Source organism: Paramisgurnus dabryanus, chromosome 4, assembly GCF_030506205.2.
Source record: "Paramisgurnus dabryanus chromosome 4, PD_genome_1.1, whole genome shotgun sequence".
Classification (NCBI taxonomy): domain Eukaryota; kingdom Metazoa; phylum Chordata; class Actinopteri; order Cypriniformes; family Cobitidae; genus Paramisgurnus; species Paramisgurnus dabryanus.
The window spans coordinates 13,681,616-13,825,794 of NC_133340.1; the positions used below are offsets into that span (position 1 = coordinate 13,681,616).

General features: G+C 38.4%; 1 protein-coding gene across 1 annotated transcript; it reads right to left on the reverse strand.

Annotated features, from left to right (window-relative positions):
* Positions 1-5,581: 5,581 nt before the first annotated feature.
* On the reverse strand, positions 5,582-73,945 carry vegfc (vascular endothelial growth factor c). The gene is made up of 7 exons (XM_065265305.2): positions 73,442-73,945; positions 38,336-38,546; positions 37,892-38,082; positions 34,757-34,896; positions 20,613-20,716; positions 10,276-10,597; positions 5,582-6,702 (listed from the first exon to the last, which is right to left on the reverse strand). Exons 1-7 carry the CDS (start codon positions 73,550-73,552, stop codon positions 6,588-6,590), a joined length of 1,194 nt encoding a protein of 397 aa, XP_065121377.1. The 5' UTR covers positions 73,553-73,945; the 3' UTR covers positions 5,582-6,587.
* Between the last annotated feature and the right edge of the window lie 70,234 nt (positions 73,946-144,179).

A 144,179-nucleotide genomic window follows, 5' to 3' on the forward strand; every position in this document is an offset into this window, starting at 1 on the left:
AGCTAAAATAACAGACCCATCAGGGCACATGGATGCTTGTTCTGGCCTCTCCTGTCAGTGGGGCCTCGGCAAAAGAGATGAAGTTGGCTGCTTTTTAGCACAGACAGTTCATTTCTCCTCACCCCAAAGTTGCTGTTGAGTTCTCGAGAACACGATGTAGACCCCAGCCATCACTTCGAAACCCACGTGGGACGTAGTGCCGGAGTCGACACATGATTGATTCTCTGAAATGGGGGATGTGGGAAATGGGGTAGCGTCCTTTCTTTTTCTTTAGAGAGCTGCTCCAGCAGTGGATGTAATTTAGAGAAAGCCTTAATCTCCTCTACCAGAGAAGTGGTTAGGGGGGTGCTTACCTTACGCTCTGTGTGTTCACTGTGGTGTTGTGTGGTCTCAGACCAGGAGGAAAACGTAGGAGGGGGTGCTCCAGTTTGATCAGCAGGGCAGGAAGAGGGTGAGGTCGGTACTCTCTAGAGGGCGAGTGAGACTGGTGATAGGGAGGGATTTGCATCCTGTAGGTCAGGATGACCAGCCTTATTGCTCTCTACATTTACATTGGTTCTTTTACACAAAGGGGCTTACCGGTTGGGGGGACTGAGTTCTATGTTCCAATATAGGACATTTCCATGTTTAATCCACATAATAGCCTCTAAATGGTATGCAAAGTGTCATTATCTACATCTATGATTTAACAATAAAAACATAAATATGTGCCCAACTAAAGTCCCCTCAACTAATCTGCCATTTTTTATATTTGGCTGAACATCTAACGCATGTGACACACTTAAATGGAAACACTTCAGCAGAATTGAGGTCATCCTCTGACACGAATGTCACGAATGTCTTTAACAATCTGCCTGGAAACGACCCAAAGCCATCTGATGATGAAAGCTGCCATGTCTACATCAGTGACAATGAGAATTCATCAAGATGTACTAAATGCTGGAATCCTAAACATATGCGAGGTTCACAGCACCCAAGCAGTGTTGCTGTAAACTTTTGAGACATTTGTGAATACACACTGGACTGTTACTGTAAGGACACTTTTTCATGCCCCCAAATATGACGTGGCACAACATTTAACATGATTGGTTGCCTTACCTACCTGGAACACCAACTTGCCTCATACAGTAGACCGTGTCTGGCAGTTTATGCATCTGTTCCAGATGACCATAAAACAATTGAAGTCACAAATACTCTTAAACAAAATTTTGAGTGACAGTAGGACAGCTGCGCCCTTAGCAGTGCTGGATCCATAAAAGAAGAGGCCAAAAAACAGTGACCCTCCAGGAACTCATTCAAAATTTTTGATGATTTATGAGAAGAGAAAGAAACTCTTTCCTGGATCTGTTTCCTGGGCAAGTCAATCATTTGTTACATCTCTTATATATTTGCCCTTGTGTCTGATAGTGACAATGAGGAGTCATTCAATTTGTCACACACACACACACACACACACACACACACACACACACACACACACACACACACACACACACACACACACACACACACACACACACACACAAGTTGGTGTATGTGGTTTACGGGGACATCTCCATAGATGCAATGCATTTTATACTGTCCAAACTGTTATATTCTATTCCCCTTACCTACCCCAATCCCTTACCCCAATGGCACAAAAACCTGTTGCCAGTCTTTAATCTATGAAAAACTACCATTTAGTATGTTTTTTTTAGCGTTTCAGTTTATGGGGACACTCTCTGTGTCCCCGTAAACCACGTTTATAGCATAATAAACATGTCATTATACACTATTCATGTCCTCGTAAACCACATAGACCAACCCACACACACATCCACCCACACACACACACACACACACCCACACACCCACCCACACACCCACACACCCACACACCCACACACACACCCACACCCACACACCCACACACCCACACACACACCCACACACCCACACACACACCCACACACACACACACACACCCACACACACACACACACACACACACACACACACACACACACACACACACACACACACACACACACACACACACACACACACACACACACACACACACACACACACACACACACACACACACACACACAGCGGGGAAAATAAGTATTTGACACATCAGCATTTTTATCAGTAAGGGGATTTCTAAGTGGCCTATTTACCCAAAATTTTCACCAGATGTAGCCATCAAGCCAAATATTGAATTCATACAAGGAAATCAGAACCTTTAAATATACAAGTTGAGCCATAATAAATAAAGTGAAATAGCACAGCGAATAAGTATTGAACACATGAAGATAATAAGGTGCAAAATGTCATAGAAAGCCAGAAGATCCCCTGAAATCTGTCAGTATTGAGAGAGAAACCCTGCCCCCATCAGTACTCATTGATATTAGCCTCTTTATTCCTAATTGATGGCATATAAAGGCTTCTCATTTCCCAGGAGGCACACAGAAAAGACTTCATGATGGGTAAAAGCAAAGAATTCTCTCAAGATCTTCGTAATCTTAGCATTGAATGGGGGAATGGTTATAGGCCCATTTCCAGAATGCTGAATGTTCCTGTGCATCAAGCATCATGGTTTGGGGCTGTTTTTTAGCAAGGGGGACTGGCAGACTTCATAATATTGAAGGCAGGATAAAAGGAGAAATTTACTAGGACATTTTGGATAAAAATCTGCTGCCATCTACCAGAAAGCTGAAAATGAAAAAGGGTGGACAAACACAAGGCCAAGGAAACAATGAAGTGGAATGAAGATCAAAGAAAAAAAATCAAACAATGAAGTCAAAGAAAGAAAATTGCTTTAATGGCCCACTCAATAAATCCCATAGAAAATCTATGAGGAGAACTGAAGATCAAAGTTCTTAAAAGAGGCCCAAGGAACCTTCAAGATTTAAAGACCATTTGTGTAAGAATGGCCCAGAATCACTCCTGAGCATTCCCCGCTGTATGTATACACCGACACCACACAGCTGCACCTATACGCACACACATACACACATATACGCACACACACATGTAAGTCTCAGCAGTAACAACATAAACATGCGGCTTCTGTGGAACATGCGTAAGGGGTTGTGTACACCAAAACTTTTAAACGCGGCTGAAAACGCCTTGAGGACGCCGAATGCCAGCTGTTTTTCAGCTGTGTGCCAGCTTTCTTCAGCTGAGCGCTTTGGTAGCTGTGATCCTTCAGCTGCGAGCCAGTTGGTTGCTGTGATAATGTCCCGCCCCTCCTCCACTGTGATTGGGCGGCCGTGTGAGAACTGACATTGACGAGCGGAGCTTTTCTCCCAAAGTTGAATCTCTTTCAACTCTCGACGCTCAGCGCCGAGCGTGGAAAAACCGCCGAGCGCCGGTTTTCAGCGCGGAAAAAACCCGCTAGCTGCTGGCTTATTTGAAAAACGCTGAGCTTCCATTGGAAACAATTGAAAACATGCGCCGGCCGCGGGCGTAAAAGTTTTGGTGTACACAACCCCTAACTTCCGGTAAAGTAGTTTATTTATATAACAAGCAAAATAAACAACACATAGATTACACAGGAAACCAAAACATTTTGTTATTTTCGACAAGGTATTTGTTCAAGAGTTCAGTTTAGCAACTAGTCACCGACACCACAAACCTGCACATATACACACACTCAGTTTTTCTCTTTTTTTGAAGAAAGTCAAGAAACATCATTCGGTTTGATTTATAAGCTTGTACCCTCATGGGTACCTCAAAATGACATTTGGTCGCCACAATGTGATGATTACCAGATACACCCCCCCCCACACACAAGCTCTATTTCAGTTTCACTTTCTGTTATGAGCTCTATCTCAGTTTCACTTTCAGACACAATTTCAAGCCCCAAAATAAATCTCTTAGATACTTTATTTTCTCTGATGGGCTTTGACATAAAACAAAAATACTGATCACAGTGTTTTTTCTTTGCAGAGATTACAAGAGAATTTTAAAATATGTTACAACCATAGTCAATATTAGATTATAATCTATAATTGCACAGCAAGCTCATTTTGAGCCAAAACCTATAAAAAGATTTGTGGGATCAATTTGTGGGAACTGACGTCTTATATCTACTTAAATAATATTGGATCAACTGGTTAAGTTATTATAAAATGCCTACAAACTTTTCTCTCTGGCGTTATTTTTATGGAGACCCTTGTTTTTATATTTTGATGTTTTGGTATGACATAAAGCAATGACATCTGGCCACTGTTCATAAATCCTGACAGCTGGATAATGTGTGAGTGCCTGAAACCATGCATTGGCAGGCATAAAAGCACAGGCAGGAAGTTCAAACGTGGACTTGAGGACAAAACCCCTTGAGTTGATTTCAAGTCCCTCCGTAACACCACAAACAGATTCCACAATTAACCATAAACACACTCAGCATCCCCCCTCAAGGTATATGCTAATAAAAAAGGGTTGTTGCAAGGATAGCGTGCATAAAGTTTTTTTTTAAAGGAGACAAGATTGTGTAATATTCGTAAACAAATCCGTAATAAAATCCAGCAGAACTGAAATTATATGCCATCCAGGTTGTGAACCAAACTGTCTGCCAACTGATCTTCCTTGCAGTCTAAATCCTGGCATTGCAGCAGACACCTAACTGATGCCAGGTGTATGATACTGGACTCTATTTAGGCAGAAATTATACTTTTAAAGACTTCATTTATTTGATCCCATCTGTTTTTTTCAAGACCACACACAGCATAGAGTAGCATATTATATCAACACAAGTTTTTTTTATGTATGATTTGCATTAGGTAAATTCTTCACTGTGCTGCAGTTCAACGGATGCTTATTTTGCTTGTTTCATATAAATATTCTTTTGGGGATGTCCGAACTCTAATTCTTCAAGTTAACACAACAAACCACAAATTTCTTTAGTTGAGTTGTTTTGGTCTCTAGTTCATTGTAATATATATACCAAAACAAATACGACAAATCCAAGCTGTACTACATTGAAATGTAAACCTCATTCTCGGCTGTGAAAAAGCCAAACCTGATCTGGCTGGACAAGGCAACCCCCTATTCTTAAATACTCACAGTCACATCCACTCACCAGGTGGCTGTTTCTAGTTATTTCATGGTGAGTCCCTGCATGTTTTATCAGGTATCTCCAGGGATTGTACAGATCCGGATGCAGATGTCTATGGTCTGCTGGAAACCTGGCGGCAGAGAAACCTTACTTTTACCTGGAAACCGCAGTTTTAGTTTATAACATATATGAATATGCAACCATGGAGGGGGGTAATACAATCCAGATGCAAATCCCTGGTAAAAGTGATGCGACCTTAGATCTGAACTTCCCTGGAGAACTGAAAAGCAAAGATATGCATGCACATGTGTGTGTGTGTTGGCTGCGTTAAAACGTAAAGAAACGAGGCAACCTGCTGTACGAATAAATTCGAAGACAAAAGACGTGCCGGATTACACTCGAGCACATTTCTGATATTTTCCATCCAGCGATTGAAGCTTATGGGTCCAGTTTGAAGCTAGAGGGGGTTGCTATGGAATGGGAAACATTGAAAAATCACACGCACATATCTGGCAGACACACACGCAAAGACTGGGATGGAGGCAGAGGTGATTTATTATATTTACAGTGTCAAGCTGAAACAGTGAATGGATAGCAGGTGTAGTTGGGAAAACGGTTCTATGTACAGATCCATTTTGGGGTCCTGATCACTCATCGACACGCTTGCCGACTGAATTACGCGAGGTGTGTGTGTGTGTTTCACATGAACAGGCCATAAAGTCCAAAAAGGCCTCTGATCTCCAAAAGCAGAGGTCATCATTACACACTCCACATTTGCACTTAATACCCAATTTATATAGCGATTGGATTTGATTGTAGGCTTGAAATCCATCCAATTCATGTAACTCTTATGGAAATGCATAAATGCACTGGTTACTGGTCCATATCCAGGTTTTATAATCTTTTGTCCTCTTTATATCCACATGGTTCACCATGTCTTCACTGCGATGGATTCTCAAACAGCAATGTTTCCAGCACAAAAAACAAGTTTTTACCATCTAACTGTACTGTTTAATAGAATTTAATCAGGAACGATATGTGCATACTGTATATTTGGTAGTCAAAACGGGATACATTGGAATCTTGTGCAGTATTATTTTTTAATAAGATAGTCTAGCTTATAAATAACTTAACAATATATAATACAACTTTATAGTTTATTTTACGGGACGTAACATGATACAAAAATATTGATCACAGTGTTTTTTTCCTTGCAGACATTGGAATTTGCTATGAACAAGGGAGTTTTAAAACATTTCATGGCAATAAATTATATAGTCAATATCTGACAAATAACGAATAGACGATTCATTTAAAACGATGAAAAACATGGCTCCAGCCTTTAGAAATCTCTCTCGGTCCTTGATAGCTCACTCCATGTTTGATATGTTGAATGTGGACATCTCCCACTAACCAATTGTTCTCCACACTAGTTCACATGACTAGCACTTGTGAGTCAGACAAGCAGCAGCTGAACATTAGCACTGCTCCAAATGCCGGCGTCTCTGTCAGCACTCAGTGCCACCTGCCCTGTTGGTCGTCTTTAGTCCAGTCTTCCCCAGTATGTGGGTATACAGTGACATAGTTCCTCGCTGAAATACTCGTTCTCCTTACATTTTCTTTTCCTGGGCTCCACATAACATGGCGGTCTCCAGCAACTATTAAGAAGAGAAAAAGACATAATGGTAGTGTGCCGTTTGGTCTAAACATAAGCACGATTAAATTTGAACCAGGTATATCTATAAACATAAAGGTGCTATAAAAGGTTCTTCACAGTGATGCCATAGAAAAACTGTTTTGGAGCTATTCAGAAAAAGATTCTTAAAATAACCATTTCTTTCTTAACCATTCATAGTCTAAATAACCTTTTTCAACTCTAAAGAGCATTTTGTGAAACAGAAAGAATATTTAGATGTTTCCATAATGGAGCCATACAGCCAAAAATAATTCGTCTATCGTACCTTTACCTTTAAAGGGGACATTGCACAAGACTTTTTTAAGATGACAAATAAATCTTTGACATCTCCAGAGTATTTGTGAGAAGGTTTTTTTTATTTATAGCATGTTAACATTGCCACTTTGTAGGTGTGAGGACAAATGTGCCGTATTGGGTGTGTCCTTTAAAATGCAAATAAGGTAATCTATGCAGTAAATGGCAGTGCTGTGGTTGGATAGTGCAGATTATTGGGTGGTATTATCCCCATCTGACATCACAAGGGGAGCCAAATATCAATGAGCTATTTTTTTCACATGCTTGTAGAGAATGATTTACCAAAACTAAGTTACTGGGTTGATCTTTTTCACATTTTCTAGGTTGATAGAAGCACTGCGGACACAATTATAGCACTTAAACATGAAAAAAGTCAGATTTTCATGATATGTCCCATTTAAAGGGATAGTTCACCTAAGCATGACAATTCTTTTACCATTTACTCACATTCTTTTAAAACTGTATTTTTACTACTATGGAAGTTAGTGGGTACCGTCAACTGTATGCTTACCGTCATTTACCAAAATATCTTCTTTTGTGTTCAACAGAATAAAGAAACTCATACAGGTTTAGAACAACGTAAGGGTCAGTCAAAGTGAATTTTCATTTTTGGGTGAACTATCTCTTTAATAGTTTATGGATAATTCCATTTTAAAAAGCTATTTAAAGTACATTTACATTAATGAGTTAGATTTTATTTGGATATGATACCATGATAGTCTTCTTTAAAGTATTTTGGGGTATCAAGCAAATACCATAGTATTTAAATATGTTACTTTAGTATCATGAAACATTAGTTGTTTTGTACCATGCAGTTATTGTATTAGATCAACAATAAACAACACCTAAATACTATAACTGGTAAATAAGAATTTACAGAAGTACAGTAATAAACTAAATATTTCCAACATAGCCAAAAAATATAGCACCAACAGCAGGCATTTGACTTCTCAGAAATAATGCAATAGTATTGGCCTTTAGTCAGTCAGTGTTTCTCAACTGGGCTCCACAAGATGATTTAAAGGATGACTCCACTTTCTTTAAATAAAAATCCTGATAATTTACTCCCCCATGTCATCCAAAAAGTTGATATCTTTCTTTTTCAGTCAAGAAGAAATACTTTTTTTATGAAAACATTCCAGTTTTTTTATTTTAATAGACTTCATTGGACCCCATCAGTTTACAGTTTCAATGCAGTTTAAAATTGCAGTTTCAACGCAGCTTCAAATGGCTCTAAATCAAGGGTGTCAAACTCATTTTAGGCTGAGAGCCGGATGGTAAATAACGCCACGATGTGAAGACCAGATAATTTTTTTAAACCTTAGTGTGCTGATAATTGTATTAAAATTAACTAAACAAACGTATTAATTAATTAATTAGCAAGAAACCTAGAGAAACGCATAGCTCTGTAAAAAACTACATTTCATAAGTTACACTCATACTGTACATACTATACACACAAATTTACATCTGTATAAAACCCACTGGCCTTAAGGGTTTGCAAAATATGTATTCAATATTTAATAAAACTGTATAAATCATCATGTGGGCCAGATTGGACACCTTTGCATCGGGCCGTATGTTTGACACCCAAGGTCTAAATGATCCCAAACAAGGCATAAAGGTCTTATCTAGCAATACAATTGTCATTTTTGGCAATATGCACTTTTGAACCACAATTTCTTGTCTTGCACTAGTCGTGTGAAGCGCCAGCGTAATGCATAATGACGTCACAGGTCAAAAATGTGAAACGCACACTTGCCGACCATTTTAAACAATAAACTGACACAAAAACATTAAGTAATTCCACACAACAACGTCGGAGCGGTCCTCTTTTTCCACACTTGTAAACACTGGGGCGGTAGTTTTGCATGGGGTGGTAGTCAGGTTGCTCTGGCGCATCACACAGCTAGTGCAAGATTTTGGTTTAAAAGTGCATATTTTACATTTTTCTTACAAAAAAAAACTAGATAAGACCCTTATGCCTGTTTGGGATCATTTAGAGCCCTTTGAAGCTTTGTTGAAACTGCAATTTCAAACTGCATTGAAACTGTAAACTGTTGAGATCCAATAAAGTTTATTCAACTGACAAAAATCCTGGAATTTTTATCTTAAAGAAATACATGAACATTTTGGATGACATGGGAGTGAGTAAATTGTCAGGATATTTATTTTAAGAAAGTGCAGTGATCCTTTAAAATTATTTAAAATAACAACAACACACAAATAAACACCTATGAAACTTATTTGGAAGAAATTAAGTGAGTGGAGGACTTTTAACATTGTTGAAGTGGAAAAGGCTGGGAACCACAGCTTTAGAGCTAAAAACCCTAAAACAAATGCTGTATAAATGTTAACCGTTCCTAGGTCAGAAAGTGAAAAAGTATCTTAATCATCTTATAGCCAGATGTAATTTAATAAGTAACCATGCATTGCTATGGCCTGCATTTGAGATCTTGTCAAATAATGACAGGAAATTATTTGATCAAATTAAATTAAAAAATGTAATTTGACATTGTTCTGTCGTCACGTTCTGTATAGCAGCATTTATTGTAATAAAATAATAAGACACTAATTGCCCCTAATTCTGCTAATGACTCAAATTAAATGCTTAAGCATGACATCTACGCCTCATTTGTTGGTTAACAGTGTGTAGCATTATAGCACGTACACGTTTTGACAGTTTTTGCTTGAAGGGATCACATAACGTTATTTATCCCTGCACATGGTTGACATGTAATTAAACTTCAGTTAATCATTAGGATGCCACATTTAGTTTAGGGGGGGGGGGGGGTTCTGAATGCATCATATGCAGTGCTCTGTATGTGTGTGTGTGAAATACAAATAAAGTCTCAATACCCTGTAGCCTTAAACAACTGTGGTTGTTTAGCTATTATAACTCTCACTTATTATTGTGTACGTGATTCAGATGAAGATATTTTTGAGGTCAGTGATGGGGTTAATAATGCAGTTACATCTAAAGTATTTGACTGTTTATTATACAAAGGAGTCATTACACTGAAAACTCTTGACTTTAGATTGGTACATGATTAGTCAATGCCATTGACATATTTTTTCAAGTCTTCCAAGTATTGTAAATTGTATGTCAAAGAGAAGATAAGTTGTATGTCAGCGGTTCTAGCCGGGGCCCAAACCAAGGACCTTCCCACTGTGCCACCCAAATACAACATCTTAAACGACAATTATTTCACATTCAAATGACAAGAAAATTCATTCTCACCTGCATGTGTCTGGTTGAAACCTCCTGCCTTTTAGGAAGCACTTATTATAGGACTCTGTGCATTCGCACACACATTTGTTGGGGTTCAGGGGTTGGTTTTTGGGACAGGATTTTGCACAGGTGCATTGGCAGGTGTCTTTGTTGAAGCTCTGATGGGGCCCGCAGGAAGAGGGCTGGGCTTTGCACACGCACTGACAGGTGTTCTTATCCAGGTAGCGGTTTGGTCCACAGCCTGCTGCTCTCAGTTGCTTTTGACAGACACACTGACAGGTTTCCTCATCCAGCTCTTTGTCTGGCCCACAGAAGTCCTGCTCGATTGAGTCTTCGTATGGAGACAGAAAAAAAAAAGTTTTTTTTATTACTTATTTCTGCATTTGAGGAAATGCGATGGAATGCTTGGCTGATTTCCAAAGCGTTATGCAAGTAAAGCACGTTGTCCGGCATGGACAATTGTGAGACGTGACAAACTGTTTAGCAATAGAATATTTCTGCCCAGCATTCCTTACATTACATTACCCCCCAAAGATCTAAACAGATGGTTTTCTTTACAGATTGCTAAAAACAATGAACTTGGTGGCTCAAAACTCAAATATCTTGTATCCCCTCCTTCATGGAGCGTATAAAGTGGCCTAAGACCTTAGCTGACAGGGGGATTAAATTCCTGTCACAACTGTTTGTGTTTTCTAATGATTCAATTCATATTATAAAGAATAGAACTTTATTCTTTTCCATGTGGAAAGAGTTTATTAAAGGCTACATAAACATTTTGATAGCATGTTCTCACTCTACAGCTGTGGTAGCTGTGTAACCTTGCAAAATGCACAGAATGTAACTAAGTTGCCTTTACAACCGTGCCATATCAATAGATGCAAGTTATTTTTGTAGTGTGGTTTTAAATTGCAATTTCTTAATATTTTTCTTGGGAAACTACTCAGTTACAGGAAAAAAAATAAAAATAAATATTGAGTTTTCACTGGAAAGGTACCATGCTGGTCTGGTTTTGTTGGTGTGACCACATTTGAAAAGTTCTTTCACGGTGTAGAGGATTGTTTATTTAAATCTTATTCATATGTCATTGTGAATTTAACCCACATATGATTTCTCAGCATGTATTGCCTTTGAGAGAGGGGTTTTCCCTCAGTAAACCACACATTTTAAGAACATTACAGTGATTAAAAAAAAAAACATTTTTGTAGCTAATATTGGTGAAAGTTATAATGAATTGTAGACATACAGTATGTCTGAATAAATTATCATCGGTCTTACAGACAAGGCTTAAGGGTAGTCACAGACTAAGATGTATGTTGGAGCGGTCTCAACTGAAAATAACTTGCACTGACAGATCTTAAAATATGCCAGTGCCATTGATTTGTCTCAAGATACACACCAGTAACCACTTTTTCTAAGGCATGGTCATAAAAGATGCTTCAACATCTTAGGACGGTTTCACATTTGGTGCGATTGTCTGGTCCGAACCGGAGTTCGATTGCTCCCCCTCCCCATGCCCCCCATGGACTGTGTTCACATATTATTTTTGCATCCGAACCGCGGTACACTTGCATCATCAAGCTGCAGCCGGCGCGTTCTCATGTTGCTTGGTAACCGCTGTAAACGAGAAGACGACAAGAGATGGGCTGCGTCCCAAACCGCATACTTCCATACTATATAGTAGGCGAAAAGCACTACTTCTCGTACTCTTTGCCTACTATATAGTATGGAAGTAGGCGATTTGGGACGCAGCGATGATTTCTGAATGCCTCCGCAAAAATTGACGTCGGCGGACAGCCCGTTGTCATCGAAACGACTTTAGTATGTTTGGGGCAGACAGACGCAAGTGCGTTTCTGTATTATTTCTTTGAAAACAAAACCAAAGGTTTAAAAAAATAAGAACAAAAGTCAAGCAAGCATTCTATGCATTTTGTTGTTGAGGTAAGTGCACGCACACAAACACACGTCTGTTTTGGTGGGAAATTCCATATAATACGTAATTAGTGGTTCACTTCCGCGATTTGGTACGATTGCGCTCACATTAGCAGCGAACCGATCTGGAGTTCACATGAACCGGACCCCAGACCACCCTTTTTAAGCGGACTCGAGTACGTTTCGCGGGTGCGCACCCGAGTTCGGAAGACAGCGTTCACATCATCCAAATGTACCGAACTCTGATGTCAATCGAACCCGGGTGCGCACCAAAAGTGCTAATGTGAAAACGCCCTGAATTTAACTAAGACCTAGTAAAGGGCTCGTTCTAGTTGTGCATACGTCCTATGGTGTAGCTGCGACGGCGAAGGATACGCGTCGTTTTTCATATATACTTCTCTATCGCCATCCGCGTCAACGTGCAAACACACATGCAGACTGCTGGTAGGCAGTATCCACGCGTGTAACCACAGTAGCAGCGTGACCGTCAATGAAGAAGTAGCTTGGTCAGTTAAACCCACAAACGAAGAATAAACAGCAGCTTGTTGTGTATGGTTTGAGAAGACCAGCAGTGAAGGAAGTAAATAGACAGTGACTTTTGTTGCAGTTTGAGTTAAATCACTCCTCAACTTGGCCCATCTTTGTTCTTACCGCCGCAAACGGAAATACCTATGACACAGCTTTTTTTACCTGATGTGAGGGGTTCTAGCGGACCAATAACAGTGCTTGCGGTCTGCATAGAACTGACGCAAGGTAAAAAAATTGGCGAGGTGCACGTCAGGCTAAGCAGAGGCTACGTTAATCTACGGCATAGCTACGCCATAGACCTTACGCATGACTATAAATTGGACTTAAGATAAAACCGCATTGACCACCAAACTGTGTTGACACTTTATGACTAAGTATAAGAAAATTCCATAAATTGCTGCAAATCCACTGCAAAATATTCGAATGCACTCATGTAATCCCATGATTCACCACAATAACGAAAGTTACAACCAGTAAAATTGGAACCAAATGAAACCAGAGTCTGCATCACTTCTGGCACCTTCTTTCCAAGTTCACTTTCTTTCATTCACATCAAGTGACTCGACTGTCAGGTATTTCCATACTTGCAATCTGACCTTTGCATTTAACCCATTCATTGAGTAGTGAACACATGCGCTGCAAGCGAGGGGCAACCTTCCGATCTCTCTGATGAAGCCAATACGGAAGTGATTTAAACTGTATTTCATCTACTGGCCGCTAGAGACAGGCTCCAAAAGGGAGTCAATACCAATAACCCCATGTTAAAATGCCCATCAATTTATCTTTACAGCCTGGTACAATTTTTTTTGTCTGTATAGCTTATTTTGCCCTTCATGACAACTGTCGGGGGGTGAATTTTTTTGCAACTCATCAGTTTAAATTATATTAAGCCTTAAATTTCTGCATAATTAAGGGCGTGGCCACTTAAGTGACGGTTGAACAGCCACTGCTGTCACTGTGGTCGAGCTAGGCGGGTGTGGTTTCAGCAAACAGCCACCTCAGCTTCACCCATGTCCCGCCTCTTTACCCATTTATCACCCGTTATCAGCGAGTGATGCACGGTGAGACGCGGCCAAGATGGCGACGGCAGGTACCGGCAACTATTGGCTTAAAAAACGATCTTCAGAAACCTATGGGTGACGTCACGGACATTACGTCCATGTTGTTTTACGGTCTATGGTTTCAAGTCATGAACATGTGAACACTCTGCTGTGCCCAGGGAGCAACTGGGGGAAACTTGCGGCACAAACTGCCGTGACTTGACTGTCAGGTATTTCCATACTCGCAATCCGTGAGACCTCCTACCAGCGATCTTCAGGTTACGAGTCTGACTATCTAACCATTAGGCAACGACTGCCCAAGTGGAATTTATTTTTAAGTGGACTATATTAGTGAAGTAATGTAGGGAATAGTAAACGGGTGTATGGGGGCAAAGTCTTAATTTCTTGAGCAAACTAAGGAAGCTGTATCAAGGAGAAACCTGCATAAGATGTTAGGTGGTGGAGGGAAAGAAACCAGGGACCAGTTGCAAAAATATAGCCGTTAAGTAAGACTGGATCTCAAGTAATATTCTAACCAAATGTTTCCCAATCAGGGGGCCAAGATTTGATGACTTAAAATTATAAAAAAATTGACAAAATAAGCTAAAACAAGCAAAAATCAAGATGTTTCTTATACATCTGTCTAGTCATTCCAAGCTGTAGTTAATTTTTATTTGGAAAAAAAATTGATTGAGTGGGGGGCTTTTAAATATTGTTGTGGGCAATAGGGGGCCGTGAAGTGAAAAAGTTATGATGACTAAATTTTTTTGACATTTTTTAGATAATTTTTAAGACTAGTCTAAGCAGTTCATGCACCCATCTCCATTCTCCTCAGGTCGCACATTATTTACATAAATAAAATAGAACTTAGTTACACAGGTACAGAATAAAATAAAAGTTTAAAAAGTTTGATTAAATAGCGTGCATCTTGCAGTCTACTGTAATAAAATACCATGTTTTTAAGCATCTTGGCCTGGAAGAAGCTCTTTCCCCTAATGTTTAAAAGAAACATACTGTACACCACTGGTAAAGAATGTAAATTTAATGCCAGCATGGCATTTATTTCTCTCATGTAACTTATCGCTGCAGGAGAGAAAGCTCTTCCCCTTGATATCTTTGAAATAATTTATGTTCGAGAAAAAAGCACCATAAAATTGCACAAGTGCAAAGTGATAAATCCACAGTGCTTAGCTGTTAGTGGTCAAGGTAAGCTGACCCCCAAGATAATGCGCTATTACAGGATGTATTATAAAGCTTTTCTGTCAAAGAACTAAGCCAAATTCCTCTGAGCGTGTCTGCTTAAGCGAAAATTAATTACATATGCACTGCACTCCCCAATCTCTACTGGGGAGCTCAGCGAAAATCTTTTATTTCACTTTAGTAAAAAAATGACCAGTGTGTTGCTGGAACATAACCGTCCGCTCCCAATCAAACTGTCTCTTAGAATAAAACACAGTGGCCTGATATGTGTAAGCGGTCTGTATCTACACCGTGGATCTTACACACGCAGTATATCTTTCTGTCTATTATGAGATCAGCTATCTGCTACTCATAAAACTTGAGTTTAGTGTTACACGTTTTTCGAATGCATAGCTTATGCACTCTAATCTTAAGTACATTCACCACAGGCACTCATATCCACATCAGGTTCGCCCTGTCACATCTACTCAGTACGAAGAAAACAAGTGCGTCACTCCCGCGAACGTGCATTACGTCACCCTACACTTGAGCTGGAACTCTGATTCGAGATTGGTTGGGAAGGCGAGAATAAAAAAATATTTAATTTTAACTGAGCGCACTTTCTTGCCGATGTTTTTGTTTAGCTTGAAAGATTCTTGACCGATTGCCACAGGAGCAGCTACAGTATTATGGCAGTTTTCCACTTCTGCATGAACTCTGTTTGGGGGTTTACATTTGGACTGAAGTGCTTGTTATTTAGGCCTTGTTTTGTTACTGCATAGTCAGATGCGGAGTTTTCCTTTTGCGGCAACAATTAAGAGGCTATCTACTCTCTGCCTCCTCTACAAAGTATTTCCTTTACAGTAAAGTGGCAAAGACCATTGCACTGCCACCACCAATTGACCTATCGCTAAGCCCCGCCCCCCCTTAGTTACTGTTCCCAGCTCAGGCAAACACACGGTTGCTGGCTGTCTTACAATGGAAGCTGTCAAGTTTGAAAAACGTGTCCCAGGATGTTTTTAATATATTTTGGACACTGAAGGACCACCAAGTGGGATTTAAATATACCACAGAGGGATAGTAAAAAGATTTTTAAATAAATATGATGGGAAACAAGTTTAATTTGGAAGCGAGTAGGGATGTGACAAGATTTTAATCCCAATATTAAGTCGGGAGATTTCCGTGAAGGTGAAATGCTGGCCTTTTCTCAAACAAAAGGTTGCATCGTTTAAAGGTCACATTTGTAGACGGCATACATCCTATTACAGAATATTAACAATTATAAAGTTTACTTTAATATTCAGTTAATCATAAATTGTTGTAATATGCTTATGGCTTGCGAATGTAATGCTCAGTTAACAGAAATAAAGCAGCGTTTGAGAAACGGCCACTGTTTAATATCAGCATAAAGTTACGTTTTGGGGCGAAATCTTTTCCAGTGCAATGTAGATCCATTATATTCCGTCTTCTACTGCATGTGCTTTTTTGTTTGGGTTTCCAATTATGTTCGTCTGAGTGTGTTGCGTTCGTCTCAGTGTCAGATGTGAAGTGTCTCAGCAGATAAATCCCTCACTCTGAGTTTACGTGATTTTATCTCTGCATGTTCTTGCTCAAGAATGACAGTGGCTGTGTCATTTCTATTGTAAATAGGGATGTGCATCGATGCATCGCGTTCCCATTAAAAGACCTGTCTAAAATCGATTCTGAATCGTAAGGCTTCGATTTAGTGTTTCATGCACAGCTTGTGCATGTACTAAGGCTTCGTGATCAGTAGGAAGTCCTTATCAATCTAAAATCACTACAAGTTTGACTCGTTTATAACGTGCATTTAAAAAAGCAACACTCGTCAAACACAATCATTTAAAATATTCTTTATTATCATGAAAATACCTGAAACAATCTAAAGAACAGCGATATTAACTTCTTACACCCTGAAGCTATTTTGGGGATTTTCGCCTGGATTTGGCCTACCCAATTTCAAAAGCATCCCATACCCACATGCAGAGGTTTACATACAAAAGTTTGGTATCATTTTACAGGTAACCCTTTGAAATTACATAAAACACTGTTAAAAGTGCTCAACATGGTTGTATGTGATGTCAGGCCTCTAATAAACACAAAAATAAATAGGCGCTTTTTATGTTTTTTTTCTAAAGTTTTTATTTGAAAGTATATAACTCTGGTCCTGGGTATCTCAGGTCCCTGCAGACAGTTTTGTTTGATTCCAGCAATTGTCAGCTTACAGAGGAAAAAGGAATTTTTTCTCTATCATAATCTATGCAAAAGTTATTTTACTCCAACTGAAGGGAGGAATAATACCCTTTTTGTATACAATTTCTGCCTAAGAACATTTGAAGTGTCCCCATAACCACATACAGTGGAATAAATGCAATTTCTTTATATCATTTTAAAGAAAACCCTTTGAAGTTACATAAAAAGCTGCTGTTTGTGACAAATTTTGTTATTTATGTTGTTTTTCATATGATGAAACACCAAATTTTATTTTTTATGTTGTAAACACTGTCTTTGATAGTGTATAACTCTGGTTCTGTGTGCTCTAGCAGACTGCAGACAGTTCTGGTTGTTAGCAGCGGCAGACAGTAAACACCCAAAAAAAGAATGAACTCTTTAGCATGTCGCATTCAAAAGTTATTCTCATTTTACTAAAGGGTGTGAAAATACATTTTTCATATAAATATTAATTTTTTGTTTTGCACATATAATAAATAGCAAGGGATTAATTATGCACACATCCAAAGAAAATGCTGTGAATGGACTCATTGTTTAGAGTAGGACCTAAAATAAAAGATGGTGTATCATTTGTGGCTATCTGTGCTATCTGAGGCAGTCCACACTCAAGTTTCACATATGTTTACAAAAGACCATTTTTTACCTTATTATTCATTCAGCGATTGTTGGATATGTGTTGATATTAGAACAAAAATAACGCTGTAGTCTTATTCCTGAGAGTGAGAGCTTTCATTTGATATAAGACTTGACCATGTTTGTCATTTTTGAAAAATATGAAATATGTAAATATTAAATGATATAATAAAATATTGGGGGGGTGATAGTGTAAATTAAGTGTAAATAACTTTCTTACAGTAAAAGATGTGTCAAAGTGATGCATATCTGCAGAAAGTAGAGACTCTAAGCTTTCAAACAGTATCTCATATGTGTTACTGGGGTCCATGACGGAGCATCAAAGATTAAAAGAATCTTTTATATTAAGTCAAAATACGAAATTCTGGACCCGGGACAGGGTCCTCAGGGTTGAAGAGGTTAATATGCCTCTAGATATTTCCTGGAATAGTGTTAGTAATGCTACTTCTTCTGTGGCACAAATGGTGTTTCTAAGCGAGAGCGCCCCCTGGCTTTTGGATGTGGCTGCATTTCAACGTAATTCATTCAAATTCATTCATTGAGAAAACGCGCGTTTGCCCGATTAATTGTCACAACCCTAATTGTAAAGAATTAAATAAATATCAATTTAAACGTTGTTTGGCTAAAAGCAAGTGTCTTAATTGAAAGTAATAGAAGCGAGTCCATTAGCGCCCCTTGCAGGCATTTTTTATAATACATAATGCTGTTTTTTATTACAAAAGCTACATATTACTGTAATGTGTTTACTTGTTTTTATACTTTATTTTAAACAATTAATATTGCATGGCAATTGTTATGTAATTTTAAAGGTAATTGCCCCCTTTGGTGTATTTTTATTACAAAAAAATTAATCTAATAACTTCATTATTAATTAGCGTAATAATTGTTAAGGGCAGTCCTAGATTAGTTAAAATATTTAAAAATAATGTGATTTCTGTTTCCCATTCATTCATTTTATAATTGAGGATTTCTTACAAAGTGTAAAAATTTTGTCTCGTTTTCCTGAACTCAATCTTGTGTCTCGTCTCGTGGATTAAGTGTCTAGACACACCCCTTGAAGCAAGAGGTTTACAGATCACAATGCAAACGGGAGAAGCTTACGCTAATGTTACGGTCGTCACGATCGCAGATGACATTCGGATTAATACTGTTCATGTTCCGCAGGGTAAGATTAAATTCATTTGCATTTAACCAGTTTAATACTGTATGTAGAGGCACTGAACTTTAGCTAACTTAACGTTAGCACAAGCTATCTATCTAACTTACCAGAGGCTGTTTTAGTATGTAACGATTGCGAATAAATATGTTTTGGTGGCGTTAGCACAGATAAAAACATTGTTTCTTCGACTTACCTTAGAACAAATATACTAGTCAACATTTGAAGTAGATCAAAACCTTTCATAAAAGTGGGCCTAATACCAATACCCAATATTTGTTCTTGACAATTTTGATTAGCATTTTTGATCCACTTCAAATGTTGACTAGTGTATATACATCCTTGTTGATCTGGACATTACGTGACATTTTTGTTTGGGTTTGGAAAATGGAATAAAATCTATTTGATTGCCCATCCTCCCAAGATACCTGGCATTAGTGTTCCAAGTTCCCCAGGAACATTGTTTTACCATTTTGGCAGCATTAACACAACAAAATCGATGTATGCTTTGGATTTAACAATGACGCTAAAACCTGAAGTTGTTCGAGTTTCGGCTCTTAGTGCAACTGATACTCAACTGCCATTGGCTCATCTGCGTTCGAGGGGCGGGGCTTAGTGACAGGTCAATTCCCAGTAAAAATTACTATGCCATGAGAGGCTTAGGTGCTTTACAGTGATTTTACCACTAGCAAGGACATGGGTTTGATTCCCAGGTAATGCAATACTGAAAAACTTTTTATATAAGTGTAAACAATCAGTGTATTTTATTTATTTATTCTTAACAGCATTCCATTATATATAATGCTATATAAATGGTGAAAACTGGTTTATCCACACACAAGTTAATCCACACAAGTTGATATAGCCCATTTCATCAAACGCACATGCGGTAAGGTGATTACGCGTCTGGTCCGAACTTTACTTCCGGTTTCTGTTTGTCTTATGGTCTGACTAGTTACTGAAACTGAACTCTTAAACAAATACCTTTGTTTTTGGTTTCCTAGGTAATCTACATGTTGTTTATTTTGCTTGTTATATAAATAAACTACTTTAAAAGGACTTTGTTCTTATTTATTCTTAGCGGAGTTTACCAGAAGTTACGTGTTCTCCACGAAAGCCGCTTGTTTATGTTGTTACTGCTGAAACCGTCTATATACACAAATTGGGCAAGGGGTTGGACATGTTCAATTTACCTAACCTGCATGTTTTTGGAATGGAGGAAACCGGTGTAAACCCACACTGACGGAGAACATGCAAACTCCACATAGAAAGGCCTCCTGACCTAGCCGGGACTCGAACCGGGGACTTTATTACTGTGAGCCACTGTGCCACCCCGTGTAAATGTTTTAAAGTATATAAAGTCCTACCTAATTAGCCAAATAACGGAATTAACTATTCTGTCTTTGCATTTTTATCTTGTTTAGCAATATATAATGCATCTGGTACAGTGGGTGTTTTTGCTTAAATAGTTGAAGGGTTTGCTCAGATATAAAATCATTTTTGCTCAACAAAATAAAATAAGCAATATTTTTCATAACATACTAATGTTTAAGAACATTTCATTCAGGCACACCCAGACACTCATGATAAAACACAATTTAATGGTGTTAACATTATTAATTAGTACTTACCAGAATGTGTTTTTGACAGAAGAGGATCAGGCAGTAGCACACATCTGCATAAGCGATTGCTCCAGCTGTGTGTCTTCGGGCATGTTTTATTTGCCACATGACATCTGTGAAGGAAATAAATGATTAGCAATGAGACAGACAGAAGCATTAAATTAAATTAAGTATTCACATTAAGTCTCAACAAGCAATTGACTTATCTTAAAGTGAAAATGTCTAGATGTTGACTTTACTGTTATAACTCAAAAACTAATATGTATATATATATTCCATAAAAACACTTCTTTTGATCACAGTCTGTATGTCTAAGCTCGCTGCAATTGAGTCTGTTTGCTTTTAAGATTTAGTAATAAAATGGGCAAAATAACATTGATTTTCAAAGAGGACTTGAAAGATGACCTCACTGGCAACAAATATGTTTTATGCGGATCACTCACTTTATCTATTAACTAAACACACCTCAAAGGAACTGGAAAGACAGAGTTTTAAACCATTTGGCTTGACTCTGCAGTGACTGTGAACAGGAGAAATTTAATAAACAAAGAATAAGGAGTGATGATATCGGGGTAACTTATCAGCATGCATGAGGCACCAGAACACAACAGAGCTTTATATCAGCTTTACTCCTGTTCCTGGGGGGCCACTGGTTGTCAATTTTATATGTCTCTTTAATTTATCACACCTCTATTCAAATTCAAATAAAAAAACAGCTGCACTTTGTGGTTACTAAACAAAAAAGCAGTTGGGCGTGTTACAGAGTATTTCTGTGACGAATGCACTTCGCCAGGGTTCGTACAAGTTTTGGAAAGTTTTTTTCGATTACAGGTTCGGCTGACGTTTCAGGGGTATGGCTATATTAATGAGAACTAGTTTATCCACATACAAGTTAATCCACACAAGTTGATATACACACACATGTTGGCCGAACTGAATTAGGGCTACACGATAAATCGTATGTAATTGTCACGCGCATCTCGTCAGTAATGCCGGTTCCTTGATTAGAGTTAATTCGCCATCAGCTGCTTTCAAATGGAGCGGCATTAACTGCACAGAGCCGTAGTTCACTGACAATCGAATTAATTTTGCATTAATTATCGCGGATGTATCGCCTGCGATATGTATGCGATATGGCCCAGCTTGTCAGTGAACTACGGCTCTGTGCAGTTAATGCCGCTCCATCTGAAAACAGCTGATGGCGATTTAATAATAATCAAGGAACCGGCATTACTGACGAGATGCGTGTGATATCGCATGTGATTTATCGTGCAGCCCTAAACTGAATTGTGGATCCGTCAACGTTGAGTCGCGGCAGAAGTTAAACATTTCTCAACTTTTCAAGCGCCAACACGTGCATCAGCCAATCAGATCAAGCGTTAATGCTTTTGCCCGTGTGAATGTAACGCAAGTGTGTCAAGTAAGAGAAATATACAAAATGTTCAGAGCAGTGGGCCCCGACTCGAGAAACAGGATTGAGAACCACTGCTTTACAGTATTGCAAATAATTCAGTCCTTATTCAGATTTAGATAATAGCATTGTCAATTATGAACTAAACTTGAGCAAAAACAGGTTTAATTGGACAACTGCACTCACGTCACCCATGTTTTGCATATCAAGTTGTAGATGTGTCAAGAGTCCATGTAGGGGAAAGACTTGCCAGCAATCATACGGTTCAATTCTTTTATGATTTCAACACTGGGGTCACTATAAATATTGAAATTATTGGACTGCTGTGCAATGCACAAAGTATTGCAATCCACTTACAGTAAGTAATTTATTACTTTTTAAATGTAATAGCAACATGTACTTTACTTTTCATGACTGCTTACAAAACAAATATTTTACACAAAGACTGGTATTCTTATAAAAGCTGTAAATGAGCCCACATTTTAAAATGTTTAAAATTTTTGTTATTTTTGGACTAAAATGTATTTTCAATGCTTCAACAGATTCTAACTGACCCACTGATGTCACATGGACTACTTTGATGATGTTTTTATTACCTTTCTGGACATGCACAGCGTACCGTGCATAGATTTTCAATGAAGGGTCAACAAGCTCTCAGACTAAATAAAAAACATCTTAAACTGTGTTCCGAAGATGAACGAAGGTCTTACTAGTTTGGAACGACATTTGGGTGAGTCATTAATGACATTATTTTCATTTTTGGGTGAACTATCCCTTTAAGGTACAGTAATTTACCTAAAAAAGTACAATATTGTATTATGTTTAGTGTACTTTTAAAGGTACAAACAAGGAACCTAGTACCAGTGATAGAAAAGGTACAATTTTAAACTTTATTTTCTGACAGTAAATGCATTAGATGTCTCCATTACCTCGACTATCTAACACTGACTAGGGTTGAAACAGATCTTTGAACTAGATTGGCTCAAGACCATCTCATTGTCTGCTCCAGCGTGCATCTATCTTCTCGTGGCCTCACACTTTAAATCCGGGCTGTAGCTACTGGGCAGGGAAAACACAAGCCGTCACCAAAATAAACTTTACGCTGGCTTCTCATTTTCAAAGTGAGATAAATCTCCAAAATTGGATGGAAAGTGAGCACTACGCACAGAATGGATTGACACTGGTGTGAAGTATTGTTTTGCTTTTCCGTTAAGTGTGGACGTCAAACCGTCTGGGATTTGGCATTCCCTGCAGGCAAGTAAATTGATATGAAGTAAGTCATCGAGAAAAGCCTTGCTCTATTAAACTGGCGAAAAGGTCATTTCTGTAGACTCTTTGAATTTTGTCCTTTGTTTCACTGAGTGTAATCAGTGTGCATACATGAGGGTTTAAACATCTGCTATGCATTTACATACATACATTCACAGCTGTAAAGCATCTATAAGCCTAGATTTGGGGTCTACTCGGATACATTTTTAATAACGACTGCATATGAATTTCAATGTTGAGCCGTACGAAAAGTACAAATTATACAAATTAATTTTCTCCATCCTTTGTTGTTTCTCAGTAATACGCTATTTTTAACAAGAAAATATATATTGGAGGAATTTGGTTTAAAACGTGGGCACATACTGTACCAGAATACACCAAAACCTTAATCCGAGTTTGTGAAAATTGCTGTTTGGCTACTTCAGTATTACCACTCAAGCAAAAGTGATAAATTAGCACAAATTGATACAAAACTGCATATAACAGTCTCACATGCATGTCTTTCTTATGCCACAGTTTCAGGTTTTGCCATTGTTTCAAGAGTATAAAAAATTGTGACAAGGAGAAAACATGACTGAATGTGCAACCAATATGCATGTAGCTTGTGCACTAAGAACAGCCATAACTTTGATTATCACTGTCACAAAGTGTCCCAACACGCTAACTGTTCTTGTCTTGTATCATATACCTCTTGGCCTTTCAGATGTGAGGATCAGAACTAAATAATACATAACTTCAAACAGAGCACACCATACGGCATCAACAAACAGAAAAAAGACTTGATCTGCAGTCTGCAATAAAACTGTCATACTCCACACATTACAATAAAGCTGACAAGCCAAGAGCAATGCTTCTCTTGACCCCTAACAAGATTCCAAACGCTTAAGTAGGATTTAGTAGATCTTTTTGGAAAGAAATTAGTCAGAATTCTGGGAAACTTATACAGAGAAAGAACAGCATTTTGCAAAGTGTACTGTACACAAGGTTAGTATACAACCAAAAAAATGCTTTCTTAGAAAAGTTATTTTAAACATACATTTCCGTTTTTAGGAGAAATGCAAGCATCCAGAGCTTAAAACTGAAAATGTTGTGTATCACAATGTGTATTGTCTGAAAAATGGTCCCTATACCTGTCACTTAGCAGTACCACTTATAAAGGTTTTAATACTGGCACCATTAGTAAATGTAAGCAAAGAAGGCTGTAAAGAGAGTTGTTTTTATTGTTGAACATTTTGATCTTTGGCTTTAAAAGCTAAACTCTGCTCTCATTGAAAACAAACAATTGCAAACAAAAGATTTCTAGATTAAAAAAAAAAATCTTTGTTAAATATACTGTATGTGTGCCACAATTATTGACACCCTTTTAGTCAACTTTGTGATGCCTCCATTAACTAAGATAACAGCTCTGAGTCTTCTTCTTTAATGGCTGATAAGGGTGGAAAATGCATGACAAGAGATCTTAAAACTATTCCAGATCCTTCAGATTTATAATAAAGCGTAATAATAAAGGGCTTTGCTGCCTTAAAATGGCTGCAAGAGGTGCAATGATAATACGCAGTGCCTGAAAAAAGTAGCCCGGGTGCCAGCCGATCTTAGCCCCGCCCACCACATTTTGAGGACGGGAAGATCGGTCTGGGTTTTCTCCGTTGAGGATCTACTATGCGAGTCCCAAAGCTGGTCGACCAATCAAATTGTCAGGGCGGGCTTTATACGATGATGGACAGATGATCAACAGTAACGTAATCAACCACGTCACCAAAGAGGGCGTGTGTTGAATCCATTTACAACGAAATGGCTGACGCTGTAGAATTCAGATGTGTGGATTCTGACATTGAGTCTGTTCTTAAAGATATCGACAGAGCATTGATTTTAAAAGAGGAACAGAGAAACGCAATCAAAAGATGATCGGAAAGATGTTTTTGCCATCCTTCCAACGGGATTCGGCAAAAGTTGGCTGCACTTATGGAGGACCAAGTTAAAGAAGCAACTGAAATGGGTATCACGGCGATGCAACTCGGCATGCACGACGCGATGGATATAATTAGTGGTCGTTGCCAGCTTCTTTTCGGAACCCCGGGATTGTGGCTGCTGAATAAGTGGAGGGACTTGCTAGGCTACAAAATTTTTCAAGCAAACGTAATGGGTATCGTCGTGGATGAAGTTCACCTAATGTACAAATGGTATGAGATAGTATGACTTAGTAAATACTTAATGTTGTGATATAAATGAAATGTTGTAAACATAGTAGGTGTTGATGTACGTTCGCTAACTCAGACTTAGTATAATCACAATGTTAGTGTCATTGTAGCGAAATAACTAGCAGTTCGGTCAGGCTGCAAAAGACTTCATTTAACATACGTCACACACTCTGTTGCTCTGATTGGTCACAGGTTTATCCATTTGAGTGCAGAGGCATTTTTCGGTTAAAACACACCTCATAATAATAGCCAAGTGGAGCAGTATCAGACTTAAATTCTGACTAGAATTCAGTATGACAATGTCAGGCTACGAAAATAGTCCCCTGCTACTAAAAGTGAAGAATGGAGACTACTTTTGGGCAGTGCGTAATATCATTGCGCCTGCTGCAGCCATGGTACAGCAGCAAAGTCCTTGATTATTACGCCGGAATGAGAGTATAGTTCCTAGCCATAACTTTTTTAGCGGATGTGGCAAACTGTAGGTTTTGAATGTTTATATCTTCTGAATGATAATTTTTCCAGTGTTTTGGACCATACCAGTTTATATTTATTCTCAAGCCTATTGTATTTATACTAAAAGGAAAAAGTTTCATTGGGGCTTAGGCTTTCTGGCAGAGGCAATCAGGTGTTCATTTAATATTTGTTGATATTTGATAATAGTCCATGATACAGTGTATCTTAAAAACATGCCCAGATCTTCTGGCAGAGAAACAGCCCCAAAACATTAAAGACCCACAACCATATTTAACCGCCTCTCTACTTCTCGGAGTGTGCCAAACCCGTCTCTGTTTATTGCCAAAAAGCTCTATTTTGGTTTCATCTAACCATAGAATCCGATCTCATGTGAAGTATTGTTTGGCAAACTGAAGAGGCTTGAGTTTGTTTCTGGATGAGAGTAGAGGCTTTTTTTCTTGAAACCCTTCCAAACCATTTGTGGCTTTGCAGGTGATGTCAGATTGTAGTTTTGGAGACCCAACTAACTTCTGCAGTTTTCCAGCTGTGTTTCTTGAAGATTTTTTGGCCACTCCATCCTCCTGGCAGTGCGTTGGGACAAGATAGACGCACATCCTCTTTCAGGCTGATTCATAACACTTCCAGTTGCCTGAAATTTCTTAATGATTGCACTGATGGCGGGAATTTGTAGTGTTTTTGCTATTTTATTATAACCACTTCCCATTTTTTGTTGAAGCTCAACAACCTTTTGGTGCACATCACAACTATATTGTTTGGTCTTACCCATTGTGATGAATGACTAAGGGAGTTTGGCCTGTGTGACCTCTTATGTATGCCCCTGTAAAACAGGAAGTCATGTTTGAACAATTTCCTGTTTCTAGTAACCCAGGGATTCAAAATAATAAATAATAATAATAAATCAAATGAAATAGACTTCAACATATTTTGCACATGTGAAATCATAGGGGTGCAAATAAATGTGACACACATATATTTAACAAATATAGCTATAGCTTACATTGTTGCACAAGGTTGAGCGTTTTGTTTTTCTGGTATTTTTTTCACGCTGCCAAAAGACGATCTCCCGCAAATTATTGGAAATGTATAATGTTTTTCCAGAGAGTTATTGATGAACAAGTGTTTTTGGTGGCATATGTGTTTTTTTTGGTTTCTAAGTTGGGTGTGTAAGATACCAACTCCAATGCTATTTCATATTAATCGGCGTCTTGTTGACTAAAACACTGCATCGTTTTGAAATATGTCTGCAGTTCTTAGCAACTTTTTTGGTGGGCTTGAAAATATTTTGACCCAGCGGGATTAATCCTAACACTGTGTTACAAATAACCACTCAGCACTTACGATATGAAAACGTTAGCATAATTCTTGATTTTAATTTTTAAATGGGCTACATACTAATGATTGCTGGCTGCCAACAAAATAAATGTGCCTGTCTTATCAAAAATTGTGTGTCAAATTTATTTTTGTTCATATCTTTGATGTTGATTGAATAAGGTCACGTCAAAGATTGAAATCATAATGAAATGAATGGCTAAAATCAGACTTTGATGCTTATCATCTCAGAATTTTTTTTTTTTACTGTAGCATGGTTATTACAGACTGGGTCACATATAAAAAACATTTTTGTCATAATTGTGCTGCTTTTTCTCACATATTTAGACATTTGTATCCATTTATAATTTAACTATTGTTGGAAAAGGGCTGGATGAATGAATACAGTGTGGATACCTGTCTTATAATCAGATATATACACAATATCCACTTCTAGTATATAGACAAAATAGAAATATTGAAATATTTGCCTGCAAACTTAATTTTTAGCAAGTGTTACAAGTAACCCCCTGCATGTTACAATTAACCCCACCTATGGGGTAAGTTGTAACGTTTGCACTTCTGTCACATTTGGTGTAATTGTCCAAGAATGGTAAGTAATAGAAACAAACTTGAAATGTTCATTTGTAGCAGAGATGTGTGTGTTGCTTGTGTAAAAATATAACTAATCAAACTCAATTTGTTTTTGAATGATTGAGCCAAAACCAAAAAACGTTTGCCCCGCCCTCCCTAACATGATGTCTACAAAATAATTGTTACTGGTGGTTTGGGCAAATTACTCCTTTTGGGGGTCCCCTAAAAAACGTATCTGTTATGATTGCATTTGCTTATCTAGAGTAGTTTTACTCAGCAAATATAATGCACTTTAATTTCCACCATCAACCACAAAAAACAATGCATCAAATACTCTGACTGAAAACACACGTCGACTGGCATGATAAAACAAGATTTGTGGGGGGCCCAAAGGTTGTGGTATACCACTGGTTTGAATCATTTTTTTCTATATTTGCAATTCCACTCTATTTATGGCTTTGTCGCCTCCCCAATCCTTTAACCACTATTCCCTCTCTTTCTTTTTTTCTGTTATTGTGAGTTTAAGTGGCTCAGGCATAGTGTCAGCTCCCCAGGCAGATTTGGCCTAAGAGTTATCCAGCGAAAAAACAGGCTCAGATGTGGGTTTCCCCTCCAGATCAGAGGGACACGAGGCTTCACAGTCAACCTTTGCACTGGAACATGTGTGTCTTTGTGTGTGTGTGTTGTGTGTGCTTGTATGTTCAGCCTATACATCCCGCTGAGAACCGACTCGGATGCAACAGCTCAAGTTACAGGTCCACTGTCATTAACCTCCACTGGCTGAAAAGTGAGAGGTCAGGGCCAGTTAGCATGACCCCGGGCTAGAACAGGACCATTCTCATACATAGATCAACCTTCTCTCCCCTGCTGTCTGGCTGTCCATGAAATCACCACTTTTCCATCTAGACAGCGCAGATGATATATTACCCGTGTAGAACTGTTTGTCATTATGAAACTTAAGTAATGATTTTAAACAAGTTGCCTTGACCAATCTTGACCGATGCCTAATGGTTTATGGCAAGAATAATGTGAGTGCCCAATATGTTATTGTGTTCTTCAATTAATGCATGTGGTGCTTGAGCAATTTGTCGAATCTTATACATTATCATCTTATATATGCAAGATAGTTCAAAATTAAGATTGATGACCCAAAGATGGCACCAATAGGCAATTTTACTCTCACTTTACATCTCACATGTCTTTGTCAAAATGGCAACAGCAACCATCACAGATGTGGAGAGGGATACTGGAGTGTATAATGAATTTTTCCAAAACAAATGGACAATCTTTGATATGGGAATGGGAAAAAATGTGCACAAAGACAACCCTAAAATATGTGTATATCAACTACCGCCAAACTTTGGAAAGATATGAGATATCAAATTTTTGAATATCCCCCAGCCTCTTGCCAAACTGTACTGTACAATGGGTATCACAAACACGACTAAATGTCAGTACGCTTTGTATTCCAAACTGCAAACATACCGTGCACGCTATTCATACAAATGTTGGCTTAATTACTGTTGTGGGTTGTTTACCTAGAAAAGGACAAGAAGGTTGTTGAATAGCAATACCGTGAAATAAAGCAAATTGCCGACGTCGCCCCGAAATGGTTCAGTGATAAGCTACACATGGCAAGGTACTAAATATGTTTTCAATTACCATGCTCAGTGGCATAAGACAAGACATTCCTGAAAAATGGGGAGAGGACTTATGATTGGTCCATGAGTAGTGGAAGACACCCTATCGGACGACTAACATGTGCACTTGCACCTCATGTAACGAAAAACAGATGAAACGATTTCGTCTAGCAAGGTGTCGTGAAGATAACATAACAAAGCTAGGATAATTTAGAGAGCATGTTCCTAATATAATAATATTGCTGTACAAATCCATAGGCTGCATTGAGACAAATTCGGATCCTCACACCTACAGTTATTCAACTGCTTGGACAATACGGCCCATATGTTGTTTGTCATGGAGAGACGTTTCTCGCTAGGGCTGTCTAAGGAGGTCTGAAGCTCTACTGATTTACATTTAAAAGTCTGAAGAGGTTATAAACATCCCTTTATTTGCTAAGATAAATAACACTAGCAGGGTTTTCCAGGGTGCACCTTGAAACACATTAAGAAGTCAAAATGTAAGTAGGCGGTCTTTGGTCTGGTAACAGAAACATATGTTTCTTCTGTATTTCTCAACAGTGGAGACACAATTTTACTTATCTAATATAATGGACTTCTAAACTTAACAATATGAAATGAAACAAAAAGCTAATGAGCTATTGTGAGCAAAATATATTTGAGCATGGCACAAAACAGGAAATTTTTTGTTCCTTTTAAAGTCCTATTTAATGAAATGAGGTGCTTGAAATTGTTGTCAACCTCTTTGATCTACCCTCTTCATCATGCATGAATAAAACATTCAAAGGCGCCAATTTTCTTTTCCACTGGTGGGTGAAAAGTCCGCACAAAGTCACCCAAAGCTTATTACCAAAATATGGTACAGTATATATATTATATATGTATATATTAGATGTAGACCCAAAAAAATATACATATAAACACACAGTATATATACACACTGTATATATACATATACACACATATACACAAACACACACACACAGTATATATATATATATATATATATATATATATATATATATATATATATATATATATATATATATATATATATATATATATATATATATATATATATATATATATATATATATATATATATATATATATATATATATATATATATATATAAAATTGTTAGAACCCCCTTAGCTGTTATAAAATGCACTGTAACCCCACTGCTTCGCAGGGGTTATTGCTTTTATAAAACGGTTACTTAATATGCTTAACATTAGCGGGATTTTATAAAAAAAAACACAAATAAGTTGTAATTATATTAGTACAAATATTACTCTTCCGCCAAACAAAGTAGTTCCTCAGAATCAAGTGTGATTGAAACAGAGCGCAGTTCCCAACCAAAACAGATGCAGCAAAGACACAAAAAAATATGATTTAAGACTGTGGTGTTTATTTTATAAACCAACATTCATCTAATTCATACATTAACATTTATATCGTGCAACTGTCAAAGTGATGATCAAATATGCTTGGAATAACTCCCCGTTTCCCCGTTTTTTTTTTTTAAGTTGCCACCCAGTTTAATGCCTTGCATAATTATCTTCTTTAAATAAACATAAAATATCAAATGAAAGAACAGACCATCCGATTTCAAACAACCAAAAAACCCCAGTTTCATCCTACCTTCATTTGTTCTCTTATCACCTCAGATTTTTTAGCGAAAAACTGAGATAATTCCATTTATGTGAATAACTTTTGTAAGAGATCGGATTAAGAGCCTGATCAAAACACGCTGTTTTTAGTGTTGAGTGAATGCGTCAGTGTTTAAGTTGGATAAGATCGCCACCCAGTGGATAGCGGAAATATGAATTTGAGGTAGAAACTCCTCAAGGAGAGTTTTCTCTTTATTGATTAGATGACTTAACAATATTTATTGACATGTATCTGGATATCGTCATAATTGTGCAATTGTATACAAATTAAAAATATGATTAAAGACTGTGGTGTTTATATTCATAAATCAGTACGCAGCAACAGTGGTGCAGTGATACTTCTGTAATGCAGTCTGAACCGTGGGTTTACCAGGGAATTTTATCACGGCTTAGAACGCGTTTCAACCAATCAGAATGATGAACCAGAACTGCCCGTTTTATAAATATAATTTTAGTGCATAGTAAGTCATTTAGGAGACAACTAGAAATAATAAATTATATACAAAATTACTGGCATTAATTCTATGGTGTATGTGACTACAAAAGTGGTTGTATAAGAACTTAAGATGTAAAGAACTAATAACAGAATCCCAATGATCTGGTGAATAATGAAGTGCACACCCACCAGCACACAGAGTATGTAGACTAGCAACACCACCTCGAGGTCAAATGTCACTATTTAAGAGTCTGTGCGGTTTCATAGCCTCCCTAATGTCTGAATGTTTATCCTCCTGGCGAGTCTCTACTTTCCTACATGGTGAGTCATCACCTCCCAAACAATACAGAGTGAGAAAAGTAAAAACGTAACTAAACTCTAGCCAACTGTTGATAATCACTACCAGGCATCTGCCATTGTATTGCACAAGCTCTGATATCATTGCCTGCTTTTATGTGCTTCAATATCCTCTCTGGGCCACACGTCTGAAGCATGCCTAATTTCTCCTTTATGGCAAACGGTGTCTGTTTGTGTCGTCCTTCGATTGATCGGCAGGCTGCGTTAGCACCTCGAAGTTCAAATCTGGATGCATGGATGGGACCACCCTGTGTCAAAGCCCCCGGCGGGCCGACTGCCCGAGCATTTATCAGATGGCGCAGGTTACGGCAAGGATTTTTCCGAACAGAAGATTACAATCGAGCAGAAAGTATTTGAAGCCGACCTGGAGTGATCCTGAATTAATCTAGCCTTGGAGCCAGATTATATGAATAATATTGAAGAAAGAATCCGGACAACACGCTGCAAAAAAATCGACCGGATCGCATGGATTTTGACCTTTACAGCTGCTTAACAGACAGCTGTAAATAATTACAACAGCGTGCAACATTGTAATAGACGTCAGCTGCAGGTAATCGCAGTGGAAGCCGTGCCACCGCGCGTCCACACTGAACTATCAGCCTCTTATAGGCGGCATCTCATGTACGTAGACATTACGCCGTCCCCGCTTGCGTGAAAGCACGACAGGAATGAGATGAAGCCTCAATGTGTCCAGGAAACCAAAACAACATATAACACACTTCCTCAGTGCAGGTCGCCCTAGGAACACATCTGCTTTTTCTTAAGCAAGGCCTGGCTGTGCGGGACCTTGTGGGGGATAAAACCTCTTTCCTTTTCACTGCAAATCACTTTGACAGGGGATGACTTGAAAAAACAGTGTTGAAACACATAACAATAAACGGTTCTCTTCTTCACTGATGGACTTACAGTTGGTTGGGGCAATGCGAGAAAAATAATTATCGGCTTGCTATATAGAAGCTGTTGAAAAAGTCTGAAATGCGCTGTTATGATGGCACCTCCAAACTGTACGTGTAATGGCTTAAGCATGCCACTGATCACTTTTCTGGCATGAACTGTGCATCAAAAGTTAAAATGGGAAATTTCTAAGTGTCTCCCTCATAGCAAACAGATCTCTGAGCAATGCTGTAATACACTGGCCTCCACTGCCATACGTTTGATAAAAGAGAAGATGGAGTTTTCAGGCGTGCATAAACAAACACATCGTTTTTGTTCATGTATGCGCAAGTGAGTCATCGCTCAGCATGGTGACAACTCTCCCGAAAAGCCAAACGTGCTAATCCTTCATTCTTCGAGAGGATAAAAACGATAAACATTTACGCAGTGAGGGAACAACTTAAATGGGTGTGCCTCGAGTAAAAAATAACTGATGATAGGAAACAGACTGCGTAGTTGTGTTGTTTCATGCCTCTGAATCCGTTTAAACAGAAAAATGACATTTTATACAATGTCCTGGTTTACTTAACTACAGCGAAGATGGTTTACATATTTCAGTTTATCTTATGTTCTATCCAAAACCGGGAAGAGTTTCATTTAAACATCTGGTATGTTTCTACCACACTGCTCCTTTTTCGCTCACTGTCTCTTTCTTTCTCTGACGACTAAAATTCAATCATTCGTGTTGCTCTGTGTTTCAAATTAAGTGGTTTGATACACGAAGTGATACAGGGTGTGTTGTGGGTTTGGCTTGTCATAAAGGAAGCAATAAACAGTCTCTCACCACAGCAGAACTATTAAAAGCCTCTTGATGTACATGTGGATCAGAAAGACAAAAAGCTTATTTTTTTATATTATAGTGTGATTACAATGTATTAGGCATTAGAGGTATTGTGACTGATACTTTGATCTTAAGCAGCTCCCATTACATCAAAACAGTGAAGATTTTCAGTTTTTCAGTCATGTTATTTTCATAGGTCTTCAATACTTTGGTTCAAACCCTTGAATTTTGCATTTTTCAGTCCCCTCCTACCTCAATAAGCTGATGATGAACAATGAAACAACATTAATGAGCTGCAATTTCTTAAGGAGACGTTGCCAGCAAGCCACAGGAACACATGTGCTTTCTAACTTGTTAGTTATGAAGCCAATCAAGCCAACACACTGCATGGTAAGTTCATTAAGATTCCCTACTGGGATTTTCTTCCCTCACGAAATTCCTACAACAACAGATGAAGAGGAAGATCATCGTGAACTCTAACAATGGGCAGCCACACTGCACCACCAATATGAAAAGCAATCTAATGAGCTACCACACGTCAGTGGATGCAACATCATCCAAAATACACATATCAGTATAGCCGCATATCCGCTCATGACATGATGCATTGAGCCAAGGCGCATTTAAAATCTATAAAGTCAATATACTGAATGTAATATATGTTACCCCACCATCAGTTGCATGTACATTCACACCGCAGCTCTTAATGTATTAGTTATGAGACACAATTTCTGTAATGCATGAGTAATGGTTTTTAATAGTGGTCGACCAATATGTTTTTTTATGGCCGATATTAAAATATGCTGTATGGCCAATTGCCCAATATGAGGCTGATATAACACAAATGTTATTACTAAAAATACATTTGTTGTGCATAAAATTTATAAATATACACTTTTGAAGTACTTGAATACTTAATTGAAGTATTACTTAGTATATTTCATTAGGACTTAATAACATAAGTGTAAAATTCCTAAAATAGTTGGAGGGGAAAACACAATGTCAATCGATATTAATGTTTAAACACTTTGGTTTTACAACTGATTTGAATTGCTCAGACTGACAGTGTAAACACTTACTCTGGTAGAGCTCTTCGAATGATCGAGTGCCGTTGTCGGAACACATCCAGTTTTGAGAGACAGCTGCAGGACGTGTGGTTGGCAAAGCTTATGGTGACTGGCTTGGTCCCTTGCTTGACAGGAACTGTGATTTCAAAAAGCTGTAGAATAAGAAAGTAAGAAAATCGCATTAATTGCTTTTTTGGAACTTCAAGCATTTCTGTGCTGCATGCCATGGTCATTTGTATCTAAAAGATCAGTTTATATTTGAAAGTGTTGGGCAACCATGATTTCTAAGAAATCATTGAATGTACACACACAACCAGAACTCAAAATGCTGAGGCAGAATAAGGGAACTTGTGCAAGAACATTTGCGAGATAGACAAATATTGCTACAGTAGATCAAGAAATCAAAACTTTCTCAACCTTAAGAGGGAAAGTTTGTTCAATTTGCAAATCAAGAGTCCTAACCAAATGTGATCTGATATATACTACATTGCCAAAAGTTTTGGGACACCAAATCATGCACATGAACCTGAATGACATCCCATTCTTAATCCACATGGTTTAATATGGAGTAGGCCCACCCTTTGCACCTATAACCGCTTCAATTCTTCTTGGAAGACTTTCTACAAGGTTTAGGAGTGTGTTTATGGTAATTTTTTCTTCTAAAATCACATTTGTAAGGTCAGACACTAATGTTGGACGAGAAGGCCTTGCTTGTAGTCTCCGGTCTAATTCATCCCAAAGAAGTTCTGTTGAGTTGAGGTCAAGACTCTGTGCAGGCCAGTCAAGTTCCTCAACACCAAACTCGTTCATCCATGTCTTTATGAACCTTGCTTTGTGCACTGGTGCACAGTCATGTTGGAACAGAATGGGGCCATCCCCAAACTGTTCTCACAAAATTGAGAGCATTAAATTGTCCAAAATGTCTTGGTATGATGATGCATTATGAGTTCCTTTTACTGGAAATGATTGGAACACCTTAATTCAATGATTTGGAGGGGTGTCCCAAAACTGTTGGCAATATAGTGTATCAACAAATAATAAAAATCTCTCATCTAAGTATGCATTTGGCACATGTTTTCACCCAAAGTGAGAAAGTATACATTTTTCAGTCTGTTCCCTGGGTTCGAACTCATGAACTTTCACTCTGCTAACGCAATGCTCTACCTTTGAGCTATACAGGAGCCCATAGCACAACTATATCAAGTCATGGACATTTTGTTTGTAATGTGAAAGCGATAAGAAGAGCAGCCTCACACCATAAAATCTCACTGGATAAAAATCCACTCCACATATGTTATCTTTATGTTAAACATGAAATAAATCTGATTTGTTAAATCAGATCAATCTGATGTACTGCATCACAAAACATCTTCATTCAGAATGGACAAATTAATTCCTTCCATGATGTCATGTCTGGTTTGGACACAGTAAATAAATACTGAAGATCATGTGTTTCCAAATAGTGTGTAATATTCTGTGTGTATACATTTCATATTGTATAACTTTCTGGAGCTGGTTAAACCCTTACGATAGCCTCTGTTGTCTTGTCTTCTCATCAACATCTCCTCCTTCTCTTCCTCTTTCAGTTAAATGTCTTTCAGATGAATATATGCATGTTTAGCAAGACAACAAACAACCTTTCAAAAACTCTGGAATGTTAAACCTCCCTCCTGTAATATAAACAACTGCCCCACACACGTAAATTAATTGTGCTTGATCAGGACGAGAATTATGTGATGTTAGCATCTGAGCCGACCCCTGGCACTGGCCCACCATACTTTTCAGGATTCCTCCCCTGCGTCATCGTTCAATGCCCCATACATACACGTCATGTGGCCACTTGTTAAATCGCACTGATATATCTGCAGACAAGTGCTTTAGGATTCAAAATCCATGTGAAAGTAAGACCACATTATCCAAACACAGTTTACCACATACAGTGCATCCATGTTATAATTTTTAGGAATTTAATCCACTATACCTTGGCAATGCAAGCACTATTCTCAAAAAGTCAAGTTATAGGATAAGCAGCGTTGCAGATACAAGGTTTCTGTCCGAGAGCAAACAAATTATTGATTACATTTTTTGAGATTAACTCACTGTAATCCACACCCATGGCTTATTGCACGTTTGTCTTTCTAGCTTGGCTTTTGCATAAGTCCACAAATCAGTGGTTAACCACTTTTACCAAGCTTCACTTGATCCAAAAAGCTTCACTTGCTCACTCTGTAAACCTGTCAGCCCTCGAGTGTTGACAATAAAAGCACTTTAATGGAGTATTTACAGTCCAGAAGGCCTGAGAAAGTGAGACAAGGGTTGCAGACGAAACCAGAGCATCTAATTGTTTTGTTTTTTTGAGCATGTTCTTCTCTCAATTCAAGAATGAAGACTAGCACACCTATTATAGCAGATCTTGCATAACAAGGAGCCTTAGAAATGAAAATAGAATCATAACCATGTTCATATTAATTTGACCCAGTCATTTCTTGAATGAAAACTAGGGATTGCCATTTCATAATCCAGATCTTACTAAAATATTTTGCAATATCTTCACATTGCATCTGTTGCACAGGCTTTGTGCCCAGAGTGGGAGTGTTGCATCTGTAGCGCAGTAGCAGGGACATGAAGACCCTGACCTGTACGGCAGTGGGAGGGCGCCATGGTTTAAATCACTGGAGGAGAACCCATTGCTTGCTGAGGTCAGCCCACCCAAAATAAGTGGGCAATTAAAGAAGGCCTGTTCGCAAATAATTTACATCCATGACCTCCATACCAAACCGCTGCCTCTTCTACAACTCACTAAATCAAAGCTTAACAGAGATCATCTCTGCAGGCTGTGAAACAGAAGTCAATGTAATACATGTATTGTACTCATAGAGGCATTACCTGAACTAAACAAAGCAAAGCAAAGGGATTAAAACACTTTCATTAAAACAACCTAAGTGCAATATGAAACTGTTTCAAAATGTCTTTAGCATAGCATTTCTGGACTTTGAATGTGGAAGTTGCAATGTTGGCATTTGGGGAGTCAGAAAGCTCTAAAAAATATCAGTTTGTGTTCCAAAGATGAGCAAAGGTCTTATAGGTGTGGAAAGATGAGGGAACTAACCCTTTACGGTACACATGGATGTTGAAGAAGTCACTCACCGTCTTGCTGATGTATGAAGTGCTGATGTTCACGCACTGATGTTCCTCACTGTTACAGCAGCCCCCACATCTGTAGACAGACACGCAGGGTGGTTTATAGAAGGTGTTTGTAGCTGCCCCAAACTCTTTCCCCACATCTAAACAAACTTGGCGTGGCATGCACAGGGTCTTTCTCCACTCTGTTTCAATACCTGTAGGAGGCGCAGTGGAAGAGTAAGACAGGAAGAGGAGCATTAAATAAGGGCCAGCAGTTTAATGCATCAATTGTTATGCACTGCAATTATTGAAAACCATAGTCTGAAACATTATTGGTGGGGAAATTTTGTTCCAGGATTTTTGAAAAAGTTTTTAAATTTACAACTATGAAATCTTTGCTGTAATGCAGTAAGGACAAAAAGCACCGCCAACACAAGCTGTGGCAGTCCCAAATTAATAGTCACTCACTTTTAAGTATATCAAAGTTGAAGTAAGCAGCCGCAAAGGAGACCTCCTCCGACCTTGTTTCCGTGGAGCTGTGCTCTCTCTGAGGGAAGCGAGCTCCTGCTTTGGAACGACACTTCAGCATGCTCCAGTAGCTGGGGTAAACTATCCTCATCAGTTCATCTACGCTGCCCACCGAACGTAACTGCTCCACCATGTCTGTCTCTGAATTCTCCTGACAGGACACAGAGAAACAGGGTAAAGGCTCTGGTAAACCCACGGCAAAGTTCTTCTTCATTCAGGGGTGGGAAGAAGAAGAGCTGAAAACAATATACAATTTCCAAACATTTTGAAGCACCAACATATCTGATTTGACAGACTCACTGTCCATATTGTATATCACAACTGTTCAGATCCGATATGTGCATCCTGTTTCTATGACATTGACATTTAGCTGGCACGACAATCTGCTTCGATGTTTGAAGTTGTAGAAACTATATTCCCCCAAGTTTCAAAGTTTGCGCTGGGGTTGCATTTACGTGACGTGACAGCATGAGGTAACCAAAAAGTGTGATCAGAGAGGTCAGAATGAAATGGAGATTCATATGTATATAAGCATAAGTAAGATGTGTTGCTGAGGACCTAATTTGGACAACTTTAAAGACTACTTTAAATCAATTTTTCGATGTTTTTGCACACTCAGATTCCAGATTTTCAAATAACTGTTTCTCTGACAAATTTTGTCCTAAGAAACCATACATCAATGTAAAGCCTAGTTACAGTATTCAACTTTCGGGTGATGTGTAGATCTCAACAATGACCCTTATGACTGGTTTTGCGGTTCTAAGTAGGTGTTCTAGAGTTTTAAGTAGGGCTGCAACTAACAATTATTTTAATAATCGATTAATCGGAAGAATATTATTTTTGGTTAATTGACTAATCAGATAAAAAACTAAATATTTACGGATGTGCTGGTGAAAACATTTAGCCACAGATTAATACATTTATTTTAATCTTCAACTTTAGAACATGATGAGTATTAAATTATTTGTTATTAAAAAACTAAATGAGCCATATAATAAGAAAATGATACAGTTTAGCCTACATTGTTGCATTGTTACAGTAATAAAACCTGGATTTCCACCTTACTTTAAAACAGGTGCTTAGTTCATTACTATTTTTATAAAAACCCAACAACAATTAGACAAATACAAACTCACGTATATTTAAGAGGACATACTGTATCATGAAAATCTGACTTTTTCCATGTTTCAGTGCTATAATTGGGTCCCCCAGTGCTTCTATCAACTTAGAAAATATGAAAAAGAACAACCCAGAAACTTTGTTTTGCTAAACCATTCTCTGCAAACTCCCCTTGTGATGTCAGAATAATACCGCCCCTTAATCTGCGCTATCCAACCAGAGCACTGCCATTTAGTGCAGAGATCAGCCATAGAGTGTAAAAAAAATATGGACGTAGTGTCCGTGACGTCACCCATTGGTTTGTGAAGACCGTTTTTGAAGCTTAAAGTAGGCGTTGCCTGCCGTCGCCATATTGGCCGCGCGTCACTCGCGGAAAACCGAAAATGGGTAAAGAGGCGGGACATGAAGCTGGTGAAGCTAGGGTGGCTGGTTGCTGAAACCACACCCACCTAGCTCGATTCTAGTGACAGCAGTGGCTGTTCAACTGTCACTCAAGCCGCCACGCCCTTAATTATGCAGAAGTTTAAGGCTTAATATAATTTAAACGGATGAGTTACAAAAAATTCACCCCCTCACAGTTGTCATGAAGGGCAAAAAGCTATACAGACCAAAAACACTTTTTGTACCAGGCTGTAAACACATTATTTTCTACTGTAAAGTTGGGCATTTTTAACATGGGAGTCTTTGGGAATTGACTCCCTTTTGGAGCCAGCCTCTAGCGGCCAGTCGATGAATTGCAATTTAAGTCACTTCCGTATTGGCTTCATCAGAGAGATCGGAAGGTTGCCCCTCGAGATCAGCTCATTTGCATTTAAAAAGGACACCCAAAAATGGCACATTTTTGCTCACATCTACAAAGTGTCAATTTTAACATGTAATGATCAATTATCTATACGGTATTTTAAGCTAGAACTTCACATATGTCCTCTGGGAACACCAACATTTTATTTGACATCTTAAAAAAGTCTTGTGAAATGTCCTCTTTGAAGGCCAAAATAAACCTTTATTAACCAGTGTTCTTTTGCGCTTTTGCCTCCTTCATTATCCTTCAGGGTTGCCAGATCCACATAACAAAACCAGCCCAATACCATACAAAAGTAGTCCAAAAGCACCTCAATAATTATGCACAGCCCAAATACCAACAAATAATGAACCAAATATTTCCATCTCTAACCAGCAGAAAAACATCAACAGTTTAAAAGAAAACCAATTCAGAACTGAAGTAAAAAAAACAAGCGCCTGATAAACATGCAGCTCATGTTGTATAAAAAACAAATGCCTGACTTTAATTATAAGCGCACAACTGGCACTGTCTGACAGTGGTGCGAAAGCATGTGACATCACAGACCAACTAATAGATAATGAAATCCCCTAGTAAATTATCATCTCAGACCAGTGGCAGTTAGATGATGTTTATAAGCAGGTACAAAGCTTTCCTGGAAGTTCCTTTAGTTGCTTTTCGTCCTGAAAGTTATTTTTAGTAGCTGCTTCTTACAACCAATAATCTCAAAAACACTAAACTCTTTGGCCAGAAAGTGCTGTCACACTCACTTGTTCTTTAAGTATATTATGACCATAAACCTGGGAAATAAAGCCTGTCTAACCTAATTTTAAAGACAGTCTATTTGCAACAACTGGATTCTGCTGTCAAAAACACTCAAGGTTCTGATTCACAGCTACACAGTACACTTTCAGGAAAAATGGTCCCAAGCTGTCACTAGGGCATTACCCTTTAAAAAGATCCTAAAATCTAACACTCAGGAAGAGATATACATCTGGTACCAACATATACCTTTGAGTACTTTTGGAAAGAGTACCACCCCTGTGTCACCTAGGGACCATGTTTTGACCATTTTTCTGACAGTTTATTGAAATGTATTGAATTTCAATCCAACAAAAGCCTATTAGACATGCATCGTGTTAAATTAAAGAAGAGGGGAGATAAACCTTTGCTGTTGCTGCAACGAGACTCTGGAATAGCTTGCCGGTATGTTAGATCTGCAGTTACACCGCATGAGTTTGCGCATCCTTGAAATCAAAGCACAATGAATGCAAGCTTTATTTGTGCTTTAAACGCAGCACTTGCACATCCGGGAAAACAAAGCACAATGAATTTACGCGAGCTTCATCCACGAGCTTAAAGAGCAGATAAAGCTTGCGGGTGAACCAAAACTTGCAGTGCAACCTATCCCACTGTTTAAAAATCCCCCTTTACATGATGACTGCTCTGACTTCGCGACATATTTCAGTGTTCCAGTATGATTTCTGTCAAAAGTTTAATAGACAGACGAATCGTTATAATTTAGGAATGAGATTGTGTGGGTGTTGAAAGTTGTTAACACAACTCAAAGCTTCACATACTGTAAAAAGCTGAGGAGTTGCAATGGAACAGAAGATACTTTCCCAATATGACATAAATGAAATATTAATTTCTATAATGTTTTTAATATGTATATTATCAGCAACAGGCAATCCATCCCTAAATCACAAAAAAATTGAATAGGCAAGACTTCAATACAAGATCATATTGTTAGAAAACTTAATTTACACACCTATCAGTTTATAAAAGATGTTTTGTGACTCACTCTTACAATCGTAAACACAACTTCATGTGTATACCTTTCCCACATCTTTTACTGAACTCTTTAAATAGACAACATCAACAACTACGCTAAGAATGGCAATATTTAGATGATGTTGTTTGTTTTAACAAACCTTAATCAGATGCTTTCCACCAAATAGCATAAATGTTTAAAATGCCAAAAATAGTTTGATTCCAATACAATTCTGATAGAATTTTAAAACTAACACACAATTTAACATTTACTATTAGATGTGCTTTTTGAAATGGGAAGCTACAAGTCAATGGCACAACCAAAAGCCACACATTTCAAAAATCGTATGTGAAGGGTAAGATTATTTTGTGAAACTGAAAAATAAAATAATTCCTAAATGGAAAAAATGATCAGACCTCAACAGTCTCAAGCGACTCCAATTGTCAGTATTGCTTTCGTAGGAAGCTAATTGGTTGTCTGTGGAAACTAAAGTGTATATGTCTGACTCTGCAGCAAGAAATACAGGGGCGATTGTAGGAGTTTTATTTTAGGAGGGGGGACTTAGGCCCCTAATGCAGTGGTTCTCAATCCTGTTCCTGGGGACCCACTGCTCTGCATATTTTGTATGTCCCACTAACCTGACACACTTAGCTTAGTTCATGGAGCTCTCACCTATTGAGCTGATGTTCAGAGTCAGGTCTGTTAGATAGGGATGTAACAATATACTTTGCAGTACGATACTTTGTGATGCACAGTGTCTATTGTAGCATGATTGGGATATTTATATGATATGCCGTTCTTTTAATTTTAATTGTTGACCGGTCAACAAGTGACCTACTCTGCACCAGCGTAACCTATGCTTCACCGCAGTCACAAAGACATCGCTTGAATCACTTGTTGCTGACCTTTAGTTTAAGCTGCATGACTTCAGAGGAAACAGAAATTGATTTAGTCATCTTTTAAGTATGACGTCTGGCAGCATTTTGGTGTTCCTGTCATTCGACGGGAATCTGAAGGGAATAAGGAATCTTAATCAGTCGCACTGATGCGTGCACGCACAAATCCATGTCCGCACGCTTCTGTGCATTCAGCCGCATACAAAGTCCAGGAGATGCCACGCGATTTAGTTATCTTATGAAAACATAACAAAACTAAAGCAAGTTTCTAAGACAAAGTACTTCAGTCAGGTCTCAAACATTAGAGGAAAAGTTTCTTTGAAAACCTTTGTCAAGTCTGTACATCAACACATGTATGTGTTATACTTTTTTGTATTTTCAGATATGAAATTGTTTATTTAACAGGGCAATATCATGAGCATTGTTACACAGAGACAACCAATAAAATCAAAACAACCAAATAAAAAACAAGCACAATCATCACAGGAAACAAAACAACTACAGATAAACATGCATACAAATAACTGTGTGTTTATATATATGTTGTACATTTTGTCATACCCAAGCAGATATGCAACTTTATACAAAGCCACAAACAATGAAATGTAAATCAACCTGCATACAGAAAAACAAAGATGTAAACAAACCCAGCCTGAAAAAGCCAGAGGTATGTACTTGTTCACATTGCTGTAAAGATTTCAGCCATTGTTTCAGCTTTGTGGAGAAAACTGTAAGTGCTGATTGCAACTTTAAATCAACAGGGATGGTATTCCACAGATGTAAAGCTTTCACTCAAAAGGATGATTGACCCACATTAGTTCTGCATCTCCGAACTTTACAATTCCCACTTACTACCCCTCTGGTCTTTGCCCATCACTACTGAGTTTTTGTATCAATTGACAGACTACATCGGGGGCAAGGCCATGTGTACATTTAAATACCGTTTTAATAAATGAAAACTTTAAAAAAAATTCAAAACTTAAATTATATTTTTGAAGAATTTGACAATGATGCCATCTCATTGGTTTCTGATCCATTACCTTAAAAGTTTGTTTGTATTTAGTTCACTTGCTGTTGGACACAGTTGGCAGTAACGGAGATTATTGGTTTCTTGAAATATTGTTATTGTAAAAAATTTGGCCAGGGGGTGGCCAAAGCTACTTTCCGGGTCCATAGTCCATGAAAGGAAATGATCTTTTGTAAAAGTTGTTCAGAAAATCTAAACTTTGTGATAAAACTTAAGCTTTACCGTAAGGATTTCTGGCAAAAAAAGAAATTTAGCCTATATGGATTAATCTTTGTTACAAAGGTACAGTTGGCCAGTCATAGCAGTAAGTGAATTTCTCTTCTTCTTTTCTTATTTAGTAACCCTCTGGGGTCTAAGGGTTTTTTAGGGCCCTGGGGAAGTTTTGACATGCACTGACATTTGTGCTTTTTTCAGTTGCTTAAAAACATATTAATGGCAAAAGTCTCATAACACTGTGTTCAGCACAAACTGGGCTACAATATCATATAATCAACATGTATGTACATGTTTGTTTTTTGAGAGAAAATTTTTTTATGAGTGGTTTTTGAAAAAGCAACATTTTTAAGTCACTGATATAACTCCACAAAACTAATTCTAAACATGTTTTCCCAAGACTTTTCAAAACAGGATCTAGTAGTCTAGAGTTTTTTATTCAAAATGATATGAAAATCATTCGGCCTACTCATTCACATAAAGCAATATATTGATTTACAATTTCTAAGACACTTTTGCTTGGGAAAGGCATATATTTATTTATATATATATATATATATATATTTCTATTGAAATATTTTCTATTAATTTCACAAGTATAAGTTACCTTTTAAAAACCATAGTAGGCTAATCATGGTAAAGGTACTGTTTGGCCATAGTAAAGTGAACACAGGGTTAGTGTTTGGTTGGCCAGCGAGAGGTTTACTTTTGTGCAGTAAAAAGCTCAAAAGAACAACTGCCTATCGTGGTCTAGACTCTTATTTGTGTTTTTGTAATCATTGTAGTAGAAACACAACAAGGGACACGCATGATAAACTTATCAATGTTTGTTTACAGCCGCCGCCATTACCTCACGTGTTGATCATGAATGCAGTGAACGTGTGCACACGCGAGTGATCCTGTGTTTAATAAACTTGCTTTGTGGAGATATATGCTTAGACGCAACTAAATAAGGATTGTACTGTTTGCAATCGCGTATTTTATAAGAATACCAAAAAGCGCGTCGAGTTTCCTGACTCGCGTGTTTGTGTATGTGCGTTCCAATCGCGTGAACTGTTTGACGGAAGAACAAAGAAAACACTCGCGTCTGGAGATACTGACACACATACGCAAGGAAATAAGGATTTAGATGTCATGTTTGGTGCAATTGGATGAAACAACAAGGAATGGAGAGACTGGATTGTGGATTGCGTATCCATTGACTACAGGAGGCACGAGTTATGCATATGGATATTTCTTCTCATTCACTTCAATGGCGCGGGGGTGTGGCGATCCGATCTCATTACAGATAATGAGGTAACAAGAGAAAGACAGCACCTCTCCTTCTCATACAATTTACACCGAATGACAATATCTGTTTTCAATCTCACTTACATCATTTAAAAGTAGACATTCCAAGCATTATGTAGACATTTATCTTTTGTTTTTATGACAAGTATTCGTTAAGTTACAGTTTATTTTTCTGACGCGTTTCTGAAAGTACTTCACTGAGGGAGAGAGAACAAAACGCGAATCATGTATATTTTCTTAATATTGCGAAAAACACAACATTCTGTTTTTAATGGGAGTGGACAGAAAAAAACTAGACACTTTAACATTTTAAATGATGTATAAATCATATCTGTATGTCAAAAATCAGCTGAGTAATTTAAGTCTCTTTGCGGAGTGATTGAAAAATAAAGAGCTTGCGGCGCCCGCGCCACCGTCGACCCCAGAGTGTTAACTTTTTAAGACAGAGACTTCAACAGGTAGGCCTACTTTAACACCAAATGCAATAAAATTTCCAGAGGTTTACATTTCATTAAGAAAATATGATACTCACTAAAACAGCTATTTTGAGACATGTTTATACAAACATGAACTAATTGAAAGAGATTCTAAATCTTATTTTGCATCCAATGTATTTACACTGTTTCACCACAGAAACACAGTGTACAGTGTGTAGTGTCAGTGCGCGCTCACATATGACTTTACTCTAAAGAACCGGATCCGAGTGTGATTGCCCCAACTCCCCGGCTGGCCTGGCTGCACGGAACACATGCAAGGCACGCATGCACGCACACACACACACACACGCACGCACAAGCAAAGTGGCTTCTCATTGAATAAGAACATGCAATCTCATAAATAATATTGAGAATTTGATAATAACAATGTGCTGCGCTGCCACACGTCGAAACAAACACGTCAATTAACAGAAAAATAAATATTGGAGGAAGTGAAGCATTAAATTTGGACACCCCGGACCCCCTCTAGCTCCGCCACCTTATTGGAGCATTCCACTGTATTGCATTAATGTGCTGAACGTGCTGAAAGTCGCAGACTAAAGAGGGGAAAGAGCCGAAGTCTGCCCTGCTGCCGTGTTCATAGAAATCTAAGTGATCACGAATTCATGTACAGTTTATGGAGCCACCATAGCAAACTTTTTAGCCCAATAATAGCCTAAAGACCCTCATGAAGAGATAGCACAGCACATGAAAATCAAACACCTTCCCAAGGTCTTGACCTACCCTCGATCCTCAGTGAAATGGGAGTTTGCGAAGTGTGAAAACACCAACGGCGTCTGCAAACAGCCTGAAGTCCCTGATGGTAAATGATACTGCTATCTGGGACATTCCAGGAAACATGCCCAGTTTACCCACATAGCCGATCGAGCCTGTCGATAATAAAAAGCACACCCTTCCCTCACTTTTGGAAGTGTTAAAAATAATACAGCTCGAACCAAGCCTCTGTGCAATTTCCTTTGCCTCTTTCAGGGGGCCTGTGCCAGTATTGGCCCAGTCTGATGTATCATATGGCGCTTTTCCATTGCATAGTACCCCACGGTTTAGTTTAGTTTGGGTCGGGTCAGCTCACCTCACTTTGGCGTGGTTAGCTTTTCCATCGAGTTTAGTATCACTTCGGAGTGGGAGGGATTATAGGCGTGTCATTATATTTACGCTGCCTACTGCTGTGACATCATACACGTGAGAGCGTTGTTGTACATTCCCATACATTCATTTATTTCTCAGTCTGCCACAAAATTAAAATTGGCCACCACAAATAGATGTTTGCACATCGCGTTTATAACTACCTCTATCTCATATGACAGTTTCTGTTCAAACACCCGACCCGTGGCGTCAGTCGACGGCGCTCCGCTGAGCCTCATTCAAGTTGCATATAAGCATATATAATGCGAACGTGCACGTCGCGAATGTGCCGCCACAAACTGCAAGTCTGGAAAAAACTGTTATGGTGTCCTGGATTCTCAACCTGCGGATGTTTTTCATCGCTAAAAGGGTGTTTGGAAACTTATAGCAGAACACAGATAACAACATGTTTGCTTGAGACAGCGCAAGCTAGCAGTAAGCTAAAGCTAATATTTACATTATAGCGATGACGTGACGATTCTCTCAGACCAATCAGTGATCTACAGTGTTTTCGCGTCACGTTTGGTATCAGCTCGGGTCGCTTGGAACCCCAACCGAGGTGGTACGAAAAAAAGTATCGGGTACTACGTACTGCACCCAATGGAAAAGCTCCCAAAAGTAAACTGACCCGACCCAAACTAAACTAAACCGTGGGGTACTATGCAATGGAAAAGCGCCAATATTTGACTGGTGAATGAATATATCTGAATATCTGTTAAAGAGCTCTCACTGTGCATGATACTCAAGGGTGAATTTATTATCTTAAAAGCTAGGAAATAAGCTTTCTCTTTTTACACAGAGTTATATTTTACTGTGAAACCCATTATTTACATGTGACAGGAATATTTGGCTAGTTTACTGTAGTATAAGATGTGCATTTCTAGACCTCTCATTTTTTCTCACATTAAAAGAAAATCCTCAAAAAAAAACTTTAATTTATTGAAATGTTTAATACAAAATTTTTCAAGCAAAACATTAAGATTTAGCATTCGGTTCATTTAGTGAAATGCACAGTATACCTAAAATTCCCTTTAAAGATGTTTTACTGGACTATATTTTATCGCTAATCCTACTGCAGTGCACACAGAGGAAACTTGCTACAGTACAATTGGCAAGAGGAAAAATATAATTCTTGTAGGAAATGACCATTTCTACACACTTTGACTTCCTTCTATTTATTCAGGAAACTTAAATACCACAAAAAGAGTCTGAACAAGGCTATTGTCGGTGGCCTCTTCCATGTCTTTGTTTACAGTGATTTTTGAGATAACAAACTTGTCTGTTTCCTACCAAAAACAATGGAGACTGAGAAAATTATATTAGTGTGCGCATTACACACAGACACGCTCTCATATTAGCGAGTCCCAAACTTTAGGTTTGGTCATTGTAAAAGCACTAATACAATGCACTATTTTTATTTTTCCCTGGTAACTAAAAAGGGAACTGATGGGAAAAAACAAATATGGAACCATAAAGTCTGAGCGCCGTTGACCCAAAAATGTCATTCACTGTTACATTATTAAGATCCTGGTCACAATATTAGATTCAATGAAAAGTATTAGCACGCAAAAACTTCATTCGATTCCTTTTTTTAAGATTGATGGAGACTCTTTTGAAGGAGTGTCACATTATTTATGCACGGATAATTCGGCATACTGAGTGCTCAATAAAACTATTTAAAGGGACTGTAAGTAGGATTTTAAGTGTTTTATTAATCAAAATCAATGGGCTCTATCTTACACCCGGCGCAATGCAGCGCAATGCGCGACGCAAGTGTCTTTCGCTAGTTTCCACCCTAATTTTCACGTTTAGCGCCGCGTTGTTTAAATAGCAAATGCATTTGCGCCCCCTTTTGCGCCCATGGGCGTTCTGGTCTGAAAATGAGGTGTGTTCAGGCGCATTGTTGGCGCGTTGCTATTTTGAGGCAACTAAAATAGACTACGCCATTGACCAACAAAAACCTGGTCTAAAGTCTAAAGTCAATGGCGCAATGTGTTTTATGTTATTTAAAGAGCGCATTAGTAAAATGCGCCTATAAACGGGAGGACAACGCGGGTTTGCTTATCACAAAGTAGGCTACATGAATGCGCAGCAGCACAAAAATGCTTTTAAATATGAAAGATTAAAGGATTGAATGTAAAAGATTATTATTGAGTCTCTTGGACATATTTATAAATGAGGACTGATTATGAGACGTTAAGGCGCAAAGAGCTGCTTCACCAGCCTGGTAAGTAAATAAATGCTTTGCTTTGAACAAATGCGTCTGTTTTTAAATGTTTTTTTTAATGCTACCTCACGGATTTATTGTATATAATGTACCTGTGGATATGGTGAGATGAGAAACATTTGTAAGTAATGCTTAAAAAACTCTTTGCTAAAAAAAACGCTGTCCAAAGTGCTGAAACGTGAGGAGAGCCGTTTGTAATTTCTTTATCTCCTGTTTGTTACAAATAAAGTATTTTTAGAGTACAAACCTTTTCTTACATACTTGTAAATTATGTTTTGATGATATTGGATAGCCATACATTTAAAGCAATTACAAGCCTGCTTTTTACTTCCATGACTAAAAGAAAACGGGTTTTAAAGGTTTTAATAAAAAATAACAATTTCAATACAAGTGAAAAACAACACAATTATTTAACATTAATCTTAAACTGGGGATCGTCTTCCTCCGCTTAGTTTTTCAGTTTACAAAGTCCGTCATTTAAATAGGGATTAGACATAGCGCCAGCGCAACTTGCTTTTAAAGGGGATGAGAGCTGTGACTCTCATTGGTTTACTGCACGTTACGCCCAAAATACTCCCATTACAAAAGGACCTACCCTTTTCGACCATGCGCTCGGCGCAAAAACAATTTTTCCCGTCGTTAAATTAGCAAAAGTGGATTCGGACACGCCCATTTAGACGTTGCGCTGTGCGCTTTAGACAATGCGCTTAGATCGTTAAAATAGAGCCCAATGTCTTTATTCATAACTCGTTGGTGTCAAATGACCTCTGCCAATGATCTGACTTTTCTTTGTAAGCTTAGAATTTCTTCTCTTTACTTACATTGAACGGGTAAGTCCAAGGAGGCATCCATGTCGTTCCGCCGTATTGATAAACTATAATAGCAGAGAGGGACAAAAAGCACTAGCCTACCAACGTGTTTCCACAACGCGTTTTCATTCAGAACAAGTGAACCAGCTGCAATGGACCAAGATCAGTGATTACACAATGGCTACCGTAGTTGCAACACGGATTTGGAAAGGTGAGGCGCTAGAGAGCACTGTTCTTTTGAATGCAAAATACAATTTTACCACTAGATGGGGGTAAATCCTACTTATTGTCCCTTTAAAACAAAGATGTTAGTCTAGAATATAACATTATTATAATTGACATAATGTGAATAAAATGTTAACTCAATAGATGCTTATATCAGTAAAGTTAATATGTAAAATATTTAGTAAAAAGCATACAGTAAGTTTTACTGTTTACAAAAGATCAACATGTACTAACTGCACATGTAGTGTAAAGATGCTAAGAGAGATGTTTCTTTAATTTATGCATTAAACATGTTTGGATGTAGTTTCAGTGTTGCTTTCTTTCTTGCCCCAAATCGTGACTCGTAGTGTTACCAAATTTAGTCCTGGTGCCATTAGTCCCACCCCCTAAAATTTTAGTCAAGTGCCCTGGCTTGGCTCCAAGGACAGTGAATCATGGTAAATTATTGAACTATTAACCTGATCATAGATGCATGCAACATTAGTGGACAGACATTGGGAAGCAATATCCTGTATGTCTCATTGAATGATTCACAATGGACATGCAGCTGGATTTAATAGTTTTAGACAGGACACCATGTCAGCTCCAAACCAGGATAAAATATCACTTCAGTCAAATCATCCCAGTAAAGACAATGACATCAAAGTGTTGTCGTAAAGAGATCAACAGCAGAAAACTGTTTTCTCACATAAAAACATCAGAAAGCCTGTTTTTGTTGCAGACCTCAAATATCCATATGCAACATCAAAATCCTAAAAATCCTCTAGTGAAGGCACAGCTTAAGCAAACACAGATTTATTTATTGGCTTTATGGTTAGCATTTATCTTCTTCACAGATATTTTGGACAATGTTTTTTGGAAGGCACTCCTACTGAATAAATTCCTTTAGTCCAAGTAAAAACATTTCATATTATTTGCCAGGTTAATAAAGTTGTGATTTCCAGACAGCCACCCCTAAACACCCACATTAAAACTTACTCAAAACCTCAACTTAGAAAAGTCCACTTACCAAATCAAAACTTTTACATTTTGAAATTTAAGAACACAATTTTACACAAATTATAATAACATACAGAAACATAATCCTGCTTCATGTATTTGCAAAATGAAATCTGACAATAATTTAATAATATAAATCAGTCAATTGTGGTTTATATTATGGGGAGTTCATACTTTATATAAAATTGTGAAGAGAGGGCCAGACAGCAGACTAACACACAGTACTTAAAATTATAGTCATAACATAGCCTGGTCAGCACAATTTTGCACTGTATTTTCAAGCAAATAGGGGCACCAGAACCATTATTAAACTAATATTACTGAATATAAAATATACTCTGATTATGGATTATTATAGGCTTTTTAGATGCTCACTGCATTCAAGTTTAAATGTGCCATTGGCTTGGATACCATATTGCTGAGTGCACTAGCAAGCAGAAGTACATCTTTACAGGAACACATGTTGCATGTGTTCTAGACATACCTTTCATCCTCAGTATTGGACTCTAGAGAGCAGGTTTGTGTATAGTGCTGTGCTCACTACTAGACTTGAGTGATGTAGTTGAAGTCAGCTTCTGAGGGCATGTCTGGGGCTTTGTGAGCAGACACTCAAGAGGAGTGAAAGAGGATCAGAGATATCATTAACCCTCTAATGACTCTAATGTTCTCTTAGAAACTTTAGACCTGACTGTGAGTCTGAAGTCCCTGACCTGGTGAGAGCTGATCCTTTGGGGAATAAGTCTGGCCCATAAGTGTAAAAAGTAAGAGACCTGACACTGAGACCTTTCAACAAACTTTAGATTTCAGACAAACAATCCTAATCTACAGTGTTCCCCAGAAGCAATTGAGATGTTCCCTAAAGGTAAAGTACTCTACATTGATCCTCATGAATGCTCTATTATGGTCCCTCATATGTTTCTTAAGCAACTGCTGGACACAGTACACACGCTCTGAGCACACACGAGCTCTTGAGACAAGACCTTACGCGTGGAAATAGTTTTTCCAGCCTTAAGCCCAGTGCCTGCTAGATCCATTAGATTGAACTAGCAGAAATGGATACAGCAGAGTGGGTAATGATGAATGTCATTGACAATGTTTTTGAATCTGCAGATACATGCAATGTCTTAGAATTGTGTTCTGTAATAAGCTCCAGTTCAGATATTTCTTCTGTATGCACTAGGGATGGGCATTTTTCAGTAATATAATATACAAATAATTGAGCTCATAAAAATTTGTTTTTTTTTTAAATGACATTAATTAAAACATACGTTTTTGAAGTTTTATGTATTTTTCATTTCATTTGACAGAAGGCTTATCATTTGAAAATATTGTAAAAATAAATAAATAAAAAATATTTTTAAAAAAGTATACACAAATATGGAGTTAAAACCTCAAGCGAAGTGGTTAAGGCAGAGTCAAATACTTGGCATTACGAATTCAGTACTGTCCTATCTTATAGAAATTATATTACACCAAATATGATACCCTAACCCCAACTCAAGCGAAGTTTAAAATTTGAGGACTTTTCATAAAGTACGCTACATCATGTAGGACTCGAAAAACACTAAGTGATAGCCCGGAGCGAACGAAAAAACATAGGCTACATAATAGACTGCACAGTCTGCATATGAATATCTTCTTTATTTAGACATGCTTTTATTTAGAAAAAAAGCCTGTAAAAGCCTGTTATTTATTCTATAATAATGTTGGGGGTGCATAGAAAACGCACTGCGCTCTGTGGTTGTCCAGTAAGAACAACAGACAAATCTAACAAGAACATCTGAATTCAACATTATGGGGGGGTTTCCCAGAGAGGGCTTAAAGTCGCAATGAAATTGAAATGAAAAACTATATATGTATTTTTAATAGTGTGGTATTATTAACAAATGACTTATCTGTGAGCTTCATTATTTTTTAAAAATTCGTGTGTGCTCATAATCTTTAATCAAAAATGCAAATCTCCTCCCCTCCTCAAAACGATCTCTCTTCACTTCCGGTCAAAAGTATGGCAGGTGGGCGGGGTCCGGGAGAAGATCGCAGTGATTAGCCATTAGCAACACGACCCAACTTCAAACGATCCAATCAGATCTCGATGGACAAATTCAAATCCAGCCCTGCCTTATTTCATCTCAAAAGCCGTTTCATTCGGATATACGTCACCACGGGGAAAATAAGGCAATCGCTACTTCCGTTTCATGGCGACTTTAAGCCTAGTCCCAGACTACCTTAAATGTTAGTGCTGTCTTGATCGAAAACAACTTGCTCTGACATATCTTAAAATATATCAGTGTGAGTGTTGTGTCTCAAGATGCACACCAGTAATGTTTATTTATAAATTATGCTTTTAAACAATTATTTAAATAATGAATTAAATATATGGCCTAGTCCTGGCTTAAGACAATCCCCTGTCCGGGAAACCACCCTTAAATTACAAATAACCTAAGATTCAATTTATTTATATAGCGCTTTCACAAATATGACATGATGCCTTATTGCCGACTAAAGTTACAGCTTACTTCAGCAACACTTTGCAATGACGGATTGCTACTTTTTGCTGTTTAACAGTCTTCTGCAATTATCCAGTTCATTTTCCACAGAGCACTGCATATAATGCTGAATTGAAATCAATATAATAAAAGTTCTCTGTTTCGTTTTATTCTCCATGTCCGTCTCATGTAGCTATGTATAAAAAAAGTATTTAGAAATACATAAAAATAAATGTTCATGTATATTTTACATTAAAGCAGGAGTAGGCAATGTCAGTCCTGGAGTGCTGATGTCCTGCAGATTTTAGCTCCAGCTCTAATCAAGCACACCTGAACAAGTTAATCAAGGTCTAAAAAGTCACCTGAAACTACCAGTAGGCAAGGTTTTATCAGGGTTGGAGCTAAAATCTGCAGGACATCGGCACCCCAGGATCGACGTTGCCTACCCCTGCATTAAAGTCTGTAAAAGACAGTACAGGTAATGTAAAAGGCATTAAATGAGAAGTAGCCTTAACCCTGTGGTGGCGGATAAAAAAAAACATTAGAATAGCATTTTTTCTAATCAAATAATTATTGCAGATTGAATATTCGACCAGTCGTACAATTCGACCCTAGTTTGCACACATACACATCTGTTTTTTTTTTACAGAATTTTGTGAGACTATGGGGTCTCACATACTTTAACGTACTTTCCTCTAGGGGTCCTGGGGCATGCCCCCCTTAAGAATTATAATATATTAATATTTTATACGCACTGATCAAAATGTAGTAACTTTAGTCATTTGAACAAAAACCTAGTAATAGTTACCATGTATAAATGCATATTTGTCATTTTAACTGAACTTAGACTGGTGGTGGTGCTTAACCCTGGAGAACGCACGGGTCAAATTTGGCCAATGTTAATTGCTGCTAAGAAAAGGGTTCTGGGGTTCTCCAGATATTGTTGGTTATTCAGTAAAAAAAAAAAAAAAAAAAAAACTGTAATACTGATAGTACTAGACTTTGGAATGTTATTATTATTAAGAAATAACAATTTAAAATGCACTAAGGATTAATGAGTTACAGGGTTCATGAAAATTGATCGGGTTGTCTGTTTGTTCGAACTGATTTGCTGAAAACAGAACAGGGACAGTTATAGGTAAGCACCACCCTTTGAGATTGCTGTTTGCACATTAGTTACGCTTACTACCGGCAAATCCAGGAGCATGGTATGCTCATTCTTTAAAGCAGGGGCGTAGGCAGAAATTGAATTTTGGGTGGGCCGGGGCAAAAGTGAGTGGGCCAATAGTTTATACTAGAATAAAATGACTTAAATAATAATTAAACCTTAGAGTAGAAAAAAAGAATAGACAATCTGAAAAAACACTGACATCTTTACTTTGCAATTTTCGGCGAAGGCAATAATAAAACACTGTCTAAAAATGTTCAACCAACACAGAGCTCAATAAAGGCTGGACAAACCAGGCCAGGCAGTCTTATTCAGGCTAGTCAGTAGTGCAAAAACAGTTCACCTGAAATAAAGTAGGCTAAAACTAACAGGAAATTTAAATAATGAAAACTCTCAGCAGAGCACGTCTGAAATAAATAACAACACACTGCCTAATTTATATTAAATCAACCATATACAGTGCAATCACCCTGGTGGAAATTAAGCTTTTGTGCCAAAAAATAGCAACTCGTTTAAATTAAACAATGTAAGTTAACCTATAAGGCATACATCTATACACAACACACCACTTGGTTAAATCACTTCACGAGCAAAAATTAAGGAAATGAGTTAAACAACAGGCCTACCTTTGTTGTTTTCATTCTACAAAACAAGACGCAAGCCCCTGGGTTTATTGTTGAAAACAGAAATGATCTAATTATAGTCCAAAGAGGCACAGGGTTATTTTTCAAAAAACAAAAGGCACAGGTTTTTGAGGCGGGTAGTACTCATGGATTCAAATTGGGTTGTACGTGGTTCATCAATTGCCGTTAGATCGGCGGGTCAACCTGTGTCAGGCTGACCGGGAGAGCGCACTGGAACGGAACTGCCTCCAGGGAGAGAGCGGCAACCGGCGCCACCAGCGCCTGACTAGCCGCCTTGTGGGTTGATGAGTCTGAAGAACTGAGCTGGTAGGACTCGGCAGATGGAGGCAGTGGCGTATCGTCTTCCTCAACTCTTGCTTTTTTAAATAACACATTAAAGAAACTTTAGCCATTATTGTGGCAAAGCTAAAAAAGCAGTTAGCAAAGTTAGCTAGCTGGCTGGCTGCCAGAGCCCGCCGCTCCACCCACAGAGCCTACCGGTCAGAACCCCTAGCAACCAAGCAACCAATTACGTTCCGGAGGCTTCCTACAACTTGCTTTAACAATTCAATTTTATTTAGAAAGCAAATTAAACACACACCAGTCAACAACAAATCAGGTTTATATTAATATATTTTCTTAAATACATTTGAATAATAAAAATAAAAATAAAATGTATTTTGATTAAACTTGCCTGGGCGGGCCAGGGAGTTATGTGGGCGGGCCAGTGCCGCCCTGGCCCATTACTGGCTACGCCCCTGCTTTAAAGTGAAATAATCCCAAGTGAACTATTATTTTGACAGACAGATAAAAGGACATCGTTTACATTCAGTTCACGCCGCTGCATTTCAATTGCAAAAGCAGAGGCAGTAGCGAGCAAGCATGCATTCGTACAGTACGTGTTTGTGCATACATAAGATACAACTGGGTCTTTACAGCACTGTTTGCACTCTGTAGTATTGCATTGTCCCTCTGAGAAATGCTTTGAGGTTTCTAAAAGAGAGTATATTCAATTTGAAAATGTATGCTATTTAGGGGGCTAAAGAGTTTGGATTATGTCAATACCTTAAACCTGTTGGCTCAACAAAACTTAACTAGACTGGAACATTTATTTATGACAAATCAATTCAGTTAAATCCGGTTGTCACTTCAGCTTTTAGTTCTTAGTCATGTTCTGTACACACAATGTTCAGTAATTTATAGGAGTGACAACCACAATCTACACCTGAATAAATTCCCACAAAATGCAGGTATTTACGACCTCATTTACTAAACACAAATTCATTGCAGTGTATACAGAACCAAACTAAACAACTAGCTGTTTATAAAGTATTTAAACATGCATCATGGACGTCACATGACAGAAAATTACAGAGAAAGATGTAGAAATCTTTACTCATGCGGTCCAGTAAAAAAGCAAACAAGAGCAAGCTTATAATAAATCTAAATAAATTCAAAATCTTTAAATTCAAAATAAGACCAAAATCTTGCAACCCGCACCTTCCCGCTTTAATAACTCCTAACTCCAAAAACTTGAAACTTGATTGCTTTATAGCCAAGCCCAGAAACAAGACGCGGACATGACAACACTGCAAGACTGGCAACAATGCCTCTGTAGACTGGAGAACATAACACAGTAATATTACTTTGGTCAAAACAATGAATGCAGAACACACTAGACAATCAAATAATAAAATGTGGTTGTCACTTCTTTTGAGCCAATGTGTTTAGTCTTGATGGAACTACATCCCCTTGTGCTGTTTCTGCTAAGGCAATATGAAGACTTGCCGCTGTATTGCCAATACATGCATTAGTTTTGGGCGATATGCCCCATTTTGAGATCGCATTTAGGTCTTTGCAAAAGTCCAAGACGGTCGCATTAAGTCCAGGTGCATGCAAGAAGGAACCGGTATCTGTTATAACCACTCTCGCGCAAAATGAAGACCACAAACCCTTTCATGCAAGGAAAAGCATGCAATGTGCATGTTTATGTGAAACTATGATGATAATAATAATAAAAACCATCGTCAACTATTGTCATGAATGATAAAATGGTAAATGGACTGCATTTATATAGCACTTTCATAGACCAATGGCCATCCAAAGGGCTTTACATATTGCCTCACATTCACCCTTTCACTCACACATTTATACACTGACTGTGGTGTCAACCATGCAAGGCGCCATCCAGCTTGTCGGGAGCAGCTGGGGTTTGGGGTTTGCTTAAGGACACCTCGACACTTGGTCAGGTGGAACCGGGAATTTAACCACCAACCTTCCGATTTGTAGACAACCTACATGAACCACTGAACCACTGCCTCCCCTCAGGTAGGGCTGGGCGGTATGATGGTATATTCCGTTACCGCGGAATAAAATGTCAGACGTAACAGATTTTTCTATTCCGTCTATTCCGCGGAATGCAAATAAGTAGGCGTGGCTTACTCTGCCCTCCAGCATGTTAGACTGAGTGTGACGGAGAAACATGTAAAATAGTGCAGTTATAAAAAATGAATGAGTTATTTGTGTAATTTTTATAATAAATGCCAGTGAATTCACCGCGGGTCACGCAGCGAGACTCTTGTCTTGCTCGCTCTCTCGCGCTCTCTCTCTCTCTCTCTCTCTCTCTCTCTCTCGCGCGCTCTCTCTCTCACATGCAGCAGCCGGGCGGTCTCTCGCGTGCAGAGGTCTCTCTAGGCAAGCGCAAGGATCTGCGTTGCCAAATAAAGAGTTGCACATAATGCTAATAGTTGTAAAGTTTTCTGACATTTAAGCAAGCTAAGACAAAACTCGCGTTTATATCAGTGACACGTGCGCTGCTGGAGCGATGTAGTTTGACGCGCCATTTGCTTATACAAACATATTTGATCAAAGACGAGAAAGAGATGCAAATGTTAAGGTATAATAGAAAGTAAAGGGCATCAAGACCTTAAAACAAACTTTATGATCATCACATCATAGCACCTGTCACATTTATAATATCTAGAGCTTCTTCTCTCATATACAGGTATTTATCCTGTCTGTAGGTTTTTGCATATATTTATACCTGTTCATTTTACATATTGCATATATGTTTAATGTAATGTATGCATAAATAAAAATACAATGAAGCCATACTATAGCTTCAATAGTCTATAAAATTAATAACTCAATTAAAAACAAGATTCTGTCTAATCAAGACTTATCTGTTGTTATCTTCTGGGCATTTTCACTTTAACATTATTAACTTTAAATTGCTCATATTTTAAAAACCGTGGTGAGCATTTAGTTAAAAGCTATAGTGAGTGGTGTATTTCTGTACATTTTTATCATCAAAAAAACAATATAAACTGAAAAACATGTATACCGTGAAATATTCCGTTCCGTGAAATAAAATGACTCATTCCGTGAAATAGATTTTTGGTCATTCCGCCCACCCCTACCCTCAGGAAAGCCTGCTATTGGCGATACGTCTGATGATCGTCGATATACGATACTGTTGTCTATCGGCACTACCAAAACTTCCATGCTGCTGTTAGCATGCAATTGATGCTACTTCAATGCTCCATCATCCTGCTATAGAACGCTAAAGTAGAGGTTAAAAAATGCATTGACATTGACTGCAAAATACCCTGACTCATTTTGAGTCACTCTGATGTGCAAGCTTATTGGCTGGCGGATTGCGAAAATATACGTGCATGCTGTTTCATGACTGAACTATGCAATTTCTACCTCCATAATCTGCTTTCACAGATTTCACATTTCCAAATAAAATGGGAAAAATTTTGCACTTGGATTTGAGTTGATCAATTGGAAACTAGATTATGAAAAATGAACATTAGGTACCAAAATATCAAATGTAATGGTTGGAAGGGGAGTATGGAGCGAGATATGCGTCTTTATTAAATGCGATAAATTAAATGACCTGAGAGATATAAAACTATTTGAAAGAAAAAGTTATCACACTGATAGCAAAGAAGCATTTCATGAGAAAAAAAAGAATATTTGAGAGAAAAAGTTTTCATACCAAAAGCAAAAAATAATAATATTTGAGACAAAAAAAAAGTTTTGAGAGAAAGTATTTTATCATGATAGAACATAAAAAATATAAATTTGAAATTTTTAAAATTATTTCTGAGAAAAAAAATCTCTCAATAATATGTTTTTTGCTATTAGTGTGAAAACATTTTCTCTAAAACAAAAAGTGTTTCTATCAAAACGCTTTTCTTTGCTCTCGATCCAATTTCTTGCTCTCGTGTCAGGATTGTGCTTTCTCTGTGAAAATTGTGTCATGGGCGGGGCCACGTTCCTATTGGCCAGTCGGGTAAGCATCGTCTTATCTTGGGAATCGAACTGAATCATTACACCGTTGTTCGGTTCACCTAGATAGATGCCTTCTCTGCTTTTAGTTGAGCACGGACACTCTAATGTTTGAGTAAGATGATGACACACAACTCGATGGATAGCTGGCTGAGCAAGTTCACAGCACTGAAGATTAAACATTAAAAAATGAAATGGTACTCTTATTCATGAATGAATGTGTATTATATTATTAGCTTGCTAATCGCTAATTAGCCATCATGCTATAGGTAAACTTGCAAATTCCAAATGAATGTTTTGATTCACTCCTTTAGTGAGTAGTGATCTAGTTTCTACCTTTGCACTTGCTAGCCTCAAAGCACCATTTATCGCATTTAATAAAGACGCATATCTCGCTCCATAGGGGAGGGGTTAAAAAAAAGAAATATTCAACTTGCAGTACAAGTTCATTTAGTTTAAAACTGTTAAAATGTGCACAGATTAAATTCTGCCTGACTGCGAGCGAGAATGTGCTTTACGAAAAGGTAAATTTTGATTCCTTGTTTCCTTTAAAAACGCCCTGCAGTTTACGAGCTGCTCATACTTTAAAAACACCATAGTTATGATATACAGTCATGAACTGTCATTTACTAGTCGGTTGCAAGTACACTGTAAAGTAAGTTTAATTGAAACTTACAATTAATTTAAACTTTCTTGACTAAGGAGTTCAATTAGCATAATATATTTCAACTTTATTTTTATAATTTATAGCAAACTCCTTACTAATCAAAAAAGTTTAAATAAATTGTCATTTCAAAGTGATTACATTTAAACATTTTAGACATTTTTACAGCGTAGAAGGACATTTTTCCTGTGTAACACTAGTCATTAGTTTACATAAAAGTCTATTTTGTTAACTTTTAAAACTACACTAAATACAACTGCAACCTAACTATTTTAATTTCATAGAGTTTTTAAGTTGTATGCATCTACACATTAAAAGTCCCATGCATCAGACTCATTCTTCGTCTTTTGAAAAGTTACTTTCTTAGTCTTCTCAGTTTCACACATTTAGTCGGACGTGTGTCAAGATGCAATTACTGCTCACTTCTGACGCATACTTGGTTAAGGTTTCTGTGGTGCAATAAAGCTATTAGCCTGGAGGGTTGCCCACTACTCAATAAGACCACAGGGATATTAGGCCTAATGTTCTGTAACCCAATTCTTGAGCTCTCCAAAAACATAATACAGCTCTACAAGAAATCCCTGTGAAACTCCCTGTAGGCCGATTTTAAAAAATCTGTGCAGTGAGGGCAGGGGATGTGGTTCTTTCTTTGGCACCCTCTTAACATCATTGTATGGATAGAAACTATCAATTGTTTTGTTCTGTGATCAGTCATAAGTCCAGGACTGGTGTGAGTACACTCAACTTAAAGCTCATATAACACACACCATTTCTGCTCATGTTAATCTAGAGCAACTATAGAGTAGTATTACATCCTTTATATATCAAAGTCTTTAGTTTTATCAGATTTATAAAAGACAGATCAGCTGTACAGATTCTTTCCCAAAAAAAAAGCAGAGCTGTGGAAAGTGCACTGCCGGTGGAGCGAGTCACAAGCAAACAACACACATAAAACATTATCCCACTATCTCTAGATAACTTATGATTCACTACAAGTTCATGTTGCTTATATTACATGCACTTATGTGCCGATTGCCAACAAAACACAGACATATGGTGCAGTTTACTTACCGTCTGCGACTCATGACCTGGTTGGGAGCGACCCATTTCAAAGAAATCCAGCGTTCCACACATGCACACAACTCCACTGCTACCCCGGATAAAAACAATATGCTGGGTTCATTCGGAACTGAACAAGTTTAAATTTCCCTCACAAACAACAACAACACACTTATTTGGTGACATTGATTTCATGTCAGCTCTTGGTTGGTGTTTGTGAGTGATATACTGGTTAAAGTGCCCGTAACTTCCACTGTACTTCCTGCACTAAAATTGCCAATAAATGAAATAAAGCAAAATTGTTACATATTTGCCTATGTTTAGCATGAGGAATACAACTCTTAAACAGTGTTACTAAGTCAGAATGCATGAAATAGCTTTAGAAAGATTAAGCAAGCTTAGGTCTAAGGCACAAACCCTTAAGAATGATGAGATCACCAGCTCTGTAATATAATAAAAAATGACATGACTCATCTCTAACCTAATGCACTCTCCTGAGTCCATTTCCACAAGCGATAACACTTACTGTAATGCACAATGTACATTACAATGGACAATATATTACTTTTGAAACAAACTATTTCTACGAGGCCACTGTTAGCGACACTGTTTTGTGTAGATACATCAAAGAAAACCTGCCTACTGTACGAGTCATGCAACACTATACAACACTGTTTTAACTTATGATTCACTACATGTTCGTGTCATATATATAATATGCACGCAACTATTTCAAACATAAGACAGAAGTCTTACTTACCGCATGCAACTCGTCATGACCCGGTTGGGAAAATCCACCGGATCAAACAAAAACGCAAAACTCCGCTGCTACCACGGATAATAAACTATAACCATTGTTTTCATAAGGCTGGATTTTCTTCTCCTTACATCCAAAAACACACTTCATCTTTCGTGCCATTGTTGAGTTTTGAAATTAAACAAAGCTGAGTGGCGTGATAAGATGTTTGCAAGTTCTAGCGTCTCCTGCTGATTGACGGGTGGGCGGGGTTTTCCGGGGGAAGTGCCCATATAAAGAAGTGATACGTATAGAAAACCCCTGAAACGTCATTTGGACCTGTAATCGAAAAAAACTTTCCGAAACGTGCACGAACCCTGGCGAAGTGCATTCGGCACACACAGAAATACTTTGTAACATGTCCAGCTGCTTTTTTGACACTTTGGCTACGTTTAGCATGAGGAAACAACTCTATAAATGTGTTAATAAGTCAGAATGATTGAAATACCATTGAACCCCCCCCCCCTTTAAAAAAGAGCAATGTTAAAAATTATCATGTAAGGTCAGTCTTGTCTTATTAGTAAGGCTCAAGAACCCCTTAATCAACATCACACCAAGCAATGTGTTCTTTTTAACTCACATTAAATTTGATATAATTCAGCAATTTTATTTAAGAAAACTGTAAACTACTACTGTTAGTGGAAAATTGACTCATCCAGTAGAACATATCGTCGCTGTTCGATGAAAACCACGTATGTCCATTTTGCAGATTTTGAGATTTTTTTGACGGATTGAATGTCCAGGTTCATTTCCGTATACAGTATGCTTCATGTATCTAAATGGCCAATGAAAAGTAAAGTTGTGAAATCATGTCATCTGATTTTCACGTATATCCATTTGGTGTCAAAGCTGTCAATTACCCTGCGTATCTCCCGCCCTGTGAAAGCATCTCGCCGGTCTCAGGAAGTTTCATCGAAGGTCAGCACTGGATAGCCGAAAAAACATAGCCTGGTGAGACAATGACTTTCCTTCATCGAGGTAAATGTTTCCCCCCTGACGCCAGACGTATGTCTAGGAGTGACAAAATTATGGTAGGACTGTGCAAACAAAGTATCTGTCTTCTCTAGCATTACCATGTCAGTGTATTGATTCATTGTCCCTTCATATTTTGCAAGAGACATTTAATAAATTAGGGGTGGGCGATAAACCGGTAGACAAAATTAACCGGTAGAAATTTGTCAACCGGTAGAGATTTTGGACTATCGTTTCTATCGAGGTTACGTGCCCACGTCACGCTCCTGTGCGTGTGGTCGCGAAAACGTAACGTTTGTACACGTATTTAAGCACTGCAGTTTTAAAACAAGTTATTTTAAGCCATTGAAACACAGACAACAGATCTGTATGCGTGCGTTCTTTCTGTGTGTCAGGAGCGGACAAGTCGCGCAACCGCTGCTCTTTCTGTCTGTGAGGAGCGTGCAAGTCGCGCGACCTCTGCTTATTAAGCTCGTGAGCATTTTTCCCGCTTTATTGGCCTTAAATACACATATGCGTCAAAATTCCCGTCTTTGCAAGCATCATCATAAACACGACCAGTAAGGTCTTAAGAGAAAGTAAACAGCTAAAAGAGAAAGCGCATGTGTAACAGTGTATTGGATCCGGACTTTGGTCTTAAAGGGGAAGTTACCTAATTTTGCTCCTGTCTGTCACTCGTGTTAATCAAACAGCATTGAGAAAAAAATCTCTCACTGCTCCTGATTAAATCACTTTTCTACCTTAAATAAAAATATATATAGGCCTATACATACATGCATAATTATTTATTATCATTCTTATTGACTGTGTATCTTCAGAGAGCTTGAGTTTTGTTTGTTTTTATCTTCTTTCTATGCTTGTATATGTTTTTTGTGAGAATTATGAACATTTCTATGGTATTAAAGATTTAAACCTTATTAAAACATAAAAAACTCTACCGTGATACATATCGTTATCATGATATAAAATTAATCCTATCGTGATAGAAGATTTTGGTCATATCGCCCACCCCTATGTATAATTAATATTAAATAAACTAAGTGTATTTAATAAACTAAGACGTAGGCTATTTAATAAACTGAGCGTATTCATCTGTCAATATAAAACGCGACTTAGCCATTGAAATTAATGATCGGAAGAACGCATAGTGACCACGTTACTGTAAAATATGCACGTATGCCCATTTAAACTCAATTTTGGTCAAATGTGGATTACACTGGCAAGAATATGGTTACATGTAGATGCCGTACCAAGTATGACAACGCTACATTCAACTGCTTTTGAAATACTGTGCTTTTTTTCACTTCCTGAAAAGTAACCATTTTGGACATACGTGAGTTTCATCAGGCAGAGACGATATAGGAGTTATTCGACCTACGTCATCAATGTTCGGGGCGGCCATGTTGTTGACATAGAAACCACGATGACAACTGTCAGTCTGTCAATTGACAAGCGAGGCAGTGTAGGTATTATCCATGGTATTATCCATGTAATGTTTTTTAAACAGCGCAATGGTGTGTGCTGTAATACACGGCTGTTCTAACAACAACCCCGGAATTAGTTTTTATGCAATACCGACTGTCAGAAAACATGAAAGGAATTAGTCAGAGGAGTTGAGCCAGCACAGGAGAGACTTGGCTAGCTTGGATAAATAGGTTCAACTTTCAGCCAACTCCCCACAGCAAAGGCTGTTACCATCATTTTATCACATGTAGAAAATGTTTCAGTTTTAAGATAACTTAACGTCACCTCACAGCAAAGTCTTTCCCCATAATTTTATCACATATGGTTAGCTGTAAGCAGTGGTTGAAACTGCTCTTTCAAATAAGCTGCCATAAATTGAGACAGTTATAAAATTAGTATTATAAAACGGCAGTTCTGGTTCTTCATTTTGATTGGTTGAAACGCGTTCTAAGCCGTGATAAAATACCCTGGTAAACCCACGGTTCAGACAGCATTACAGTATCACTGCGCCACTGTTGCTGCATACTGATTTATGAAAATAAACACCACAGTCTTTAATCATATTTTTCATTTGTATATAATTGCAAAATTATGGCGATATCCAGATAAATGTCAATAAATATTGTTGAGTCATCTAATCAATAAAGAGAAAACGCTCCCTGAGGAGTTTACCTCAAATTCATATTTCCGCTATCCACTGGGTGGCAATAAGGGATGGGGACGTGGCATCAATGATCGATCACGAAAACCATGATCATGTGGGTGTATTTATTTATTGTGGTTATGGCGGCATTTGGATGTCTGGTTAGCGTTACAAGCACCTGTGGTAGTAAAGACTGGGTCTGGAGATGCGTGTTTGACGTCGTGTTGAGCTACGCAGACCGGCGTATGACATAACATTACCATGTGTGATTCAAAAACAAACAGATAATTCAGCGCACCGGCCACGCGGAAACCCGCCGATCCGCGCAATGTGCGGCAACCCGCCGATCCCATGAAGCTGGCCACACCTCACATCACTGAGGCACTATGGTTTAAAAGGATGCCGTGATTTTCGAAAATACAGTCGGTCAGGTGCAAAATGTACAGGGCCGTCAAAAGTTCAATGGGTTATCATCTCATATATAAATATCAAATGTCAAGAGATATCAGAGAGCCATACGAGCATTAACATTACATCTTGATTGAGGTAAGAGGACGACAAAACACAGCTAATCGCTAAAATGATAGCAAAAGACTTAAAGCTGCTCAATGTTATGAAGCTTGAGCTTTGACTGGACGTGTTTAAAGCGCGCTGTTATGGTGCATGCTAGGGATGGGCATGATTAATCGACGATGTATAATTGATCATTAAGAATTTAGTCGATGACGTTAATTTGTTATTGATTAATCGAATACTTTTTTTTATCTAATGCAGGTTGCGTTGCCTAGCGTAGCATGTGTCTTGAAGCAATTAAATGAATTTCACTGTGGCAGCAATTCAACATTTTACCATCAGGGTGCAATATTTGACACCATACTCCGTTATCTGTGACCTTCCGTGTTTTGATTTAAAAAAAATAATCATGAAGAGGTCATGATTTTTTGATACAATAAACAACATTGTTGGGATCACTTTCTGAACGATTTCCCACCCGAGGAAGGATAAACCATTGATAGCCAAATCTATTTGTTCAAGTGCACACGCATTTAAAATGACAGTGAAGCTCATTGCTGAGGTCTATAACATAAAATTACCTGCAATTGCTGTGAAAATTGACTACGTAATGAATTTTATTCTACTATATTAACTAACTGTTATGCCAAAAGGTAAGAGATTACACAAACTATTAGATTCACTGTTTGGAGTTACGCGAAATAATTTTTCTTTAAGAAATTGCAGATTTCCTGTCTGAGCTAGAAGTCACTGTAGATAAAGCTCTTATCATTGGTGACTTTAATATCCCCATTGATAACCCAAAAGATACATTAGACTAGTGTTTATGGATGTTCTTAATTCTCTCTTTATTAGACAAAACATGATAGGGCCCAATATCCGTAAACACACACTAGACTTAATTCTGTCACTTGGACACAATATGTGACGTAGAATTATCATCACAGAGCAATACTGTTTCAGACCATTGCCTTGTCTCATAAACGATACTTCTACATAGACTCGATCCTCAACACACTACCGATTAGGCAGAACAATAATTTCCACTACTAAAGATAGCTTTATTAGCAATCTTCCAAACCTGTCCAAAATGAAACGTAGCAGATAATCGTGAAGATATGCTGTTGCTACCATTAGATCAAAGAGAATCAAGAAAAAAAAAATGCCAACACCATGGTATGACCATCATACCGCAGTTCTTAAAAGGCAGCTATAAAAATGGAGCTTAATTGGAAAGAAAGTTAGAGGTATGGCGTGCTGCATGGAAAGAGAGTGTTCAACACTACAGATAGGCAATAAAAAACACCAGATCTACCCATCTCAACAAGCTCAATAGCTCATTGAAGAAAATCATAATAATTCTCGATTCCTTTTAAACAAGTTGCAAAACTGACTTGAAATAAAGAAAAAACAGATACTAAAACTCCAACACAGTAGTAACAACTTCATGAACTTCTACACTAACAAAATTGTGGTTGTTAGGAAAAATATTCCAGCTATCCAAGCAGCGATCATTTTACCCACTGAACACTTGATAACCACATGAACAACAAAATCATTTAAAGCTACTACAATAGAGGAGCTCTCAAAATTAATAAAATCATCTAAATCATCATCGTGTATATTTATCAGAGCACCCCTAACATAACTTCTTACGTTGTCTGCTGATTTTTCTGTGTTTTCTCCCGCTTTTGTTAATGTAAAGCTGCTTTGAAACAATTTAACAATTGTGAAAAGCGCTATGTACATAAAATTTAATCAAATTGAATACCCATTCCTGACTCCTGAAAGTGGCTGTCAGTGTCTGTGACTCTGCTATACATAAAGCAAACTTTGGTCAGATGCACTACTGCCTTTCTGTAGCTAAATTAGTAGAGCTTGGCGCTAGCAAGATCAAAGCCATGGGTTTCATTCGCAGGAAATTACAAAACTGATGAAATGTGAAGCCTAAATGCACTGTCAATTTTGCATCTAAGTGTCATATACAGGAAGCTACTGCAGGCCTGAAGGGCCACTGTCCATTCTTAGTCAAACAAACTGGAAGAAGCTTATCTTTGGGATTAGTAACCAGCTGGACAGTAGCCCTGTATGACGGTAACTGGCAGCCCTGATTTACTGCCAAGGACTTTATAGCCATAGACATACTTACTTTAAAAGAGCAGTCCTGGTCTGAATATCTACCTATTCGCAGATTACAGATCCACACCAAATAAACCACACATAAACCAGATAAAAACAATCTTTAGGTTCACTTGAAAAACAAAGGGCAGTTGTGTTAGTGTGCCTGTGTCCATACATTATATGTACAGTATGTGTGGGTTCAGGGTGCAAACATTACAATTATACTACTGTACCTCTGCCTTGTTTTATTGTTATGACTTATTGTGTATGTTCGTTCTGTATGTAAGTTACTACTGCAAGACAATTTAACCATAGCCCTTTACACACATAGATTAAGGAAAACAAACAGGAAATGTGTATTGTTTGTTTATGGTTCATTCACACTGCCAATGATTTTCTGGAATCTGTGAGAGCGTGCACACACATCCTGTAAAGATCCTTTTAAGACACGTGATATGCGTTGTGTTTGCAATCGTAACCGCGGCTTCTTAAGTGGCTTATTTTCTAGTATTTCTCTATCATTATGAATATACGATCATAAACGTATGGTTCGCTATTATGCTGCAGAATGATTTCAGAACAGATAGTGAGAAGCTCTCTGATCTCTGTTTCATTCCAGTTGGCAGACATTTTTTGCCCATAAATGTTGATTTGCATTTAAAACCCCCATGTCAAAGTGTTGAATTATAACTTCTTGTTGCGATGACACGTGTCCTCACTACAACACGCAATGTTACTAGGTCCCCTACGGCAGGGGTTTTCAAACTGTGGGTTTGGACTCACTAGTGCAGTGTTTCTCAACCCTGGTCCTCAAGGACCCCCTTCCAGAAAGTTTTAGATGTCTCCCAATTTAAAACACCTGATCTAACTCATCAGCCTCCTTCCAGAATGTCTCCCTAACAAGCTAATAATTTAAATCAGGTGTGTTAATTAAGGAGACATCTAAAACATTCTGGAAGGGGGTCCTTAGGACCAGGGTTGAGAAACACTGCACTAGTGGGTTACACAGTGGGTCAGATGGGTCGCGCAAAGTCACTTAGCTTTTGTTACAATTAATGGCAATGGTTTTCATATCAGGTCTTTTGGGATTGCAATTAACTCTTTTCCACCAGCATTTAAAAAAAGTTGCCAGCCAGAGTCAGCATTTTTTATGATTTTCACAAAAGTTTAATGCCTTCCAGAAAATGTTCTTCTTTAAATATACACACACACACAATATAGCAAATGAAAGAGCATACCCTGTGCTTTCAAAAATACAAATTTATATTTGTACTCTTTTTATCACCTCCCAAATATGTGTATATAAGTAGTAAATCGCCATCACTTGCTTTCAAATGTAGCGGCATTTACTTCACAGAATCGGCAAAATCGCGTTCATAATCGTGGACAAATCGCCTCCGATAATGTATGCAATTTTGCAGAGCTGCTCCGTGAAATATGACTCTGTGTAGTAAATGCCGCTCCATTTGAAAACAGGTGATGGCAGGTCATCAAACAGGTGAGGACTACGAAACCGGCTTTACTGATGAGATACGCATAAATCAGATATAATTTATCGCCCATCCCTACCATAAGGGAATACTTATTAGTTGGGTAAGAGTTCCAGCTGGTGGATAATAGCGGAAATACGGATTGCCGGAAAAACTCGTCAATGCCGGGGAAAGAGTTAATCGTACATTTAATTCAATGACAATGAAGATATTTTTTCTATTTTGGTCAGTCCTTAGATAGATTATCCTTGTCTTAGTGGGTCGCGGAATGAAATGTTTTGAAACCACTGCACTAAAGCAATGTCCTCGTCCCCTTGACGGGAGCAACCCCAGAATCAATTACCGGACGTGTTTATGTTCACACAGAAGGCACGCTGGCAAATATGGCACTTTTCTGGGTTTAATGTCATGTGTGAAAGGGGTTCATGAGAAATACATTTCTTGGAATCTGTATCACTCACATTTGAAAAATGCCAGATAAGTTAGTTTTCTTTTTTTTTATGAACCTTTTGAATTAAGCTCCCGTGGCCTTGTACACCATCAGTGTATTTCTGCTTTTTGCATACATACAGGCATACTACTCATTTTGTGTGCTGATTTTCACATTATTTATAGTATGTAAGTAGGCGACTTCATTCACAGGGTTTGTTTAGAACCAAACTCTGTAAGTGTGTAATGCAGTTCCTGGAACCAAACCCTTCAGAAAGATAGATCTCCAGGAACAGGACTGGGCACCTCTGCCGTAACAGCTCACACTCCCAAAGTGATACACTGGCTGCAGTTTGAGTAAGGTTACTGAAACAAAGCAAGCAATAAAATGTACCCAATAATGCGATTTGAAATTTTCTGCTTCAGTACACATTACAGTCTTCCAGAGGAAATAAAAAACGGGCTACGATTTTAAAAGGGCAAAACACAAGCAGGATCAGAACGCCAGTCTTCCAGCTGCTTCAGGCGCACTGCTGAGCCACAGTCAGAGCTGAATTCCTCAGACACATCCACAGCCAGTTTACAAAGAAAGAGATGTCACACAAATAACAGAGAAAGGCAGAGAGATAAAATGCAACAGATGCATCAACCAGAAACTGTCCCCTGTGAGAGTGTTATGCCCCAAAAGTTCAGCTGAAGTGTGTAATTTGCAAAAATGTTTTCAAACTGATTTTCCCATCCTCTTTCACTGGCTAGACAAACAGACAGTCTTGCCCTGAACTCATGCCATTGGTTGAGTCAACATTTCTGTTTTGGACTGACTGGGACGCATAAACAAACAAATCGATTATTTGATAGTACCACAAACCACAGTGTTTACACACTTCAGAAGGTTAACTTACAAATAGGTTACTTAAACTACCCTATAAAGGTAAAAGGTAACTTCACAAAAATTTTAAAAAGTTAAGTATTTATAAATTTTCTAACCTATCAAATTTAAAGCAATTCACTCAAATAGAATTTCACACCTTAAAGGGATAGTTCACCCAAAAATGAAAAATTCAGTCATCATTTACTCACCCTCATGGTTTTACAAACCTGTATAAATGTCTTTGTTCTGATAAACACAAGACAAGGTATTTAAAGGAATGTTTGTAACCAAACCATTCATGAGCCCCGTTCACTTCCATAGTATCTTTTATCATACTATGGAAGTGAATGGGGCTCATGACTGGTTTGGTTACAAACATTCCTCAAAATATCTTCCTTCGTGTTCATCAGAAAAATAAATGTAGATACTGGTTTATAACAACATGAGAGTGAATAATTGTTTTTTTTTTTTTTTGGAGGGGGACTATCCCTTTAAATCTACATTTCAACCATAACAATTATTTTCAATGCACAGAAGCGACTGCTGCACAATTCTGAAATAAGCTCAAAGAAGCACCAGCTATAAAAACATTCTATTTGAAGTCATTGCCTAATTTAAAAAAAAAAATTGCTGAACCGCTGACCTCCCCAAAAAGACAAAGCCTTCGTGCTTATGTCATCTCGGCATCAGACTACCCCTTTTCCCCTGGGTGAAAGCAGATCTCCTCCAAAAGTTGTGAAAGTGTTGAAAGGTGGTTGTGCTAAATCTAAAGTTAAAGGACTGAAAGGATCTGGCAGGTGGATTGGCTATTAGAGTGGGAAAGATAAGAGAGGCAGATGTGGATAATCTGTTCCACCTGTGTTAACTTTTCCTACCTGGGAAGTACACGTGACCACACGCTCACACTGGAGAAGTCATCCCTATAGGTAAATCCCTCAGACATGACTAACGAACTGAAGTAAACAAGCATTGTTTATAAAATAAGAGCGAACTCTTTTTGTTTATGAAAGCGAAAAGAGCTGGAGGTGCTTAAGCATGGGTGGTTTTTTCAGGCATTCATCATTAACCAGAAGACACACTCCTGCAGGCTGAAACCGAATGCTTACTCAAGCCCTGGCGTCCCACGAGGCTTGCAACATAGCGGCTAATAATTTAAGTAGTCAACAGTTTAAAATGATAAAGCCTTGTGACAAAACCGATCATCAAGAATGAGACCAAGTTTGCAACTGGGCCTTGTAAGGCTATAAATCTGGCTCCCGGCACCTCATGGGTCCTGACCAGGCATCCACATTTACCAGGTGACTCCTTCACAGAGACATATAATAACTCTATATTATTACTCTATAAAATAACTCTATATACGTCTATATTTAACCTTCATGGTGTACAATTGCATTTACAATTACTCATCATTGCAGCTCCATCGAACAGATGAGAGATGGACATCAATGAAATGTGCAAGGGAGAGAAATAAGGTCAGTATATAAGCCATGCGCTGACTGATGCCTAATGAATTATTGAGGCCCGACACTGCTAGCGGAGTCACCGATCCTATACGTTAATGTTCTGTACAGCCATATGTGCAATTACCGGACAATTATTCAAATCCATGGCAAAGGTACAAGACAAATATTCCCCAAATGAATAGAAAATAAAGCATTAGGAACTCAGCAGCTTACATTGTTGCAGTCACAGTTAAGCTTAACTTTCCCTTCTCTCTGTGAATTCCATTTAAATGAATCTTAATAACCATTGAACTTCACTGCGACCCAAAGGGGTTTGAGAGAGCAGGAAAAACAAAGTCTAACTTTAGGCAATTATGATTTGTGTACTGTACGTCCCACATCATGCATTACTGATGGGATATGTTTCAAGATTTTCGTCAATTGCTGTGTGTTACATATGGTATTATTTATACAATGTTCATAGTAAAATTCCACAGAAGCTACCACTACTGTGTAACAAAAGAAAGTCAAAGTAATCGTGTAATGTGTAATGGTTATGTCTTCTAACACGTAATGTTAGTGGGTGTTTGAGCCAAAGAGAAGTACAGACAACAAATTCCTCATTTCTAGGAAATAATCACATCTCTCTTGGTAGCCACCAATAAAGCACATTGATGACATCATCCAACAGGTTTGTAAAGAGAGAGAGAAAAGAGACTGTCTGAAGCTGGTCATCAATGACACCTGCTTTCTTCTTTATGACAATAGAATAGAATCTTTAATACATAGATCAGACTTTAAACTAATATATATGTATATATATCCCTATGTGCTGGATCTCAATGCTTTTAAAAGAAAACATTTTTGAAAACAATTCAGCCAATATTTATCAAAGCTTTCCCTTAGGCTGACTTTAGTTAAGTTTTACATTTGAACATCAAAACTGAGGGCAACAATTCAAAGCCAATGAAAGACATATTAAAACAATCCCTCTACTAGAATAATACTAGAATTTGCCAGAACTTACCAGAATATCTCCTTGATCTTGGTCATAATCATAATAGTCGTGACTTGACTCGAAAGCAACATTTGCATAGAGCAATGCGAAACAGAAGACAGAAAATCCAAATAAGTGCATTTTAGTAAAAGAAAACCCTCTGAAGTCTGGACAGAGTCTGTTCAAAGTTCCTCTTTTTCACGTTTCGGCTTTCAGTAGCCGGTTTCTACAACACTCTCTCTTTCAACTAAAATAACGCACACGTATACATCCAACATTTTAAGACAGGTCAGCTGTGGAGATACTGGTCCATGTAGCGCTGTGTAAACTCTTAACATCCAGCTCGTGCGGAGACAGATGAGTGTGGAAGTGAGCTGAGAGCTCAATGGCATGTTTTATGCGATTTCACAGCGTTTCTTTGGCTTCTCCTCCCCCTCATGGTTTTCCCCAGACCGCCTCTGCGGTCGCTGTTATACAAATCCACAGACAAGCAGAGTCGCGGCACGCGCGGTTTCTCAGGTGTCCATTAATCACCGAATATGACGAGTGGATCGACCAGTTCAGATTCGAGTACATGACGCCAAACGCGTTGTGCGCGTCATCGTGCACCCCATGTATCAAACCACACACCATCCGTCCTAAATAAATAATTTTTATTGTTTTGTAATTATTATCACGTCCCATGTGGTACTATTTTGACATTAGCATCCTTAAAGGTGACATATAATGAGACTTTTTAAAAATGTAAAATAAGTCTTGGGTGTTCCTAGAGGGTGTATGTGAGGTTTTAGCTCGAAATACCCAACAGATAATTTATTATAGCATGTCAAAATTGCCACTTTGTAGGTGCGAGCAAAAATGTGCTGTTTTGGGTGTGTCCTTTAAAGGAGACATTTTACAAGACTTTTTTAAAGATGTAAAATAAATCTTTGGTGTCTCCAGAGTACATATGTGAAGTTCTAGCTCAAAATAGCATATAGATAATTTATGATAGCATGTAAAAATTGCCACTTTGTAGGTGGCAGCAAAAATGCAAATGAGCTGATCAATGCACTAATTGACAGTGCGTTGGTTGGATAGTGCAGATTAAGGGGCGGAATTAACCCATTCTGACATCACAAGAGATGTCAAATTTTTATTAGTTACTAGGTTGTTCTTTTTCACATTTTCTAGGTTGATAAAATCACTGGGGACCCAATTATAGCACTTAAACATGGAAAAAGTTTTTTAGATTTAAAGTCTTTTTTAAGATTTTCATGATATGTCCCTTTATAATGCAAATGAGCTTATAAAATGCAAACATTGATCGCTGTGATGGTGGTTTGTTGAAATTGAAACTCAATTGTGCTGTCAATTTTTTCTCTCTCTCTTGCTCTCGGCACTAAATGGCAGTGCCGTGGTTGGATAGTGCAGATTAAGAGGTGGTATAAGACTCACTTTCTACGTCATAATAGAGGCAAAATCTGAATGATCTATTTTTTCACATGCTTACAGAGAATGGTTTACCAAAACAAAGTTACTGGGTTGTTTTTCCACATTTTCTAGGTTAATAGAAGCAGTGGAGAGCCAGTAATAGCACTTAAACATGGAAAAAGTCACACAATGACCCCTTTAATGGATCCTTGTTGTGTGTGAGGAGTTTGGTGCTGTTAGTCTGAAAAGCAGCACTTTAAAAAAGTTTAATTAAATGCTGAAATGCGAGGAAATTTTTATGTATATGGATCGTAAACAAAAATATTGTTGTCTTATTGTTGTCTAGGCAACAACAGTCAATTTAATAATTCAATTTAATCCAGTTTGTTTATCTTTCACAAATGAAGGTCTGCCTTTTCTTCGATTGTGCAAAAACAGAATAACATAAAATATAGCAGTTATCAAACAGAAATGTGCATAATGTGAGACAGAAGTAAGAGTCCAAGCATATGTACATATGTGTGTACACACATGTCAGTATAAAATTGCAGGTGTTACACAGAAGTAACAGTAACAGTGTAAGCAGTAATGTTTAATAAATCAGGACAATCTATGTATCATGCAGACATTTCTCATCATGAATGTTAATGTGAATTTAAAACCCTAGTTTTAAAGAGCTGAACAATATATCTTGTTGCGATGATGCACATGCATTTTTGTGTATTATTATCTCATGTCTTACTGCAATGTTACTAGGTCCTCTTTCCGGGAGCGATCCCATAACATTTACGGGAAGTGTTTGCGTTCACACAGAAGCCTGTCTGCCAATTTTACAGGTATTTCTGGGACCAAAGTGCTGTATGAATACATTTTTTGTGTACAGTAGCACTTTTCCAAGGCTTTACGATCATGGATGTAGCTGTTTCCATGCCAAACAGAGATGCACTGAGTCAGAATGCTTTCTATAGCCCCTGTACAGAAAGTTTTCAGAATTGCTGTAAAAACCCTGAACTTCTGCTTTTGTTTCAAAACATCTGCTGTCTGGCTTTTTTATCCGAGTTTGGGTGTGAAGAGCTCAAGGCAAGTCCTCTGAGATGTGGATGCCTAGATATTTAAAGTTGTTTACCCTCTTCAATGGGCTCATGTCAATCATAAGTGTGGAGTGGGCCCATTGTTGTCTTCTTCTGAAGTCTATATCTACCTCCTTAGTTTTCCCTTAAGTTTAAGGAGAGACAGTTTGCCTGGTACCATGCTGTTAGCTTCTCCACCTCATCACGTTAAGCGTCACAATGCTTCTGATCAGCCTCTCAAAGACCTTTATTACTAATGAAGTGAGGCCAACAGGTGGATGGTCATTTAAAGAAGAAGGGTTATTGTTTTTTGGCAGAGGTACAATAGAGTTTAGAGTGTAGTTTACAGAAAAGTAGTGTATAAGCATACAAGATGAAAGTTCTTATTTTAGCTGACACTTTTGATATTGAAACTTTCAATATGTGAACAAATTAACCTAAATTCATACTTTTCAATTTGAGGAAAAATCATTCAAAATTTGATTTAAAACTCCATTCATCAATTGACTGCAAATGACATCTTACACTCAAAACAGTATGATATTATACACCAGTCTGTCGAACATGGTAGGTTGGTGGATACAATAGTAATATGTAATATATTTCATTTGGGGTGGTTTAAATTCTGTTCAAGGGTTGTTCTCTATATGGGGTCCTGTTCTTCAGGTTCACTGAGTGCTCTTGTAATTCTGTGGAATGCAAGTCCCACATCAGTCATTGTGTTCCATTCACTTGTGGCAAAGGGTTGCTTTTAATTTGTGATCACCCCAAATAAGAAGCAGGCTAAATATGCAGTTTGAAAAGCTTTCAGTGTTAACCCTCATGGTCTATTTCAAAAAGGCTCAAAGTCTAAGGATTGGTGAATGATAATCTGCTTAGCCACGATATGATTGAATACCTCAATATGAAAACATAGGCCTACCTATCTAATAGGTTATAGAAAGTTATTTTGTTTGCTACTTGAAGGCAAGTTGGTTAAATTATTTCATTAAATAATTGCTCAATATTCTATTATTAGCCAAACAAGTCCACATGCATGGACACTTATAGTAATTCGAAAGCATTACCATTTAATGGCTATAGACAATTTGTAAATATTGTGTAGTTAAAAACAGTAGATTTTATCAATCAGTCATGTTAAAATAAAACTTTGTTATAGTAACCTCAAGATTAATAGGGGTCAACTCTGCATTGACATAACTGAATATGCATTACTTTATAGAAGTTATAACATTGCCAACTGAAAGTCTGGAGCAGCTTAGTTTAGCCACAAATAAATATTTAAGTCATGAACGCATTTGGGTTCCTCAATGGGACTTTAGACATACTTAACTAAAAGAGTTGACTCAACTTTAGTTATTTATATAATATTACGTCCATTATATTTCTTTTTTTACATTATTATTCATAATGATTTAATATTTTATCCTCATTTAGCCTAAGAAATCACTGTTTGTGTCCTTATTTAAGTGCTCTTTTAAGATTAGCGACTTTACATACAGGATTTATTTAGGTAATGTTTTCATTAAAAATCCTGTAAATTCTGAATTATAATCTGACGATTGTCTCTTTTAGTATTAGCTTGCCTTTCTAGTGTTTTTTATGGATTAAAGATGACGTATTCTAGCTGTATTCAAATTTTATTTTGCATTAATACAGTTGCTTTGAGAAGCACACGCTCAGTGGAAACTTTTACAAGCTTAATAAAATACCATTATGGTATTAAACCAAAGCTAACAGATCATAATGACTGGATACAGTAATTGTGGTTTAGATCCTACATTTTCTATTTATTGTCATAAATTCAACATTCAAATTTATTATTCAATTTTTAATAAAGACCACAGTAAACATAAAGAAGAAAACAGTAAAATGTTATAGTCCCAATATCACAAGTTTGCTCTAGTTTCTTCAAGCATAGTTCTGCATCACACCTAAATCAAATGCAGTTTACTAGCTTCTTCATTTGCCACTAGGGTACATATCACCACAGGAATTTACGAGGGTCCTGGTGGCACAGTGACCCAACACTGTCTAGCACTCTAGCTTGTCTGCTCATGTGTGCAAAGTTTGTTCCCACACACTGGGAATTGCTCCTGCCGGAACTGGGAAACAATGAGTGTGGGAGTCCTATGACTGGACTGCTGCTTTGGGAAGCGCTGGACCTTGTTAATGCTGGAATTTGTGGTGTCCCTTGCGTGTCAAACAACTGCTGTATTAGTCAGGGCAGATCGATGAGGATAAGATGGCAAGGTCACAGGGGGCAGGCCTAATCCTTTGGCTTGTTTGTCTGTAATAAATTGCACCACTCAATAAATTAAGTATGTATCCGAATATACTTTTGGTGTTCATTTTGTTCCAAAATCCAGTTGTTTTTTATAAGACAGAAAGAATATTTGTTTATTTGAGAAGATGAGGTTTTCACTGTAAGTACTGACCCGGTAGAATTTAAAAGCAAGCAAAGGGCCTGAGTTTTAGAGGCTAAGAAGGGAAACGTGTTGGGACTGAGATAAGGAGTTGTTTTAAAGCTTCTTTGTTTCACAGTTGACAGCTGACACAATTAATTAACCAACAAGTAAGGAACATGGGCAAAGGCCTACCATGGAATGTTAGTGGTTTTCTGTGTGATAATTTTGTGAGAATCCCCCAGTTAGATGTGTCAGCATTCATTTGCAGGTTTTTTTCAGTTTATTTAATGCCTTGAAAAAATAATTATGCACATAGTTGTCATTATTTAGAAGACAAAAATGATAGCTTTGGGAGATAAAATCTTACATCAAAAACATATATGAATATCAATTCTATGAAAAAGATATGCTGATATAGAATGAGAAAACTGAGAAAGTTACCATATTACAATTTAACTTATAACTATAAAAACTATATTTCACCTGTAGCCTTGTAAGTAAATAAATGCTTTGCTTTAAACATATGCATTTTAAATGAATGCGAATTAGCTAACAGAAAATATTTCCTGGAATCTTTATGTGAAAAGTTTTTAAAAGATAATTTTTTTCATCTTTTCAGGCTATAGAACCTTTATACACTAAAAACAAAACTTCCGTTCAACCTTTGATTCTGTGGAAAGAACCTTCAGGGGTGGTTTTTCCGGACAGGGCTTATCCTGGTCCCAGAATAAAATGTATGTTTGAGCTGCCTTAAATTAAAAACATCTTGCACTGACATATCTAAAATATAAAAATTATATCAAATGCCATTGTTTTGTCTTGAGATGAACACCATGTTTTTTAAGTACTTTTGTAAAGTCTACTTAAAGGTCCTAACATAATTATAAGGCGGTTTTTCGAACAGGGTTTCCAAGACACTTAGTTATTATTATTATTATTAGGACATTTAAGTCATTTTTACAAAGAAACCTTACAAAACACTACTAATGTGCATCTTGAGACAAAACAATGGCACTGATATATGTTAAGATATGTCAGTACATTGTGTTTTTAAATTTAGGTAGCTCAAACATGCCTTTTAGTCTAGGAAAAGCTCTGTCCAGGAAACCACCAATTCAAGGCCTATAGTCCTGGATTAATCTAAACCCTGTGGGGGGGGGGGGGGGGGTCGTGGAGGAGTGGTGAGCATGTGAGACGTATTTCGCTGTGGCTCCCTTGTATTTGTAACATTTTACTGTTATTTTGTACTTATTGACTCCTTTTTCAATCATGATTCATTTTTTGTTTGTTTAATTTGAATAGTAATTGAAAAAAATTCAGCTAAACATCCTAAATGACCAGCAAAGCAACTAAATCGGTACAGCAAAAAGCTGCGTGAAGCAGCGGGTATCGGAGGCTAACAAGGACTTACTATTGAGTGTGAGAGAAATGATGGCGGAAATGTGATCAGACATCATTGGCAACCTCAACTTAATGGTATCAGACTCTTTTTAAAGACAGATTACTGCAGTTCTGGAGTTTTGAGAGTCAGATGGGTTTGTTGGGAAAAACTGTTACGAGCCTCAAACAAACGACTAACAATCACAGGGACCAATAAGAAAAGCTACAAACCGTTAACACACTGATGACTCAGGTGGAAAGTCTTTCGAAGAAGTTTGAAGACCTGGAGAAACAATCAAGATCGAACAGTATTTATCTGGTGGGTTTACCTGAGGGGTCCGAGGGCTCACGACCCACAGAATTCACAACGAAATTACTTCAGGAATTACTGGTACTCGACAGTCTGCCAGAACTTGATCGCGCCTTGCTTCAGGAAAAGCCTGGTGTAGGAAAGCCTCCTCGTCCATTCATAGTCAGGATTAGCAGCTTTCAAGTCTGAAATTCAGCGATGTGCATGGCAAACCACGCATCTTTTGTAAAACGGAAAGAGACGTTCTGTATTCCCAGACTTTGCTCCATCTGTAGCCAAGAAACGGGCTGCCTTTGCTCCAGTGAAGAAGGAACTCCATTCTTGCCCGAATGTAAAATTTGACAGATTCTTTCTACGCAATACGTAAGGTCGCGTTGGCGCGTCACACAGTTAGTGCAAGATGAGAAGCTGTGTTTTAATAGTGCTTATTTTTATTATTATTGTGGAAAATGACAATTTTCGTTTTGCTAGATAAGATGAAATATGCCTCGTTTGGGATCATTTAAAGCTCTTTGAAGCTGAGTTGATACTGCAGTTTTAAACTGCATTGAAACTGTAAACTATTGGGATCTAATAAACTCTATTTAATTTAAAAAATCCTGAAATGTTTTTCTCAAAAAAAAATATTTATTCTCGACCAAACAAATAAAGACATAAACAACTTGGATGACATGGAGATGAGAAAATTATGGGATTTAAACCTAAAGATGGAATATTCCTTTAAGAGTGGATTCTCCTTGTGGAGTATTTTAAATAAGTCTTACAATTCCACATTCAAAAACATCCTATAATGTGATTTCAGTGTATAGCTAACGCATTTCGAAATACAATGACCATTTAATTTGTTGTCAAATGTAGCAGTAAACCCCAACTTCTGCTTGTCATGCTTTGGAATGCGTGATAAGTGGACAACACTTCATAAAGAGCACCGGCTCTAGAGACATTTGACCCTGGGCTCAATGACATATTTGCCCAGCAAATTACCCTCAGTGAGAAGGTTTTCAAAGCAAGAGACCATTGAAGTGACCCCTTAAAACGCACGTAAAACATTCCTGCTTACACACTAATACACAAACACACTCCAGCATTTGCTAAAGAGTGAGAGAATGGGGAGGGGTAAGAGAGAGAAGGAGGGAGAGACCTTCCACCTCTGGCCTGCTTGCATTCGTATGGAAATAAGTCTTCTTGAGAAGTTTACGTTAAACTCTGAATGAGGATTAACATGGCTCCCGCTTCACTAAACAGCAATTACTGAGCACACATCTCCCCGACTGCCTATATAAATATTGTGTGTACTGTCTGTTAAACACATTGTCTATAAGCAAAGCTGCAAACACATTTGTTTTCTGGAATGAAATAAATGGATTTAGCTCTGGTTTTTCTTTTTAGCTAAACTTTATGCCATACGATATCAATTTAAAATGTTTTATTGTGCATTTTTGTATATTGCACAATGTACAGTCAAAAATCTTAATGCATAACATTATAATAAGATGAGTTAATGCATTAGCTAATATCAATAGCAATATATTACAACATTAATAATAACAACATTAATATAACAACATTTAATAATCTTTGTTAATATAAATACAATCCCAACATGAAATTTAAAAAAAAATATATTAAAATTTATTAAAAATGTCTTGTATGAATAATAAATTCTGTCAAACTATGAATTATATATATACAAACACACAAATAAGGATGAGACCAATGTTCACTGGCCATTGTTAACTTTATATTAGTGATTGAATATGAGTCCATGCAAATTGACCAATTCTTTTATAAATTAAGGGCAAGGTTGAGCCATTGGAAATATCATACGACCAACTGCTTAATCTTTCATATACTAACACCCGCATATGTCACTATGTGTGTAGGAATGAAGCATCTTACAGAAGCTAATCTGCAATCTGTCTAACAGACAGATTTGTCCAAACTGGCCCTTTCAGCTTCACTGGTCATATACAGTGGACGGTTTGTCTCAGTGTAGCACGCATTATGACTTTTAAGGATTTAATCAAACATGTTTTACTAGTACTGATTTAACATATTTTTGTAGTTTGTATAACTGTTCTTGATAAGATTTTTTGTCTTACAGCATATATTGCTTGCTTATAGAGCTCATTTCTGTTGTTTGTGCATTATTTTATTATTTGTGTAATAAATTGACTTTTTTAGCCATGCATGCATAGAGTAACTAATGATCAGACAACTGTTAAAATATTCTGTGATCTATGTTTTATTAAGGATAACAGCCTCTGACTTCAGTTTCTGGAATATGTTCACACCCTCAAAACATGACTCACAGTTTTTAGAAAATGCAGATATAGAGCTGGATGTCAGAGTGATAAGAGTTTAGGGGGGAAATAGTTGTGAGTGTGTAATTTGATAACATTTAACATTCTTGGGCATTGTCAAAGACTCACATGAAGTTTGACACAAAGTCGGATACAGATGACAAGAAATATTGTGTGTTGAAACAACGTATGAGTCTCTTTTGCATCTGTAGTTTGACCATCACCAAATTGTAGTCTAGAACTACTTTGAAAATTAAATTATAAAGAGTCCCTTGCTGTCTCCAGTGCTTTCAAAACTAATTGACACCTTAAGATACATATTGTTAATATATCTGTACCAGTAGCGAACTGTCAATGCCCACTAGACCCTCAAAGAGGACAGAAATTTTGTTAAAAATGTTTAAAACTTTAACATATTTTTTTATGTTATTTTCAGCCCATTTCCCTTTCATTAGAAGCGCATTGCAGACCAATCGGTGCATGACATCAAAGTATCGCGAGAGCGTGTTGAAAGTATCAGAGCATCTAACCTCACATTATTGGTATTCAAATGCCCGCTGATGGTCTGCACAATGTTACAACACACTCTGTGATTGGTGGTCCAGCTATGAAATGATAGTATATCAAAATTAGTATAGTGAATCAATGTAAGATTAATTTCAAATTACAGAAAAACTGAACAATAATATTGTTCCTCTAATTGGGTGGGCTTTGTTATTACTAATTTTTTGAGCACCCGCTCTGGGGATCCTCGAATCAGCAGTCTATGGGAAACACTACTGAGGAAAACCAGTAGGTAGCGGAAATGCACCTTTTTTGCAACCGTCGACTATTTAAAAAAAAAAAACACTGATATATATTAATTAGCATCATCCAAAAGTACAGGATGTAGGATGGATTTTGTTTTCAAGTAATTTGATAATCAAAAGTAAAGAGTTGTGGTAGAGGGCCTCGGTTCAAGAGCCATAGTTAAAAATAACTATATTTGATTGAACCATGAGCATTTAGTGCGTGGTTGCTCCTTTATTGCTCAGGGGACGTCATATACTGATAGATATCACTGTTTCATTCAAGTATCAGGTTTCTCTCACGTTTCTCCTAAAAAGGAAATTAGAACCAAATCAGACATTACTGACATATTAATACACTTAAAGAGCACCTATTATCCGATTCACAATTTTACATTGCATTTGGTGTGTAAGTGTGTGTTAGTGCATGTTAACGATATGCAAATGGTACAAACCCCAAAGTAAACGATGACGCGAGTTATCGTCTCCAACGTACATCTCTTTTCTTGTACTACAACAAACACACAGATTGTAGGCAAACGTTTACTTCCTGGGATTGGCGATGTATACAAGACCGACATTATCATAATTCCTCTCAGACTTACAGCCTGTAAGTTAGTTCCTGTTAGCAACTGAATCTTTTAAACATGGTAAGGAGCCATGCTAAAGCTAATATCAGAGGTATTCAGACCAATCACAACGTACAGATTAGCTGGCCAATCAGGGACACAGAGCTTTTTCAAATTTGTGCGTTTTAGGAAGAGACTGAAATCTGGAACTACAAAAATGTCTTTGACCAAGTCTTCATTTATTTTCATTAAATACAATTGATTTTTAGAAGAAACAATTAATGTATCGAAGAGATCTTATTTTTACATTTTCTTTCCTCTGGGAATGTATTTTTCATAGAATTGTCCCTCGACAAAATGAAACCCATCACTTCAGATTAAAGTTGTGTAACCACAGTGTAGAAATATGAGGGAATATTGTATGAAATCAAATACAGTACTGCCAAAGAAAATTATTTGAAGGGGGGTAAAAGTTTACAGGACAGAAATGCCAGTAAAACAGATGAGGGACTAGATGATTTTGGCAGCAAGTTTCCTGTAAGTGTGAGCTATCAAACTATATGATACTTTACAGTCAGCTAGGATATGGATGTACTGTAGCATCGCATTACTTCATACTACAGATAAAGCATGACAGACATTTCACTGGAAGGCTCTGCACTGAAATGAACATAAATAGACTAAACCCCTGCAAAGCTAAAATTACCTACAACCAAAATGTGTTATGAAGATTCAGCAGGCAAATTTACAACATAAGGGTTTTGTTTCCATATCTGAATACGTTGCTCATATAGCTTATCTGTAGCTCAGCTCAGCATGGAACATTGTAGGCTATTAGCTGTGCAAAGATCATTAATCCCTTAAAAACACACATACAAGGTAATGTAGTAATAGTAACAATACAAATTTCAAATGATAATTTTATTTGGGGGGGGGGGGGTTATGGACAACCTAGATTCCATGTCATGATGGTGGCAGCATCTCATTTGCAGTTTTGAAGCTTCATCGACTGGATATTATCATATGAGAGCTGAGTACATCCAGAGCACCTGCCAGTCAAACAACAAAACCAACTGTTGCTCCTCTAAAGACTGAGGCCAGATCACTCGTGAATTAGGGAAATAACCCTTCCAGACTACCAGACGAAAGAAAGAAAGACGGAGACAGAGGAGGTATGCTTCCCATGAACGTTTGCCAGGTTCTGACGGACTAATCCGCTGGGAGAAACAAACCCAGTGTGTTTCAGGGCTTTGGTTAAGTAATGAGGAATTCTAGCCTCAATCTCTTATAGGATAAAATGGGGTGATTTTTTCCTTTCCTTAGGACTGCACCGAGACTGATGTCTCAACCTGCTAAGTTATCTGAGAAGCAGCGTTTTAAGACATTCAAGAGCGTATTTATTTTACAAGAACACAGATAAGTCTTTGTCAAACAACAGGTCTTTGATGAGCGCATGTAAGTAACAGCCAAACTCAGACGTGTAGATCTGGATGTGAGCCACAAAGACTGAACTGTGGGCTTTTCTGGCTCAGGCTTTAGACCCAATTTGTCCTCTTTTTGCAATTATTCCCAACATTTCTCTTTACTCAGATACATTGTGGTCCAAAAGTCTGAGGCTACTACTGAAAATGTTTGTGTTCTGCTATTTAATATTCAGGATTTTTAAAATAAAGATTATAGCAGCATATAAATTTAAGAAAAAAATTCAATCTTTCTGAATGTTAAACATTTAATAAAAATTACACTCGAGTTGGCATGGACAATGGTCCGGTTTCACAAATTAGGCTTAGATTAAAATTTTAATTAAATTAGGACATTTAAGAAACCTTAATAAATGTGCCATACAAAAATATTACACTCTCAATAAAAAAACAAAAAAAAAAACATTTTAAGTGCCTATGTACCACCTATGTAGCACCTGTGTAGAACCATATTGTGCTCTGTAGAACCATAAGTGATGCCAAAGTAGTTCTATAGCACCCTGTATGGTTCTTCATAGGTGCTATATAGCACTAAAAATATATTTGTCACATTGAATTTGTTTTACATTACACTGTAGGTCATGCTGATTACTTTATCACTCATCATGTGTGGGCAAATAATAATTACCATATGCTCTGCATGATGTTTTTGTAGTACAGTTATTCAATGCGGACAGTTGGCCTGATAAAAACCTCCAGCTTGTCATTAGGGATCAATTCGTCCTGGTAGATTCATCATTTGAACAGGTCTGACCCCCTATGAACTTAATGAAATTTAAAGAATTCTAATCCCCGAGATGCATACAAAGATGTGTGAAAGTCAAACAAAATGACTACATGTCAAAACAATCACATTCACTCCCGATTACAATGATAGCTCTAAATGATAACATGACCTCATTCGCTGTCTACAGGAAAACAATCGACAATACTTTTTGAGAGATATGAAGCGGCACATGGCATTTTAAACACATTTATTTTTTTTGACCGTGTTAGTACGTGTGTGTGATGCATGTATGACATACAGGATTATCTACGTTAAGTCACTGAATGTTATTCTGTTGCGTAATAAAATACAGTCCTCTACTATTAGTATTCCAAACTAGTGAAATCATTCATGCGGACTGTTTTTCATTTACCATACCATATGTAGAAGAACCCAGTTGTTTGATGGTTGTCTGTTTAGCAAATGCAGCATTAATGTTATTCTACAGAAGGTCTATGGGTTGAAATAATAATAATAAATAATAAATTTGCCATGCAAATGCTTCAAAAACCAAATGTTTATGTGTCAAATGTTGTTGAAAGCCACACTGATTCCATGAATAGAAAATGATGTAAAACAGCTTTATACTACTTATTTATACTACTTTATTTATTAGCATTATTACAATGATTTACTAATGATATTCCAACATGATGAACTACAGAAACACAGCAATGTTGACATACAGCATATGTACCAATGTCTGGTACAAAATTAATATTACATATAACTTACATAATAACTTTAAAAGCTCTAAGCTCCAGGTAAAAGTTATCCAAAACAGACTTCTTTCTTCATATTCCTGATCCCAAACCTGTGTTCAACAGAGACCTTCTCTAAAAAAACAGTGTTTATTAATAACATGCTGTGGTGATTTTGGAGAGATGAGTGATTTATCATCACCTCCCGATGACAACTTGGAGCTACGGTTGTGTAAAGGCTTTTCAGATTGGAATTCTGTCAAGCCTGGCTTTTGTGGGAAGCCACAAAGTGCAATCTTTAGGCCAGCAGGTAAAGTCAGGTTTAATATCTATTGAGCTTTAATTGTTATGTATACTGTGTATCTTGGAAAACTCTGCAGTAATGTCAATCCTTATGATATTACAAATAATCCCTGATCCGTTTTACATTTGAAATAGCTATATTTTTTGGCAGCAGATACAGTGGTCCTTTTGCTCCAACAAAGCTAAACATTCCTTTTGATTTGTGCCCTGTGTGGTACATATATTTAAGTTTTATATTGCCTCATGTAGAAAGACTATACTCTGTAAGGGGGCGGATAAGAGGGAGGCTTAGATTTAATGTTCCTGTAGTCACACACCATTTATAACACAACGAGACACACACAGTCATTTTTTATTTTCGTCTGCTTTAAGATTTTGACTCTATAGTTACCACATTTGTCAGGAAATCTGTGATGTTTTGGTTTTAATAAAATAAATTGTGTTGGGAAATTCAATTGAACTTTTAAAGGGGTAAATGCAGGTGGTTTACATTACTTTTTAAGCTATATTTTGTTTAATATAAATGCCGTCTTCTCTGTAATTTTGAAGTTTAGCATCTGCTGGTAGATGTCAGAACCACAGAATATGATCTGGCCATCTCATTGTTGATCTTACAAATGTCTTTTTGAAAGTAACTTTATTATATCAATCATGTCTTACCAGTGCCTAATTTTAAATGTTTTTTGTTTGTTTATTTCTTAGGATAGTTAATCCAAAAATAAAAATCCTGTCATCATTTACTCCCCCTCATGTTGTTCCAAGTCTGTTTGAGTTTCTTTCTTCTGTTGAACACAAAAGAAAATATTTTGACAAATAATGGTATCCACACATTTGACGGTACAGTACCCACTGACTTCAACAGTTGGAAAATACAAATACTATGGAAGCCACTGGGTACCGTCAAATGTGTGCTTACCATCATTTATTAAAGAGCACCTATTTCTTTGCTAAAAAACAACGTTATTTTGTGTATTTGGTAAAATACAATGTGTTCGCCTGGTTTATGGTTATAAAAACACATTATTTTCCACATACCGTACATTTTTGTGGCTCCAGATTTCACTCTTTTCCTGAAACGCACAGATTTGAAAAGCTCTGTGTCCCTGATTGGCCAGCTTATCTGTACGTTGTGATTGGTCTGGATACCTCTGACGTCAGCCGGAAATTAGACGCTCCTTACCATGTTTGAAAGATTCGGTTGCTAACAGGCTGAGTCCAAGTGGGAGGAATTATGAAAATGTCGGTCTTCTCTACATCACCAATCCCAGGAAGTAAACTGTTGCCTACAATCCATGTGCCCAAGAAAAGAGATTTACTTTGGAGATGATAACCCGCGTCATTGTTTACTTTGGGGTTTGTACCTTTTGCATATCGTTAACATGTACTAACACACACTCACACACCAAAGGAAATTTTAACTTGTAAATCGGAACAAAGTTGCTTTTAAAGCGTAACTAAACCCCTGGTCAGAGCCTGACTCCGCCCACTGGCAATATTTAAAATAATGCAAGAAAAGTGGGCAGACCCCAATGGAGATAGAGGGGAAGAACTAAGTGTGTGGTGAGATCGTAACAAGGGCGTGGTGAGCTTGAACCTGCTTACGTCACAAGTTATTTTTTGGACCCAACATCCAATAGGAAAATTCAACTGCAGTAGCCACCGTTCAACCTGAAGAGGGCAGCACTCAGACGTTTTTACACCATATTGTAGTATTGAAACACTTTATATCCAAATGTCAAAAAACTTACTAAAATCAATGAACAGCACTTATAAAGCATCATTCTTACAGATCATTAACTAAAAAAAGTTGGTTTAGGGTTTAGTTACTCTTTAAAGGGGACATACAATGAAATTTTGACTCTTTCCATGTTTAAGTTCTATAATTGGGTCCCCAGTGCTTTTATCAACCTAGAAAATGTGAATAAGATCAATCCAGTAACTTAGTTTTGGTAAACCATTCTCCACAAGAATGTGAAAAAATAGCCTATTGAAATTTGGCTTCCTTGATGGTGTCAGAAGGGGAAATACAACCCGTTAATCTGTATTATCAAACCACACCACTGCCATTTAGTACAGAGATCAGCTTATTTGCATGTTAACCCAAAATGGCACATTTGTACACACACCTACAAAGTGGCAAATTTAACATGCTATAATAAATTATCTATATGATATTTTAAGTTAAAACTTCACATCTGTACTCTGGGAACATTTGTGATATGTCCCCTTTAACATATCTTCCTTTATGACTAACAGAAGAAGGAAACTCATACAGGTATAGAACAACATGAGGAGGAATAAATGATGACAGGATGTTCATCTTTTGGTGAACTATCCCTTTAACGCTATTCCAGCATCTGTATTTTCCTTCAGGCCTTTTACATCACAATTACTTGATTTGTGTCCCCCTAGCACCTGTGGGCCCTACTCCTTATCCTGCTTTTCGCCCCTTTAGCAACCACCATTAAGATTAATGTGAATGTTAATGGATACATTTCTTTCGATATTCTAAACCTTCTTGTGTTTTTCTTAATTCAATCTGTGCAATAAGCCACATGTCTCGGTTTTTGGTTACCTGACTTGCTCTTAAAGGAACATTTGGAATCTCCATTTAATTGGTTTGTTTTTAGAGCAGGATCATTTCTTCACATCTGAGATCATGAATGTTTCAGAGAGAGTTCAAAGAAAATAAACACATTTGAAAATATTAAGATTTTGTCTGTCCAGTAAAGATGGTGATGGTTCGTTGATGGTGTTTTGGGCACACTTTTTTGGGACTGTTTTTGACATGTCTAAACTAAATTAAAATATCATATGTTCTTGAAATATGAGCAGGGGGAATGGAATTAGGAAATGGACACAAAAACAACCGTCTCTCGCTCTGTTTACCTTTTGTCTGCAAAAACAGTTCAGTTCATTGGCACATTGTAAGTTGTAATGACCATCCTGACTTTCTTTATTTCTCTCATCACATCTACTTTGACCTTTAGAGTGTTCTAAGTTCTACTGCTATAAAAAACTCTTTTTTACTTATAACAGCAATGGGAAAAACTATAGTTTTTTACACCTTGGTTAGCAATATGTTATTTCAGACTTTTCAACATGCAGAAAACATTGCTGACCCCTATATAATTATGACCACGGCAACAGCTTATGGGGTGAACGCATAGGATGGGCAATACAATTCAAGCGGAAATTATGCACAAAAATGCTGGGTTATTTTAAACACAGCGTTGGGTCAAAAAGAAATTAAGCAAATGTTGGGTTGTTTCAAATCAAAATGCTGGGATGTTTAAACCAACATTGTAAAAAAGTGATTTTGCAAGTCAATTCAAACTATTATTTTACGTTTTGACTTGTGCTAAGTTGACAAAACATAGAAAAACAGCTTCGAATGCATGTTTGAGCCACCTTTAATGAAACAGCTTGCACTGAACTCACTTAAATTATATTAGTGCCATTGTTTTGTCACAAGATGCAAACCACTATACTGTAAAAAAAGATTTGTTGGTTAAAGTTAAAAAAGTAAGCTACCTAGTTTTCTTAACATTTTGAGTTAATTCAACTTAAAAATATTAGATAACTAAAAACAATTTGTGTGAAAAGTTTGTGGCATCTAATATTTGAAAAAGTTGAATTAATCCACAATTTAAGTCAACCAGGTAACTTATTTTTATAAGTTGAACCAACTTTTTTACAGTGAATGTTATTTGTAAAGTTTGCTTGTTAAAACAACTTAATTTACCTAGTCCTAGATTAATCTAAACCCTGTCCTGGAAACTGTTCCATACAGCTAGGGAGTTCCTATGTCTATAAAATTATTTCATTCTAGACTACCTTTCTGAAATACTGTGATGTGTTTTTTACGTCTTCTTGTCTTTAGTGACATTCTGAGTAGATGCAGTTCACAAGACACAGCTGTTTGTTAAAGCAATTGAACATATGTTCCAGGCAGATGAGATTATTTTTCCTCTGAGGCACGCCATGTTCCACAGCTGTGATATCTTCATGAAATTTACAAGCATCATAATGCTTTTTATTTTTAGGTTATTAGCTCACTTTTACTGCCCTCATTGCACTTAAATGATCTGTATATCTGAGAATAACTTCAGGACATAATTTAAGATGTCTCCCTCTTGTGGCGCTCTGTGCAACGTACTTCAGAGAAAACCATAAAGCACCCTTAGGGATACACACCATCCAGCTAACATGAGACACAGCAGACCAGACAGTATCATAACACAAATCATGTTTTAATAACAGGTTCTTCCCGGCTTCAGTCAGACTGATGGAAAAGAAATAACTTAAGGAAAAATCTATCTCCCTCACTTCTGTAAGATCACAAGGCTTTTCTATCTATGTCTTATGAAGGCTTGTTGTTATTGTTATCTGGAAATACAGAACTCTTTATATTATATATTTTATATATATTATTTGGCATTTATTTATTGTGTACATACAGTATAGCCCTTATATTTCTCTTTATTATATATTTCCTTGCACATTTCTATGCTCTCGTCGTGCTGTCTGTATGTGTACACATGGCAAATAAAACTTTAAGCTTAAAACAAACCTCAGTTTTATTATGTAGTGGAATTGAATTATAATTAAACAATATCCCAATATTGCTCAAATAAATTATGAAAGACTTTTACAGAAATCTGGTCCTCACTCCAGACAAAATCATGCAACTTTGCTCCCCAAAGTGTTCAATAAATAAGTGAAATGTCAGTGTGCTCTGTGTTGGATATACAGTATGGAGAAAAATTCTGAAATGTGTACTTGATGTTTCAAATTTATGTGTTACCCTTCATATTTTACAGTTTTTGCCAACATATGCAGAATGCACCTATAGTAAGTACTGCTATTGGCCACACGTTAATTCCAATTTTAACATTTAGTTTTGCTTTAAATGTTGTTTTTATGCAAGTCTCAAATATTTTTGGCATAGTTCGCTTTTAGGATAAAAAATTTACTGATCTGGAATTATTTGGATATGATGTGTTTCATATGGGGAAATATGATAAAAATAAGGTATTTCGTAAAGTTTACTTGGAAAGTTTCTGCTGTCCAAAAATATAAATTATTTGGAGGCTAAAAACTATAATATCATGTTTGTCAAATTTTGGCTCTTCACCTCATTCAAAACAGAAGTTTGATCAACAGCCCATCTTTCAGCATCTCTACAGCCCATAGCAGTGCTCTCCATGGCAACAGCAGACTGAATGCACCCACTTCACTTCTCCATTATAACACAAGCCAGACCCCCAGTGGAGAACTTGCACTCTTATTGTTGCATTTTTGCATGAAGTCCAAATCAATCAGGTCTGTGGACCCCAGCCAGTAAAAGAGAAGGAGAACCCTATCTTGTGTTATAAAGCTTATTCACGATATGCAGCTCTTACAGGGAGCAGTTTGTAATGGGGACATGTTTTATATACAGTATTTGCATGCCATTAATAAAGTACAAGATCTTGTCCTCCAAAACTTGTTTTGAATAAAGAACAAACACTTTGTTACTCTAGCTTATGTCAGAATTTAATGAAACCATTGTTGAAACTCAAGGTCAACAAACAAAAAGTTTACAACTCTAAATACCTAACATTTTTAAATGTTGACCGGATGTCCTCCGGTCCCATATTTTTCTGTTGTGTCCCAAACATTCTGAGCGCTGCCTGTATTGGTGTTTTTAAATCTCAGAGGGACTAACCAAATAAAGGTTACATAAAATTGGAAATCTGTGGCAGTCACAGTGTAAATAAACAACATTCATGAGCACAGGTAATTGCTATGGTTATACAGTACAAGTGCATTACATTGACTACAAATTAAAATGAATTCAATCTAATCTCTTTGTTCTGTTCATAACCTGAGGACTTGGTGCCAGAAAATCCAACCTGCATCATACAAAAACTTACAAATGTGGTCATATGAATTAATACTATAAAAATAGACACCTTTTTATTGCCATACGATTTTGTTGTTAAATCTTTTTTTATATACTGTATATTATGTAATACTTAATATTGGTACATCTAAGGTCTAAGTAGGTAAATAAATGCACCTATTTTTTGTGTATGCGTCTACTGGGCTACAGTTTGCTAGAAAAAGCAGGAATGCCATTTCTCACAACCTGTTTTTCGGATAGGCTTCCTCAAGGTCCCTATGGGAAATCATAAGGCTCTCATGGCTATTTTTTGTTGGACCTGATTGTTCCTTAAAAAATATGTCAGTTGTTTGGCAACTGCATCCTGGTTCTCAAACATGCTGGTGTTTATTTTTTGCAGTCATAAAAGGCTGAAATCTCTATCTGCATGCTTAAAATGCTCAATTGACCTTTAAGCATTGCTGTAGTTTCCGAGTTGATGACAGTTTGACCTATGTAGAGATTATGCAACTGATGCTATTTGCTCCTGCATGCGAGCATTGCGTTAGTAGCACAAAAGCGAATAGGTTCAAATGCAGAGAACAACCATGCTTGATATAAATGTATAGGGGAGAGCGGGGCACAACCTAATGCTTTTTTGTTTTGGCTCAATCATGAAACATATATTTGAGTTTGATTAATTATATTTTGACACAAGCAACACACACATCTCTGCTACAAATTAACATTTGAAGTTGGTTTCTATTACTTACCATTCTTGGACAATTACACTAAACATAACAGAAGTGCAAACGTTACAACTTACCTCATACAGTAGGTGGGGTAAATTGTAACAGGCAGGGGGTTAGTTGTAACACTTGCTAAAAATGAAGTTTGCAGCAAATATTTAATTAATATTTTGTCTATATACTTGAAGTGGATATTGTTTATATATCTGTCTATAATAGTTTGGTATCCACAATATTCATCCCTTATCTAACCATAGTTAAATTATAAACGGAAACAAATGTCTAAATATGTAAGAAATATGTGACCCAGTCTGTAAAAACCATACAAAAGTCTCAAAATCTAATTCTAAGATAATGAAAATCAAAGTCTGATTTTAGCCATTCATTTCATTATGATTTTAATCTTTGACATGACCTTATTCCATCAAAATGAAAGATATAAACAAAAATTCATTTTGACAAGCCATTTTTTGGTAACAAAGGCACATTTATTACATTCATCTTCCTGGGATTGGTGATGTAAAGAAGACCGACATTATCATAATCCTTCCCGCTTTGGACTCACAGCCTGTAAGTTAACTCCTGTTACTGTAGCATTGCATTGTGTGCAAATCTTTCAAACATGGTAATTAGCGTCACATTTCCGTCTGACATCAGAGGTATTAAGATCAATCACAACATACAGATTAGCTGGCCAATCAGGAACATAGAGCTTTTCAAATTTGTAAAAAATGTACGGGATGTGGAAAATAATGTGTTTTTTTAATCATAAACCAGGCAAATACATTGGGCTCTATCTTACACCTGGTGCCATGCAGCGCAATGCGCATCGCAAGTGTCTTTTCCTAGTTTCCATCTTGCGCAAATATCATTTTCACGTTTAGTGCCGTGTTGTTTAAATAGCAAATGCATTTGCGCCCCCTTTTGCGCCCATGGGCGTTCTGGTCTGAAAACGAGGTGTGTTCAGGCGCATTGTTGGCGCGTTGCTATTTTGAGGCAACTAAAATAGACTACGCCATTGACCAACAAAAACCTGGTCTAAAGCCTAAAGTCAATGGCGCAATATGTTTTATGTTATTTAAAGAGCGCATTAGTAATGGGACGACAACGCAGGTTTGCTTATCACATGAATGCGCAGCGGCACAAAAACGCTTTTAAATATGAAAGATTAAAGGATGTGATCGTAAAAGATTATTATTGAGTCTCTTGGACATAAATGAGGACCGATTATGAAACGTTAGAAGACAAAAAGAGCTGCTTCACCTGTAGCCTGGTAAGTAAATAAATGCTTTGCTTTAAACAAATGCATCTGTTTTTAAATGTTTTTTTTTTTAAATGCTACCTCACAGATTTATTGTATATGATGACTGTGGATATGGTGGGATGAGAAATAGTTTTAAGTAATGCTTAAAAAAACTGACGCTGTCCAAGTGCTGAAACGTGCGGAGATTTTTTGTAAATTGTTTTTGTAAAAAAAAAAAACGGAGTTGTTTGTAAATTCTTTATCTCCTGTTTGTTACAAATAAAGTATTTTTAGAGTACAAACCTTTTCTTACATACTTGCAAATTATTTTTTTATGATATTGGATAACCATACATTTACAGCAATTAAAAGCCTGCTTTTTAACTTCCATGACTAAAAGAAAACGTGTTTTAAAGGTTTTAATAAAAAATAACAATTTCAATACAAGTGAAAAACAACACAATTTTTCAGTTTACAAAGTCCATCATCTAAAATAGGGATTAGACATAGCGCCAGCGCAACTGGTTTTTAAAGGGGATGAGAGCTGAGACTCTCATTGGTTTATTGCACATTACGCCCAAAATACTCCCATTATTAAAAAATAGGACCAACCCTTTTCGACCATGGGCTCGGCGCACAAACCATTTTTCCCGTCGCTAAATTAGCAAAAGTGGATTCGGACACGCCCATTTAGACGTTGCACTGTGCGCTTTAGACAATGCGCTTAGATCGTTAAAATAGGGCACATTGTATTATACCAAATACACAAAATAATGTTGTTTTTAGCAATGAAATAGATGCTCTTTAACTCTTTCACCGCCATTGACGAGATATCTCGTCAATGAAAAGAAAACGCTTCCCCTGCCAATGACGAGATTTTCCGTCTTTCTGCAATACCGCTATTATCCACCAGGATAATTATTCCGCAACTTATACAACCCGGAAGTAGCGCCTCATGTGAAAGAGAAAGAACTCTGTGTATGTTTTAAAGATCGCTCTGCATCTGATCTCTATCAAAAAGTCCTTCGCAAAAATTGAGTTATCTCAGCTTTTTGCTCAAAATTGGCTGTTTTTGAAGAAACCTACCCATGTTTGAGAGGTGATTACAAGAGAACACATGAAGGTAGGATGAAACGGGGTTTTTTTGTTTGAAAGCAGAGGGTCTGTTCTTTCATCTGATATATTGTTTGTTTATATATTTAAACAAGAACATTTTCTGAAAGGCATTAAACTTTTGTTAAATTCATGAAAAATCCTGGCGCTGGCTGGCAACTTTTTAAAAAAATCCTGGCAGGGAAAGAGTTAAAAAACATACAGTAAAGGTGAACGAATGCCCCTTTTCAGTGAATTAACCCCTTAACATTATCTTTAACACTATTCAGAAATCACATGAAAATATTTTTAGATATCCTAAAAATCAATGAATCGTGACATGTTTAGTCTAGATATTGCAGTCATAATGAAGACAACATTGTTTATCAGTGAAACCGAATATTGTTGTGTATAATTCAAAACTTGCTGCGGAAAATTGCTGTTTGTATAAACGACCTGCAATATCAGGCCGGTATCTCATAATTAAAAACTGATTCGATCCGCTATTGCGTAGGAAAATTCAACACAGCTGCTAATGAAACACGGGGCTTTTAGGATGAACTAGCTGTGATTTCTGCTCTGTGCCTGTGAGTTATGAATATTCATGTTGTAGACCATTTCCAAAAGGTCTTGTTCATGACTCTTGACCACATTTGTACTTGGTCTTGAATTGGACTAGGGGACTTTATTTTAATGCTGATCAAGACCAAAACTTTGGTGATTTAGTACATTGCCAATGCATTGTCCCCATGATTTGTAAACATCATTAATGTGATCGGATTTAAAACTTCATGCTTTAAATACAATCATGAAACAATGCAAACATTTTAATTTGATTTCCTTAGTTACTGATGTGCCTTGGCAAATATAATTTTTTTAACAAGATAACCAGATACACACAACATTCAAGATGATTGCAGGAAAGTACTTGTATTAGATGTTGTTTTAATGTTATGACATCTAATATAATTAAGCAACAGCACAAGCAACCGCACCTTACTCTTGGCCTCCTCTTGCACTCAACAAGCTGATTGTGGTTTCAGTTTTGGTAGTCCTGACTACAACATTATAGGTTATACTAGATGAAATATGGGTGTACAGTAGGTGGTGATGTCAGCATCCCACATTGAGGCCTGTTATGAGTCACTGATGTCTGTGTAGTTACTACAAGGGTCAAATGCCAAACATTGTGCCATGCATAATGAGGCCGGGCAAGATGGATTGTAACTTTTACTTTAATCTAAAGTGCAATTGCCCATGACAAATGGCTGTTTAACATGTTTTTTTTTCATGGCTGTCACTTTCTGTATGTCACATGGTTATAATCAATGTGGCCCTGTCAGGGCCCATATATATTTTATTTTCGGAGCATCTGTACAAAAATATGCAGGACATTTATTTTCATACCCCCCTTCTTTATCTCTTTCTCAGACCATGCCATGATAGTAATAAATAATAATATTTTACTTAATGGTCTCTTAAAAGACATCGTAGACTCCTGCTTCCCACACAAAGCTAAGTTAAGGGCACTACCACTGACATGTCTCATGGATTCTGTGGTCCAGAAAAAGATGTCTCACTGATAACAGCCTGTAAAGCCATGGCCTCTGTCACAGCTTTTTTTGGGGACAACGCACTGACCCGCTGGGAACTGAGAATGGAATCTTTGTAATATGTGATGGATGGGTATGATTTTTAGATTGTTAAATCTTCCCTTCATTGTTTTCATAATACGTTTCACATGTTCTTTGATCAAAAAACCATCTTTTAACCATCCCATTATAAATTAATTATTCATATTAAATTAAAAGCACTGTTAGTAGATTGATGTTTGCACACTGACATTGATAAATGAACTGCTATCAAGCCTACTTATCAAGGCTAGTACCGTACTGTAATAACATTTCCCATACACTCTCCCCTGTACTGCAATGCCAACAAAAACCTTGGCTATTTTATATGGATCAGTTTAAAATTGCCATTACAGTGGGAATTGGGGGCTTTCACAAAGGAGTGTAGATTTGGTTTCAACACTATGTGGGTAAATATGTGGGTCGTCACTGTTGTAAGCTGAATTTCCCATTTGGTTTGGCTGCTCCTTTTGTTCTTACAAAACATTCAAACAAACAAACAAAATAATTTATAATGGCTTAGGTTCAAAACTCAAGCAAAATTTTATTAATTTTCTTGTCTACACATTTTTGTTTACTGTATATTACAAAAAGGTTGTGAAAGTGTGTTTTTAAATCAACTGCTGATTTTGTTAGAAATACTTTGTTTGGAGTCATATGCTGTAAATGCTAAAAGTTAACTCAACTCAAACCATTTAAGTAAACCAGTTGCATTAGTTTTAAAACACATACATTTGAGTACTGTGAACTAAATTGAGTTATATGCAGTTATGCACTTATATTTAAGTTCACACTACTTAAATATAAGTGCATAATTGCACATGACTCAAGTTCACAGTACTTAAATTGATGTGTTTTAAAATTTAAATGGTCTAATGCAACCGGTTTTATTAAAGCTCACGTAACTCACGCTGTTTCTGCATTTCTGATATTAATCTGGAGTACCTATGGAGTAGTATGACATCCTTTATATCTCTGAAGAGTCTTTAGTTTAATCAGATTTATAAAAGAAAGATTAGCTTTACCGAATCTTTCCGATAACGTACGAAAAAATGAAGAAGGAGGAGTTATAACACGGGAGGAACGAGTACGAGTCATGCAACACTATACAACACTGTTTTAACTTATGATTCACTACATGTTCGTGTCATTTATATAATATACACGCGCCTATTTCCAACATAAGACAGAAGTCTTACTTACCACGTGTAACTCGTCATGAAAATCCACCGCATCAAACACACATGCAAAACTCCGCTGCTAATCCGGATAATAAACTATATCCATTGTTTCCATAAGGCTGGATGTCTTCTCCTTACATCCAAAAACACACTTCTTCTTGTGCCATTGTTGACTTTTGAAATTAAACAAAGCTGAGTGGCGTGATAAGCTGTTAGCAAGCTCTAGCGTCTCCCGCTGACTGACGGCTGGGCGGGGTTTTCCGGGGGAAGTTTTCCGGCGGAAGCCCATATAAAGAAGTGATACGTATCGAAAACCCCTGAAACGTCAGTTAGAACCGTAATCGAAAAAAATTAGCCGAAACTTGTACGAACCCTGGCGAAGTGCATTCGGCACAGAAATACTCTGAAACACGCCCAACTGCATTTTTGACACTTTGCCTACGTTTAGCATGAGGAAACAACTCTATAACTGTGTTAATAAGTCAGAATGCTTGAAATACCATTAAACCCCCCCTTTAAATAGTTTGAGTTAATTTAACTGTTTTACAGGGTGTTATACAAGTTAATTTATATAGAAATAAAGGCATTTTAAAGGCTAATTCACACTGACTGAACCAACAAATGCCAACAAACACCAACCAAGACCAACTATTCTAAAAATAATGAGTTTGTTAGCGTTTGCTGGATTGGGTCAATTTGCCTTACTATTCTTGATTTCATTTAAAGTGCACCTATTTCATTGCTAAAAACAACGTTATTTTGTGTATTTGGTATAATACAATGTGTTCTGGATAGCTCTGTCTGGTCCCTGTAGCTCAGTGTAATGTTGGACATGAGGACATTTTTCTGATTAAAAGTTCACCTGACACGCATATAAAACTATTTTAGGCTTTAGTTACTAAGTCTACCTAGATAAAATATGAATTCTCATATTTCTATTTTATTAATAGCTCAGACAAAATCATAATTGGCTCTAGACTGGGAGGCAGTGCCCCCCCTGCCCCCCCCAAACTCCACCTATGCCCAGCTAAAATCTGAGACAGTTTTGCGATCATGTCACTGAACTGGGGGAGTGCGCCTTGATTTCCTCTGGGAAAGCTCCTGCGAGAATTTCTCAAGTGACCAGAAGCACTTCCTGGACAGCGTCAAGGGAGAAAAGTTTAAAGAACCTAATTATATATATTGTTTTCCTTTTGCGTTTGCCTTTCACCCTCTCTTACTAATCTAGAGTGTGTGGGCAGACCTTATCAACCCATGTGAAATGCTATTTTTAAACACCCATATGATCAGAAGTGCCACTAGACAATAATGTATATCTTTTCTGTATGCATGGTTTTCCTTCATTACTAACTGACAGGAGTAAGGCTCATCTCATTGGTTCTGTCTGAAGACTTGGTGAGATCTCAGATCACAGTAATAGGTTCAACTGAACTCTCAGGCCTTTGTCAGAATGATGGGGATGGAAAACAGGAGCATGGAGACCTCCCTGAAAGATAACAGCCTCTAAGTACTAATTTGCCAGGTGATGAATGAATCGTCTGCTAATCCTGAACATAGCCGGATAGGTTAACTTAGCTGTACCGCTTAGCATTCATCACACAATGACATTTAAAGATACTCTCCAGACCAGCGTGAGAATGGAAGGAGTGTCTGTTTGGGGTATGTGGCCTCACAGTGATCTTCAACCAATAAACAAACCATTTGATCTGCTGTGACTGTGCTTTGAATATCATGTTGCTGTGGTTGCGCACACAGGTTTTCGCATCTGTCAAACGATGTAAGCAAAACTTGACAGCCACCTCAGGGCAGTAATAGCTGATGTGGATTTTTGTATGCAAAAAATGAAAGTTATTGCGCTTACGAGAACATAATCACATCTTCTGTCATGGCAGTCAGGTAGTCGGGAATTTTATGAGGTGTTTAGAATTTGAATGTTAAGCCACATTTAACCAGTTTAAAGGGATCATATCAGTTTTTAAGCATTTGATTTTTTATATTATTTTTACAACACAGCCATCATTAAGTATTTTCCTACCCTCTCTCTGAACTTTTGATTTAAAGACCTTGTGAAATGAATATAAAACTAGGCTAGCAAGTGTTACATGGCGCTTAAGTTTTGGTAAACTTTGCTTTTTTCCTTATGATATGACAGTGCTAGTTTGAAACATTAATAAATAACTTAAATTGAGGAAATATAATGACACAGGAACATCAGAATTAAAATGGGAAAATCTTATTAATTAAACTGCAGTATACTGAAAATGTTTCCTGTATGCTGTAAAAGCCACTTCAGTTTAGTTTACTACACTTCAATCTGTTAAGAGCAGCATCAGCACACACATTTTATTACCAACCACTAAGCTAATTTAAGCCAACTGAAAAAAAAACTTTTTTACTGACATCGCAGAAATCTCAAGCCATTTCCACCTGAAGAAAGGAAACAACTATCATTAACGTCCAGAAACTGCAATAACCTAGAATTAGATGTGTTGTTTAATGTTGGAACTGATGTTAACAGGATGCTGTTTTTAACACAACGAACAAATTAGTGGCCAAAGATTGTAAAAGTACCAGGGGCGTCACTAAGGATATCGGACAAGTCTAAGGGCCCACGTATTATTGGGGCCTCCAAAGATCATTTTTATTAGTAGTAACTTTGGTGTGGTAGAGGGGCCAACCTTTTTTTAAAAGGACCAAAAATTGCTAGTGGCACACCCGTACAGGACATGCTTTGAAGCATTCAGATGTGCTCATGAGATGGTGACACATGCTCACATAGGTCAGATGCATTCAGGAAAAGATTACGTTCAATCATGGCAATGATGCTTTGCATGCATCTGGGATTAAATGAGCTACTTTCAAATTAAGAAGAAGTGAAAATGGATGCTTGTGTCGTACTTATAGAGGTCAGAAATCTAAACTATGCTGCCATCTCCTGGTGCAAGTTTATTTCCTTGCGTTCATTGTCTTGTATGTTTTTATACTTACAAAACTACTTATACTTTTAAAAATGATGTTTTTAGTTTTTAAACATATGGTACTATTAATGAGTCAGTGTGATGCAGGGAAAGTTACTGTTTATTGCATATTTTAAAGATTACATTCTTTAATTATTCCATTTCTTATTCCTTGCAGTGCACTGTCAGAAAAAAAGATGAAAGTACAAAAGTTTTTACCTATAAGGTGCATATTGGTATCTCTAAGGTACAGTACATGCTGATACCTTAGATGTGTATACTGCTACCTGTACATTTCTGTACCCAAATGCTACATATGTTGTGGAACCATGGTTTACTAAAGTATAGTTTTATTGTTTTTATTTAACTGTAGTAAAACCATGGTAAATTTTTTAAGGGATTGTTTTAAATTTAAATGTAAACACTGGAGTGGACAGTGGAGTAAAACATATTTGAATACTGGAATATTATATACAGTTAAAACCTTTTTCAGGCCAAGGAATGGATAGAAAGGAAGAGCATGGACCCCCAGTACATACGTGCGAAATTAGGACTGGATTGACATACTTTATTATGATGGATACATTACCAAGATATTAAAATATACTGTAATTTTTCATATAAACAGTAACATATTAGTGTATATTATATACAAAACAATTGTATTTTAAATTGGGAATGTTATGCTTTTTATTTAATCAAGTTTTAATTTTCATTACAGTATTAGCTTATTAATGCATTTCTGTTTGATGCCTAATTTAATAAAAAAATAAAAAAATAAATTCAAACAATATTTGAAGGAACCCGTAACACCACCACGGACCCCAATGGGCACTGGACCTCTTGCTGAAGAACCATGGTTAACACCATATTGCTCTGTGTTTTCCCACACACATTGTCGGAAAAAAGGTAGTTGTCACTGGGACGGTACCTTTTAAAAAGGTCCTAATATGTACCAGATATGTACCTTTGAGGAACCAGCGTTTACCTCTATGGTGCTAATGTATACCTTTGAGAAGGGGCGGACTCGTACAAAAAAGTGGCACTGGAGTTTCTCAGTATAAAATAATGCATTTGAATTATCTGCCAATGACATTTTACTAAACATGACATAAAACAAGGATAGACCTGAGTTGTGTTTTTGTGTCAGATCTTTCACTTTAAGTTTTATAAATCATTATCGAGAACAAATAAATTCACTGAAAAGCTACCAGAAAATTCAGCTAACCAAATGTGTAAATGGACTTTGCTAACATGAGAAAAAAATACAGGTCTATTTATGGATACACTGTTTTTGGATATACTGTCCAAAAATCTAAATCTTTGAAGGAGGCAGCAATAACAGCAGCGAGTGGGTCCAAAGAAAAGACACAGTATTATAATAGTTATTTTTACTCTATAACTTACATGCATAACAGCGAACCGGCCCACATTGCCCACTGGAAAAACGACCAGTTCGCACCTGGTTTCGTCTGCGAAACCTCTGGTATATATCTATATATAAATCTCACTGGCCCATGTTAAAAAAATAATCCGGCCCCTCTGGCATTTGCCAGAATTGCCCGATGGCCAATCCACCAATGCCTTTGAGGTACCAATATGCACCTTTTAGGTACAAAAGTGTATTTTTGATAAGGTACCGCCCCAGTGATAACTTTTGTACCTTTTTGTACCTTTTCTCTGAGAGGGCACATGCATGCACACACTCTGGTTATGGTTGAGAGAAGAAAAGAAATACTGGCTTTCTCATTTCCTTCGCTCTTGCACCATTTGCTTCATAATTTCTGCAGCAAGTGGAAGTGATTGCTTATTAGACGCCCCTGCACTAATCAGAGTCTAATGGACACAAGGACGCTTCGCCAGCAAGCTGCAACTTCAGGAAAGGGACATTGATTTTAATTAAACTCAGAAACCTTCCATTTGATTCTGCTGTTCAGTTTCACAGCGGTATACACAAGGGTACGCACAGTGTTTGGTTAATTCAATTTACTTTATAGATCAATGATTTTTCTCTTAAAGAAAATGTAAAAAAGTAACTTAGTTTTACTAACTTGTTTGTAATTTCAAAAAAGCATAAATCAAAAGCATGCATTTACTGTAGGCAGTTGCGACCGGTGACTTCTCTTTCGAGGTGCGCAAATTCAAATATGCCGGTGTGTGTCGTGTGTTGCTCATCATTTCAAAATACCTGTTTATGACAAAAGAGACGCTTACATTCACGAAGTACTCACAAGACACTAACTTAACAGTAAACTCTGATAACACGTGAGATTAAACAAGTATCTGGAAAACGCAAGCGTCTCTTTTATCATAAACCCGTTTGAAGCACCTCCAGCAGGCTCATATTTTGACATCATGCGCCAAACATATATTTTGAAATGACGAACCACACACATGACGGGCTATGTACATGTTGTGACGAGCTGTGCATCGTGCGCCCTCAAAAAAGAAGTCACCGGCCTCCACTGACTGTAGTACACTCCAAAAACATGAGGCAGTCATAATATTTATCAATAGTACAGTACTCACCATAATTTAAAAGATAGTGGGTGTGTTGCACCAACAAGGATTAATTTAAGCAGAGTTTAGAGCTAATCTAGGGTTTGTTGATCCCAGTTTAATTTTAATTCGAGTTGTGTTGCACCACTTAAATTTAATCACAGATTAAAGATGCAATTTGTATAATCCGCACCGCTAGAGGTCGCCAGATCAAATCAATAACAATGACGTAGATTAATGATGCTCTGAAGCAGCGTGGACTGATGGGATTTGTTGTCTTTAACTCAACGCTGATGGCCATCAATCAGACGGGAACAAGAAATCATGTTACACACGAGGTAAAGTAATCAAGTTTTATAAATGTTGTGTTTGATGACATCGTTTTTTTTTCATTATGTAAGGTTTCATGTAATGTTCAAAACGCAGTTGTTAGTCATAGATGTTACAGTATTAGTCCAATACAATGGTTTGTTAACACAGCACAAAATTAAGTGTTCAGATGAACAAACTTACCATAAAAAAGCGAGTGGCCCGACAGACGCGATTACTTCTGCATTTGTCCACGACACTGTTGCCATGTGGTTTTTACGTCAGTAAAGGCGGTAACAAAGGGTAACGTAGATATTAACCTCATTTACACACTGAAAAAAACAACTTGTAAAATTTACTTAAAAAAATCCTCGTAACAATTTGCACGAACTTTTTTTAAGTAAAATTTACTGCTTTTTTATAAGTAAAACTTACCTACTTAAATCAAATAAAATTTACTTAAAATTGCATGATAAAACATATGTTAAATAATTAATTAAATGTTAATTAATTATTTTATTTAGAAGTTAGATTTATTTTAATCGTTTAGGTAAAGTCTATTAGTTTTTTTTTTTTGAAAATTGAAGCATTGCTGTCCTAATAATATTAAATAAATCGTATTTTCTGTTTGTTATTTTCTTTACATATTTCTATGGACCTAGTTATTTTAAGTGTTATAAATGGCATTATAACACAAAATTCATGTCTGACAACAAGTCAGTCATTGAATAAACTTGATTCTGAACAGAAACGCACACAAACTGTGTTTCTGACATGCATTATCAGCACTGTGGAGAGAATTACAATACAATTTTCTGAACAGGGTTCATGTAAAGAAACACTGATCACCTGAACGGTGACTTCACAAAATTATTATTTACAACAAAACAACATCAATAATATAAGAGCTTAAACCTTTATGACATTTTGCTAACAAATATTTAAGTAGTTAAAGTTCTTATCAGTTCTTATTATGTGATAAAGCTTAAAAAATAAAAATATTCAGGCGCAAAGAATTGTGGGTATTCCTTACAACATGTGCAAATAAATGTAAGTAAATTTTACTTAGATTTTTTAATTAAATGGATTTAAAATTTACTTAATTATTTTAGGACTATGTGCAGTGACTAGAAAACAGTTAAATAATACAAGAAAATATCTAATAAGACTTACTATTCCCACACAGTTCATTTTTTACATGAATTAATTGTGTATTTATCATCATTTTACTTAGGAAAATGTATTTCTCAATAAATGTTAATATTACTATGTAGAAATTATGAGAGTTAATCTAATAAATATTACTACACCAAAAAGTTCGTTTTTTCAGTGAAGGCGACTGCACTGCCCCATGTCAATGTTTAGGGCAGCAATTTTCTCATAATTTACAAGTAGTTGAAAACATTATAGATATTGTTAGTAATCAGCTGGACAAAATATACAACACCAGACTAGTGGTTTTTGGATATTTTACTGCAAATATCTTACAAATTGGGTACCTTTAACAAATTTTAGATTTAGTTTTGCCCCAAAATGCACACAAGTAATGTTTTATTTAATGTTATTATATTTCCTAATAAAACTAAGGCCTAATCCTGGTTTAAGATAATCCCTGTCTGGGAAACCACCCCATAATGTCCTGGGGACAGAAATGGCATCGATTCGTTGGAATTACCCGAATAGAGCACCCCGCTTGCAGTGTCTGTTTCAGATCATTTAGCCACACATTTAACTATAAAGATTTAAAGTTTGGTGCAACAGAATTATTAAATAAGCCTTGATTTAAACCAGATTTAAGACTAATCCTTGTTGGTGCAACCCACCCAGTAATTTATAAAGTTTTGCAACAACATGCATTAATTTAAAAAGTTGAAAAAATAAAGATAAATAACCAAAAATAAAATGTGGTTTAATGTTTGCCTCCATAGGTCAACTGTCCTGGTTGCTGTACATGAAGTGCGGTCATGTTTAAAAATGTTTAAATCACTTAAATCTGATTTAAAACTAAAAACTGATTCTTCATATGCCCAAAACATAACAGACCTGTTCTGTTTAATCATATTTACTCTTCACGACAATATTTATTCTGCATCCTATGCGCAATATATCCACAACTAATGCTGGGATGACACTGAATAAACACATTTGTTCTTTCATTATTTTTTATTGGTTTGCCTTACCCGAGATTTATCTTACTGGTGCTGCTGTCACAGCAGTTGTTTGAATTAGGCAGTAATGTTGTCCAAAGACAAATGCTCATCTCATATGGGAGGCAACCCAGGAATCGTGATGTACCAGTGCACCCTGATGCCAAAGGACCAGGAGGAGAGCTCAGCTCCCTCCTGCTCACTTTTAGGACCAGGCTTTGGCTCGCCACAAGTGTAGAGCCACGGCTGGCTTTCCGCGCACTGTTTTCCTGGGGTTAAGGATTTGTCCAACTCATTGGCACATGCTTTGTGGTGTTTGAGCAGTGATATTCTGTGCCCAGTCATATTTGGGATTATTTTTGTTCCTCTGTTTTATATAATCAGGAGCATAGGGGCTTATGCTATCTAGTCTGTAATATTTTGTGTTTGAGAAATAAGCTCTACACTGATGAAGACAAGGCTTCTACTTTGAACAATTTTAACACAACACACACCGCTAAACCCTTAATAGTTTTTTTTTTCTATTATCACTGGATTGTTCATATTGTTAACTTGCTAAAGTTATTGCCATTGTGGCTGTTCTGTCATTCTTACTTACTGTATTACAGCTCACAGTAATCAAACTTTATACACAACACTGAGCAACAGACAAATGGAAACTGATTTCACCCATAAAGGGCATTTTCAGTTTACTAAACTGATTGTTCATGAATAAAAGGTGAGGTTGATTGAAAAAGTACTTATCTGCAAAACCAAATAGCAATTGTTTTGCTGCCAATTCGCATTAGGGGAAGCTGCGATGAGAGTCGGTAAACATCTCTTTTGCACAGTATTGTCCATCATTTAGGATTAGATAATTGTCACTATTTTGGACTTGTCAGGAGATGTTTTACTTATTTGTAGCTCACATTCTGACATGAAAATTGATTTCCTATACTGTAGATATTTCAGGCAAGTGTTCATTTATTATTTTGTGTGATAATCGAACTGTTTGTAATTGCAAGTTGCACGGTAGATGTTCTTCATTGATGTGTTTTACAGTCCAATATTTTTTCATTATTTTTTAAATCAGTTAATTAAAAAAAAAAAAAAAACACACTAAGTTTACTATATAAGAAAAGATATTTATTGAGCTGCTTCAGTGTTTGCTCTCTTAATTTTTCCCCTCGCTGTGATTGATCTTCCTCTCTGCATCTTGTTGAGTTTCTACATGCGTGACGGATCAATCCGGTCACGCCTGTCAGTTTTCAGCTTAGCAAAATCATGAAACCTTTCACTGAAGATGAAGGCGGACTGAATATTCACTCGGCTGGTATAGCACCGACGCATTTTCCTCTTCCTCTTATTGCTAGGAAATACCCGCATGAAAACCGGAACGACCTGACAAGAACACGCGTTCTACCCTTTGAGCAGCCTCTTCCCGTGTCATGCCAGTCAAGCCGTGAGGGTTGAGATGGATCAGACCTGTTTTACAAGTCTTATGGCAGCGCTTGTGGATCCGCACCAGAGCACCATTCTCTGCTCCCGTCGCGCCCGTCAGGATTGGCCGAGAAAGTCATCTATTGGCTCTATTTCACTGTGTGGCTATATTTAACAAACAGGCCCCAGAGACCTGTGTGATGGCTCGATGTTTGAAAGTGCTCTTCAAGTTACTCTACTACTAGAGGGTCTGAATGTGAATAAGTTATTGAGGAATTCATTTACCATTGAAGATAAGCTGTAGCTGAGTAGTCTTACTAACAGCAAACCCGTCTTTCATTATCTGCAGTTTGCAGGGACATTTTTGCTTTTTTCAGTGACTACTATTGGTAGTCTTTTAAAAATGAAAGCTCTGATTTCTTGTTTAATCTATTTGTAAAGTTAGTTGGACAACAGCTCTTTCTCATTTCTCACTTTTTTAAAAAAGGCAGGTGGGTAATAAGTTAAAGGTATAGCGGGAGATTTTCCTGAATATTTGAAAAGAACCGCCCCTCCACATTAAAAAAATGCACATGCGCAACACTCTACCTGCTCCAGAGAGGGAACCCCTATTAACTCTTTCACCGCCAGCATTTAAAAAAAACTTGCCAGCCAGCGCCAGCGTTTTTCATGATTTTCACCAAAGTTTAATGCCTTCCAGAAAATGTTCTTCTTTAAATATATAAACATACAATATATCAAATGAAAGAACAGACCCTCTGCTTTCAAACAAAAAAAACCCCGTTTCATCCTACCTTCATCAGTTCTTTTGTAATCAGCTTTTGAATATGGGTAGGTTTCTGCAAAAACACCACATTTTGAGCAAAAAGCAGAGATAATTCCATTTTTGTGACGAACTTTTCATAGAGATCCCATTCAGAGAAAATCTTCCGCTATACCTTTAAATATTCAACACAATCACTAGCACAGTGTTATATATTGTGTTCATATGTGTACTTACATACTCACATTATCACATATTATTTACTTACATTAATGCTTTCTGATGCGAGATGCTTATCTGTACTCTAGATTCTGCTTGGTTATTTTTAACTCAGTGCTGGGTAAATACTGAACACATGTTGAGTTATAAATAAACCTATGCCAGACTGAAAGGTCTACACCTATAATGGGTCAAGGCTCAACACAAAACAATGTGGAAGCAGATTGTCATGGCCTCATGATCTGCAGGGAACTATGAGACATAAGAAGATTTAGAAGTAAATTGTCAGCTTTGTACGGTGCTTTAAAGTTTAAACTAAGCTTGTCATGTTGTTTATTGCATCAAGTATGCATTTGAAAAATCTTTTGTTTCTTCTTCTAGACTTAAATACTAGGCCTTCAATGATCTTAAAGCCCCCCTTACATAAAAAATGCACTTTAAATGTGTTTCTATGAGTCAGATCCATTTATTCTTTGTGTAATCTCCTTTAAACTACAACAGTCACATACAACAGGCTGTTAGGGATCCCCTGTCAATGTGATGTCACATTGATTACGCCCCAACCATAACCGCTCACAGACTCCACCTTGTGAGCTCGTAGTTTAATATTCTGCCAAATACACATGTTTTGATGTAGTCCAAAGCACATGTGTGAATGCTGTACCTCCTATTTTGCATACGGGGAGGGGCTTCTTTGCATTTAAAGAGACACACAAAAACACAGCATTTTTTTATTGCAGCCACAAATGGCCATGTTCAACATTGTATAATGAAACATCTGAGGTGTATTTTGAGCTGAAATGTCACATTCTGGGGATATCATAATATTGCTGAAAACACCTTTAATATCAACTTGTCCCAGTATCTAACACTGCAGTAAAACCTGTGCTGGAATCCTAAGAAAATTATCTGACCCTCAGAGTCGTGTAGTGTGCATCTTGCATACTGTATACAATAACTTTGCTGACACAGTGTGAGTAATCATTAAGGGTCATCCCATTACACCGTAGATAACAGGGCATGAAATAAGCCAAATAAAAAGAATGAGGTTGTTGACAAAAAGTGACCACAGACACAGGTTTACAGTCTTCTCATAAAATCCACCACATGCTCCTCTCTACGAGCAACGGTCTGGTGTAATATGCATTATGCATGAGTGGTAAGACAGCTCATTGTGTACAGAGAGGAGCAGTGGTCCTGTGCTTCATGTTTTTTATTGAACGGACAGATTTAAGTGTAATACAATCAAGTGTGTGGGTAGGGTCAATGTTGACGAAGTATGTAGATTAAATGTTGGTGGTAATGCTATGCACTCTGATGTCACAATTTATTAAAACCCTTTAGAATATATTAAAATCATACCTTTTCACTTCATATAAAAAAGATGAATTAATCAAAGGAGTTAAATTACAGTGGTAGCGTGTACATTTAATAGGAGGTAATTATGATAAGAAGGGCCATTTTTCACTTGACTTTCATTTTGACGCCTGTGGTTGGTGGTAATAAGTGGCTGAAGAGCGCAGCCGGTAGACCATATCCTCTCTGTCTTGTTATCCCAGCTCTAAATCTCTAGTATGTTGGCAGTCTAGGAGATGTGTATTCCCAAACACACTCCCTAACTATCTTCCCCCATTGGTAACCATCATCATGGCACACACTCACAAGTACTCCTACACATACCGTACACACTCACAGCGTGTCTGCTATATTTAGTAAGACTAATTGGGTGTGTTGGAAATCACAGTCGACCGCGAGTGACACCTTTGAAGTTGAAACGAATCTCGGGTGCATTGTTTTATTTCGCTTTTATTAATATGTTTTTCCTCTCTCGTAGTGGATGTTTCACAGAATGGGGGAGTTGTGAGTAAACGCAGTGGCCGTGTGTGACAGCTCATTTAAAAGAAAAAGTGTAAAAGACTGAGGCAGAGATAAAACGATGTTTCTATAAATGACTTGCTTGTCCTTTTTATCAAGGATGGTGGGCAACTTCAGTCCCATAAGGTGTCTTTTCGCTTTTGATATCGGAAATAAGTGACTTGTCACTGGGGAGGTAAACAAGCGCGACATCCCTCATGTGTGCAAATCCGCTGATTGCGTTGCGGATCTACAGGCCGGGACGAAAGCATCTTGATTGTGGGACCATGATGTGTTATTGACAGCCATTTGCGTGCAGGCCGTCCACTTTATTGAGCCTGTTTATCAAATAACAAAAGCTGCCATTGTCACGTCTGTAAAAAGAACAGATGATGTTGTGTTATGCCGAATAAATCCTTTTAGTGATTTGATTTCAGGGTGCTTACAGGTAGCTACGACAGTTGCAATAAGACAGTAAGAAATATTTTTTTTTTTTAATTTGTAATTAAACAGATTAATAATTTTTGTTCTTACAAATTGTTTTCAGAATATCTCATTATTTCGTATGTTACACTTTTATACGTTGGTGTCAGCATGAATTTTAGTTGAGTAAAGAAGGCGGTTAATAATGTAAATAAAACACCTGTGTTTAAAAAAAGAACAGATAATATCGGACTATCCATGTTCTTCCCAACATGATTTCAGAATTGTTTGGAGCATCCTGGAAATTTTTCCGTTCATACTTAACATGGCCAGTGTCACAAATTTGATAATTAAATCAGTTCACAATCTTAAATATTTTATATTTAAATTTAAATTTAATTTTGAAAATCTTATAAAACTTTATTTACAGATACTTTGGTAACACTTTACAATAAGGTTAACATTAGTTAATGTATTAACTTACATTAACAAACCATGAGCAATACATTTGTTACAGTCTTTATTAATCTTTGTTAATGTTAGTTAATAGAAATAAATGTGTTCATTGTTTGTTCATGTTAGTTCACAGTGTTTTAACTAACGTTAACAAAATTTTAATAAAGTGTTAGTAATTGTTGAAATTAACGTTACCACAAAGATTAATAAATGCTGTATAAGTGCAGTTCATTATTAGTTCATCTAACTAATAATGTTAACTAATGAACCTTATTGTAAAGTGTTACCAATACTTTTAAATTATATATTGGGGCGGTTTCCCGGACAGGGTTTAGATTGATCCAGGACTATAGTCCTTATATTAGGACATTCAAGTAGGACATTCAAGTTTTTACAAACAAACCTTACAGGTGTATTGTTTCTTGAGACGAAACAATGGCAGTGAAATATGTTAAATATGTCAGTAAAAGGTGATTTTAAGGCAGCACAAACATTGCCTGTACAGGAATCCGCCTTATTGAGTACCAGATTTTAAGTATGACGTTTTTGTATATTTTTTCACAGGTTTTATGTTTCAAGTAAATGTTGATCACCAATTAAAAAAGTACTGTACAGTGGCATTATCATTTTGAGGTTTTTTTTATTTGAGTTGTAAAAATTGCTCCGGATTCAACTTGAAGTTTTCAATTTTACTGAATTATCTCATACAGTGTAAAGTGATCATATATTCACGTGATTGTATCTGTGATCATACATACTTATCTTAATATGCATTGCATTGTAGTTTAAATACTGAGGTTTACGCAACCTTCTTCTCTGAGGTCAAATGTCTTTGTCTTCTAATAAGTGCTGAGAGACCTATCTCCTGTCACCACCATGACAAGAGCAAACCGTACCCGGCCACAGGGACTTTCTCACACACTCTTTACCTGTCATAATACACATGACCTTTCCTGCAATAAGAGCACATCATCCATGGTTTGGAATAAGAAGTGCTGATTAGTGGAAGAACATTTCCTCTTAGCTCCAGAAGAGGGCACAAGAGGACATTTGAAAGACATTTTATACCCTGTAAGCATGGTTGAAATTTTGCTCGTTTTACTTCTTTCTGATTTTGCCAGAAATTATAAAAATACACAGCAAAAATTACTTTTCTTAATTTGTATTTTTGTCTTGATTTCAAGTACAGTAAACTCTGCCAAGGTCCACAAAATACATGTGTGACCCTGCCTGTGACAACCATGCTGAAGTCTTATAATCTAATCTTGAGAAAGTGAGCATCAACGTATGATTTCAGCCAATTAATTTACTATAATTTCAATGTCCTTACTCAGTCAATATTAAAAATATCAAGGTTATATTTTTTACAGAATGTTCTGTACATTTTAAATAATGATTTTATGTAGGGAACTTCAAATCACAAAAAAATAACCTGCTGGATATTCATAGACATGGTTACATTTCTATATGAAGCAGTAAGATAATATAAGAAAGACTATAAGACAAATACAAACATATACATACATTATCAAGCATTATACTTTTTCAGTTTTGTTAGATTTATACTTTAAATTCAAGATTTGGTCTCTGAAAGCAGGCACGTGTAGATGGCGTGCGAAGGGCCCCTGCTCCTTTGCCTTATGTGCCCTTTTTAATGCCTAAGGTACCTGTTTGCAAATTGATGAAGGGGATCCCCCCAGAAAGGCATTCAATACCAGCGGCAATGCGAAAAAGCGATCACGAATGCTAAATCAAGAGCAGATACTGTAGGTCTCTGCACGGCACTGGAAAACAAGTGCTAATATTAAGAAGTAGATGTGATTTGTAAATGCCGGATAGCCTTTGAATTACAGTGGCGGCCAGTGACTTTTTTTCGAGGGCGCTCGATGTGAAGTTCGTCACAACATGTATGTAGCCCGTCATGTGTGTGCTTCGAAATTTCAAAATATGTGTTCTGCGCGTCGAGTGATCAATGTGCATCACGTGTCTTGTCAAAATAAGTGCCTGCTGCTATGATAAAAGAGACGCTCGCGTTTGCCAGAAACTCACATAATCTCATACGTAATCAGAGTTTAAGGGAGTGTCTTTTGTGAATGTGAGCATCTCTTTTCGGTTTTGACGCGTGTGCAGCAGGCACTTATTTTAACAAAACACATAATGTACATGGTTTACATGATGCAACAAACACATATTTTGAAACACAAGCAACCCACATGACACTTCGAACACTTATTTTGAATTTGCACCCCTTGGATGAGCAGTCAAGAGCAGTCACTGTTGATTTCTCTTTCTGAAATGCTGTTTTGGCTGTTTTTTGGAAACAGGTGCTTTGTACTGTAATCATAAAATCTTATCAAAGGCAAACAACAAATTTTACTGAACGTGTCCATCATGTCTGACACGGATAAATGACGGGGTGTCCTTTCATGACACATAAACAAATAGCAGCAGAGCAGACATAGCTCATCTTGTCAGCCAAAGGGCCATGATGGAAAAGTGGTGGATATTTCTATTTTTTACCTGCATTTCTCTGTAAGCTGATCATGTGGAGCACGGCATCTGTGAAAAGGCTTAGAGTTTTGTACAGCTAGGTTTCAGTGATATATTGGATGTTTAACCACAGGTTATTGCTTGGCAAGCAGCAATATTGGTGAACAAGAACATCATTGTCCCATCCCTCGTTTCCCATCAGATTCAGGTGGTCAGAGGAAGATAAATATTAGATCAAAAGGATGTATGGATATATAAGATTGATTACAAAGATGGACTGTTACATCAAACCCGATGGTTGTCCTTCTGTTTCATTATTCATCCCACAAATACAATTTGACATCATATTTTATTCACAAGTTCCCCCATCTTTAAATACAACAACTTAAAAGTTAATTGCAAAGATGTTTTTGAAGAACGCTCACAAGGACAAAGATGTGTGTTTATGGAAAACATATCAGGTCCATTTTTCTCCTTACAATATTGATCAGAAGAAAAGATTATCAATGAAATGAATGTGCCCTTTTAAAATATAGCTTCATCCATCAAAAATGCCCTTTATAAGACATTCACTATGTATAGTTCCTCTATTCCTGTCTCCTTCGCTCTCTCTTCCCTGCCTCTTGTGCTTCTCGCTATTGCTTCTTTGAAAGTGTCTGTTTTATCATGATCTGGCTCCTTTCTTTTAATGCCGCTTCTCATCATTAGCGCTACGCGCAGTGCTTCCTGCTTTTGTTGTACGACTGTCTGCAGGCTGTGAAGATGCTAAAGAGAGTTTTGTTTCACACCGGTCTTCGGAGATTTGTGAGCCGTCAGAGATAAAGACCTCTGGGGTTGAGGCTGACTAATACATTAACTTATTTAGAACAATAAATTTATTGCGCATATAAGTTTGAATTATCTGCTCGGATGACCGCACATTCGCATCTGGCCGTGTTTAATAACACGGCGAGGGGCACAGAGGGGGCCACACAACTTCTGCCACTCTAGCTGCCTTCCTAATTACATTCATCTTTTTGACTTGTATAAATGCCTCGCAAAAACTCATTTCACTGAAGACAAGGGAATCACGAGTTGGCGGCTTTGACGGAGCGCTCATTTTGTCTGTCCATAAAGGGGGCGAGGGGCCTCTTGTTTGAAACAAAGAGCCTTAAATTACAACGTGTCATCAGCCCTCTCCAGAATTTCTTGATTGTAGCCAGGGCAACTGCGGACATCCGAGGCATTAATGGCAGAAACGAACGCCATCGGCTCCCACTGGCGAAGCCCAGAAGCTACCTGAATAGCCATTTATTTGAATGAAAAGAACTCTGTGCCAATGCGTTGTGATTGCTTCCCTAATAATAGAACGTTCTTGAATTGTTCTGATTGGCATGGCTATTGGTTGCTCATTTAAGTGTGACCAATTACAACCATCATCCTGTCGCATTATTATTTTTATATTTATATAGTTCCCCACATTTTTCTGGCCAAAATTGCCAGATTAATTGGAAAGTTTGCTTTCAAAGTTCCCAAACTTCTCGCGATTCGCAACAATATTTGCAGGCTCTGATGGCGGCGTAAAAGCGAGCGGAGGGAAGTCATCACCTGTTCTGACACGCCGCACCATGACATTAACAGCCACCTAAGTGTGGAAAAGCTGTGCGCTTTGGCAAGGTTTCCTACGGACAATTGCAGGTCACGACTCAAAGCTCTTTCGAACTGTCGGTCTGATGAGAGGGAGTACACAGTTCTTCTGTGTGCGTTTACAGAGCATTAGAGCTGCTGGGCGCTCGCCCGCTTGCCTGACAACACTAACTGCGCCTCGGACACCGGTGTGGTGGCTGTGCTGTGCTCGGCAGTATGGAAAAAATCCACGGCAAATTTCTGTCGCTTACAGTTCACTATAGCAACACTACAGTTTTCTTCTTTTAAAGTACGATAATGGACTTTTTATTGTGGTAACATAAATGGCTATACGATTTAAGATTTAATGGTGTGGGGTAAAGGACTCTCTTATCTCAAGTAAGTGAGAGGTATTATTTTTCCCTTTGCTTACCTTTTTTCACCTAACTACTGTCCATTGGTGAGTCATTTGGATTCTTTGCGGCCTCTCGTTGGCTGTTTTTCCCCCGCACTTCAATTCATCTTTAATTAAGAAAAAATGTTGAGGCTGAAGGTGAATTGCAGATAATGAGCAGCAAGGCTGGCCTGTTTTTTTCCCTTTCTTTTTCCCCTTTCCTTCCGTGCGCCCTGTAAACCGCTCTTTATTTTTCCTGTCAACGGTAGCTGCTCCTCCAGGACAGCTAGAAGCCTAATGAGCTACAGGGAAGAAAATAAAAGACTTTCCTTAACCCCCCCACCATCCATTTCTTTAGCTCAATCTGTCTTCTTATACGGTGTCTCTAGGTGTGACAGTGGGCCTTTTGCTAGGCACTGGCTGGAAACTTGCTTATAGAAAATAGTTTAGAGTCGTGAATACAATCAAGCCATGATTGGATGAGAATGCAAGCAACTTTTAATGCTCTTACTTTTTGGTTATGTGTGAGTCACACGGTTGTATTATTTTTCTAAAGGGAAGTTGAGCGCATACTTATAATTTCTCTGTATTTTTCCATCACACCAGATGCATGTAAATAAAAAATTCTAAAAGTATCAAAGATTTTTTTCGGAAAAGGTGAAAGTTTTTCTGTATTTTTTGTGAAAATTGTTATAATTTTCATACAGTAATTGTCATATAATTTAAAGTTGTCCCCATTAAATAAAATTAATTACAAGAAAGCTAAAAATTCCTGTAAAGTCGGATATAAAATATATTTTGAGTTTGTCATGCCACAAAAAAAAATTATAATAGTTTATAATAATAATAATAATAATAGTTATTATTAACCACCCAACCAAATTTGAATAATTAAATAAAAAACCAAGAAAATAAAGTAAGTTACCAGCGCTAAAACCACACCCACTAGCAAGAAAGCTGTCGTCTCTCTTAACACATTCCCCAACAGCCTTTTTTTAAAAGTTGCCCGCCAGCAGTTTTTGTGATTTTCACAAAAGTTTTACAAAATGCCTTCTAGGGAAATTTTCTACTAAAAACATATAAATATAAACATACAAAAATATATAAATCAAAAGAACAGACCTCTGCTTACAAACAAACAAAACAGGAAAAAAATTTTCATCCTATTTTTTGATTTTTGTAAAATGTATACATTTTTTTTTTTTACTTTCATGTTTTTATAAATTGAGTTATCGCGGTATTACAGATTACAATAAAAACTCACCAGGAACAAGTTTTCTATGCAAATGTTTGCTCTTAATTGATGACCTAACTTGTTAATGGCAGGGAATGAGTTAACTTTCAAAGGTCCTGTACACACTGCATATTAATTTGGTTGTCACTTCACCTTTTAATGCTTAATCCTGTTCTGTACACCCACAGATCAGTAATGTAAGAGACTGACAACTGCATTCTACTACTGAATTAACTTCTGCAAAATACAGGTAGTGACAACCGCATTTACAGAAACTCTGCATAGTGTGTAAACATTACCGAACTGAACAACTAGTTAATAAAGTGTTTAAACGTGCATCATGGACATGACAGGTCTCTTTTCTGAAAAATAAATGCCTAGAAGGCAAAAAGTTTTTTATATGCATAGTGCAGAAAATGACCGAGGCACGAGCGTTTGTTGAGTGTTGCCAGATCTTGCACGGAAAAAAAACAGCGACCAAGAAAAATCCAATAATAAGCCGAAATAAATCCAAATGCTTTACATCAAGGATCAAATTGGTACCGGCATCTTTTCACTTTAATAACACCAAAAACTTGATCGCTTCATGAGCCGAAAGCCATAAACGGTTAATTGCCAAAACGGTACAAAAAAAAGACGAGGACTTGTCAACACTGCAAGACAGCGCACTTTGGAGCAGCCTCAAAATGCGTACAATACACAACGCCAAGACAGAGGTTTATTGCAAAACATAACGCTGTTAAATTATTTTGGTCAAAGCTGTGAGTGATCAGCACGCGAGACGGCAGAACGTTGCTATGGCTATCTCTGTGTCAATCATCACATTTTTGGGAGTGAGTGTCGTTCCATACAGACATGAAACAAACATTTAAGGGATTCACTTCTAGATGTGGTGGTCACTCTCGAAAGTTTGCAGTGTGTAAGAGGCCAAATACAACTACAATCTGAATGGCTGCTACATCAAAAAGTCTACTATCAAACTCAATTCAGTACTACATACAATAGTTTGCAGTATTTGTGGTGTGTTTCAGCAATACATTGCTAACATTTACAATGTGCTTAGAAACTAACAAGGACTTTAATTAGGGGTCAATGGGTTTTCCTTTGTTTTAAACTGCTTAACCCCGTACCCTCTGTACAATATCATAGTGGGACCATAATAGCAGTTGATGTTTCATTATTTATTTATTTATTTTTGGTTAAATTATGCCGTTTTTTATAGCAAAGTTTCACTGCCGCTTGACTGAGTTTCTTTATAACTTCCTAAGCTTTGCCCTTAACTTGACGTGAAAGCGTCACAAGACCTTGTGTGTACATTACGTATGCTTGTGTTTGATAGCTGAGAGCACACTAGTCAAGGTTAGCATCTTGTAAATCTGAATATAGAGACAAAATGCGGCTTAAAGCATTCAATGCCATTTTATGTGTTTGTTTTCCTTCTGAAATACAAGTATGTTTCAAAAATATATTTTTGCATATTATGTTTATGCTGAAATCAAATTAGCAGTCTGTTTGTAAGTTGTGTGAAATCTGGCCTTATGAATTATACAAAAGCACTTCAGTTCATGTTGCCATTTAGAAATGCGCTATAAAATTTAAGGTTAGCAGTATTTGGTTGGTATGACCTCAATGAAGTGACCTCAACCATTTAAATTTAAACAATTTTTGATTTAAACAGGACTGACGTCTCTGTTTTATATTACTGCAAACATGTGAAAAGTACCACATATTTCGTTATGCAATATTTTAAACCTTTGGAAGAGTTCAGATGCAAAATCCCTCTGGGACGGTTTCCCAGAGAGAGATTAGAATAGTCCTAGACTAAAATAAATGTAAGACCTGTCCAAATTGAAAACAACTTCTTGAATTTCTTAAAATACACCAGTGCCTTTTGTTTTGCCTCAAAATGCACACAAGTAATGTTTTTAGTAAGGCATGTTTGTTAAAACTAGTTATATTCTTCCTGGCTTAAGTTAATCCCTGTCCGGGAATTCACATCTCTACATTAAGGGCATCTGCCATGTTGTAAATGAGCATTTTTATAAGACTCTTAATGGATTCTACCAACACACCAGTATTTCTGGATTACCTGAGGCCGGGATTAAGCAGATTTTAAGCGAAAGTATTTGATGAATGTATAGTACATGCCAAGAGCATTCGGTCAATATCATTATCTCATTTTCGAAGGAGAAGAGGTTTAAAGGCTTTCATCTGAGCTCCTCTTTTGAATTAACCAGCCAATTTAGAATATCAATTAGCCATCAAATCACATTTTAGGTACACTACTGTTTAAAAGTTTTATCACACAAATTTATTTTTTATTTTTTTACATTATAGAATATTAAGCTCGGAATAACACACATATAATAACTGCAATTATGTTAAGACCAAACGTTTCTAAAATAAACCAGAACTTTGTGGCATTATTTCTTCAGTGTAGTCAACGTTTACTAAGATTTAGAAATTTACTCATGGCATTTTATTTGAATGTTTTATTAGTGTTATAAGATAAAGTTTACATTCTGTTTATATTTATGCATTTGGCAGATACTTTTATCCAAAGTATCTTTTTTCAGATTCGAACCCAAGAGGTTTGTGCTGCAGAAACACCCCTTGCACACTTGGGTGGTCACGGGTTGAGGACACAGTCAAAACCACTAAAAAGGTTTAGCAAGATAGGATAAAGTGTGGCAGGTACCGTCTGCATTTGACCACATAATTGTGTGAGGGTTGTTTATTTTTTTGTTGGTGTAAGGTTAAATGGCAGTTTTATTGCTGTTTATTCCCTAGTACCCTACAATGTTTTGTTCTGTTCATTTAATTAGGTTAGAAAATGTGCAGAAAACCATGTTCTGTGCTATTAAGAAGGCTGTGAAGCAAATCACTAACAAAATTGCTAACTGTAGAATCAGAGGAGGTTGTGGCAGTCTTGACCTTTTTGACAATTCTTGTGTCATTCACACGGTGTGTGATAGAGCAGCCAAGCTTGTCTCGTCTGTACAGGGGAAAGAGGCATGACCCGCAGGAGCTGCTGGTGTTAATAAGTGTGCGGACATGGAGATGAGGCCGGCTGTAAATGAGAATGAGGCTCTCTCTGCGAATGATGAAGGGTAAAGCTGGCAGGAGGGATGCGGCTGATTGGCTCCATGTATCTGTCTTTGATAAGGACTAGCCGTGTCATTTCCCTGCATATGAAAAGAGCTCCTTCAACCGCAGTGCTGTCCACAAGATTTCTTTCCCCAGCCAGCTAATTTAATGTGGAGACCTCACACAACTTATCTGATAAATAACTCTACTCATTAGGTATTTGGTTAATGTAGTGAATCCTGTTTACCAAACTTAGTCTTAACAAAATATGTGTGTGTATATATGTAGCTAAAGGTTCCAAAAAAGCACACCCACAGACTTTATCCAGACTTTATATGTTGCTTTTTTAAGATGGAGCTCTGGTAAGGAATTGTTAACCCAAAAGTCCTGGCTTTATTTACTTACTCAAAGAATGAAAATACAGTGCATGATGGACTACTTTTATTGAAAGACTATAGACCATTGCAAAAGATTTTTTAACGTTTGGTCCTTAAATGCCACATGGAAACATTAGCAACATTTGGAGGAGGAATTTTGTGGAGGAATTTTGTCCCACTTATCCTTACTGAATAGTTGTAATTCAGCCACATTGGAGGGTTTTTGCCTATTTAAGGTCATGCCACAGTATTTCAATAGGATTGAGTTCAGGACTTTGACTAGGCCACTCCAAAGTCTTCATTTTATTTTTCTTCAGCCATTCAGATGTGGACTTGCTGGTGTGTTTTGGATAATTTTTGTGCTTCAGAACCCAAGTTCACTTCAGCTTGAGGTCTCAAACAGATGACCGGACATTGTCCTTCAGGATTTTTTAGTAGACAGCAGAATTTATGGTTCCATTTATCACAGCAAAGTTTCCCAGGTCCTAAAGCCTACACATCCTCATGCCCATGGCGTCAATATTTGACGCACCTGACCATGCGTCAATATGTTACGCGGAGGGTATACCTTTCGCGTCATTTTTTGACGAACTGGGGACTTCAATACTATTACGTCCGTTGCATTCTCTTTCCTATTTTCTTACCATTTTGCTCCGCGTAACATATTGACGCATGGTCAAGTGCGTCAAATATTGACGCCACGGACACTACCACCACCATATTTTACTGTTGGTATGATGTTCTTTTTCTGAAATGCTGTGTTACTTTTACACCAGACGTAATGGACACACACCTTCCACAAAGTTCAACTTTTGTCTTGTCAGTCTACACAGTATTTTCCCAAAAGTCTTGGAGAAGATGTTTTCTAGCAAAACTGAGGCGAGTGTCACAAGCCAGGGGCTGGCTGCTAATGGTTAAGCCACGCCCCTTCTAAATTCCCACCTCGAGAAGGTCCCCAAAACCAACCCAATGACCAAACAACGACGAGGAACAGGTAAGTATAAAAAATATTCTTTATTTGTTTAAATATTTAAAAGATTCTGGGGGATTGGGGAAAGGGGAAATTAAAACTAATATCTGGATCTGTCCTCCAAGGGGCCACGAGCCAGTGAGTGACAGGGGGGTGAAAGTTGCGTCGGGGAACGGGCTCCCGCCTCTGGTTCCCTCTGCCCGTGGCGCGCTCCTCTTCCTTCCTGGAGGCAGAATAAAATCACAATGAATATGGGCATGTACTGTTTCCCGTCCGTGTACCTGCGTGTAGTTCGCGGCACTCCGCCGTCTTCCCACGCAGCTCCTTGGTTGTCGACTCACTCTCCTTTCCTGTTCCTCTTTCTCTCCACAGGCTACCGCTGGGACCCGAAGACACAGTGGATCGTTCTCCCGAGAGTCTCCTCACCTCTCTACCGACTACAGCTGCTGGGTAAGTATGAATTTTCCTCCTCGACTCGTTACTTTGGTGCTCACACTTGTACTCTCTCTTCTCCCACAGATGACAGCTCGTCGCTGATTACAGCTTCGGGTACGTATGGTTCTCCTTCACAACGGGTCTCCTTGGAGCTCACGCTGGTTCTCTCTCTCTTCCTCCACAGACAACAGCTGAGACACAAAGGCACCGTGAATCGTTCTCAGTTAGTTCTCTCACCTCCTCGCTGATTACAGCTTCTGGTACGTATGGTTCTCCTTCACAACAGGTCTCCTTGGAGCTCACACTGGTTCTCTCTCTCTTCCTCCACAGACAACAGCTGGGACACAAAGGCACAGTGAATCGTTCTCGGTTAGTTCTCTCACCTCTTCGCTGTTTTCAGCTTCTGGTACGTATGGTTCTCCTTCACAACGGGTCTCCTTGGAGCTCACACTGGTTCTCTCTCTCTTCCTCCACAGACAACAGCTGGGACACAAAGATACAGTGAATCGTTCTCAGTTAGTTTCCTCACCTCTTCGCTGATTACAGCTTCTGGTACGTATGGTTCTCCTTCACAACGGGTCTCCTTGGAGCTCACGCTGGTTCTCTCTCTCTTCCTCCACAGACAACAGCTGGGACACAAAGGCACAGTGAACCGTTCTCAGTTAGTTCTCTCACCTCCTCGCTGATTACAGCTTCTGGTACGTATGGTTCTCCTTCACAACGGGTCTCCTTGGAGCTCACACTGGTTCTCTCTCTCTTCCTCCACAGACAACAGCTGGGACACAAAGGCACAGTGAATCGTTCTCGGTTAGTTCTCTCACCTCTTCGCTGATTACAGCTTCTGGTACGTATGGTTCTCCTTCACAACGGGTCTCCTTGGAGCTCACACTGGTTCTCTCTCTCTTCCTCCACAGACGACAGCTTTCTTCCCTAATGATGGACAGACTGAACAGGTTATGCTCTACTTCTCGGGGTGGCGGGCTTACGATAACGGCTAGGCGTACTGCATCGACCGGCAGTGGTTTCCAAGATAGCGCCGGGGACCAAACCCTCTCGGCTGACTCGTTGGTTCCCCAGAGGGGCGGGAGTGTCACGCCGTCACACCGGGTCGAGCGCTGCCCTTTCCTCGACGCCCGTTGGTAATCGAACACCGGACCGGGGCGCCCCTTTGTAGAGACCTCGGGGCAGCGGATCTCCTTCGCCTCTGACTCTGTGATGATAAACGGCACACGGGTAAAGTAGCAATGAAACTGGTAATACTCACACCGCCTGTCGTACAGGTCTTCACCGCCACTCCTAACACAAGTCCGCCAAGCGTCTGGCTACGAAAGTACTTCAGGAACTACTCCGTGGTTTCTAAGGCTGAAACACACTCACAGCATAATCGTACACAGGTTTATTCTAGGATCCGTTTTCCTCTTCAGCGCCCCTAGCGAGTGACTGGAGGCGGGGTACGTCAGACACGACACAGCAATCTCACTGCAATATACACAGCACCACTTCAAAGTGAAATTTCTACATCCAAGACTCACCCACCACGCTCAGTGCACACAATAGACGCCCGTCTTCCTTCGCCTCGCTCTGGGCAAGAATGTGGAGATGGTAACACGGCCTAGCAGTTGTTTTCCGTCACTGTGGCTGTCTCACACAAAGATCCGGTGGCTCACCCACCACGCTGACTCAGGGGCAGGGCCACCCACTCTTGCTGGAAAGCGCTTAAAAGATATCCAGGTCAAGTATATACAAGGTACACTCAATGAATGAATTCGTTTACTCACAACTGTGGTGCTTCGGTTATCTCCCGTTTCCTTAGGTTAACTCCTCCGTATGATGATTCCAGCTACACAGATAACGTTTTCTCCAGTTGTCAACACCACCACTACACAGATGGGTACTCACGATAACACGTTCCGTCTTCTTTCACTTCATTCCTACAAGGTCAGTCTTCGTTTACTTTCCAACCCGTAAGGTCTTCAATATCTGCATCAGCCGAAATCCCACGATGCACAAAGAGAGAGAGAGCGAGTCCAGCAATCCGACTGGCGTACCCGGTGAGTTTAACTCAGCGCTGCAGCACACACCAACACTCGTCCTAACAACAACAACAACTGTGGTTTAAACTGCTCTTAAGTATTTGCCTGGGTGTTGCCTTCGTCCAATCACCCGGCGCTCTTGTTAATAACTCACAGCTGTCCGTAGTTTGGCTGATTACAGCCCTCGCGGTGCTACCGGATGTCCGGTGTTTTCTCTTCCCGGTCCGGGCGGAAACATCCGGGCGGAACCAAAACTTTCCAAATTTTTGGTTCCGCCTAAAAGATCGTCACTCCTGTGACATCCTCCCCCGCCAATGCATTCTAGTCCCTGGAATGCCTCGGTGTCGTCCACTCACCGTACCGGGCCGGGGGGCGTCCTCGGTTCTCCCGTTGGGAGCGTCTCACGGGTGAATCGGGTTCAACGGGCTCGGGTGCTAACTCTGGTTGCCTCTGGGCAGCTGGAGGTTCGGCCGGTTCAGGCGCCAGCTCTGGCTGCATCTGGGCAGCTGGAGGTTCAGCCGGTTCAGGCGCCAGCTCTGGCTGCATCTGGGCAGCTGGAGGTTCAGCCGTTTCGGGTGCCAGCGCTGGTTGCATTTGAGCCGCCGGGGGCAGCGCCACCACAGGTCGACCCGGTACCACAGCCCATCCCTCCGTCCAGGGGGCCGCCGGTACTGGTTCCATGGGCCCTTCCTTCGCAGCCTCGGGGTAGTTCGGGCAGGGGCGAAGCATGTTTCGATGTACCACCCGCTCGGGGCCAGGTTTTCCCTCGGGCCGGATGGTATATACCGGTTGTCCCGGCCTCTGCTGCTTACAGACCACATACGGGATAGCCTCCCAGCGGTCGCTCAGCTTTCCTTTTCCCTGTCGCCGGTTATCCCTCGCCAGGACCCTCTCACCTGGTAACAGGGGGGCATCTCGAGCAGTCCGATCGTACAACCGTTTGTTCCTTTCTCCCGCTGTCTGTATCTTCTTTGACACTTGCTCATATGCAAAATGTAAACGCTGGTGGTGGCGTCCCACCCACTCCGTCACACTCACTTCTTCCCGGTCCGCGGCCACTCCCAGGACCAGGTCAGTGGGCATCCGGACGTGTCTGCCGAACATCAGGTAAGTGGGGGCATACCCCGTCGTGCTATGAACACTGTTATTGTATGCTTGCAGAAGATTTGGTAAAGCACTCACCCAGTCGCTCTGCTGTCGTTGATCCAACGTCCCCAGTAGTCCCAATAGGGTCTGATTAAACCTCTCACAGCTTCCATTTCCCTGGGGATGATATGATGTCGTATGGGTTTTAGTGCATCCATACAACTGGCATAACTCACGGATTACTTTAGATTCGAAATTGGTCCCTTGGTCGGAGTGCAGAAACTCGGGACATCCAAATGTCTGGAACACATTGCGCCATAGAGCTGTGGCGGTGGTGTTGGCCGTCTGATCAAGCGTCGGGACCGCCCAGGCGTACTTAGTAAACAGGTCTGTGATCACCAGGATGTTCTGATAACGGTCCTGGGGACGGCCCAGCGTCAGGAAATCCATTGCCATTATGTGGAGGGGGGCCTTTGCATGGATGGGTACCATCGGCGCTCGGGCCTCTCGTCTAGATTTAAACAGTGTGCACCGGGGGCAGGCTTGAATTGAGTCATGCACAGATGCCTCCAGCCCAGGCCAGTAAAAGAATCTCCGTAGCAGGGATACGGTCCTCTCCTGTCCCTGGTGTCCCAACTGGTCATGATAGGCTGTGACTAATGCGTTTACCTGGTCGGCGGGTACCACGATCTGGCTCACTTCCTCGCCCGACTTCGGGTCGCGGGTCTTCCTACAAAGCACCCCTTCCTGTAGCTCCAACTTCTCCCACTGCCCCAGTAATCTTCTCCCAGTCTCCGTCTGGGCCAATCTTTCCGCCGACGTTGGCCGTTTGCTCTGCTCTACCCACATTTTCACCTGGCACACGTCCCGGTCCTGGGCCTGCCTCTCTATCCAGCGGCGGGGGTCCCACCCCCAATTCCCTGGTGCAGCTTCCTGTTGACCTCCTGGCGCCTCCACGGCCCCGATCATGTAGCCCTCCTCACGGCTATCCTCCCTTTGATACCCCTGGCGTCTGGGGCTCTTTCCCTCAGGTAGTCTTGAGAGGACGTCCGCGTTCGTATGCTCTCGTCCCGGCCGATACTGCAGCTTATAATCAAAGTTGGCCAGCTGAGCCACCCATCGCTGTTCCACGGCCCCCAGCTTCGCCGTCTGTAAATGTACTAGAGGGTTGTTATCGGTGATGACTGTTACCTTAGCTCCCCAAAGGTAGTCCTTGAACTTTTCGCTCAGGGCCCACTTCAGGGCCAGCAGTTCCAGCTTGAAGGAGCTGTAATTTGCGTCGTTCCTCTCTGCCGGATGGAGACTCCGGCTCGCATAAGCGATCACCCGCTCTGTTCCTTCTTGCCGTTGGGCCAATACTGCCCCCAATCCCAGGTTGCTCGCGTCTGTATATAAGACAAAAGGTTCAGAAAAGTCAGCATACGCCAAGATGGGGGCCTGTAACAACTCCTGCTTCAGCCTCTGAAAAGCCATCTCACACTCATTGTCCCAGTTAATAGAGGGCGATCCATGGCCCCGGCTTCGTCCCGTGCCAACCAGCAACTGGTTAAGGGGCTTGGCAATCTTCGAAAAATCCTTAATAAAGCGCCTATAATATCCCACGAACCCCAGAAAGGATCGTACTTGCCTCACAGTCTTAGGCGCGTCCCAATCCTTAACTGCGGAGACTTTCTCGGGGTCCACGGCCACCCCCGCTGCGCTGACCACATGGCCCAGGAACTTCACTTCTCGCCGCAACAGGTGGCATTTGTCCGGCTGCAGCTTCAGCCCGTACCTTTCCATGGCTCGGAAGACTTCCTCTAGGTGCTGGAGGTGGGAATCGAAATCTGGGGAATACACAATCACATCATCCAAATACACCAGTACTGACTCCATCAACTGACCTCCAAGACAGCGTTGCATCAAGCGTTGGAAGGTGGCTGGAGCGTTGCAGAGTCCGAAGGGCATCCGGTCCCATTCGAATAGTCCGAACGGGGTCGTGAAGGCGGTCTTCTCCCGGTCGGCCTCGGCTACTTGCACCTGCCAATATCCACTGGCCAGATCTAAGGTGGAGTACCAGGCTGACTGCGTGAGGCTAGCAAGGGAGTCTTCGATTCGAGGTAAGGGGAAGGCGTCTTTCTTGGTTACCAGGTTCAGCTTGCGATAGTCCACACAGAACCTCCAGGCTCCCGTCTTCTTTTGTACGAGCACGATGGGGGCCGCCCAGGGACTGCTACTCTCTCGGACAATGCCCCGGCCCAACATGCCCTGCAGGAGTGTACGTACTTCCGCATACAAGGTAGGTGGAATCGGTCGATATCTCTCCCTACTCGGCCCTGCATCCCCGGTGGGGATGTGGTGTTCCACCACCCTGGTGCACCCGTAGTCCTCATCGTGCCTCGCAAACACATGTTGCCACTTTCGAAGGAGTGCCTGCAGTTTCTGTGTCTGTACCTGTCCCAGGTCGTCCCCTTGCAGTGACTCACCCGCTAGGTGTCTTGGCACACCTCCCTCCTGGCTACTCGCCGGGGCATCCAACTGGGTCAGGGCCACCTCGATCACAGTGGGGCACACCTGACGAAAACTGACGTCCCTCTCTTCCCTCACCTGGTGGGGTGTGACCGTCGTCAGCCGGGCCAGTCGTTGATGCCGGTGTAGCTGTACTGCATAGGGGTGCTCGTTTCGTACCCTTACCGGGATTCTCCCCCGGTGGACCGCCGCTAGTCCCCGTGCTACCTCCACTTGTGGGCAGTCTGTATGTGGCTCTACCAACACCCACTCCTCTGGGCTCGCTTCTCGAAGGGGCACTCTCGCCCATACGATAGCCTCACTCCTAGGGGGAATAGACAAAGCAAAACGACACATTACTCTTCCCACTTCCTCCCGATTTCTACGCACCTGGTTCATTTGGACCCGACGGCAGTCGGCCACTACACGCTCCCACTTGGGTCTCTCAGTGGGTGAAATCCTCGGACCAGGCCTAGCCTGGAATATCTCCTCCCAGCATTCGGAGAGGACATTCATGCCCAATAGGGCTCGGTGGGCGCCCAAACACCTATCTTCAACAATGATCACACCTTTCTGGGGGACGACCACCCCATGCACTTCAAGATCCGCCAGGCGATAGCCAATGTAGGGGATTTCTAGGCCATTAGCGCCCTTCAACGTCAGCCAGGGGGCCTCTGTTCCTCGTGTTCCTTCCTGTCCGAATATCTCCTTGGAGAGGCTTTCTGCGAACATCGTTACCTGTGAGCCCGTGTCTACCAGGCACTGAATCCATTTGCCACACACTTTTACTTCTGCCACCGGGCTATGCCCGATCATCTGCTGCCTAGAGCTGTCCCTCCTTCCCGGGTCTTCTCGAGGGGTCCCGGCCACACGACCCACTGTGGCCGGTCGTTCTAAAAACCCCCTTCAGATGCCCTGCGAGGCCCACACTGACGACTGTAATGTCCAGGCTCCCCACAACGGTTGCAAATTGGTCGTCCCTGGTCATCCCATTCGAAACGGGGTCGATTATAACGGTTTGGGCGTCCCGGCGGCTCTCGGCTCCTCTCCGAGTATACTCGCTCTCGGGGTGCCGGCCTTGGCTCCTCCCGCGCCCTACCTTGGCGCAGCTCTCCCAGAAGAGTTTTAGATAATTCTGACATCTGCTCCCGGACATCCTTCAACAGTTCGACTTTTAGAGCCTGCTTCCAATCCGTGCGTTCTGGTGGTGGTGGCACACTCTCATTTACCGCTGCGCATACTGGGGTCTCACTCACCTCGACCTCGTCGCCCTCTAAGGCTAACGCCTCCTTCCTTAGATCTTCAAATGTGAGGTCGGGGTCTCTGCGAAACTGGACCCTCAAACTCTGTCTCACGGGGCCCTCTTTCATCCCCAGGAGGAATTGGTCGCGCAGCAAAGTCTCGCCATCTCCCAATCCATGGTCGCGGCGGGCCTGTAGCCGGGTGAACTGTTCCCGCAGTCTCAGGGCAAAAGCTCTAATGGGTTGTCGGGGGCCTTGTTTACTGTTGAAGAATTGGGAACGGAGGACAGCTACGGGGGTGTGATCACCATATTGCTCGGTAAGGAACTGAAATATAGTTTGGGCACTGGCTCGGACAGCTTCAGGGGCGGCCTGTACTTCTCGCCGCGCTTCTCCCTCTAAGGAGTTTAACACGAACTGGAGCCGCTGGGCTACACTAAGGCTTTGCAGGTCGGCTAAATACTCCAACTGGGCCTTCCATTCTGTTAGTCGTATTCCCGACTCTATCCCTCCATACTTTTGGACCCAAGGGCTACCCATAAAGACAGGCACCGCACGGGGTTGGGCTGCGGGCCCCGCGTTGTCGGTCATTGGGCTAGTCTGGTTACTCAACTCGAGGTGGGACCCTGCCGACTGCGCCAAAATCTGTCACAAGCCAGGGGCTGGCTGCTAATGGTTAAGCCACGCCCCTTCTAAATTCCCACCTCGAGGAGGTCCCCAAAACCAACCCAATGACCAAACAACGACGAGGAACAGGTAAGTATAAAAAATATTCTTTATTTGTTTAAATATTTAAAAGATTCTGGGGGATTGGGGAAAGGGGAAATTAAAACTAATATCTGGATCTGTCCTCCAAGGGGCCACTAGCCAGTGAGTGACAGGGGGGTGAAAGTTGCGTCGGGGAACGGGCTCCCGCCTCTGGTTCCCTCTGCCCGTGGCGCGCTCCTCTTCCTTCCTGGAGGCAGAATAAAATCACAATGAATATGGGCATGTACTGTTTCCCGTCCGTGTACCTGCGTGTAGTTCGCGGCACTCCGCCGTCTTCCCACGCAGCTCCTTGGTTGTCGACTCACTCTCCTTTCCTGTTCCTCTTTCTCTCCACAGGCTACCGCTGGGACCCGAAGACACAGTGGATCGTTCTCCCGAGAGTCTCCTCACCTCTCTGCCGACTACAGCTGCTGGGTAAGTATGAATTTTCCTCCTCGACTCGTTACTTTGGTGCTCACACTTGTACTCTCTCTTCTCCCACAGATGACAGCTCGTCGCTGATTACAGCTTCGGGTACGTATGGTTCTCCTTCACAACGGGTCTCCTTGGAGCTCACGCTGGTTCTCTCTCTCTTCCTCCACAGACAACAGCTGAGACACAAAGGCACCGTGAATCGTTCTCAGTTAGTTCTCTCACCTCCTCGCTGATTACAGCTTCTGGTACGTATGGTTCTCCTTCACAACAGGTCTCCTTGGAGCTCACACTGGTTCTCTCTCTCTTCCTCCACAGACAACAGCTGGGACACAAAGGCACAGTGAATCGTTCTCGGTTAGTTCTCTCACCTCTTCGCTGTTTTCAGCTTCTGGTACGTATGGTTCTCCTTCACAACGGGTCTCCTTGGAGCTCACACTGGTTCTCTCTCTCTTCCTCCACAGACAACAGCTGGGACACAAAGATACAGTGAATCGTTCTCAGTTAGTTTCCTCACCTCTTCGCTGATTACAGCTTCTGGTACGTATGGTTCTCCTTCACAACGGGTCTCCTTGGAGCTCACGCTGGTTCTCTCTCTCTTCCTCCACAGACAACAGCTGGGACACAAAGGCACAGTGAACCGTTCTCAGTTAGTTCTCTCACCTCCTCGCTGATTACAGCTTCTGGTACGTATGGTTCTCCTTCACAACGGGTCTCCTTGGAGCTCACACTGGTTCTCTCTCTCTTCCTCCACAGACAACAGCTGGGACACAAAGGCACAGTGAATCGTTCTCGGTTAGTTCTCTCACCTCTTCGCTGATTACAGCTTCTGGTACGTATGGTTCTCCTTCACAACGGGTCTCCTTGGAGCTCACACTGGTTCTCTCTCTCTTCCTCCACAGACGACAGCTTTCTTCCCTAATGATGGACAGACTGAACAGGTTATGCTCTACTTCTCGGGGTGGCGGGCTTACGATAACGGCTAGGCGTACTGCATCGACCGGCAGTGGTTTCCAAGATAGCGCCGGGGACCAAACCCTCTCGGCTGACTCGTTGGTTCCCCAGAGGGGCGGGAGTGTCACGCCGTCACACCGGGTCGAGCGCTGCCCTTTCCTCGACGCCCGTTGGCAATCGAACACCGGACCGGGGCGCCCCTTTGTAGAGACCTCGGGGCAGCGGATCTCCTTCGCCTCTGACTCTGTGATGATAAACGGCACACGGGTAAAGTAGCAATGAAACTGGTAATACTCACACCGCCTGTCGTACAGGTCTTCACCGCCACTCCTAACACAAGTCCGCCAAGCGTCTGGCTACGAAAGTACTTCAGGAACTACTCCGTGGTTTCTAAGGCTGAAACACACTCACAGCATAATCGTACACAGGTTTATTCTAGGATCCGTTTTCCTCTTCAGCGCCCCTAGCGAGTGACTGGAGGCGGGGTACGTCAGACACGACACAGCAATCTCACTGCAATATACACAGCACCACTTCAAAGTGAAATTTCTACATCCAAGACTCACCCACCACGCTCAGTGCACACAATAGACGCCCGTCTTCCTTCGCCTCGCTCTGGGCAAGAATGTGGAGATGGTAACACGGCCTAGCAGTTGTTTTCCGTCACTGTGGCTGTCTCACACAAAGATCCGGTGGCTCACCCACCACGCTGACTCAGGGGCAGGGCCACCCACTCTTGCTGGAAAGCGCTTAAAAGATATCCAGGTCAAGTATATACAAGGTACACTCAATGAATGAATTCGTTTACTCACAACTGTGGTGCTTCGGTTATCTCCCGTTTCCTTAGGTTAACTCCTCCGTATGATGATTCCAGCTACACAGATAACGTTTTCTCCAGTTGTCAACACCACCACTACACAGATGGGTACTCACGATAACACGTTCCGTCTTCTTTCACTTCATTCCTACAAGGTCAGTCTTCGTTTACTTTCCAACCCGTAAGGTCTTCAATATCTGCATCAGCCGAAATCCCACGATGCACAAAGAGAGAGAGAGAGCGAGTCCAGCAATCCGACTGGCGTACCCGGTGAGTTTAACTCAGCGCTGCAGCACACACCAACACTCGTCCTAACAACAACAACAACTGTGGTTTAAACTGCTCTTAAGTATTTGCCTGGGTGTTGCCTTCGTCCAATCACCCGGCGCTCTTGTTAATAACTCACAGCTGTCCGTAGTTTGGCTGATTACAGCCCTCGCGGTGCTACCGGATGTCCGGTGTTTTCTCTTCCCGGTCCGGGCGGAAACATCCGGGCGGAACCAAAACTTTCCAAATTTTTGGTTCCGCCTAAAAGATCGTCACTCCTGTGACACGAGCCTTCATGTTCTTTTGCACATCAGCCTTTTTTGTCTTGAAACTTTGCCATGCAGGCCATTTTTGCCCAGTCTCTTTGTTATGGTGGAGTCATGAACTCTGAACTTAACCGAGGCAAGTAAGGCCTGCAGTTCTTTGTATGTTGTTCTGAGGTCTTTTGGAACCTCTTGGATGAGTCGTTGTTGCGCTTTTGGAGTAAATTTGGTCGGCCGGCCACTCCTGGAAAGGTTCTTCACTGTTCCATGTTTTCGCCATTTGTGGATAATGGCTCTCAGTGTGGTTCGCTGGAGTCCCAAAGCTTTAGAAATATCTTTTATAACCTTTTCCAGAATGATATGTAGCTTTGTGGCAGTTATCAGGCCTGTGTGTGGCTAGAGATACTGAACTCAGGTTTAATAAACCACAGTAAAATTTTAACATGGGGCAAGCATGTTTTGTTTTCCTTTCATAATAAAAACCTATAGTTATATTTAATTAATATTTAGATTTGTTTCATGATCTGAAACTTTAAAGTGTGACAAACGTGCAAAAAAAAAAAAAAAAAAATCAGGAAGGGGGCCAACACTTTCTCACAACACTGTATTAGGCTCTCTGAACTCTTTTCAGCAGTCGTACAATGATGGCTTAGAAATACTATCTCACGCAACTTACAAATGCAAATGTGACAAATGCTAATAGGATCGCACCATATAATGGCTGTCACTGTAAATTATAACAAAAATCCGGTGGCTGTTTGCAGACGAACAAATGAGGCCAGTGTAGCAGAGGATGCTGCTCAGTTAAGATATAAAGCTCTGAAGATCTAAAGTTACTTTCTTGGTTTAAAAGGTCTATTTGCTAACTTTTAATTAATTAGATAGTTTAATCAGTTGTGTCAATTCATTGGTTCTCAAACTTTTCGGTGTGCCCTTTTTGACCCAAAACTGGATTAAAAATAACTCAGCATTTTTTAGTCTGTACATTTATGACATGTTACCTTATTTTTTTAAAACCTATTTAGTTTTGGTATCTCAAACTTGTAAAATGCGAGACAGTTTTAGCAGTTTAAGGCAGCTGTTAAATTGTGTTTACATTTTTAAAATATAAAATACTTCAGCATTATTTATGTTCAAAACATTTCTTATAAACAAATTTTACAAATATCAGTAGTTGTTGGGATGTTAGGATAATTGAAAAACTTTTGTCCAACTTTTTGGATCGACTCAAATGTCAAAGAGCCGCATCATGGGCCTTTTATTAAGATGTTAACAAGTATAAACAGTAAACATGATATCACATCATCCAGTGAACCCCAGGTTATCTTTATGGCTGAATGAAAAGTTTGTAGATTTTTCTCAAATACTGTAGCCATCAAATAATGTAATGGTTAATCTGGTGAAATGTTATTTTATCAAACATATTTTAATTGTATTTTAAAAGTTTTTTGATAAATTGAACAATTGCATTTAGATAGAAGTCTGTTAAAGTTATTGCCGAGGTCAAAGGTGCAACTGTATGAATGCCCCTAAAAATTAAAAAACATGAAGCTAAATAGTTTTAATAATCTAATAATTTAACCAAGAAAAATAGTTTGTAATAAATGCAAGCTAATATTGTCTATAATTGATTGAATTTTTCTTAAATGGTAGCTTAAAGGTAAAGTTGTTGTACACTTTCAAACTATTATCAGGAGGATTATCATTTTAACTCATTCCCCGCAGCCTTTTTTTTTTTTTTTTTTGAAAATTTTTTTTTGATTATCACAAAAGTTTCTCAAAATGCCTTCCAGGGAATTTTTCTTTTAAAAATATATATACATACAAATATATCAAATAAAAGAACAGACCCTCTGCATTCAAACAAACAATAAACAAACACACAAAATGGGGAATAAAACGTTTCATCATATCTGTATTTTTTCCACAACCTAATTTTTTTAAATATGGGTATTTTTCTTCAAAAATACAAAATTTTGAGCAAAAAGCTAAAATAATTGCATTTTTGTGAAGGAATTTTGTTAGAGATCAAATTCAGAATGATTATCAAAACATACACAAAGATTAAAATTAACAATTTTTTTGCTTCAGTTTTTTATAAATTGGGTAAAAGCACCATCTAGTGGATAATCACGGTATTATAGATTGCCATACAAACTCATCAGAAACACTTTTTTTCAGGCAAATGTTTTCTCTTAATTGACAATATAACTCAATAAAGAGATTTCCTCAAAAAACTTAATTTCTTCTTGACTGAACAAAGGCAGACATCAACATTTTGGAGGAGATACATTTTGGGCCAAGATAATTCGTCAATGGCGGGGAAAGAGTTAAGAACCCTCACACTATAAACCACCAATATAAAAAACTATGGCATGCTGAATCTATGGCATACACTGTGTTAGTGTTCAGAATATATTAAGCAGTTAAGTGGGCTTGTAAATATTGACGTGCGTCAGATATGAGTAATAAATCACACTTTATCTCTCTGTGCCGCTCAATGGATATTCATATTCTTGCTATATGTCTCTGTCCAGAAAGCATATATTTCCAGCCATTGAGAATAATTTTCTTCACCGGTCTATTTACCTATGAATTACAGAGCTCCAGACAGAAAGTGTTTTTTGGCTGACTAAATTTCGTTTTCTTCTTTCACTATATTCTTTATTTGGAGAGAGTCAGCCCTAATGTTTATTCTTGACTTAACGGCGCGATAATGTCGTGCTGTCAGAAAAGGAGGGCGTGAAAGGGCTCCGTCTCAGTGATTCACTAAAAGAGAAACGCAATTAGCCTACCAGATCCACCACTAACTGCTTCCATCCAAATCTGCAACACAAGGCACACTATGACAACAGCATTATATGGCAGGACTACAAATGCGTCCCGCGCTCTTCTCCCGGGCGCTATTAGTAATTGTAATGAATGCAATGTATCACAAGTAAGTGCTGGAGGTTAAGACATAAATCCACAAGCAAAAAAAAAGAAGGAAAAAATAACAGTAAATATATTGAAGAGTGTGTTACATGAATAATGCAGCTGCCTACACTGAAATCAAAGCAATATCCAGTTTCTAAATTAATGTCAGTACACGTCCTTTTAGCCAAAGTCTAGGAATCTCGCACGGCACTCCATTTCTGCCTCCTTCACTACTCAATAAAATACTCTCCAAAAAGCATAAGAGAGAAAAAGAAGAAATGCAAAAATATATATATATTTAAATGAAAGTTCTTGAGCGAAAACTTTTTGTACGTTTGGTTTGTATCATACTGTGCCCGGGGGCAGACAGCTTATTAAAATGACCCCCCACCTTCTCTCATAACTTCGCCTGACTTGGTCATTGTGTGTGACTTTCCCTTTTCGACTACATGCCTGTGGCAATGTCATTAATGAAAAGACTTCGAAGAAGATTTTTTTTATTCATGTGTTTTGTTTACAAGAAGATGAAAGGGCATAAACTGTGTTTTGTGTAGTAGTGACCGTCGGGCACCCTTGTGAGCTGTGTAACTACTTTTTCGGCTGGTGTAAGGTTTAATATTATTGCAGAGATGTTGTTCATAAACAGTGGGTTAGTGTTTTCGTTTATTTCAATATTCAAATCAAATAATGCAGCCTGGAGGCAAACACAGTATCATAATGTGCACCTCAGGGCAACTTCGCCTCTCCTACAAGGAAAGATCCTTTAATTATTCATAAATTCGCCAATATGAGCTTAGCCAAAGCGTAGTTGCTGGGTCGGGACAAAGTTCATGAAGGGGTTAAAGCATCATTTACACTGCCAGTGACAAAGCGACCTAAACTCATTTGTTTTCAATAAAAGCTGGCAACTTTTACTGTCGATGCGGGTGTGTGTGTGTGTGCGGCAATGCAACATAGTTGAAAATTTATGCAAATAAGCAGTGATTCTTTTGGCAACTATCAATAGGAGTAAGAACAAAAAATTCACATGTTTAGATTTGATTCATGCTTTATAAATGATTTATCTTGTTAATGCTTTGTATAATTCATTATGCACTGCTCTATACAAATGTTTCCTTTACAAAATGATATTTTTTAAAGCAACAGAGGCCCACCAATAATATTTGAGACCTGCAGCGGTAAGAATGGTCACTAGCAACTAACATTACAGTGACCCAGTTGCCTCCTGTGATTATAACCGCTGTACGGATGAACAAGGTTTTCATAAGAGATTTAGCTCAGATTTGTTTCCTCTCCAACAATTTTTTTTTTTTTATTCATAGTCTGATCTGTCACACATACTCATCAATGTGCCTGGCACGTTCCTTTCTATAAATTTTAAAACCTCCGTGCCTTAGATGAAAATAGAAACACTGGTGAATCCTTCCTAGTCAGTGTTTGCAGGTTTTCAATGCCACCAACCATATCATAATCATCTCCCACTGTGTGAGAAGAGATCGTATGATGACATAATGATCATGTAACATCACCCTAGTTGGGTTAAAGCTACTCCCAGACCTTGTCAAGCACTGCAGATGTTTCTGGAACGTCCATGGGTGGCTGTTGATTTAATGACTGGGCTCATTCTGGAGGAGAGACCCCAGTGTGGCATCTCAGAACTCAGTCTTGGTGACATTTATGAAAGGTTGAAATAATTACTGCCATGAAAGCCTTCAAATCAGACAAATTTAACCCAGATGCTATGGAAAGGCTAAGTGGGAAATGCCAGTCCCTGACAAAGTGCTTAATCGCAGAGGTGTTAAAACAGATAGGCTAGTTTGATGTCTAAGCTGAAAAGCTCATTAAAGATGTGTCATTTGACCCTTGTTTCTTAATCTTTCCAAAGAATACACCCCACCGATGACTGAGGGAGGTAATAAATGGTCTGGCCTGATAAAAGGTACATCGAAATATCACCTCAGTTATATCAAATCAAGCTTTAAAATGCTGTGCATGATGCTCAAGAAAAAGAGCATAGGTTTAGGCATGAGAGATAAATACTACAAACTCGACTTGCTGTAATTTACACAAGTTTTTTGCAAGGAGTCAAGTACACTATGCAAATCAAATATTTAGACAGACATGTGCTTGTGGGCTGCAGAGATGAATTGGTGAGATACAGTAGCCTACTGTGCAAATGTCTTGGGCCACCACCACCAGACTTGTTGTTTTAGAAGTTTTAATGTCCATCCATATTTATTTTTTATCTATTTTATTAAGATACAAACAGAGAATACAGGAAATATGTAAAAAAAATCTGAACTAAATGTCTTCTTTAGGCATCGTCTGTGTTTAGTGTGACCTATCTTTGCACTAAACACATCTTGAGTGTTTTTGAGCAGAATGAAGTAAAAAGACTAATTTCTTTAACATTAGACATTAGGATTTAATTTTATTTAGGTTTAAGAGATCCTGCAGGTTCATGCTACTGTTCAAGTCGAAGGGGAGTTTACCCTAAAACACACCAGTTTATGCAGTTTTTAATACTATATACACATTTCTTGTATTTTCTGGATGTATTCTATTAAAGAGACTGAGAAACAATTATATATGGTCACTATAACATTGAAAAAACATTGCAACAAATTGTGGCATGGTGGGCGGCATAAGACTTTTGCACAGTACTGTATATGCAACTATATGTGACCCTGTCTGTGAAATCCAGGCTAAAATCCAATTATTAGATTCGAAGTATCACAGTTTGATTTCATTTAATTTCAATCTTTGACACAGACTTAGTCAATATTTAGTCAATTAAGATATTATCAAGTATATATTTTACAGAATGTTCTTTACATTATGTAAGATGATTTTTTGTGGAAGACACTAAATCATCAAATTAGCTGGGTTTTCACAAACTGGATTTGCACATTTAAATTGCATTTCATAAGTGGATTTAAAGGTCCCCATGAAATCCACTTTATTAACACCAAATTTAATTCAAGTAAAAAATATTTTGTCTAAATTACATTTTATGCGTTATTTTAAAATGGATTATTGAGCTTCTAACTATATCATTAGTGATGTCAAAATATAACCATTCATTGTATTTAATCATTGGATTTGCAAAACGTACAAAACTTAGATATTTTGTTTCAGTGTTGAAAAGCATTCAACTGAATGTTTGTGTGATATTCCTTAAAGGGAATTTTTGCCATCTAACCCTAACTTTCATAAAATCCCGATAATTTTCAAAACACCCATGTCATGCAAGTTGTCTTTATTTGTTTAGTCAAAAAAAAAAATATATATATATATATAGGTGATGCGTGACCTTTCAACGTCCTTACAAAATACTGTGTAAACTGCAATTTTAAATTGCATTGAAACTGCAAAACTGTTGAGTTCCAATAAAGTCTATTAAATTGAGAAAAATCCTGGAATGTTTTCCTAAAAAAAAAGTGTTTTCTTGAATGATTAAAGAAAGACACAAACATTTTGAAAGACATGGTGGTGAGTAAATTATCTGGATTTCTTTTTTTTATAAAGTGGAATATTCCTTTAAAAAATAAATTAAAAATAATAAAGCCTTTGTAGCTGTTTTATTTAGGTTAGGGTATACAAACAAAATGTTTTGATGAATTTAATATGAAGTAATATTAACTAGTCATTTTGATGATATGCCTTCAGAATTTCAGAATGGTTTATTATCGTATATTCAATAATGAATTACTGTAGATGTATTGATTTAATGCAGCATTTTAAATGCTATGTCTTAGAATTGAATATCCTAGAGGTAAAAATGAGACTTGCTGTGCTGACTGACAGATCACAGTGTACATCCCTAAACTCTGAAATGTGGCACTGGCATGCGATTGATTTTGTTATGGTCACGCTGCCCAAGTGACCACTCAGTATTCAGCCTCAGGGCAAGTTTAACTTTATCTGTCAGCCTGTCCCATCATTTCCTCTTTCACATTCCGATTCCACCTTACCTCTCACTTTCTCCTTTGAGCACGTATTTGGTTTTCCATATGCCATCCACGTCCCCCTGCTGGGTGCGGAGCATCATTCCCTCTCAGCACATCCAGCGCAATCAGTCGCGTTTGCACCGCGCGGCATGCAGCAAAACATACAAGCAAGACAATGAAGGAAAGAGAGGGGAATGGGGCCCATAAATGGGACCAATTTGCCTTCTCCTTCTGTCTTTGTTTTTAATGAGCACATTTTCCCACCAGCAGGTTAAAAATATCAAGCGCTCCCTAAATGATCATATTCACCATTGCCTTGCGGTTCCAGCCCACTTTGCCAGACTGGTGACATTTTCTCCAGGCATAAGAAGTGGCGCCTTCGATACACATAGACACAAACGCACACACACACACACACATGAGCATGTGTAAAACGGTTATAAATGAGACATGTGCGTTGGCAGCTGTGTGCTGCTTTTTTGGGTTTTGGGAGGAGAAACAAAAAGTGCTGCAATGGGTCTCTCCACCTGCTTCTCTATATTGAGTTGTTCTTTCACAATGTCTATTTTCTTTTCTCGTACTTTTGTTCTGCTCCTAACTTTAACCACCACACCCTTTCAACGCCCTACATTAACTCTTTCATGCTTTTACATGGTCACCCTGATTTTGGTAAGCAAGTCTTTTTCTGCATTAACATCTTTTGTGGGTACTGAACAAATGATGACAAACGGTACATAATCTCAACTCTTTCCCTTCTCAAACTTTTAACTATACTCTTGCCTATACTCTAACCGTGACCAAGCAAACAATTTTGCTTTTAAAAAATCTTGCTTTTTAAAAGTCTAATAGCCATCCAAACATAGGCCAGATGTCTACAACAAGGCAACATTTGGCTGTCAATGAAAGGTAACACTTTACTTGAATCGGTGTTCACACTTGTCATGAACATGAAGGAGATTTTATGCACATTTATGACAACGGTGTCATTTGTTTGATTACATAATTTTTAATGAAAAGATGACATTGTTTGAAATGTCTTTGTTATGACAACTTGAAATAAACCAATACATCATAACTTGTTATAAATCTGTCATAAACATGACATAGCAGAATAATTATCAAACTTAAGAATTTACCTAGGGGTTAACATTTCATTAAACTGTCATTTAAATGTCATTAAGTGTTAATACTATGTCAAATAATTTTAAATACCTTAACAAAATGCAACAGACATGTCAAAAGATTATATTTAACTTTATGTATGTGCACAATACATAAAAACTGACAACAAACAGAACTTGTTCTTCCTCACACAGATGGTTCTGAAATTTACAGGAAAAACTTACAAAAAATGTAATCAATTTAATGTAATTAACTGTTTTTGCAGTTATTGCATAGCTTAACCCAGTGGTTCTCAAACTTTTCCAGCATGCAGCCCCCCTTGTGCACGGTGCATTCCTTCGCTGCCCCCCAAAGAAAATGTATGACAAAAACAGTTCTAAAATGTAACATTTTAATTAAACAAAACATATTTAATTAAAGTAGTATTGTTGGTTGGTAGGCTTATTTTTTGGTTTAATTACACAGAATTCATAATAAATTAATGCATTTTATAAAATGCCCCCCTGGCACCATCTCGCGGCCCCAGTTTGAGAACCACTGGCTTAACCTATTCTTGTACTATTTTCATTTAATTTAAGGTGATACGGTCTCCAAATGCAATTTTATCAATTTTAATTATTATTATTATTGGATGATTGATTTTATTTTTTAAATACATGGAGGAAACTTAAAAAAAAAAAAACGGTAACACTTTACAATAAGGTTCATTAGTTAGCATTACTTAATGTATTAACTAACATGAACAAACCATGAGCAATACGTTTGTTACAGTATTTATTAATTTTTGTTAATGTTACTTAATAGAAATAAAGCTTTGTTTAACTGTTTGTTCATGTTAGTTCACAGTGCATTAACTAACTTTAACAAGATTTTAATAAAGTATTAGTTATTGTTGAAATTAACATTAACAAAGATAAATAAATGCTGTATAAGTGCAGTTCATTATTAGTTCACATTAACTAATGTAGTTAACTAATATTAACTAATGAACCTTATTGTAAAGTGTTATCAAAAAAAAACATTATGAACTGAAGAATATTCATGATGATTCACGAGTATTAACACTAAATGACATTTAAATGACAGATTATATTTGTACAACTGTACTTGAGGTCAAGAAAAATATTCATGATGCTTTTATAAAACTATATGACAGAATATTAACACTTAATGACATTTAAATGACAATTTCAATTTGTATCACTGGTAAAAAGTGGTCAGTTATGTTGTCTTGGTAATGTCAAGTTGTCATAACAAGTTTTGATGTATTGGTTAATGTCAAGTTGTCATAACAAAGATATCTTAAACAATGTCATCTTTGCATTTAAAATTACATAATTGAACAAATGACACTTAATGACAGTTGTCATAAACATGCATTAAATCTGTTTCATGCTCATGGCGCGTGTCATGTCATGATTATGAAGGTGTCATGTTAGTCTTATTAAGACCCCTTCAAGTAAAGTGTTACCCAAAGAAAATGTAATAGACATCTAACCACAGCCCAGAAATGAATGAAATACATCTCTAAAATTGTTTTGGTAAAAACGAAATATAACCAAAATCATGTTTATTTTGGCTCTAGTGGGTTACTCAGCCAGACTATATGGGGTCCATAGTAACCTAGACTGTGACATGACGGCTATTGCTTGCTGAAAACTCTTAACCCAGCAGCAGATGACTCTGTGCAGGATCCGCACCAGATCCGCACCTAAGTCATCAACTCTAGTGTGGATCCAGTCCAGATCTGGCCCGGGGTTGTATGCTGTCTGGGAAATCTGATTGCTTGATAGAAATGTTGTTCCTGAACAAACAGGACTTTACTGCAACTGAACTTCAGATTTTCAACCTGAAATGTTATGACAGTAAGAGCAACACACCATCTTCAATGATAACATCACGGAAGGCTTACAACTTTTTCCCTTCGTTTCTCCAATTCTCTCTCTGTCTCCTCTATCTCTTGTTCTCTCTCTCCCCTATCTCTCGGTTTCCTCTTAACGGAAGAGGGAGATGTGGCTGTTGTGATGGACTGTCTTCCCGCTGAAGTGCATCTGACAGCCCATGATCAAACACAAAGCCTGTGTATAATTCTGTTTGTCCTGACGCTCAGTGCACGATCAGACATGATAATGCAGTCCTGATGTCTTTGCCCAGCTATTGGATTACTTAACAAGCAGATAGGATTTCTGACACGCAAGTTAAAAAAACAACACAATGCTGCGGATAAATGATCTTGTTAAACCATTTGTTCCAGAAGTCTTGGGTGGACCAGCATTAGATGGCCTAGGAATACATCTTAATATCTCAGAGTAGATCCGGCACATTGAATTACGTTTGAAGGTGAGCACCACATTTCCGAGCTGTACTGTACTTTGACACACGTGGCTTACATGATTGCCTTTTTCATTTGAATCAGAAGGTTAATAATAACAAAGCAGTCCAATATATACTAATAGCCCAAGCCAAGATTTTTGTGTCAAAAATGCCTTAAATATTTCCTCTTTGTGTCATTAATTAAAATGTTCAGCTTGCATACTGTGTGTGACACTAGACAAAAACAAATGAAACTGCCGGTTAAAAATCGCAGAAAACATTACCTTGGGTTTCAAAATTATTTATGAAGCTACACAACCCAGGATCACATGATCACAAACAGTAAAATGACTTCCTTGTAGTGCCTATCGTATGTTCGCTATGCTAATGGCCTTGCGAAATGGGCTGCTTTTCTTGCGGTCCTTTAAGCGGCAGTTTAGAATTTGCCCATAGACATAATAGAATAAATGCCATAGACTTACTGCATAAACTCTGGCTGACTGATCTTATCTCATCAGGGTCATTACAGGGTATGAATGGGGTGCTCGATCGGTGCCGATGTTGTTCTGCCACACGCCAGCGGCACTTATTTTCCCTGGCGGCTTGAGTGTGATTTCTCCTTTAAATCTATTCACAACATCTGTTTTGATCAGCATCAGAGATTTCACACTGAATATATCACAGTCTGCGTCACGCTTACAAGAAGTCCAATTAGAGTCACTAAAAGCCCTTTATCCTGTACGCATAGCCTAGTGAGATGAATGACATCATATCTTTAGGATTTCATTTGTCACTATATCGCAGAGTCACTCTTCGTTCTCTCCTCGCAACGGGACACGGCGCTTCAATGTGAGGCGGCTCTCCGCAGGTGTGGCCTCATATATATGCATTCTCACTGAAAGGTTAGTGCTGGGAGTTTTCTCATCCTGTCTGCCCACATTGTAGTGAAGCCACTGTGGGTGGCAGAAAATGCATATGTTATACAAATACAGAGGACGCAGGAGTAACTACAGTAGCTTCATGAGAGACATTTTAGATGTAGCTCTGTCAGGCGTACTTGAAAAAAACAGAAAGCACAAAACAATTTTGCCTTGCCGAACACACTCTGACGACAGTCTATTCTTACAGGCTGTGGTTTCACCCCCGTACCGGAGTTAATAGAGGTCACTGCAGTGTGGTCAGGAGACTGAGCCTCCATTTTCTCCACCCACTGAGTGATGCTGAATTTACCACCTCTCTGGATATGAG

Bases quoted from the DNA above. Each gene is read 5' to 3' on its own strand.
- vegfc (XM_065265305.2), bottom strand. From the start codon at position 73,552: ATGCACTTATTTGGATTTTCTGTCTTCTGTTTCGCATTGCTCTATGCA. The intron at 38,083-38,335 runs GTGAGTGACTAT...CGCCTCCTACAG, and splicing joins CAACTTTGATATACTTAAAA to GTATTGAAACAGAGTGGAGA. The intron at 20,717-34,756 runs GTAAGTGTTTAC...TTTCCTTCACAG, and splicing joins ATTCGAAGAGCTCTACCAGA to ATGTCATGTGGCAAATAAAA.